Source organism: Xiphias gladius, chromosome 14, assembly GCF_016859285.1.
Source record: "Xiphias gladius isolate SHS-SW01 ecotype Sanya breed wild chromosome 14, ASM1685928v1, whole genome shotgun sequence".
Taxonomy (NCBI): domain Eukaryota; kingdom Metazoa; phylum Chordata; class Actinopteri; order Istiophoriformes; family Xiphiidae; genus Xiphias; species Xiphias gladius.
Window position 1 is genome coordinate 24,163,889 of NC_053413.1, and position 144,179 is coordinate 24,308,067.

Sequence of the window (144,179 nt, forward strand, 5' to 3'; positions counted from 1 at the left end):
TCACGGACGCGGCAACAAGTTCACACAGCTCATTCGAAAGTCGTATTCGTCGCACCAATCCCTGTCTCACAGCGGCCTGCAAACCGTTCTTCTTTTGTGGAGCATTTATACTCAGACGGAAGTTTAGACAAAAAAAAAAACAGAGCTGAAATAGCTTTCTCGATTTTTTTTTTTTTTTTTTTTCTCCTGGCACAAATTACTGGGTCGAAGTTCACCGAGGCTGAACTCGGTGCAAAGCGCGAGTGACTCTATCCATCTTGATCGTGGCAGTTCGCAGAATTCGGGACGAGTTGATTTTTTTTTGCCGTGAGATTTCACTGTTTTAATTGCAACACCTGGCTCTTGCTCCGCCTTCAGTATCGTCTCTGGGAGAATGCGATAAAAGAATAGTTTGCTGTAAAATGTTAGCAGAGTGAAGACGCTGCAAACTTATCTTCAATTTTAGAGACAAACATAACATACGATGCTGAACGGGATCAGACAGGACACTACAGTGAACTGTGAAGGTTATGTTTCTTATCATTATTTGTCTGGAGAATCACACAGAAATACTAACAAGTCCTGAGTCAGTGTTTCCCCAAATATTCACACTCTGTTTGCGAATATTTAGCTCTGCTCCATTATGCATGAAAAAATGTTCCTAAATTCGCTGCTGAAGACGGTATCAAATGTGCGAAAGTTAACAGAGCAAACGGAATCTAACTAGAGATTAAAGATCCAATTAAAAATCATCCACATCACTCTTTCATAATTATTCACACTTTATTCACACTTAAACCAGCCTCCCTCTCCCCCTCTGCTCATTCACATGCTTCTCTCCTCTCTTGCTTTTCAAAAGTCCGTTCAGCGTCTGCTCGGTTGTTTTGGTAGTTGCCATGGCAAAAGGAAAAAACACTCGGTGGACGTCTACGTGATGCAGAGGTGACATGCTGCTTCTTCACAGGGATCGCTGGAATCGCTGGTTCCGAATCTGACAACAGCTTTGACCGGATAACTTGGCAGGTCAGCGACAGACTTTCCTCTGTTTTTGAGAGGGGGGATAGTAGCGAGGCTCCCAATTGGAGTCGGTGGCTGAATGAGTGCGCAATCAAATGAAAGCATGCCTTGAACAGTTTATTCAATCTCTGCACCCTTTTTACGACCTCGGTGTGGCTCATTTGGCTGAGCGAGAGTGAAGCCATGTGGGCCCCATTCGCACTAATTAACTGATGAACCTGAAAATTCAACATCCATTGCTCTTCCAACAGAAACGTGGGGTAATCTGAGCAAACTGTGGGAAATAAAACCCAACTTGCCAGGTGTCATCTTTAACCTTTCAGAAATACACCGAATGGTGATGGAGTCAGGATGTGGTCAGCCTAGCTTAGCATACAGATTGGAAACAGCGAGTCTGGCCCCGTCCAAAATTCAGAAATCGGCCTACCGGCACCGAAGCTCACTAACACATTGTATCCCATTTGTTTGATCCGTACAAAAAAGAAGGAAACATCAGTATGTGACTTTTAGGGGGAATCACGTGTCATGGCGAACAACTTGTGGCGCATCTACGAGTGGTGCGCCGGCTGCCAGATACTCAGTGAGCACGGGTTTAGGTTTTGGTTTTCTATACAGGCGCAGTGGTGCCACACCTGGCGACCTGCGTCACCGTGACGACAAGACTTCGGGCACCTGCGTACCATCGCTGCACTGAAATAGTTCCAGCAGTTAACCCATTCTAAAAACCACAAATTGTTATTTTTTCCCTTCCTCTTTGTTTAAGGATTAAACAAATGAGACGTGTATTAGTGAGCTTTAGAGATTTCTTTGGTTTTTGAACAGCCTCCAGTTTTTATTCTAAGCCAGGCTAAACCCATCCCGACTCCGTACTAGACGCATCTGTCTCACGCGTTTCCCATTTATTTCAAACGAAGCCTGTACAACTGACATATCTAAGCATTTGCTTCCTGTTTCAGTTTGATTTCTTGTCCAACTGGACATCCGGCCGAGTTGCAGATCGGAGTTCAACTTTGTTCAACATTTTATGGTCCCCCAAAATTCAAAATGGAGAAGTTATTATTCTGGTGCTGTGCCATTAACCTGTTTTGTACAGTATTACACTACCAGACTGTTAAAGCTATGCTCTATAACGATGCACTCCAAACCCATGAACTGTTTACAGTTTGATCACTGTTGAGTATTTGTTACCCACGTCTTTCGGTGCAGACTGTGGCAGCCTTGGACATCTCATAACCAGCAGTTCCTCTTTCTTGGAAATGTCTGCATGACAAATCGACAGGAGGCTGAAACACAGTGAGTCCTGTATGGCTATTTCTTCATCTTCTCCTGCGGGTAACTAAGGTAGGTTACGGCACAATTTGGATTTAATTTGCTTTTTACTGCGGCTAAAAATCTCCAAGCTCATAGGATGAGAGGTTACGCTATCTTATAAGTGAGCTCCATGCAGGCCTAACTGGCTAACTTCAGAGAGGAATCCTTCCTCCATCGCGGTCTGCTCCGTGGTTGTGACGGACGGAGGCTGAGTAGCATCTAAGCGTTCATTGACGGCTAACTTCTTGGCCACAATTCACTCGGTTACTCTGCCGTCAGCTGCACAGTATTCACGAATACAGAGGCAAACACTGACAAAGGCGCTTCATTTATTTCCCCCCACTTGTGGAATAAAAATGTACTCACATTTTACACACAAAGCAAAACTCAGTTTGATAAGAAGTAAAGGACTTTTTCTCTTCGAAAAGAAACAAATAGCTTTCCCCTCATTCCCACCGAGGCCCAGTTTCACTCATGGCTGCCAAGTGATTCGTATCAAACCTTTGAGATGTAGCAACAGCTAATCTTCACTTTACAAAACGGGAAAATGGCATCGTTCTGTTCGTGCAGTTCCCCTTTTTGCGGGAACAAACATTTTTTTTATCCATCTGTGAAAAATACAAAACTTAACAACAACTAGTGAAAAATGTCTGGTTGAGAGAGAAGTGTGAGCATCCAAAGACTCCCTATCCCTTGCTCTTTTTCATGCTTCCAAATTTTGAGAACTCGCTTTCCATTAACCCCTAACTGTAACCGTAGCTCTGCCTCTTTTGTGTTCACTCTGCTCGACTCTCAGGTTGTGTTGTTAAGTCTCAAATCTTTCCTGCACGCAGAAGCCTGCTCTTCCCTCTCTGCATAGCTCAGGTTCAGGTACTTCGAAAACATCTCGCCCGTCTGATTTGAAACTTAAACAGGCGGCTGGTTTCTCTGTTCGCGGTGTGTCCGCAGGCCGCCAACGTGTGTGTGTGTTTCTGCGTGTGTGAGAGACGCTGATGTTGATTATGTGTGTTAGTGCAGAGAGATCCCTCGTTTCTCGCAGACTCTGGCTTCAGAATGATCTGATTCCCCTGCTGTGTCTGCTCTCATTTTATCATCAGATTCCCCCGCTGACTCTCTCCGCACGCCTTCCTCTGTTTTCAGGCCTTTTTTTTTGGCCGTACGTAATTGGCTGAAAGAAACCAAAGGCTTCTCTCTCATACGTGTATTGTTAAAATTCATCGCTGGACCTGATCTGTTGAATGAGACACCATAACCTCGTCCCCAGGCGGCTCTGTGTTACACAAATTGGTCTAAAACTCCTGCTGTGTGTTGGATCATGGATCCTCTGACCCACCCGTTGCAGTTATAACAAATGCCACATCCACTCTTGACCACTGTAAAGTTTTCATCCAAATCTAGCGCAAATATTAACAGAATTTCCATAGAATGGTCAAAAGAAAAAACGAATTAGTACGTTTTTCCTGTCCATTAATGTTGTGCGTATAATAGGACTCGGGCGCAGCAAGAAACAGGTGGTGGTCGGGTCCCATTAAACCACTGCGGAAGAAGACGGCGCAACAACATGATGTGATGAAAAGAGCGACAGTCAAACCTGAGACAAACGGACACAATGTGGCTGAACATGACAGAAATATGATACTTGATGTCTGTTTTATGGGATAGTTTGAGGCATGTTACAATCCCCTCATTGCTCTGCACAGATTTGATGTTTTTGTCGACTCAGCTCAAGAAGCTCAAGTGAAGTTTAGGTCACATCCTGTCACAAGTGTTTTGTTTTGATCGATACACCAACTTTTACACCTCAGGCAATATTTGTTTTTGTCTGTTCTACGCAAACTTAAATTGTGAATGTTCATAAAACAGGTGGAAAGAAGCACACTTAGTGTTAATTTTTCTTTTGTAGAAAGCCCTTTGTTTGTTGACGTCTTGGGCTGAAGAATACGGAGCCACTCTGGGATCACATGATAGAACAAATATATATTTCCGTTAAAATATGAACTTCTGAAATGACTCACAGATTAATAATGTGTACTGTCAGTAGAAAGGAAGAGCACTCAGTCAAGGACGCATTCATGGGAACCGTAAGACTTTCAGTTATTTAATCTTTATAACCACCGAATGAAAGCCGAATATTATAACATCCATCCTGTATGCTGCGCATGTGACACTGGCAATCAGCCACTCGCAGCAGTGTATGAATTACACACTATGAAAATCTCATTTGATTGATAATCCGTAATTCATATGCGTGAATAAAGGCCAGGAAGGTGTTGTGAGAAATACAATAAGTTGTGCTTTAGCAATCAAAGAGGAATTGGACAACGGCTAATATCCTGTAATCGCTTATGTCCAGGCAGCAAAAATGATATTGTAGCATTTTCAATATTTTTCTGACACCGTTAACTAGCCAGTGTTAATATTGCATTACATTACTTAGACTTTTTCTTTTCTTTTCTTTTTCTTCCAGAGTTATAATTACCTGCCTTTATTATGAAGTCTTGATTGAGAATTTTCCCCTCAACCATATGCCGTCAGTTTAGAAATCATTGCTGGTTATTAATCAAGAACACGGATTTCCACCCCAATAACTGCTGTTTTGTTTCACTTCATCATTAACTTAACTCATCGCTTTACTCATATTGATTCACTGTTGGTATGGCTGAAAGAAAAAGAAAAAGAGAGAGAGATGTGTGCAGCAATTCAAGATGTCTGAAACCAGGCGACCCAGGGGGGCTCTGGGGAAGAAAAGGTGCCAAAAGCCCTCTTTGAATTACGTCCTAAAGGCACTGCATTAACTTGTACAGTCAGTGAAATAGTTACGAAACTTTCAGACAGTACGTGGGGTTCCAGATATTTGTCAGGCGCCAAAGCAGAGGTTCACAAAAACTCCAAAAAGAAACGTTGTAGTGATGTATTTTCATATTCCCATGCCGAGAGAAAACCCCAGTGAAAAAATAAAACATTTGTGGACGGTCGGATACTCGTTTGGAAGATTGTGATACATAAAATAAACAAGAATTCACTAGGTCTATTAAAGATAATGTGATGCATTTAATTAATTTAACATATTTTTGTCTTTCTGACGGGCTTCCTCATCTCCGCTTTCTCCTCATCTGCTTCACCCTGCAGTACTTGATGTTCCTCAGAAATGTATCTGAAACAGAGCGGGACACCGTCAGACAAATGGCATGAGTACATGACTAAAATCCAAATAAAATATTGTATACAAAGAACGTCACTTAATTTCTCCAATATCTCTTATTTTGTGTGCATTTCATTTTTCCTCAGAAGCTCAATCAGGCGAGCTGAGGAGACTATAAAAGCTCTCTAATTCAAGTTATAGTTATACCGATAATGATCCACATTAAAAATCAGACAACAGTCAACTCCATCGACGTTCCCGGCCCTAAAGTGGGCTATTAAATTGTATAATAGCAGCACAGGTGATTACTGTTGCCTCCTTACTTACATTGCGGGATGCCAGAAGTCTCTCCTATCATGTCGCGTAACTCTATTTCTTTCAGCCTGATCAATAGCTCACAGATCTCATCCGCGTCGCCCCATGAAGCCGAACCAGGATCTTCGGCTGTCGCGCTGAAGGCGTCCAGAGGTCGGTAACCAGGCGCCGTCAAGCAGCCCGATGTTGTCCAGGCCGCTGGAGCTCCAACCTCCTGAGCGGTTGAGCTGTTTTGATGAGCGCCATCCCTGCAGTCCTTGTTACAGGGATCCGCAGCAGGAGTGGTGCCCGGAGAGTTGAGATATTCAGGTTTGGGGTCAAAAGGAGCCCAGATTTCCTTGTTTTCTGTCGTGCTGTCATGGATTGAGGGGAAGTAACTGATGGCAGCCATTTTGCTCAGAGAGTGCATCATTTTTATTTAGATTCAAAGCGGAGGGCTTCCTCAACTATTCTAGAACCAGAAAAGGTTGTCGGTTCAACAGCAGGATGCCACATCAAGAATTAAATGGTAAAGAAGCAGTTTGACACATTCATCAGAGAATGAGCCGGCAACTATTTTGACTATCGGTTCATTTGAATTTTCTTTAAGCAAAAGTTACAACATTCGCCGGTTCCAGCTTCTCGAATGTGAAGGGGTTTGATCCTTTTCTTTGTCGTACATCACAGTAAACTGAATATCTGGTTTTAGGCCTGTCGGTGGGATGAAAGCAAGACCTGTGGAGACCTCAGATGTCTCTGGGAAAATTTTAACAGGCATTCTTCACTATTTTTTGACATTTTTACATTGACAACACGGCTGATCGATTCATCAGGACAATGGAAATAAATAGGCAGATCAATCAACAATGGAAATAACCGTTAGTTGCGGCCCCAATGCGGTGCGTTGCGTCAGCCCTGCGTGGAGCGGTGCGCCAAGCGGAGCGGGGGTGCTCAGAAAGTTCGAACTTGTTGAACTTTGACCCGGGCTGAGCTGACCTTTGCGGGTGCAGCCGATTGCCGGTGACCACAGCTCGAACCGAAAGATGGACATAACACGAATAAGTCCTCTTGTGTTTTTGCAGTGGTAAACACCGCACTGACCAGTGCGGATAGCACAGAGCCGTTATTTTTCAGCTTTCGTTTGAATATGCCCTACAGGTGAAGCTACAGCCAGCATCTTAGCTTAGCTTGTCAGGGAGAGGGGACTTCCTGGAGTCTAGTTGTCACAGTGGGGGGTGCCAAGCAGCCTGCACTACTACTACTTTTTGAGGTTATGTGAGGTATTTCAGAAGCTGCACCCTGTTTTTTTTTTGTTTTTTTTAAGGCTGAGGCTCAGGAGGTAGACCAGGTCATCAACGAATCCTCCCCCAGCTCCTCCTGTCCACATGTTGAAGTGTCCTTGGGCAAGACACTGAGCCCAAGTAGCTCTGATGGTAAGGCCAGCACATCGCATGGTAGCATGCTGCCACTGGTGTGTGTGTGTGTGTGTGTGTGTGTGTGTGTGTGTGTGTGTGAATGGGCTAGAAAGTTAATGGTAAAGGGCTTCGGATCAATCACAGATGTACATAGGCAGCCATCTGCCAAAGTAGGTTCAAACACATTTTCCAGTAGTCCGGCCAGTTGAAGGCCCATAGAGCAAAAAAATGCAACAATTATTAAATGTGTTTTTGTGAACATTTGCATGCGTAACACCGAGAGACTGTAGGGGAGCTCTCAGGAGGGGAGGAGGCACACTGAAGCTGTGACAGAGTACTAAAACCACCACTCTCTCTCTCTCTGCCTCCCTCCCTCCCTCCTCTCTTCCCTCAGTCGGCTTTGAGGAGATCTCTCTCTCGGAGCTGGAGAGGAGAGGTCGTTCCGTCTCTCTCCTCCAGCAGCCACCGGGCTTCTCCGCAGCCTCCCGCCGCCTCATCATGGATCCGGGGACTAAAAGAGTCGCTGGGATTATCGCTCGGGTCGCCCTGCTTCTCTCCAGCTCCTTCGGGACAACCGGAGAAGGTGAGCAGGCTGTGCGCTCTTTCACTTTCCCCCCGGAGGAGACGGAGCGAGTCCGGGCAGCGCAGACCCCGGAGAGGAGGCTTTAAATGGGGGTTCAACCTTCTGTCACCCTGCCTGGATATTGTTATCCGGATGCAGCGATGTCTAGTTGTTTGTCTCATTCACCTGTTATGTTAAATTGTACAAAGTAAGCTTCAGGGAATGTTTTTCTTCTGTAGGCTGTTGGATTTAGTGCGTGTCGGTTGCGCATCAGTGCTGGGTTGTAAATGAGAAATAAAAGGAGAGTTGAAGCGGTTTGATGTGATTTATGATTTAATTTGTCTTATTAATGTGAACTGGATCGATTTGAACGACGAATGTCACGTTATTCTCACTGTATTCACGTTTAAAACAGACCCTGTCTTGTGCGTATTTTTTTGGAGCGAACTTTTACACAACGTCAAGGTCTTTTTCACAATAATTTTACCAATTTTTTTTATAAAATATATGTTGACTCTCAGCCTTACTCTGACAATTCCTCCTGGAAAAAAAAAAGTGCATTTTCAGATGCTGCTGCACAAATGTTTCTAATTCACGGAGTTAAAGGTCTCAGCTGTGTGTCCCTACCCTTCCTGCGAGACGGATCTCATGGCAACTATTTGAAGCCGGTTCATCCACTGCGTGCGCAAGGCAAGGCTTTGTTGTCCGGTTAATTTGGTGCTCAGGGCAGCGCGGGGAGCATCCTGGGACCGAGCCACGTTGGGTCTCCAGAGAGCAGCCACAGTTGTGAAGGTGTGTGTGTGAGAGGAAAAAAGGTTGAACGTAGGCTGGAGAGGCAGGTTTGGGACTGAGAGGTTGCCTGTTTGATTCTGTGACTTCTGTCATGTAGAGATTAAGGAGTTTTTTTTTGTTTTTTTTGCCCCCCCCCCCTCCTCTAAGTGCCAACGAACACTGTGCCATCTGCACTGGGCAGTTTCCACGCCCGAAGCTTTGTGTCAGTGTGCGACTGTGAGGCAGGGCGGTGCTGTCACCCTTCCCCGCCTGGAAGAGAAGGAGGGCAGCAGGAAGGGAGGGAAATCGAAGGAGAGTGATGGAGAGAAACGGGACGAAGTGAGGAGAGAAATGGAGATGACGAATGCTTGTGTCTAATCCACACAGATTGCAGAAAAAGTCCTCCATCCTCTTCCACAGCACAATGGTCCCTTCTCCTCCTTTTTCTTGCCCCCATTTTTTTTTTCTTTTGCCTGTCTCTTCACTCTCCTGCCTTTGCTGTTAAAGATAATGTGACGATGCAATTTCCATCTTCCTCTTCCTGCCCATCCTCACTTGCTCCTCTCAAACTGCCTTCTTATGTGCTTCATTTCATCCATCTAATCCCCTCCTTTCTCCCTCCCGCTCCCGTTTCTTCTTACTTCCACCTGTACTGTCTGTAACCCCCGAAACCCTCACAGTCACCACAGGCTCATGCCGTACAGCCAAATGTGCCTCGAACCCACAGAGCTTCGTTTTAACTTCTAGCGGAGGTCCCAAAGTTAATACAGACACCAGATATGTTCGTCTGAATTTTGCGAGAAACGTATAAGAAATAATATTTCCATTGACAGAACGGGGAAAGCAGGCAGTCTCAGGTATGAATACTTCGCTCAGTGTAAGCATCATATAGCTTCAATGAGGAGCTGGTACAAAACATATATGATGCTTCGTGACGGTGAGTAATAAGATGATTTTCCAACCTTGGAGCCACTTGAGAGGAAACTGTAGGGGAAAACTGCAGGCGAAGATATTTCATTTTAACGTTGATATAGCTGAAGCAGCCTAATTGTAAAAAAAAAAAAAAGTGCATTTTCAGATGCTGCTGCACAAATGTTTCTAATTCACGGAGTTAAAGGTCTCAGCTGTGTGTTCCTACCCTTCCTGCGAGACGGATCTCATGGCAACTATTTGAAGCCGGTTCATCCACTGCGTGCGTAAGGCAAGGCTTTGTTGTCCGGTTAATTTGGTGCTCAGGGCAGCGCGGGGAGCATCCTGGGACCGAGCCACGTTGGGTCTCCAGAGAGCAGCCACAGTTGTGAAGGTGTGTGTGTGAGAGGAAAAAAGGTTGAACGTAGGCTGGAGAGGCAGGTTTGGGACTGAGAGGTTGCCTGTTTGATTCTGTGACTTCTGTCATGTAGAGATTAAGGAGTTTTTTTTTGTTTGCCCCCCCCCCCTCCTCTAAGTGCCAACGAACACTGTGCCATCTGCACTGGGCAGTTTCCACGCCCAGCTTTGTGTCAGTGTGCGACTGTGAGGCAGGGCGGTGCTGTCACCCTTCCCCGCCTGGAAGAGAAGGAGGGCAGCAGGAAGGGAGGGAAATCGAAGGAGAGTGATGGAGAGAAACGGGACGAAGTGAGGAGAGAAATGGAGATGACGAATGCTTGTGTCTAATCCACACAGATTGCAGAAAAAGTCCTCCATCCTCTTCCACAGCACAATGGTCCCTTCTCCTCCTTTTTCTTGCCCCCATTTTTTTTTTCTTTTGCCTGTCTCTTCACTCTCCTGCCTTTGCTGTTAAAGATAATGTGACGATGCAATTTCCATCTTCCTCTTCCTGCCCATCCTCACTTGCTCCTCTCAAACTGCCTTCTTATGTGCTTCATTTCATCCATCTAATCCCCTCCTTTCTCCCTCCTGCTCCCGTTTCTTCTTACTTCCACCTGTACTGTCTGTAACCCCCGAAACCCTCACAGTCATCACAGGCTCATGCCGTACAGCCAAATGTGCCTCGAACCCACAGAGCTTCGTTTTAACTTCTAGCGGAGGTCCCAAAGTTAATACAGACACCAGATATGTTCGTCTGAATTTTGCGAGAAACGTATAAGAAATAATATTTCCATTGACAGAACGGGGAAAGCAGGCAGACTCAGGTATGAATACTTCGCTCAGTGTAAGCATTATATACAAAACATATATGATGCTTCGTAACGGTGAGTAATAAGATGATTTTCCAACCTTGGAGCCACTTGAGAGGAAACTGTAGGGGAAAACTGCATGCGAAGACATTTCATTTTAACGTTGATATAGCTGAAGCAGCCTAATTGTAAAAAAAAAAAAAAAAAGTGCGGTTGCGGTCGTGCGGGATTTTCTGATCTGATGTTTCTGCTGCAGTCTAATGTCACAACAGTTGGCTGTTAAGCCCACGAGAGAGACAGATTGCTCTTTCTACGGTCGGACAGCTTAAGGAAGGAAAGAGGGAGGTACACTATCAAGAAAAGGTATGCAGGAAGATTGCTGCTTTCATCCCTCTCTGCTCCCGTCTTCCTCTGTGAGAGAGCATCTACAGTTTCACCAGAATATCTTAATCTTTTTTTCTTTTCCTCCCGCTGCGTCTCTCCTTCAGTTGCTCTTCTTTCCTGCTGTTTGTGTCTCACATCTGCCGCTAACTCAGTCTTCTCCTCCGCATCTCGTCTTTCTGCTCGTTGCTCTTCTCTCTCCCTGCTGTTTCCTGTCAGCTCCTCCCCTCCTCCTTTGTCCTCCCATCAAATTTGTCTGTTGGTCTTAATTTCTCCTCTTCTCTTTCGGTTTTCTCTCCATGCCTGTTTTCTCATTTCTCTTTCTTCTCTTCTACCCGCACCTCTGCCCACCTGCTGTATCTGAATCAGAGAGCTGCTGCTGTGTTGCTCTCTCTTTCTCCACCAGTCTTCCCGTTTACCGTCCTCCTTCTGCCTTTCTAGTTTCCCCTCTCTACCCGTTTTTTTCTCCCCGTTTTATGTCCACATTTCTCCATCTTTCTCTCTCTCTCTCTCTCTGTATTCTTTCTCCTGCTGCTCATTTCTCTCTTGCACAATAGTTTCATAGTTTCCATCTGAAGGTGGTTGTATTTGGTTTCAGCTGACAGGGTTTGGGAATATTTTGTAAGACAGTTCACTTTATAGTTGCTAGTATTTAACGTCTTCTTTCCTGAAAGAGAATTTGACTGTCGTAGGGTATTTATAGGGCTGGGATTACGTGCATCGTCTCTCCTCCTCCGCTGCGTGTATTCTTTCGCCTTGCAGTTATAAAAACAGGAATATAAACAAACTGTAATTGGTGAATGAGAAATCAGTCCCACCCCCACTCTCAAACCGGCCGGTCATTCGAGAACCTCGAGACACGGGTCAAAGGTCAATCAGACCGATCTCTGCGCAAAACGAAGGAGGCAGGTCAATTCGCGACAGAAGGTCTCACCCCGTTCCACATAGACCCGGACGGGAAATGAATTTTGGTGTGACAGTTTGTGAACAGGATGATGAATCTGACCAGTTGATGTCAGCTTTCAGTACGTGACAGTTTTTGATGCTCACAGCTAAAGACAAGTTCTGGTCAAAACATTTATTGAAGTGTGGCACCTAACCTCAAGGCTTAAACATGCTTCTTAGGGCTGCACGTCGGAGAATCTGCAGAGGGGTCGTTTTGAGACTTTCACGTGGTTGTTTCTTCTAAACTTGTATAACTTTTTTTTTTCCCCCCCTGTATTTCGTACCCACCTCCGGACAGGAACTGAATCAACCAGTCAGCTTGCTTGATGCACTGGTCCTCATGTTGCGTCGCTGGGCAACGAAGTCCTCCAAATTACACAGCAAGATACGAAATATGTCGATTCCTTCCAGAACAACACAAAGAAGCGTTTTCTGATCTGATGCCACTGTCAGCAGGACAACATGAAATGGAAAACAAACAGCCGTGTCCCATGTTCAAGTCCGATGTTTTGTCGAGCCATCCACCCACTCATCCGATCCTCTCCCTTTGTTGGCTTTGTCGCTCTACAACAACGTCACCCGACTTCCTCCTTGGCTCCCGTTACATTACAACGGCCACTAGAGGGCTTCGGCACTTTGTCATTTTGGGGCACAAGCTGAAACTACTACTGCTGTCGTTCTTCTTGGGAGGACAGTCTCGGTTTGGGCGCTGTGCACTTGAGACACACTCTTACCCATGACACCATAACATCAGTCTTTGCGTAGCTTTACAGAGACATTTATTTGTATCTTTGCGTAAGTATAATTCAATCTCTTTAAAAGGCGTTGACCCATCACACATACACTGAAAAAGTCATTAATCTACAAACACGTGTTTAATGTTTTCAAATAAATTGTCCCACCCATGGGACCCTTTGGCCTTGTTCGCACTACTTTAGTTGTGTTTTGGTCTGGGCACAAAAATTAGAGTGTCTAGTAACAGGTTAATAATTGAGGAAATATGTAAAATGAGCAATTCAAATAGTTATTCTTTGCAGGTATCTTCAGTCTGTTCCCATGTAGATTGTGCTCAGAGAGAAACCTCCATGATATTATTTGAATTTACTAAATAGTTTCTTTACTTGTCAGCTCTCTTTTTCTCTCTCTGTATTTGCTGTCTCTCTGTTTATCTCGCCCAGCCTGACCCAGCGGCACACTCATCATACACGGACCATAAACCACAGCAGTGTAATATGTTAAGTCTGCAGAGGTGGAGGGATCCCAGCTGCAGGTTTCTGACTGAGCTTTCACATCTCCACCCCCCCCCCTCCCCATGGAGACAGTTCATTGTTCATTATGGAGGTTGGCACGAAATGACAACAAAGTAGAAATGCATATTTTAACAGCCACAGATGGCGCTCCGATGACTTGTTAACCGGAGCAGCGAGCGAGTGAGTCACTGGAGTCGACTTGATGAGATTCAAGGAAGTCAGTGTGTGAAACGGCTGCCCGCTGGGCCGTAAAGCCACTGTGCATTTAATCGCCTTCCAATATTACGACATGAAAGCGTCACTGTGTGTTTAGCGGCTCAGAGACTGGCAGACAAATGACTGAAATGTAAGTGAAGATTTGCCTTTAGGCTGCCAGAAACAGTGATTTGCTGTTTACTCATTTGTGCTGCAGGTTAGGTTACGTGTCAGTGTTGAAGGAAAAAAGATGAGATGCTCTTTACACTTCTTTTCTCAGAGGAAGAAAACTGATTCCTTAAAGGTTTGAAAAAGCCATTAGCAATTTGTGTTCTTGTTACAGTGGTTCAGTTTCCTTTTTGTTTATTTTCCTATTTCTGTAGATTGAATACAGTAAGTGACTTAAGATAAACGCTGTAAGATTGTATTAAAATAGGGTGGCTGCAGCGCAGGTGAAGCAGAAGGTTGGCCATTAATCATAGTGTTGGTGGTTCGATCCCCAGCCATTCCTGTCCACATGTTGAAGCGTCCTTGACCAAGATTCCTAACCTTAAACTGCTCCTAAAAAACAAGCGTCTGCTGAACACAATGCAATATAATGTTAAAACAAGACTAAGAGTCTACAGCAATGCTGGCAGCTCTGTATTTAGGGAGAGTGATGCTTTGATTCAAAGGCTAACACATCTTAGATTAGTGTGTAAGCATGCTGACATTTTCTATTGGGCACAAATTAGGAACCACGGCAGAGGATGATAGGGATATCATGAGTTTTGCAGATAATTGCTCTTGAAATAAAGTCTTAGACAAATTACAATTCTGACCCAATGCCTGCACTGGATGGATCACCAAAGTTAGGCTATTAAAATTCATCCTGTTGGGTCACGGATATCTGCACCAAACTTTATGCAAATCCATTCAGTAGTTTTAGTTTAGTATTTCAGTAAAAGCCAACAGTGTATGTAGGACACTTCCAGAATTGAGAATGTGGTAAAACACTAATGAAAGTAGTGATGTCTCTAGCTGTGCCCGGTTGGAAGTCGATCCGAGGAAAAAGTAAACTTGTTACAGAAGAATACCTGGTATATGGTGAACATCACAGACTCTTACGTGCTTACAGAGTCAGAGTGCCTCATGGTGGATTGTTCCTTTCAGTTTTGCCCCTGTAAACTGATGCTTTGGCATCTGTCTGGGATGAAAAATGTATGTTCTAACCCCTCCGTCTTCTCTCATCTACTGTCAATGTGCCCTTATGAAAGACCTTGACTGTGGAAGACTTTGTATTGTAAAGATCGCGGTGGTGAGTGCGTGGAGATGGGGCAAATGAAAAGAGCAGAAGTTTTTTAGCAGACCTTTCCTTAATAACAGTAACAACATTTTTTTTCATTATTTCTCACACAGAGACACTGTCAGAGACTGTTAGGTTTCTCCTTTACTGTTTATTGTTAGTCTGCGCTTTTCTAATTGTGCCCTCAGAAAGTTTTAGTGTCTTGTGATTTGTTTTGTTCCGATTTACTTCACTGTTCTTCCGAGCACTGAACTACTTTGAGTTTATTTCTGTATAAATTACTGGATTTAATTGGCTTTGCTGCATTGTTGGTTGGTTGTTTTCTTCAGATGCCTTCAGAAATCCTCCTGATTCTTTGATGAGTTTGCTTTTACCCTTTGGATAATTCAGCTGCTTCTGAAGATATAAATTTGGTATGTTCCAAATATGTCAGGTTTGAGAATTTTTGTTGTTTAGTTGCGTTAGACGAGTTTGCGTTAAGTGTTTCCTTTATACTCTCCAACAGATTTTATATTTCTACACAGTAAAATTTGGACTTAGAACGGAGGAGTGTCTTTGGTTGTAAACCTTGTCAAGCTGCAGGAGGTTTTCATTTTTGTCGAAATTGACTTTGGATTGATCAGAATATAAACCGAAACAGAACAAAAATATTACATGACACATATTTGTGCTTCTGCACTTATGAGGACCCCAACCGACATAATTCAACCCTGTCTCCTAGAAATTATGTTTAAATACAACAGATTTGCAACAGCACATACAGTATGTTCACAGGGAAACACAATGCCGACCGGATTACCTTCTCAATTAACATAATGATAAAATCCATAAAACCAGTACCAGTACCATGTTGATCACTAGTATTTAATGTGCTTTCTAATAAAAGATCTGATCTTGCAGTACAATATCCTTTTAGAGTGAGTACAGATTTATTTGACTTTTTTTTAATAAAATAATGTTTAGGCACTTAAAGCAGATAACAAAGGTTATGGAACAATTGTGGTCTGGTTTAATACAGGACAATTTCAGTGACTTCAGTCATGTGCTTATTAACATTTAACCTAAACCACCATTTATTTTACTGATTTATTTTACGATCTTTCCCCGACCTTAACTAAAGCGTTTCTGTTGCTTAAACCTAAGCACAGAAGGATGTGAATCTCGGTCTCTCGTGTCAAAGTTTGGGGTACGCCCACATCCCCCTGACCGCCTCCCTGTGACTCCGCCTGTGTTTGTAAATGTAGTGCTTCATCCAATCAAAAAGACGTTCCCTCTGAACATAATCATAGCATCAATTATGTTTGTCACAACAACATAATTGGGAAAACTAGTTAGTACTCTGGAGTGTAAATGTAATTTCTAGGAGACATGGCTGCATATTTTATTCTCTAGTACCAAACCCCACATGCCTGAAACCAATTCTAACTCTAAAATCAAGCCTTAACCCTCAACCGGTCCCTTTTTAAGATGTAAAAACAGGCCCCAGTTTTCAAAAATCCTAATGGTAAAGTCAATACCTATCTTTAAGCTTGAAAAAACAGAACCCAGACTGTCACTATTTATTGCTTTAACACATTACACAAAATTCTCCAACTGCAAGATGTCCTGTCTGTGTATGTTGTACGGGTTTAAATGTACGGGTTTAAATTAATTAGATTTGCCCTGGGTGTGTTAGGCAGACGGGGAACCATGAGGTTAAAGTTTATGTAAGCACATTAAGGGAAAGACGAATCAGCCTGGAGAGAAGAGAGACACATCTGACCAGCTGCGAAACACAGTAAAGTCTCTCAGTTACTGCTTCATTGGGTTCAGGTTATTAATGACCAAAGAGCAAATTCCCAGTCTGAATTGCCGTTTTGAAGATAGAACAAAAATCAGAACTTATTCTTGCTGTTACATTTAATCCATCATTGAAATTCATGTAGAACGTGTCTGAAGTGTTGTGATGTGTAAAAATCATACATTTCAGTTCCCCGAATGCCTCTTAAAGATCTTTCTCGGGAGCTTGTTCTCTGTGGTGTACAATATAGGTGTAGGTAGATGGAGCGATTGTGATGGAGTAATGAGCCTCCAGTAGAGAAACATTAAGAGTGTAGAGAGAGGGAGAGAGAACAGTGTCATAGCGTGCTGCTCCCAGTTGTTTGAATTATAATGAGGCTTTTGAAGAGGATAGGTGTACAATTTAGGTGTAAAATTAGTCTTCTGCCTCCTCTATGATAATTCCTCTCTGTGTGCTTGTTGAACATTGGTGCAAAATGGTGACTCTTGAAAGAAGCTCTGTTTAAGTGTGAGACACTACAGCAAAACCTCTCCATGATTGTTAATGTTTGCGACTGCTGAATCATTTTCTCTGTATCCCCTCAGAATAATGCACCATCAAACAACGTAAGTACTGCAATGGCTGTTGTTAATACAATCCTGAATAATGTGGTTATCTTGAGTATGTGACATACTTTAGCTGCAAACTTGTTGCCTATTGGCGAAATTCGTCATTTTGAATACAAAATGTCGCACCCGCGATTCCAGTCGATCCGAAGACCTTTCAGTTTGCGTGTCTGCTCTCCTCGTGTGCAAATCGAAAGACACACTTTGTGTACTCCTCAGCATCTCGACGCACATCAACTCTTCAGAGAAGCATCAGTTTGATCACATTCACTCCCAGGATTGAGATGCACGGGCTGCTCTGTTTCGACTGCCGCTTCTGTCTTTGTGGTCTCTGTGTCAGATGCGATACTACAGACGTCATCAAGCGACAAGACTACATGATGCAGTCGGTGGAGCCTCACAGAAGCCAGCCATCGTCAAGTGCAGCAGAGGGGCGGTTTCATAACCTCTCCTCTCATTTGACTTTACAGGCCTGAATTCAGGATTCGGGTGAATTCAACTACAGCAACAAATGGCACTGTGCATCTAGGCGGGCACTATCAGTCTACACAGCATCTTTGCATATGGCATAGTTATTTTTTTTAAATTAACATTTATTTAACTAGAGTGTGTCCTGGCCAGGATGGTTGGCAATATCAGTGAGTTACAAACAACGTCACACAGATAACAGAAAAAAAATCACACACCACAAATCACAATTAAACAAAAATAAAATCACAAAATCATGAGTAACATTTATTTCAGTTCATTGATCTCCATTAGTGATGCCACATTTTTCTAGAGCCATTATATCCTGATGCCAAATTTTGTTTGTGAATTAAATAATGAGGTCGATATTACAAATGCAAGCAATTTAGCTATACTAGTGGAAGTACAGAGAAACTTAAGATTGTATTGACAAAGGAGGATTCAGGATGGATCGATAAGGAGAGGAACAAGCGTGCCCCCTGTGAGGCAAGAAAGATGAGAAGAAATGAAACTTTAATGTCTTTGGGGGGGAAATGGGTCACTGCAGTTGGAAAAAGAAGAAAACAAACAACAAAAGATGGAAAAAGTTGAATCAAATATGAAAAATACTCAACAATGATGGCACAAGGGTGTCTAAATAAACTCTTCAGATGAGAGAGAGATATTTTACAACATTTAAGAGAGTAAATTACAGCTGAGGGCTTGGATTAAAAAGGACAGGTGATTGAGAAGCATTGTCACCAGAAGCTGCAGGGAGCCAAATTAAAACCGAACAACTTATCGCCTTAATGTAAAAGCTTTTGGAGCCAGAGGATTTTCTACCATTTAAAAGCCATAACCAAAAACAAAGAAATAAACCACAGCTCCCTGAAACCAATAAGCTGCCCTTTAGCTATTTACTCTCCAGGGAGCCCACCTATAGTACATCATTCACTTAATCGTGCACACCAACTTTTCTCTACACATTTCATTTGTTAAAGTGCTCTGCCAGTGCCTGGGGCAAGGTCGGGTCAAAGCAGTTTATCAGAGTGAAGTGAAAGAACTAAAATACGCCCTCAGAGGCTTGATATTTGTGTTTCTTCGCTAACAGTAATTCAGCCTCTGGCCAGCAGACCTAAATCAAGTGGAACTGCTTTTCATCGCTATTTAATAGAGATACTGGACTATATTCATCTGCTGAAAAGTCTCATATCAGGTGTGGTGACTGTAAGGCATGACAAATCAAAACTAAACAGTGAAATATGAACCATTTCCTCAACAGCAGCAAATAAGCACCACCCCATTCATAAGGGTCAATCAATAAGCGTAGGCCAAATAACACTTCTCTTTATTATGCAGTACAGTTCAACAGCACCACAAGATACACCCTCCAAAATGATCATAACGTTGAATCAACACCTCTCTAACACAGTTTCGACAAAAAACTGAACATTATAACCTTCATGAAGGTTGCACAGGACTATTGTAGTAGACTGCATTAGTTTAAGCTAGGCGTAAACTGCCAACTGAATGTATGTGGTCAGCCATTTGAAACAGTGATTATTATTAGTTGCTCTGGTCTTTAGCTATCATTAGGCTACAGAAACACTGATTTTTCATCAATCTTTGATCGATCTATTTTTTGGATAATAATTTAAATGGCTCTCCTTGGCGTTTTTCTGTTTACTAAGCTCAGCTCTCAGCAGCTAATTCTTTATCGTCTCTATAATACTTTATCCTTGAGAACTACTCTAATCTTGGTAAAAGAATACAGTAGCTCTATACATACCTCCAAACTGTCCTCTCGTCCTAGCACAGCTCTTGGACAACGAGACAGTACGCTGATCAGGTGTTGTTTTGCAGCCCAAACAAGTTGTCTTTCTGTAATCAGTTTGCCTAGCAGCGTAGCTAGTAACTAGCGAGCCAGCTGGTGGTAAATGCTTAAAGAAAAACTAAAGTAAAATACTATCAACAACAATAAGCCAGCACTTTACTGATTTAGTCGTTATTTAACCTATTTATAGTTTATGGCCAACACATTCCTTCCTCGGATGCTAAAACATTGTCAGTGTGATGTCAGTGTGTGAGCTAGCTAGCAGCTTGCTAAAATATTGGCTTAATTGTAGGGTTACTGTCTTAAGGACAAGACCTCGGCTGCACCTAGGGTGGCCAGCCGTCCCGTAAGATACGGAGTCATCCCGTAATTGGAAACTAAAAGAATCAATTCAGAGCAAATCTGCGGGAGAGAATATTACAGGTTAGACGACTAGTGCGAGATAGCACGAAAGCCTCCCGCTCTCGTCCAGCCTGTCGCCGCATGTTCCACTACCCAAACAGAGAATGCGCTTCTCATTGGTCGTGAGAAGCGACCAATGAGAAGCGCTGTCAGCGTTGCTACGAGACGCCCGACGGCGGCGCAAGATTTCAAAAATGGCAGCCTATGAGCTCAGTCCCCGGCAAAAGAAGAGGAGAGATTAGAGGAATACAGATGGGCAAAGTGATTACCAGTGAGCCAGGATGTGTACAAGGCCAACTGCACCGTCTGCAACCGGGTTTCCGCCATTGGTCACGGAGGGATTCGTGACATCAAACAACAAGCATAAACTGGTCAAGTTCAGGCTTGTCTTAATACATATCTCTATCCTTTGCGCGTAGACAAGGTAGCTTGAGCTCGGTGTCGCAGATGTTAACGATGAACCTTGATGCAGAGGAAATTTCAATGAATCAACAGCGGAGACTCTCCTTTGATTTGCATTCTGGACTGAAAGGGGGATCAAACAAGCCAACACACGGCAGATCGTGTTTAAACCAGAACTACAGCCAGAAGGGCTGAGATTAGAGGTGAGCTGCTGACAGTCCTCATCGCACCCATACCTGAGGACCTGCTCACTCTCTGTATGTGTGTTGTTGTGCACAGCCTCAGCACATTCAGTTCAGAGTAAAATAGTGGACACTACGTAAAGTGTATAGTCTCAGCTTTAATTTGAGCAGGTTTATGTCGTCATAGAAAGACCTGCCCAAACTGAAAAACTTCCCTTGCGAAATGTTTTTTTGGGGGGAGTTGTGTGTTGTTTCAATGTTAGTTCACGGACAGAAGAGCTCACATGAAACTCAGAGCATCAGCAGGGAAGATACGACGTGTCTGCTGATGTCTGTGGGTCCAAGGCTTCACGCAGTCATTGACTGCAAAGGATTCTCCACAAAATATTAAATGTGATGATTTTGTTTGACTTCATGTGTAATTACTTTTGAACCCCTAAACTTTGGGCACTATGTGTTAACAGTCCTCCTATATGCCCGACACAGTTCTTTCTATACTGATGTAAACCCACTCAAATTAAAGCTGAGACTTGGCACTTTAATGTAGTACCAATTGTTTTATTTCAAATTGAATGTGCTGAAATTCAGAGCCTGAAGAACAAAAAATGTGTAACTTTCCAGGTACTTATGGTCTGGACTGTATGTTGAGGCAAAATATGACCTAAATACTGATGATTGTGCACCTCAGCTGCTAGCATCCTGTCATCAGCATGAATTACAGTCTACTGCAGACTTCATAACATAATAGTCTAATAATTAGACTGAATTGGCATTGTTTTTCACGATCTGAATTGTGGAAAAAATTGCAGTTTTGGACACAAAAATAGAAGTCTGAAACCGGGCTAATGATGCGCTGCATGTCAGTATTCATTTCTTTTTCTTTTCCTCCTGTCTGAATAACTAACACTGACTGAAATGACTCCCCTCCTCAGTGCTCTGTCAGTTTAAACTAGACTTCTAGACTTTAATTTCTAGTTTCTAGTTGTTCTGGTTTTTGTCTGATACCTCTGTCTTGACTAAAACGGCTCCAGTGGCTATACCTTTGACCCCCGATTTCACCAGCTGAAAACTGAAAATGGAGTCAACTGTAAAGCAGCGGATTAAAGTTAATTTTTTTTTTTTGAGTTTGCAAAAACAAAACAGAAAATCTTGGCTTTTGCCTGCTTAGTATGCCAGTGTCAGTACTACGCCTGTTTACGCTTAACCAAAGATGGTTTTATTCAAGAAGAAATATTATAACACATATGAAATGTTATATACAGTATGTGATTCTGCTTGGATCAATAACAAATGCAGGCTTGTAGTTCAATATTTAGAAAGTAATCATTTAAATATAAATTGCAATTCTGGCCGGAAATTTTCCTCACATCATTCATCACTATTAGCAGTTTAGTTTCATTTTCAAGTATACTTCCTCTTTCTACCAGTCTCAACAGTCTTCCTTGAGGGTTTTATCTCCCCTCTGAGCTGATTTAAATCCACTGGAGTGTGTGCTATAATCATAGCCTAATGACAGATAATCTCAAGAACACTAAATGACTTTAATTCTAGCCCATGACAGATAATACCACTACACTCCTACTGTGTGTGTGTGTGTGTGTGTGTGTGTGTGTGTGTGTGTCTGTGTGTGTGTGTGTGGGTGTGTGTGTGTCTATGTTGATGTGCATTTTTGCCCTCATCCCCGGGTGTTAAAATGATAGTGACTCACTGAGTTCATCTGAGTCACCGCATTCCCAGCCATTAAAATTAAAACTTTTTTGTCAGTTTACATTCTGGCCTGTGGTGAGAAATACAGTCCTGCCTGAAAGCCAAATTTAAAAAGCTGTATCTGAGTCGGAGTCAGGTGCCAGAGATTGTTGAATAAGAGGAGGTGAATATCATTCATATTCAGACAGGTTCTGCCCAGTTCTGTGATTACTCTTTACAAGGGCGGACATGATGGCCAGGTAATCATATTTTCTTTGCCTTGAACTTGGTGACCAGTGTCTTAGCTAATTAGGTGAGATCTGCATGGTTTGGTTATTCACATGCTCTGCGTTGAAGGAACGGTTTGATTATTCAGCTGCCGCAGGCTCTGGAGGGATTTCAATATGAGTTACAGTAAATTATTGAGATGCTGGAGGCTGAATGGCAAATTCAGGGGTGTTATTACTCACCCAATGAAGGCTAGTGTGTGCCTTTTAGAAAAAGCTGGTTATTTAAACAGTGGGAGCTGCGGGTGAATATTATGGGGTGTTTGATTAAATATCAGAGCTCATGAAGAATGCCTCATCTCTTCCAGAATTAATCTGGTAAAGAAAATGCTGAGGATGGTGGAAATTCAGCAGCCTATTTTAAGTTGTAGCAAAACCCTGTCTCATGGGAATTTATTGCTTTTTAGTGAGCTGGTTGTTTGCACGTGGGAGAACAAAGCCATTGCCATTTGGTGTGAATATGTGGTGAAACTCCCTGCAAACCTCCTGGTCCTCTATGATTCATGAGAGGGCAGCATCAGTGTGAGCCAGGACGAGGAAAAGGTAAAGTATCTGAGGATAAATCCCCTTCATAATTCTTCTTAAGTGTCATTAATGGAAATGTGTGCAGGCAAAGTGGAGCCATGACTGAGATCTGATGAAGTCAAGGTTACAGAACCATCGTTGAGCCACCAGTCATGAATCTGGATTTATTAACCCAGAAACAGGTAGTGAGGTGAGGAGCTGACGTGACTACAGTCCATCCATTTGATATTAGGATCAGCTAGACCGCTGTGTTTGTTCAAGGCCATCCCCAGAAGAAGCCTGGCTTCCAAAAAATGAAGCCATTCATCATGTGGAGCTGTCGTCATTAAAGATGTCTTGTTGTCACTTCAAATATCAGCTCTCATCTGCAGAGGTCATGACACTCCATCACTTTGAGACAGTAGACTGAGACAATAAATGGATTTTACACTTACAACTCTATTTGCAGCAGCTAATACAGTAGTTATGACTGCCATAATTTCATATTATACTGGGGACATCAAACTTACCAACTGTAACTGCATTAGTTACCAAGGTCACCATGCTCTTTCATTCTCTATTACAGTAGAGATTAGATTTGTACTAGACAGATTTTCTTTGCTTTCCTTTGGAGAAAACACAAAAATGATTCCAAAGAATGAAACACAGTGACAATAATGAAAAACAACACAAACCATACATTAACATAAATCATCAAAAAGTAAACATCGGTAATATATATAGGGAACATGAATGTGTTCAGCAAAACTCTCGTCAGACAGTCAGTCGCATAGCTAGTGTCAAAACTTGCCACTCTGGCCTGATGGTGGCGCTGGAGAAAAGCATTGCTGGGTCATCAATAGCATTAGGATTTATCCTCTGGGGACAATTAACATTCCCAGCAGATTTCATGAGTTCCTATATTTTGTGTGTAAAACGTTGAAAATCAGATCTCAGGGAAACGTGGAATGTCAAAAGTAAAAGGGAATGAATCTGTATGAAAGTGATTAGTAAATTTATAGTAATATAATAATAATCTTTGTCAATAGAGCACTTTTCAAAACCCAAGTAACAAAGTTCTTCACACAAGACAACAAAGTCAACAAATTATAAAATCATTAGATTTTGAGACGAGATGAGACCATTTACATTAATGTAACATGAAAAATAAAAATCAAAAAGAAATAAAAAACAGAAATAGAAAGACAATTGAAGTAAGATTTAAAAAAAAAAAAAACTGGCGAAGTCAGGATGTGGGATATAAAAGATGTTTCTGATGTCGTTAAATCATGGCGAGTTTCCACTTAGTGGGCTGCATCTGCATCCGTATATGTAATAGTATTTCCCTTGTGAAAATAGAAATTTTGGCCTAATGGTGGCACAAGAAGGAGCACCAGGGGGTCATCAAAATCATCACAGTTCATCATTGTCTGGTGACCTGGAATATTCTCAGCAGATTTAATAGAAATCTAGTGGTAAGATTTTGAGAAAACTGTCTCGGGCCATTATTCTAGTGGTGATGGACTTTGTACCTACCCTCCCTGTCTGTTACAAGCTGATGTCCCCTGGTTGGGATCATTAGGCAAAAATGGCTTTTCTCGTCATCATTCGACCCCTTCTGTTCACTTATGGGGAGGGTCAACATCATGCTGCCCTCATAGTGCGAGTTGGATGCCTCCACTGCCACCGTAGGCCACAGAACTGGCAGATTTCCAGCCTCTCATTTTCGCAACATAAAGGAAGTCCATTCCATGGTCCTGCAGGACTGCTCTGTATTTCCCTCTTCCTCCCCTTTCTGTATTCAGTCCACAGTCCTATAGGTTTATATAATGATAACTAGTTTTAATTATTTCCACTTTGTTTCCTGTATGTCAGGGGCATGAAATCAGAGCTGTAGTGAATTCAAAACATTTTCTTGTCAAATTTGTGAACAAAACATGGCGTCATAGTCACTGAATTAGTCTTAAAACTGTACCAAAAATCAAGCTGCTTATCCACTTTCTTAACACGGTTATCTTTAGCTTTCACCTGCCATTAGCGGCACACGTAACAGAATTTCAAGCTCTGTGATTGGTTCTTTCCTGCAACAGTGCACCTTGTAATTGTAGTTAACTTCTCCCTCAAAGTATTTATGTCCACAGGCCTGTACCTTTGACTTTTGCAGATGCTTTCTAACACGCTTGTCAATCTTTTGTACTGATGATTCAACTTGGAGAATTTCATACCAGTCCAGGCCATAGAAGCGCTCCAACTGAGAGTCCTGCAACAGTGTCCGTAGGGAAAAATGAACGGGATTTTTCCTCCTGGGAACAGGGGTGTCTGAAACAGCCCCTTCCACTTTTGCAAATCTATGTCATAGATTTTGAATTAATGGCTTATTAGGAATTACCTTTCCCGTTCTGTGTGCAATCAGTAATATCCTCATCAGTGAAAAAATTCTTTCAAAAAGTTTATCCTGTCAGAGCAGAGCCTAATATTCCATACTACACCTCACTATCTGCTTTCCACTGTTCTCCCTGCTCTCCATGTTAATAATGCCAGTCTTTAGTGAAGAAACCAGTGCATCTGCATCACTTCATATGCCACAGTCAGGTTCCAATGTGTCCTCTTTACACACTGAGCTAGATGCTGATCACAGTCTAATTTTCTCTCTGTTGTATATTTTTTATGAACCCGGTGACCACAGCTCTGCTGCTCGGATATTGCGCAGCCACGGCTGATGAAAAGAAGCAGGGCCCAGTCAGTTTGTATTAGAAAGGAGGACAGAGCTGAGTCAGTGCCCATTAAAGACGGAGGGGTAAAACAACAAGACAGAACTAAATCACAGCCAAGCACTTTGAGGTGAAACAGAGGAGGAAGAGGAGGGGGAGAATGAGGGTGGACAGTGGGGGGGAGAAGGAAAGAAAAGTAGGAAGAGCAATGTAAAGTATGAGAGGATAAACTTTAGGGATCAGGAGACCGCTGGCTGTCTGGTAGTAGTATTCCCTCTGTTTCTCACAACTGCAGTGACATTTTCAACTTCCTCTCCCATTTTATCCCTCACTGACTTTGCTGTATGTTTGCATGGGACACCATCTGCTTTTCTGCAGGAGGCAGAGAAGGAGGAGGTGGAGAAGGATGACAGGGAGGACAGCAAGTTTGAAGGAAAGGGAGGTACGTAGACAGAAATGAGAGAGAGAGAGGAAGGAAACAATGTGAGGGAAAAAGAAAACAAAGACAGACGGGAGGAAGATGAGGATTGGGGCGAGAGGAGGAATGAGGAAGCGGAGAAAACAAGGATGATAAGGAAGTGTGTCTAGCTAATAGTTTCCTTGCTGTGACATTCTCAACTGCCTCTACAATTTCACCCCTGCTGGCTTTTAAGGAAGTGTGAGTGTGTTTGTGTTCAGCCCTCCGTTTCACAGAGCCCCAAGAGTACTGGGTTTCTGCAAGACTGCACTGGTATAAATATTAATGTCTGCCCGAAAAAAGTAAAAGTCTAAGGAACAGCTTTTCACCATTGGTTGGATCCATCTTCTTTTGTGTCAGTGTCAATGCCACCTCAAACAATTCCAATGCACAGAGCTCCGGTTTAAAGAAACCTAGAGCTCGTTTCCTAGTTCTCATCATGCCCAAAGGCATTTGGTAACATTTTACTGGCATGATTGGTTGCTGAGGACTTGAACAAAAGGACTGCATCATACTGTGCAGTACAATGTCATCTACCAAAGCCCTGCATTTCTGGCCTTCTTTTACGATCTCGACAATGTTTGTTATTGTCTGTTAGTTATTTACCCTAACTAAATAACAAACTACCAAGTCTCACGATAATTTCATATGTTCACCCATTATTAGGTCTGTGTCTTTGCTCCATTATGCCCTACTTTTACCAAAATATTTTCATTTTTACTAAAATGATAATGCACAATATTGCTCCATTATCACCTTGTTATTTTCAAGCTGTAATGCAAGTGTCACCCAGCTCGTATATGAACTGATGTCACTGCTTTTTCAGAGCAGTCTGTCATTGGTTCTTATTGAGCCACGTGTAGCTGCCGGAGGTTTTCAGGTCTTGACCGGTCATATCACAGCAGTGTGATAAATTGCAAACCCGGCAACCAAACAGCAAAAAATTGAGTTTCTGTGGAGTGCATTATCACTACAGAGATAAAAACACTTCAAGCTCCAGCAAAAGATTAAATTTAAGGCAGGCAGAGAACAAATGGGTGTAATACTGGTCCAGAACTGTGCTGCCTAAAATCCTCTGCTCCCAAACCACTACAATCACCAGAACCACCATCTTTCCGAGGAGGAAGTGGTGTGTCTCTTGGGTGTGAAGATGATGCTTTATCAGTTTTATGTGTTATCTGGTGTAAAGGTTGTGATCTTCTCTCTTTGATTCCAGCTGAAAGTCCTCCTGTGTTGTCTTCAGCCTTGTTGATTCAAAATTTTCAAATTGCGAAGGTTATTTGACTAAAGCTACCAGATGTGTTAGATTAGACACACTGGTAAGAGGAAGATGTGACCAAACAAGCTAAGACAGGTGATATTCACATCATATCCTTTGTTTCTGAGCAGTGCACTAATTGGGGTTTTTACCCCTTCTACCTCCTATTACACTGCCCTATGAAGGTTCAGTGGTTCAGGCCAAAAGTTCTGTCAGTGCTTGTCTCGACAACTTTTGGAAAGAACAGAAATTCTCTTGGTTAAAGAAATGTAAGGGCCCTTTGTGTTTCCAGCCGCAGGAAAGCTGAGCTGTGAGTGTGTGAGAGGCAGGGGAAGATGGAGGACATCAAATTCACTGCAGAGAGATTTTTTAAAGAGAACTTATCTTCTAATGTCTCCTGAGGGAGGGTGGCTGTAAAGCAAAACTAAGTAGAGGCTGTGACTGCACCTCCTGTTGTGGTCTAGCTGAAGGTGTGAAGAGGCTGGACACACACACAGAAAGAGTGAGAGCCTTTGGTCACGACTTCCAATTTCTCTCCGTTGAAGCTGATCCAAAATGTGTGTGTGTGTGTGTGTGTGTGTGTTATTGCAGTGCCAGTGCAGAGAGATTTCCTGGTCTCCGTAGACCAGCTGCTACAGTGATGGTGTGAAGGAGTTGTCTGGCCGTCTTTGGTTGGGGTGTGATCTTCTTAGCTCGGCTGTTCCAGAGGCTGCAGCTGTCTTCCGGTAACAGGACACGTTACGTCAATATTCACAATATTTCCCAGATAGAGCTCTACTTCTTGCCCAGCCACCTCTCTAGTGGACCATCAAGTCGACAGCTTTTGGTTTATAGATTAGTGAGGCATCTGAAAAGCCTTTAAATAGTTGATGTAAAGTATATTCACAATGGAGCATTCCCTTGTGAAGATGTGAGTTGCCGTTAAATCTGGTACGAACTCAACCGAAGAAGAAAGCCAAACTAAATATTTTTCCTTCTCTGTCACTTTCAGATGCCCTGCTCACGTATTACGTATTATGTTTTTGAGTCTGTACCTTGGAGAGTGACGTTTTTTCCGTCTTTGAATGAGTGTTGTCTAGAATACGAGTCCTCCTATTGCTTATATTGCTGTGCTCCATTATGCTACACTGGTCACCTGTGCGTAGGTGTAACACTTTTGCCAGCATGCACACTGAGGGAGGGCGTCTGCGCAAAACACTGGTGCAATGCATGAATAAACGATTTAAGTAGAGGGCTCTCCTCTTGATTTTTACCCATAACCACATCGCGTTTCCCGTCTATCACAGTTTACTTTTTCATACTACAACTGTGAGGCACCGGACTTGCATAATTTCCCGTTCCACTCATAATCACTGTAATCTAAAGTAAGGGTGAGTGATAAGGTGATAGGAAAAATAATATATGGACAGTGGTGTTTTAGGTGGCAAAAGATGGTGAACAGATACAAGACCAGAAAATTATACTATTTTACATAATGTACTATTTCACACTTTCCACACAGTTTAATACAGTTGGTAATCCAATTGAGCACATACCTGTCCCCCTCAGATTGCTGGTCTTGCTGGTCGGTTCTGTCAGGTTTGGTAGCCATGTTTGCCCCGCTGAGCCCAGTTTTTCTGTGTTATCTAGATGACTCCTGTTGCTTTGTTGTGTCGTAACCCTCTGGGAAAGATTCTTGAGATCCTGAAAAGGTTGTTCTTGAACAGGTACTATCACCTCAAAATAACTCATTGGTGAACCACTGCAGAACCACCAACCAAATGACGACAACAGTACTTAGGACTTATATACATATATATATATATATATATATATATATATATGTATATGTGTATATGTGTGTGTGTGTGTGTGTGTGTGTGTGTGTGTGTGTGTGTGTGTGTGTGTGTGTGTGTGTATATACACACACAGCAGACACATACATGTGAATGCACCTTAAGATCAAGAAGATCACACTGATACTGTATGGTGATGTGATAACCCAAATCCCAGACATGATCTAGTCTTAACACTACCAATATAGGTATTGTTTTGATAAATTACTCAACTCTCATTGCACTTAAATGTATCTGAGCAATGGATGGTCCACAGTCCCTATATAAAGACAGGGGTGTTCTGTTTCTGGGTGTTCTCATTTGCATAAAAACAGTTCGTTGTATAAACTATGTTACTGGTGCAATGCAGAGTTTGTAGTTTCATGAATCCCCAGTGTCCAATTCAGTTTTTCATTTTTGAAATAAATTTAATTTGCCAGGCTGCTTTGATGACGTACATATCCTTGTTCCTTGTATTTTATTTGAATGACTGAAAAAAATTATAATTTGTGCCAAACAGCTTTTTCCATGGAGACTTGTTGTTCCGCTGCTCACTATTAAGAGACATTTAAAGGCAAATATATTCAAATTATTTACTTAGTGCAGCTGGTGAATTAGTAGATATTTTATAATACATATCTCCCCCTGGAGCCATTAGTACGAGTGATGTAGCCAGCAGCGTTCCATCTAAATCTGCATAATTATCGCATTGAAATTCACAGTGTATGTTTTGGGCTTAAGCAGTGTTTGAACTGAGTCCTGGTGAAAGTCTTGCTTCTCAGCGGCTTGTTTCAACTCTCTGTCTGTGTTTATGTGAGTTAAACCTGACAGTACGAAGATGAAGAGATTTTAAACGCTGCTGTGATGTGGCTCGTCGCTGTCTTGATCGCTTCATTTGGTTGATGTCTGTCTCCCACTCAGCCACCCACATCGCTGCTCAGTGTGATGAGCCTCAGTGAGGAGGATGATTGTTCTCTCCTTTCAAAGGCGGCGGTACATTGGTGTTATACAGAGTACTGCAAGCATTAGGATGCTGTTTGTATGGATATGTGTATGGGCTGTATTCTTGCATGTACGGGTTGTACTGTACATAATGAGCTTCTGATTGTGTTTTCTAGCTGGATAATGCTTGAAGGTCAGAAGGAAACAAAACTATATAGGGGTGTTTTTGACAGTCGGCTGAAGATGGAGATGAGGATTCTGTAAGTGCTATGCGAAGGCAACTGGACTTGCTTGAACTTCTTGCTTGAACTTCATCCTCTGGTGAGGTTATCCTCACCAGAGGATGAATCACCTGGAACTTCCCACTAGTCAGGTAGAGGTGAAGAAGCCTTTCAGATGAGAGGCTAAAGGTTTTCAAAAACCTCGAGGAAGTCCAGTTGCCTTCGCATAGCACTTACAGAATACTATGACCCGGATGATTGAGAATCTTCACAGACATGGAGATAAGGAAAAAATATTCTTATTAGCAGCTGAAGTGTAAGGTGCTGAGCTTTTCAGTTTGGTAGCTGTCAGTCAGACAGACAGTTTTGTGTCTGGAGAGTGGAGGACTGTCAGAGAAGAGGAGGAGGTCGGGCTTGAAGTACTGAAGTTCTGCGGCTGATGTAGCTCTTCAAAGCATTGATAAAACACAGAATAATAGCCGCTTATCTTAAATTACCGGGGTTTCAATAATATTTCTTATCTCCTGATGCTTTTTGTGATTTTGGCAGTTTTCATGTAAGATGAGTAATGATGTGGTTTATCCATCTGGATTTGATGTAAGGGTGCAGAAATATCTGAAACAGTGTTTAGACCAGCATGTTCTCCAACATGGTTTCGTGTGTAAGTGACTTATGGGTTGTAAAATTACTAATATGAGCATTTTCTCATCTGCTGCATCTGTGGTTAAGGTCTGGTTGAGTCTAGGAAATTAAAACTACTTGGTTAACCTTGTTGTTTAATGGGAAATATTGCCATTGTGATTGGCAGGAGAAGGCACATGAACTGTGGTCTCCACTGTGGAAGTTATCCACGTTGTAAAACCAACCGTCCACTCCAACTCAACCTCCTACCTTAAACTTGTTGTGGCTTACAACAGTGTTTTGACTTTGCTACTGAGTCACGTTTTACACACGCACGAGAGGTTGCTTCTCAGGAAAGAGCACAAAAAAGTCAGACTTATTTACTTGCCAACTGTAATCTTCCTCATCCACCGTGGGACTTAAAGCTAGGACAGCACTCTCCTTCCAGTCTGCCTCCATTCATAACACATGAACCAGCCATTACAGCCACCTCTGCCTTGCTGCTAACCAATGCTGTCCATCCTCTAGTGAAGACAGTCTCAATTGTTAAGGATTCCATGTACCTAAGTTGCCTATTCAGATAGGACACCATTTGAAATTGCTTCCTGTATGTACATCCAAAAATAATTTGCAGAAAACACGTATAGACAATTAAACAACTTAAGCACAACAAGAAAATATCAATATAGGCTACCTATCAAACCCTATATTTCTATATATTATCCCTATTGTCAACATTGTCCATGTTGCATGTTTATACAAGCCTCTTTAAAACGATCATAGAGGAGCAACCAGCAAAATTTTCTGAGCGTCTTTCTTTGGCTATTATTTCATCGGTTATGGCTGTAGACTGCGCTTCGTCTCAATGAATCAACTAAACAGAACCATTAGACTGCAAGAAGTAACACTACAGTAGGTTTTCTCAAAGAATATTGAGTTAACGGTTTTTATGATTGATTAGGATTAGGCAATATGATTATCAATACCTCAAAAAACTCTAGATATCTGCATGTGCAACTGTAGCAATAAATTGACACTGAATTTAAAAACTTTACAAAAATAAGAATTTTTCTCTACCATGATTGTACCCTGACAACTGAAAGTTAAATGTTAAATTAGTCCCATCTCAAACTTTCTAATACACTGGAAAAACGACAGAAAAGGGGAAATTTATGCTTTTATCTGAAATGTCTTCATACAATTATATTCTGTTTTTATAGGGACGAAAAGGACGTGGACTAACTGGCTGGTTTGTCAAATTTATTGTCTGGTTAACTTTCCCACCTCTGAGAAAGAGAAGCACACGGCCTGCACCAAAGGGGCTGGTATTAAATGCTAAACTTTGAAAACATTTACAAAATTTGGTGGAAGCATGGGACTTAATGATGAATGACTTTTTTTTTTTTTTTTTTTAGTTTAGTTTTTTAGTTTTTAGTTTAGTTTAGAACAGTTCCTGAAGAATTTGTACCAAACATGAGTTGGTGACTCAGAATGCAACTTTGCAGTTTATTGTCTCTTCTCTATGACTGTGAGAGAACCAAATGTGGTATTGAGTTAAAGAAAAACTAAACTCAAACTATTTATTCTATTTTTAATGCTTTCTTTGTTTGTGTATAACCAGGAAGGATAAGGCTTGAACCCCTTTGGGTCAAACTGGAGGTAGATGTTTGGCAGATTAGTAAAATGAACATTGACATTTTTTTCTTGAGGACGATTGTTAGTGCTCTGGAGCAAAAACAACAATTGCTGGACCCTCATTATCCTGCTTTCTGCTACGGGCTCTGAATGGATAAATAAGTCGGCTGAGCTCATTCTGAGAAGCGCTGAACTCTGGGTTTTTATGGGTCTTATAGAGCTCTGAAGTGCAGGACCTCCCGTTTACTGCTCTTTGTTGGGGTGATGGATGGAGCTCATCAGTATTCAGGGTCTCCAGTGTGGGCACTTTGTTATTCAGCCAAACAGCAAGAAATGGATAATGCAGGTGAATGAGCTGTGGCCACCCTCCCTGCCTCTGGTATTAGCCTGCCATGTCACAGATGATTAAATATGTTTGACCGTGTGTGTGTGTGTGTGTGTGTGTGTGTGTGTGTGTGTGCGTGCGTGCGTGCGTGCGTGCGTGCGTGCGTGCGTGCGTGTGTGTGTGTGTGTGTGTGTGTTTTAATGCTGTCAAACTCACCATTTGACACTTTGGCCAAATGATAAACTTGACACTGTATGGATGGATGGGTTGGCAGAGGGTGAGTGATGGGTGTCCAGGAGGATGTTTCATTGAAATGAAAAGATTTTAATTATCACTCAAATATCAGAATAATGGTTTCCTGTCCTTGCTGGTTGAGGATTGTGTGACTCCCCCTCTTTTATTGTTTCACCAGACGCAGAAACTTAGTGTAGTAGTCTGATATTCAGGAAAGCTCTCTGTCCAACACAGCCAGGGTCAGTGTTGAGGTTTAGTAGCTGCAGAGTCCAGCAGGAATTCAACATTTAGCTCCATTTTCCTCTGAGCTGTCTGTGTTTGTGCTCCACTGCTCGCACTTTCAGGGACGTCCGCTCTTAAATGACAAACCTTCGCTGAGAAAAACCGGCCTGGCGTTTCTAAACTCCGCCACGCTCTCTCTCTCTCTTTCGGTGTCAAGTGTTACTTCGGTGAGGTTGTGCTCTCACCACACATTATCTCCTCAGGGATTACAGCGGTCACCATTAGAGAGCTGTGCCTCTCGTTTTACCTCCTCTGACTACTGTAATTCAGCTGCCTTTCAGACTGAGGGTTCCCCCACCACCCACAGTAACCAGTGTCTGTCAGGCCAAGGCCTGCAGGAATAAAGATTAACAGGAGGAGTTTCAGAGGACCAAAAAACTGGAGCCCTTCTGACGATTTTCAAGTAGGTAGACCGCATTTAAAACAGTGTAATTAAATATGTATGCAGCTCAAAACCACTCTACTAATAATATAATTGTTAAAGTTTAACTATAAAGTGTAATAAGCTGCTAACAAGCAGCTGTAGTAAATATTCCCAGACGTAAAACTCTTCATATCTGAAACCTTTAAAGTTATAATCCTTCATCAGCCATAATAGAGAAAAGAAAATTTCAGCACTTTGCAAGACGGCTATGAGCTGTTACTAACAGTTTTCAGGTGACTTGCCAAACTCATTGTGGATGATTTGTGATATGCCAGTTTCCTTTGCCGTATCGGGCACTCGACTTTTTGGGGGTCATCTCCGAGAGTTTGGAAGCTATTCCAGACGCTTGACTTTTTCGACATCTTGCTGGTGTTGTTGTAACTTGTAAGTCCTCCACGTGGTCATGAGCTCACGTGTCACTGTCCCGTTGTCAGTGCTGATAACCTTAGATGAGAGCTGTGACTGACGCACAAAACTATCCATAAGATGAAATGTCTAAAATAATTAACGTTGATGCAAAATGATAATGCTGGATTACTATTTCTTATTTTATGGGCTATGCGGGAAATTTGTGGTAATGCATATATAATGATAGTAAAAAAATAAAAAAATAAAAAAACAACATTTGAATACTGGAATGCTATTTGGACATACAGTTGCCATAGATTTCCATGGCAATGGTAGAAGCTTCGAAGCTTCCAGGCTTTCAGGTCAGCCCTATTATTTACTGGTTTATTTAACAGCGATGATGCACATCCATAAATATAGGTATAAATGCCCCAGAGTTAGCCAAGAGGCTATTTTCATCTGTAGTCCCTGTACAGATGTTACAAAGTAACACTAAAAACAGAATATAAGAATATAATTCTCTTTGACGTCATCGCTATGCGTGACCTCTCACATTACATATAAATCCATTGTTATAAAAAAATACTGATTATAGCAGCTTTAATGTTTTCATTATATCAAACCCCATTTTTGACGCTATTTGTGGCCAGAACTTTGTAGCAATAGCTTCACTACCACATCAATAGTGAGAGGTAAAAATAACATACACAAATAAGACCATTATTTTGAGGGCAGGCAGCCACATCTGGCCTCTACAATGTATTTAATTGCCTCCATATTTGGCAGGAAACCAGCTGCTTTGTCCCTGAATAGCCAAAGACTTTTACAGTTCTTTGAACACAATAATTATACCAAGATATCACAGTTCAGCTAGTGAAGCCATATTAATGACTAAACTGGAAAATCCTGTACTTTTAATTTCATGCCAGTTACTTTAACTAAGGACAAATAACAATGTTTTTGTTGAATCTGTCTAATCAGCTAATCACCCATGTTAAAATGCGCTAATATGCTATTCCCCTTTAGAAAGTGAAATCATCAGGCCTTGGTGGAGTTCGAGAGGCAGATGAAGTACACCAGTTTTGACAGACTAATCGAAGCTAAAGCCTTGTTGTCAGAATTGTGGGCCGGGATCAGAATGCAGCGTGAATCATAGTAATCGGCTCTTGCCTCAGTGGTGGAGAACAACATCCATTAACAAAGAGGCTTTAGACGGAGGCAGTGTTACAGTTTGGAGCTCGAGAGGAAAACTATGAATATTTATTGAGCGGATTTTCATGATTCTGTGTGTGTACTTCTGATTGATATATAATTACGCTGTGCAGACATTCATTTCTACTGTGTGACTTTTTACTTTTTATTGTATGTTTTCAGAGTAATGCAATTTTAACAAACAAATGAAATAGCTGCAGCAAGAGTAAAGTGAAATTCTTTCAATAATTTTAGCCATATTTGCATGTTTATGATTTCCTGGGAGTGTGTGGTGGAGAAGCCAATTAAAACAAGCTGAATTACTGTTAATTATTGTGGGATGATATGTATGTATAACATATGATGGTTTTATTGAAGTCGATCATCCATAAACAAATAAAGTGTGTGAAACGTGAAGATTTCTTCTGACAACACTGATCCGTCTCCATCAGTATCCAGCCTATAATGAACCATTCAGGACGCCATTTATCTCCACAGCAGGACATGATTATAACATTCATTTATCCATTTTGGCAGAATTACACCATTCATCCATCCAAATGGACATTATTACACTGTTCATTCATTTAATATAGTGCCATTACAGATAAAAGACCTGCTTCCACCTGGGGAACAGTAAGCCGCCTCCTCAATGAGTAGACTCTGCTCTGCCACTCATGTTATAATAGTGCAAGACTGAAAAACAGTTTTTTGTCATTAATATCTCTCAAAAGGTCTAGAAAACGGCAGCTTTTGCTCTAATGAAACTGTAAAAACCTGACGGAAGAAACTCTGAAACTTTAGACCTGAAAATCTTGGATAATTAGGAGATACAAGCATTTCATCTCACAGCATCAGTGAGCTCCCGTCCTGCTGCTTTTAACAATTCAACAGTTTTTCACTCAGGGTAAGAGATGGAGAATAATCCATCTCCTGCTGCGTCTGATATTGTGATATTTTCAGTGTGGTTTTTTACTATTGATCTCTGCTCTCTGAACCACTCAACTCTGGAGAAGAGCTCGGATGCTTCTATCCAACTGCTTTTATGATTTATGATTTTCTCTCATACTAAGAGAGGTTCAGCCTGCTGTTGTTAACTTCTTACTGCTCACTGGGTAACTGGAAAGTAAAGTCAAAGGCCTGTTTTCACTTAGCTGACGTTAAAGGTGCTATATAGTTAGCTATAAAGTTTTTGCTATCGCTACATAGCCAACATTAACATTAACAGCTCTTTACTTGTGAGTTCAGCGTTAAAACTTTGTTCTTTCACTCGCCGAGAGCTGTCTCCAGCAGTGGAAAGCAACAACAACGTTAGCTCTTGTTTTGCTTCTATTCATATCACTCCTTTTTCTTCTACCGAAGTTAGCATGCTAACCAGCTACACCCCAGCCTGTCCCATCTAGTAATACCACTTTGCGATAGTGAGTCACTGTGGCGTCCAGTCTGCCCTCAGTTCAGTGTGAGAGGATGAAAATTAGCGCTGCCCCGAGGGCCTATTCTAACCTCGTCTTGTAAACGCAACAGTGGCTGAACCACTTGGCAAAGCGACTTTTCTCACCACCACCACCAACCGCTCCCAGCAAGCCACATCCAGCGGCGGAGAACACTTACATATAGCACCTTTTAAACCTGCAGCTCAGTGATGAAAATGCACTACTCCTCTCTCAGTTACTCAAAGGTGTTTACTGCGGTTAAAAGAATCTGGTATTCTGTTTTTCTGAACCTCTAAGTGCTGTATCACTCAGAGTAAGTGCTGAGGTACTTCTAGCCAACTATTTACACTTCTATGAGTCTATCAATTTCTTTCACTTTGAATGGATGTTGCTGTGAGGTTATCTCTGGCTGCAAAAGTGTGTGTGTCCTCAAATGTGGAAATATCTGCAAACCAAGTAAATTCTTATTTTACTGCTTAAAAGTCTGCGACTGCAGAAATGGCCGAAATATTGGTGCTTGGGGGCTTATTTAATGATAAATTCCTGTTTTAAGCCGACAACAAAGCTAAATTGTGTGATCGAGATTTTACTAATAATTAATGCTTTTGTTTAGAGCTGAAACGATTAGTCGATTAATCCATTACCTGATCAAGAGAGAAATAATCAGAAACTATTTTGATAATCAATTATTTGTTTTGGTATTTTTTCCAAGCAAAAACGGTAGAAAAAAAATTACACATTCTCAGGTTGCAGCTTCTCAAATTGCAGGATTTGAACACCTCTGGGTTTTGGCCTTTTCATCAGACAAAACAAGACATTTGAAGATGTCATCTTGGATCCTATAAAGTTGTGATTAATCAATAACGAAATTTTTTAAAAAAAGTTACTCTAATACTGATGATACAAAACTGTTTAAAGAGTGGTAAAGAAACGGTCAGAGCCACAAAGCCTTGACAACAGATGTGACAAATTGTCCCGACTCTCAATTGAGCATATGTGACAGAGAAAATACTTGATTTTCAGATGACAATTTTAGAAAAAGTACATAGTTATTTTAAAGGCCTACTGTAACTAAGTGTGATTTTTTTTTTTTTTTCTGCTTTGTTGTGGTTGACAGAGGTGTGTGACAGCGCACTGGTGTCCAATCTGCCACCATCATCCTTCAGGAGTTCCTCCCAGCTGTCCAGCAGCCACGCACCAGGCTTCGCCAAACTCAACAGGAGAGAGGGTGAGGAAGAATTTCTGTTGTCAAATTTGACTCGGTAAGACTAGATAATGTTGCGTTTGATCAGGGTAATGTAATTCAACTCACCAGACTGTATATACCATACTTTTACTAATAATGTTGTCAGTGTATTAGGGCCTGGAATAATGTTTATAAGGCTTATGTTTTTTTTTCTAAGAGGAGATGTGAGCTGTTTATTTAGTCCAGTGAAATGTAAGGTTTAACTGCATCTAAAAGAGACCATAGAGAGGAAGCAGATCCAAATCTGTCGTCTGTTACCAAAGAGCTGCTTTGCAACAGAGGATCTCAGGGGAGAAGAGACTTTGTTAAAGCTAAGAACACAAAACATAACAAACAGGAAAGTTTTCACTGGATTCACAAAGACTTACAGGCAACTCACTTGTGACTAGTTTAGAGGGAGACAGAGGATCAGAATCATTTCTGAGAGACAAGAGAATCTAAAAGAGAGAACAAGCAAGAGTTGCTTTGTTCTGTCTTTATTCTCTACTTGTGCTGTTTGTATTGTGGGTTTACACCAGAAGGATAAATGTGAATGGTGTTTGCTTGTCCTGCATGAAAACCCAACAGGGAGTCCTGTCCTGGATCCTGATGTGAGGGTTTGACAAAATGAAGATCAGGATTTGTTGTGGAGCTTTTTGCAGGGAATGGGCTTCGCTGCTTTATCCCAACATCAAAGCCCAGAATCAGCTGGGAGGGTGAGACGGGTTTAATCTGGATCTGGATGATTTTCACCACCTGGGAAACTAAAGGAAGCCGAGGCTGCAGAACATTGCAGTCCTCAGTTTGATGGCTGAGATTTTGGGGATAGTCTGTTTGCTGCTAAATGCTGCCAGTCCTCTCTCTCTGTTTGCTGATCTGACTTTTTGCAACAGAGGATCTCAGGGGAGAAGAGACTTTGTTAAAGCTAAGAACACAAAACATAACAAACAGGAAAGTTTTCACTGGATTCACAAAGACTTACAGGCAACTCACTTGTGACTAGTTTAGAGGGAGACAGAGGATCAGAATCATTTCTGAGAGACAAGAGAATCTAAAAGAGAGAACAAGCAAGAGTTGCTTTGTTCTGTCTTTATTCTCTACTTGTGCTGTTTGTATTGTGGGTTTACACCAGAAGGATAAATGTGAATGGTGTTTGCTTGTCCTGCATGAAAACCCAACAGGGAGTCCTGTCCTGGATCCTGATGTGAGGGTTTGACAAAATGAAGATCAGGATTTGTTGTGGAGCTTTTTGCAGGGAACGGGCTTCGCTGCTTTATCCCAACATCAAAGCCCAGAATCAGCTGGGAGGGTGAGACGGGTTTAATCTGGATCTGAGTGATTTTCACCACCTGGGAAACTAAAGGAAGCCGAGGCTGCAGAACATTGCAGTCCTCAGTTTGATGGCTGAGATTTTGGGGATAGTCTGTTTGCTGCTAAATGCTGCCAGTCCTCTCTCTCTGTTTGCTGATCTGACTTTTTGGTAACAGAGGACTGATAAGACTCTTAACTTTGGCAATAGTACACATCTGTACAATGACAGAACGTAGAACGTTCACAGATTGCTAGTACAAAGAAAAATTACATGAATATGAACATGTAATATATGTAGTAATTAAAAAAAAGACTCTGGTGTTAAAGGATTAATAGTGGATAAAAACATATGTAATACTCAACAAATTGTCAATATAGAACTGCATTATATTTTGGCTTGATTCTTGCCTCATCAGCACATAAAGTGCCTTAAAACACTCACCGCATAACTGCTTCAATATTCATATATTCTCCAATATCTAGCTCTATTATGTAGTCTGAAGATGAGGAAAGCTGTGTGTGTCACATTTCCTCCTTAGCAACATTCATGGTGCAGGATCCCAGGGAGCGATCACAGCTTTTTGCTGAGGAAATCGATGAATAAATGAAAGTCTCCATCTCATTTCCATCTCCTGCTGCTGCTGCTAACACTCCGCCTCCCCCGGTTGTTCTCTGAGGAGCAGCTTCTCTCTCTCAATTCATTTACCCGCTAAGTGAACAGAGATTATCAGAGTCTTGGAATACCACCTACACAGCACCTTTACAAGTGATTTAATCAGACCGTCTTGCAGCTAGAATCTTTAACTTTACACACGTTGAAACCTTGTTGTTATTGATATCTAGTGAGAATCATCCAGATACTGTGTAAATAAACATATTTTTTACTTTATATGGGTGTACCAATATATGGTGGTACCATAATTCATGATATAAAACATATCGATATGCATCTTGAGTTGAATGTTGTGCACATGAGTTAGCTTCCAAACAAGGTATTAATATTTTATATGATGGTGGTAGATGTAAACCTAAGGGATCCCAAAGTTATTATAGTTCATCCTGAGGGGGGCATGAATGCCAGAGACAAGTTTTAGTGCAATCCATCCAAAGTTGTTGACACATTTCACTAAAACTACAACTCCCCTGACTTCTCTTCTTGTCCACCTCATGGTGGCACAAGAAGAGAAGTCGGGGGATCATTAAAGTCATAAGGATTTATCCGCTGGAATCCATGCATGTCTGTGCAAAATCAGGGTGCCAATACCGCCAGTAAATGTTGGGATACTTCACTGGATAAGTAAGAACTTTGACCTGTTCGGTAGGAGGATGAATCCCAAGTCACTCGGGACCACAAATGTGCGCACAAAATTTCATAGAAAACCATCAAATAGTTGTTGAGAAATTATAGTCTGGACCGAAGTGGTGGACGGACATACTGACATTGCCATCCATAAACACAGTGTCGCTAAAAGGACCATGGACACTACGAGAGTGGCAGTTTTTTGACTCGTCTGAAGACACATGCTGACAAAAAATAAGGTTGTAAAAAAAATTGAAGCCATACTTGACGGAAAGAACAACCTCTTATAACCTATATTCTCCATAGACAGTAGACACTTTACAAAACCCAACAGTTGTCCCGTTGCTGTTTGCAGTCAGACCAGAGGACGTGACATTGTACTTCAGACGTTAACCTGACAAAGCTGATCACAGTGGAGGTCTGTTAGCATTGAGTCTGACACAAGAAGTGGATAAAAAGCTGTGATAGTCTATTGATCGGAGATGGATGGCCTTTTACCAGGAACCTGGTGGATGAATGACTCAACTATTTCAGTCTCCCCGATGGCCTCTCTTATTCTTCATTCCGATTTCCCCCTGTGACTTTTTATCTTCCATTCTCTATTGAATTCCATCTCTCTTTCCCTGAACTTCTTTTCTCAACTTCCTCTCTTCCTTTATCCAAACTTTTCATTGGTAAGAACTAATTTAGTCAGTTCTGTCTTCTTGCCAAATGTTAATAGCAGTCTCCACGTTTTCTTTCTTCGGCAGGCGACGCTGACAGTTATCAGTGACGCCACTCCAATTATGCTGGAATGGACTTGAAAATGATTATTGTGCCACAGTAATCATTTTCCCAAAGAGTGATATTTGAAGGTGGGATTAAACTTCAGAGCCTGTAACTGGAGTCTGTAGGTTTGGACTGAGCGTGAAAGAGCAGCGAGCTAATCAGGAATTGTTCTTCATATCCAGTCATTCTCTGCAGATCACCGTGGACTATCTTTCTGCATGCCATTTAGTTGTTTTGCCCTGGTCACATAATTCCAGTCAAAGTAATATGCAATAAATTACCTAAATTTGCACTTTTGAACCCTAATCTCTTGATATCAAAACAGCCTTGGTTCCCACAGATTGTTAAAAGGTAATTGGTAAGACAATGTCAGCTCCAAACAAAACATATATTATTGGTATTGTTTTCTTGTTTACTTTTAAGATTGGTTTTATTCTTGAACTGAGTAAAAACATATAGTTTTTCTCCAAATATATGTTTGGAATATCAGTGGTACAACCATAGACTTCCTTTTTCAGTCTTATCAACTACCCTTTCTAAGACATATCAAGAACAGTCACAGTGAAAAAATGTTTATGATTTGAAATGCAAACTGTTCCTGACAAGATGATTTATCTTGGATATGAAAATAATACGATTTAAGCATCCTAAAATAAGATGTTTTGATTTTCCTCAAAGTGCCTGCTTTGCAGTGTGACATTTAGAAAAATGGAAATCTTTCCTGCTCCTTCTGCAGAGAACCTGCAGTGTTCTCCAGCCTGCTGTCAGAGCTGCCCATTAGCTTCCTGTCGGATTCTCTGTGCGACTGACATGTTATCAGGATGCTGAAATTACCCTCCAGACTTTGTATTCTCATGCAAATGACCAGTGCTCATTCTGGGCCAGGCACTTATCAAAGTCTGTCTTTTACATGTCTTTCCAGCTGCCTTTTATATCCTTTAAGCTGCCTGTCTCTCTGTCCTACTTCCTGTCTGCCTCTCAGTTTCATTTCTGCCTCCTTTGTCTTTTCCTTTCTGCCCATTTGTCCCTCTACCTTACTGTCTCTAGCTGTCTGATGGAATATCAGTGCATTATTGATGATGAAACGGTCATTTATTTAGTTTTCCATCCATCTGCTCCTCGTAGTGAAGTAGTCAGAAGCAGCCAGGCTTGGCCAGACTGTCCGAGCTTGCTGCACCTCATATTATTTCACAGTTAACCTCAGACAAAGACAACATTCACACTCAGCCAGCCTTTCCAGAAAACACATCTTTTTCTTTCTGTTTTGTTTTTCTGTCCATTATCCATTCTGGCGTCCAGAATGGATAATCCAAAAATGCGTTTTTGTATGCATGGGGAAAACCGAAAAAAGGTCAGGTGTTGTGCTTTATGTCATTTTAATGAGCAAAGACTCAGCGAAGTAACCAGGCTGCGTATGTCAAACTTCTCACTAGATGTTGACTGTGATGCTTAGTTTTATGGTTTTCCGACCGAAAAATTGTTTAGGCATTTCAGAGTGGACAGAGATTATTAGGACCACAACCTGAAAATGCTGGTGTGAAAACACATCGTTTTTAACTTTTAAAGACCCTGCGCAGCCATAGTCCACCCACACAGGTGTTTTCACTTAGACCTTCTCTTAGGATAGTAGCCAGGACAGTGACTTCTCAGGACGGTAGCAAAATTTACCCGATTTTCCAGATAAATCGACAAAAGAAAAGGAAAATGATGCGCGTTTACTTCCGTTACTGTTATGCGAATATAGGTGATACCAACTCAATAGTGGAAGTAACTGCAAGAAAGTGTTAGCAGATCTATTAATGACACAGTGTAAATCATAATGACTGACTCAGTGTAGCAAACTGATGGCCTAAAGTTTAGTGAAGTGGGCTTGTGACGGGAAGGTTGCTGGTTCAGTCCCCAGATCAGCAGGATAAATCTGGATGTGAAAAGTGAAAAAGTAGCAGATGCCTCTCCTTCATTACCCCCACTGAGGTGCCCTTGAGCAAGGCCCCTACACCCAGGGGAGCTGGGCAGCTTGGACAACTGTCAGTGTAGTCAGTGCATTGGCTCTCAGTAATATTTCCCTAAGGAAAATAAAGGTTGGGAAAAAAAGGTAGCAGCTTTAATCGCTGTGTGAACAAATGAAACAAAACAGAACAAAATACTCGATACAGATACTGTATATAAGGAGTTGATTTGGTTTTAGATTCCCAAATTTCCATTGGGACTGTCTCACTGTCCCTGATTCGTTGGGATGACCCAATTTCATCCTCTGTTTCGGCCCTCAAAGCAGTGATGTCACACACTTGACCTCCATTAACCCGTACTTTTCTCAGCGGGTGGTAAGATCTGGTAGCGTGACAGACACTGAGGGGAAACACAGGGAGATCTCTTTGATTTAAAATGACAGCCGTGACAAAAAGTATCGAGACCGTCGGCCATCAGTTCACCTCAATTATATTAGTTTCAGTTATACTAACAGAGTGGACACAGTAAATCTCTGCAACGTGTCTCAGTCTTTGAGTCGTTTCCCTCTGATCTCTTTCTCTTTTCCTCTACAGGCTAATCTTCATGAGTAAATGTCAGAGGCTGCTTTTTTCTGTTCTGCTGTCAATGGACACGTCTGTTAGTCCAGTGCTTATTAGCTTTGGCCTTTAGATCTTTAAAGATCAGGCTCCACCAGCCACCAGACCGACACTGATTCCATTTTTCACTGCTGAGCTTCGGAAACATTTTTGAGAGGTAAAAGTACTGTAACTGTTCCAGCTGTTGCCCTTTTGAACACACATGACACTCAGGGTGAGAACATATCCTCTAGTATAGCCATGTAAAACTAGCCTAAGTTCAACACATCAATAAGGGTTTTTGTCTCATTTTCATTCTGTTTCCGACTTTTTCCTTCGTAGACAACGTTAGGACGGAGCACATATAAATGCTCCAACAATGTTATTAATCAAAAATATTTCAGGTCACATAAAAAAAATGAAGGTAGTACCATACAGGCTCATAAAAAGTAATTCAGTGGTTCATCAAAAAGGGTTCAATTTCAGGTGCATAAAGTTGCTTAATGGTAATCTGCACATTTAGGTTTATGAGATAAATCTTTCAGTATCTTCTGCCTAAAGTTAATATTTTGGCCTAAGTGTATTAGCATGTGAGAAGAGTTCATTGTCTGGGGAGCATGAAAGTGCTCAGTAAATTCTGTATCAAATTGCTTTTTACATATAAACATTTCATGTTTAAAATATGGAATTTTGGAATAATCGTGACAATAGACACAACAAAAAGAAACTAGGTTTCATCCTCCAGGGAACATGAATATTCACAGCATATGCCATGGAAATCTGGCAATTAACATTTCAAATACCTTGTTATCAACCCAAGTGTTGGTCATGGCAGAATTTTGAGCTGATATTGATACTAGACCAAGGATCAGTGGACATATCTTGCTCTTAACCAAAGTGTTAGACAGACAGAAAGACATGAGCTTAGTTGGCTTTTGTTGAGTGATTCGGTATTCTGTAGTTTTTATGCATTATTTCAGAACTGCAATGCTTTTAAAAAAAAGTAGCACAGACTCTTCAGCACTTCTACTGGGTAATAAATTAAAAAAATATAACATCATACCTTATGCAGGCCACATCATATCAACATGGAAATGGCACAGTTGGCCCCATCGGGCACAGTAAGTTGTTGTTTCATCCGCTGTATGGATACTGATTATGTGACTGGGATGCTTCGTGAGGCCTCGACAGACGGGGTCTGTGGTGATACGGTCGTTGGCATTCCTGATATGGAGAGTCTGTCACTGGCCCCTCCTGCCTGAATACCTTTGTACGTGGTGCAGGTTACGAAAGACCGCAAGCCATGATTGGTCGGAGTTCAGTGTGTTGTCTGACATGTCTTTCAGCCAGATCACAGCAGGTGTGTAACTGTTGTATAGTCTGATCCTGGCGTGCGACACATACTCTGTTCTATTTTTTGTCATATCGCTGAAAAATAGGCTTCTTGTCTTTGAGGATAGGACTACATATACAGGCAGAAGAAAGAGTTTCCCTCCAACATTTCTTTTGTTTCTTATTAAAAACATGTTCACACGTAACAAGCCATGCTTGTAACTTTGAGCTTGTATGTAGAGCAGCGGGTGGCCAAGAAATTGGCTCGCTGCTGTTCGAAGAAGGAGAAATGCATTGTCTTTCTAAAAAGTCACGTGGCGTTTAAGCTACTTTCAATGTGTTTGTTCTTGGTAGGGCTTTCTGACACTCTCTCTGCCTGTGGGCTTGTGTTCTCCTGTTTGTGTGTGTGCTCAGTGGGACACTGGTCAGCAGCCTCCTCCCTCAGAATCCGTCCATCTGGTGCTTGAGCTCTGTGTCGTCATTTTGGCCCGACAAATCATTTTCCTACAGGCACACACACTCATACTGCCTGCTTTTTCGGTGTTTGAAGTGTCTTTATTGTTTAGCAGTCCATTCAATCAACCCCAGTTTATCTGTCCAGACAGACTTCTCACCCCCCCCCCCACCCTTCAGTGTGCAAGGTCACAAACATTGTCTTTATGTCTCGTACTGCAAAGAAAATTTGCAATACAGCTTTTGAAGATTGGAGCATTTTGAGAACAAGACATGGTCCTATCACAATGCAATACTGGTTAATGTCCTGCATAATAATGAGCTGTATAACACTGTATGTATCAATCAGTGACCTTGACGCAGTGTTATGTATTTTGCATCAAAGCCCCTTGTTGATGCTATTTTGCATTAGAAAGATTGCCACTGAAATAGTGCACCTGTCTTTAATTATTCAACTCACTTTAATCGATCGCCTTCTTATTTGCTGAAGCAAAAGATCTCAAACAATCAATGAATTATAACACAGCCCTTTTATTTGTGATATTTAATATGGGGAAGGATACAAATGTGAAGGAGTAGGGCTAATTGGTGATATTTTGCATAGCCAATCAATGCTAGCGTGTAGGTGGAAGTTTCTACAGTACTTCCACATCTATTCTGCTTGATGTTGACTAGTTGATGCCAATTTCAGACCAATACCTGTGATGAACCTGTGTTAGCCACTGGTCAGAATAACAGCTCAACGATACAGTTGAGTAACAACTTTAAGGAAAAACCAACATGACGACTAACACAAGCGTTTTAGGGCACAAGTGAGTAACTTCCCATGTGGCTCTGGCTCTAGGTACAGATCTGGGAATTTCTTTAATAGATTTCTTAACATTGCATGACTGTATTGTCTTGATTTATAAACTATTTTACAGATTTTCAGACACAGATAATTCACCCTTTTTGGATCTCTCTTAGTTACGTTGCTTTGAGAAGTGAAATATCAAATGTTGATTGTGTTGCTGTCAACACTGTCGCAGCGATTCACAGGACAAATGTGAAGGATTTAAATTTTGCAGGAAAGTTCCTAAAGTATGATTTATATCCCATTATAGTCTCAAAATGGATTTAAAGATGTTTCCCTCATTCACTCGCTTTTCTTCATTCCAGTTTCATAACAGTTTTAGTCCAGAGTTAAAGGTCAAGCAATGCAATTCATTTTTGGCATCTGCCAAAGCTTTCATCCCAAATAGATGAAAATGTAATAAGTCACTTACTGTATTCTGATTTTTTTTTTTCTTCTCCTTTCTCTTTGCAGGAGCTGGAGGTTGGTCCCCTCTCACATCAGACAAGTATCAATGGTTGGAGGTCGACCTGGGTGAGCGCACCAAGATCACCGCGCTCGCTACTCAGGGCCGCTACGGCAGCTCTGATTGGCTGACCTCGTACCTGCTGATGTTCAGTGACACGGGACACAACTGGAAGCAGTACAGACAGGAGGACAGTATAGGGGTGCGCCACACTGCACATGCATCTATCACATGAAAGTCCTACATCAAAAGTCATTTCCATCCCATCACACAAGTGACACAAGCTACACGTTTGGTCTTTGCCCTCGTATTGACTTTATTTCCGCCTCAGGGATAAATAAACATCATCGTATCTTGTTCTGTGTAACTCATATGAAGTGATGTAGTGGCGAGCAGTGCCCAAGTATGTGGCCCTGTGAATACCGTGCAGATAAATCCAGCCATCATGAGCTTGCCTCTTCATTTCTAATGGATGAAACCTTGCAGGAGAGCTGCTGAATGCACAAACTTGTTGCCAAGCATTTAAGCTGCTGTTGTGATGACAGAAAGGCATCGGTTTTCTGTAACCCTAAGTTGTGCTTTTTGACCGTCTCTACTTTTTGACTTTTAAAAGAGGGTAAACACTGTGTTTACTGTCACTGCTAAATACCTTTTTTTGAAAGGTGTTAAAAAGCAGGAAGGAATACAAAACAGACAGTTTGTACTGCAGTTAGTCACCCACCTCTACTGGAGGGATGGTAATAACTTCTTAACTATGGACAATACCTATTATAGTCACTAAAATATTATACTAGGGTATCATTATAATGCTGCTTATTTGTAAGTTTTAATATTCAACAATATTCTGTAATTGCAAATTACATTTATTATAAACATGTTTTAAAAAATGAAAATTAGTAGATTTTATTAAAATGGCTGGGATGTAAAACTATAGGCACAAAAGTTCATTCTTGACCTTTGGGAAATCAGAATTATCTGAACTCAGTCCTCCACTTACTATTTTTTCAGAGCTTTCAGCTGTATCTCAGAGTCTTCTTCAGCTAAGGCATATATTCCCTATGCTAGGCTTTGAATACATCACTTCTTTTTTTCACAAGTTTTACAAGATTCCTTGGATATAAACGCAGAATACTTGCTGTGCACATTTGAGCTTTCTATGAAGAGGTGCTTGAGTTTGTTCACCTCTTAAACTGACAGTTTTAATAAATAGTCAAATAGTCAAAGACTGTGAAAGTTATGGCTACCTAGGGAAATCGTCAAACGTGCCAGAACCCTTGCTTCCATTTTCTCAATGAAAACAATGTAATGTGAACTCTGTCCTCTTGAATGATCAGTTTGCCATCTTACTCTCCAACTGAATCTCAAACTCTATCTAATACTCGCTGTAGAGTAAGCGACTGAGTGAATGAGTCACGAGTCTGATTTCTGACACTTCCCAGGGTGACCTATCTTTTTCAGTTGCACTGGAATGATGACATCAGCTAGGTAATCTTGCCTCTACTTTACTGGGCATTTAAGCACTCCTTCTGGCACTGATCGTGCGTGAAGTCATGGCAAAAACATGGCACACCAGAGCCAGAATGCGAAAAGGCGCAGCTGGCCTCCGTAGAACTGAATAACGAAGAAATCCGTCAGATGGACAGCCGAGGCAGTGAGGCATCACCTCCCACCTCCTAGTAGACACAGCCCTTCACTTGAGGGTTTTCTCAATGCCCGAGTGTCGTGTTGGACTTGTGTTTGTCCCATTGTGGTACATTGTTCAGTTTACAGAGACACTGGAATAGTTTTGATCTTGTTTTTGTAGAGAGAGAAAACATTGGTGAATCGTGTCAGCACAGTTAGCCACTTAAAAACTTCAAACTTTAGACCCCTACTGAGTCTAAGACCGAATCAAAAAGTGCTAGAAACATAGAAAAGGTGCATTTTTCTCCCTTCTATAAGAGTGGACATTTATTCATGTTGAAGCCTAATTCGTTACAGTGCTGGAAAGAGGAGCTTTTGATTAGAAGCCAGGCTGAGGCAGTTTCCTCATATGGAGAGAATCCAGCTAATCTCAGCACTGAGGATCTTCCCTGAGAGAGCAAAGAGCAGCTTCTCAAAGCTTAAAAACATGTTGATCTGACACTTTACATAAACTGCACAATCCCAGTCACATTTCAAAGTGTTTCTGAACTTCTGTGTGTTAGTCAGCCAGGCTTAGAGAGGCTGTCAGAGGAGAAGGTTGACGGCAGAGCTGCTGGATCAACCACAACATATTTCCTGCTGGGCTTCTGCTTAGAGGGCTGGAGACCAGGGATGCAGTATGCTGTTTTCTCTTTTCTACTTTCTCTCTCATTCCATCCTCGTTTTCTCTTTTTTTCAGAAGCCTGTGGGTTCATGGAAATATACTGGATCTCTCCCTTACTTTTCTTTTCTCAATTTCTGACAATGCTGGTCATCTCCTTCTTTCTTCTCACCATATGATTTTTTTCTCCTCCATTTTGTTCCTCTATCGTTTCCCTTTGATACTCTTTACTAAATCTCCTCCCTTTTCTTCTTCTTGCTTTTTATTCCTCTCTACTTTTCTTTATTTCCCATTCACAGTTAATCTTTCTTTCTCCACGTCTTGTTCAGTCTCCCTCTCTGTGACTGTCAAATGCTGCTGTTGGATAATTTACATAATCTCTCTAAAGGTAAATGAGATTCTGTCCTGTCTTCAGTGGCATTTGTTGGGTTAAAGGCATTTCTGTTTTACTCAGAGCTTTGCAGAGACGATGCGCTTAACATCTTTGTCACACAACCGCATAAACACAGAAACACTACTCTTGTACACCACCATATGGAATTATCTTCAACAGAAAAACAACAGCAGTGGTCTTTAATTCAGGCACTTAAAATGACATGTTTACATCTTCTTTACAAGGACCTCTTGTGGCCATGTGAATTACAACTGTTGTCCATGACGACGAAAGGGGGAAGTAGTCTGACATTATCATCATCTTAGAGAGGAGGTCAGGGATGCTGGTTAGGCATACAAATGGCGCAACCTTGACCCCCGGGAGATGAGTATTCTGCGTGCTGAATTTTGCAAGCTTCCAAAATTATATTGAACATCTATGTGAACAAACAGCAGGATATATATGCAGAAAAAAACACATAAGATTAAATCACATAATACAAAATAACACCATTATCCCCAAATATTTTACTATGCAGATACTCTGCCATTGGTATTGAGAGGTTAAGATGTCTCCCATAAGTGGTGATTTTGGGGGGGGGGGTTCTCCGATGTAAAACATTTTAGGTATATACACTAAGTAATGTACTGATTGTTTAAATGAGGAATTAGATATAAAACACTTCTTACTAAAACGAAAAATACAATATCTTTAACCCTCGTCTTTGATAGTACAGTATGTCACCCCCTGGTGCCAGGCGTACAGTAATATCTGTTTCTACCCCTTTATATTTAGAGCATTTATGCATTTTTTGCAAAATTAAGTGTGGTTACTTGGTTACTGCCTCTTTTTTTTTTTTTTTTTGAATGCTGCCTTTGTTCTGCACCTGACTTTGGATGACCACGCTATCCGCCGCCCTTAACCTTAACCTTAACCAAGCAGTTTCACTTGCCTACATCTACCGTAAGCAAACTGTAACCAAGAGCTGGCAGATCAGAAGTCGGTCATATTAATCATTGTTGGAATGGTCTTTCTGAAGGGTTTCGAAGGCACTAAACATTGTCATCCTGCCCGTAGGGTGAACCAAATCATAGAACCCTGTTATCATTTTTCTGCTTAAGGTTACGCTCCATTGGATTTTATTTAACACTAGAGATTTCAGCTTCACACATACAGTACACAAGACAGCTGAAAACATTGATTAGTGAATAAAACACGCCGTGCTGGAGAGGAGTTGTGTTATATGTCTTTATTTGTGATATAGATTTGTCAGTTTAACTTCCAGTAAGATTTTGAAAATGTTCCTAAAGTCCAAGAGATAAAAGTCCTCAGCAAACAGACAATATAAACCCTCTACCCAATTTAAGCAGAAAAAATTACCAAAAGTGACATTGCAAGGTTGTCTTTTGACATTTCCTTTTATTACAATCAAACTCAAGGTCTCTTTTCATCAAATGAGGAGATCCAGCTCCACTATCTTATAATTACAAAGGACTTAATAAGTTAATTATGTGTCTAAGCTTTTATTCGGCAGTGGGAGAGCCAGTTAACCTGCATGTCAACTTCAAGGGAGGGATGTAATTACGATAGATAGCCAGATGGAAGAGATGGAAAGAGATGAAGAGAACGATCCATCGGGCATTCAGCCCAGAGTCAGAAAGAAACAGATGATCAATTCGCTGCTCATACTTTTCATGCTCTCTGCAGACAGATTTTTGTATGAAGCAGGTTAATGAACATAATCTCCACAAAGTGGAAGTTTCCAAAGCAGAAAAGGTGTTAAACTGTTGCAAGAGTTCCATCTCTTTTACTCTCTATCTCCTCATCAGAAACAAATTTTTATACCAAGCAAGCTCTGCTTCCACTAACTGTTGGCCTCTGGGAATGTGGTGTATTTTCGATATGATAATAAAACAGGTTGGCACAGTGGTCAGCTTCATTATACACATCAAGAAACAACATAGAGGCCATATTCATATCTTCTGTTGGCTATATATGCAAGTTTCTTGGGAGATGAATCCTCCAATATGAACAACCATACAGGTTATTTGGCCTTACTTTCAGATATGACCCATAGGAGAGTCTCCTGAAATAGCGTCCCTATGGCTACAGATGTAACGGACCTCTGTTGTTATGGTTATAATAATAAACAAGCTGTTAAGTTCACGATACGGTCTCGGTTTAGTTAGGTTAAGGCACAAAAACTACTTGGTTAGGTTTAGGAAAAGATCATGGTTTGGGTTAAGACAAGTACTTCGTCAAGGTTAGGGGACGTCTGTCGTTATGCTTACAATTATACACAGGCGGTTAAGGTTGTGGAATGGTCATGGACAAAAGAAACAACGTTGACCATCAGTTTCAAACAGGAAATGAACAGTGGCTTCTTGTGTGAAAGTCCGATGTTTTGTGGACCTATCCATCCAACCCGACCTCCTCTCAACGTGGGCTTTGTCGCCTGACTTCCTCCTTTGCACCCCGTCATAATTACTCGACGGCTAGAGCTCGCGTAACAATAAAGTGTAACTATGGGTTGTAATAAGTTGCTTGCACAGACGACCTATAGGTGGACGACAGCAAAAGTGTTGGAGATGGAATAATTGACCATATAGGGCTCGGCATTAATGTTCATTTAACATAAAAACCCTGCACTTTCCCAATGAAGTTGGGGTATTTTTATTGCCAGAGTGTTGTAAAAGTTGATGATGATGTAATAGTTGATATGTTTGTCGAAATAATTGTGCAGCATATCAATGTAAATTACTTCATTGACTTCAGGAATCATTGATCCTGTGTTGCTGAACGCTCCATGTTGAAATCTTCCCCAGACTCAATATTTCCTTTTCTATGCTGATAATTAAACTCAACTAATCCAAAACCATATTTTAGCACTGAATGGATGTCACTTTGCTAATTATAAAGTATCTTCTAGTTAATGTATTTCTTTTTCGTCATGAATGGCAGGATTTTTTGAAATGACAGCTCCCTGAAGAAAGATGAGACAGACTGAAATCAAAGAAATAGTGATGATGCCACTGATAGCTTATTTTTCTAGAGTTTGAGTTTAGATCAAACAATTGTTCTTAACATTACAAGCAGACTAGTAGGGTATATTATTATTTTTGTCTTGTATTTTATTGTGTCACAAACAAAGCTCGTGATTAAATGTTGGTTTAAATGATTAATCTCAGTTTTAGTAAACTCAACTTTCATCTAAATTGTGCAACACAGCTCTGGTTCTATATACTGTACTTTTTAGCTATGCCAGTGTGGCTCGGTAAAATTTCGTGCAGACGTTCACGTCCCTCTCAGGTTAAATTTTGATCACTTTGATGATCCCTTAACATTTCATCTCTCTCCATTATCAAGTCAAATTTTTTTTTTTTTTGTCCAAATGTTAGCAGGCTAACACACTAAACTATGATGGTAAAAATTATACTTGCTACAACTGTGAGCATGTTAGCATACTGATGTTAGCATCTAGCTCACTGTCTCACAAAGCTGGTGATGTGACTTGTAGACTCTTAGTCCTCTTATTTCAAAAGCAGTTCTGTTTAACTCTTTCTTTGCATTTATATGTGTTTGTGAGATTTTAGAAGTACCATTAATGCATATATGCAGTTGAGATATTTCCATAGTGTTTGTGTGTTTTCAGTCTTTTCCAGGGAACAGTAATGCAGACAGCGTGGTTCAGTACAAACTGCAGCAGCCGGCGATCGCTCGCTTCCTCCGCCTCATTCCTCTGGACTGGAACCCCAGCGGGCGGATCGGACTCCGGCTGGAGACTTACGGATGTCCTTACAGTAAGTCTCATCTTCCTTACCAATTTGAATGCTCCTCAGGGTTTTCGTCCAGCTGGAAAAATGTCTGGACACTGGTGTCAATGGTTTCATCCAAACAACCTGCTGGACCTGTTCACTGGCATCTAGGGAAATTTAGTTTGCACTGAGGATTTACAGTAACCCGAAAAATGATAAATCCCTGTGACTGACCGAACATCATCGAGGGAATCACTATCTCAAAATTCAATATATAATAGATTTAATTTTGGTTCAATGAAAGTGAAACACCACGTACATTTTTGTGATTTCCCATGAATACAAAAACCACAAATGCTTTCTGGCAGCCTTTTGTTGGAAATATTTTCGTGTTTCATAATTATTTTACATTGTCACGTCTGTTATTAACAGTGAAAAACAACATGTATTTAAGTGTTTACTTTTCACACAAAGCATATTGTGTTAACGGTTTCCTTTTCTTCCTTTTCAGTATCTCAGATTACACAACAGACTATCTTGGCAGTTTCAGTCTTCACATCATCACAAGGAAACTAAACAAACATCTGATTGATCAAAGACTGATTTATTCAAACTGCGTGTTTTTCAAATTTACACAGCAGTTTTTCATATCAGTACTGACGCCATACAAACCCAAATATTACAGGTTTCCTGTTTGAGCCAGGAATTGATTCTGATTTTGAATAAAAAACAGATAGGAAATCTGTCACTGCTCCTCTTATTTAAGCCATAAAAACACGTTGTAGCTTCATTTTCTCATTTTCCTGTAAGCGGCTAGGATCAGCACGACTTTACGCACATTACTTCCTCTTGGATATGACTGCTCTTCCTCTTATTCTTCATCCTCTTCATAACTCTCTTGGATTCCCAGTAAAAGGTGGAATTACCTGGTTGGCCTGTTTTACTGATAAAGCAGGTGTTTGTAATGTTTCGTCCTCTCAGCTTTAGTTTCCCGCTGTGTCTTTGCTCTGACTTTTGTCCTCTCGGCTGTTTGTTTACTATATTTCCTCCCTCATAAAAACACAACATACTCATGAATATCAAAAACAGCCCCACACACTCACATATAAGCTTGAATATATTGATCAAACAATAAATATGAATGTGAAAATGTGATTTCCATATGGACTGTCTGGGTTTCTGTCCACAGCTGTTAGTTTCAGTGTTGTTTTTGATACTTAGTTGCTTGCTTCCTCTGAAAGGTTTGTTTAAATAACCTGGAAAAAAAAATTCATTGGTTTTGAACACGTAGCTGGTATGCTGGAAAAATATTTGCTGATACTAATATGCCTAATATTCCAAAGGGCTTTGATACAATAATTTAATTAGTCACTACTACAAATAAACTGGTTTTTTAAACAGTGTGCTCTGTCAGGTACCATAATTGATACGGAGCGATCCGATCTTTTTCAGTTGGTCTCCTAGTACAAATTAATCTGTATTGGAAACGTGAAAATCTCTCACATTACTTACTTTCTTTCCTTAAGAAAACTGTTTCAAAGGCTGAGCATAAAATTTAAAGTTTCCCTGTGGATTTTACTTCAAGCCAAAGTTATGTTTACTGGTGTATCCTTGAGGCCTAACAAACATGATGAATACCTTTTCTTTCTATAGAACATCTGTAGAGCTGATTTTGGCAACATTTTACAGGTCCTGTATTTTCCAGCTAATTTCCTCAAGATTTCCATATAATTTCCCCACAAATTATCTTATATTTAGCTGTTAATTGCAAGGATATTTCCAAGAGAAGTCTACGCAATTTGGTATTAATTATTGGGGAAATGGAGATGGTGTTGGTTGTTACAGTTATCAAGCACCCGCTGTTTATGTTCAGTTTTCAAGAAAAAAATAGGAAATGATGTGGTAGGTAAGTGAAAAATATTTCATAAACAGATGCCAGTATTCAACAGAGTTTCCTAGGCAGACAGACAAAAATTCTGTAGAACCAAACTGTGTAGGCCTTTCCCAGTAGTTTACAGCTAAACACCAGCTAATTTTTACTAAATTATGAGGAAAGCTTCCAGGAGATTAGCTGTAAAATACAGGGCCTGTAAAATAACGTGTGCTTGCTAGCAATCTCCGTATGTCCCTGCATTTTCCTGGTGCGCTGCTGCTTTTCTTGGCCTTTTACCGCCACATGTTGATCATGGACTAGTGTGACGTCGCTGGTAAGAATGTGTCACGTCGCCCGCGACCCCATGGCATAATAACGTGTGAGATGCTGGACTGAACACAAATGTGGTGAACAGTGTAGGGCATATTATTGCACTTGCTGTAAACAGAAAAGCTCGGTTTTTGTGCCCACGTCATGTGCCATAAACAAGCTCCAGTAATCTAGGACTTAAGCAGAATGGAGTGAAAGTGTATAGATTAGTAGAGCAGTCTAATGTTTTTCAGCTTTACACAAAGAGGATGACTCAGCGCTCGGGGGCTTCAGCCTGCTGCTCTGTAGGAAATACACTGTACAACGCAATAAGAGCATTAGTGCAAACGAAGTGGTTGTGTGATGGTGTGCGAGTCTTGATGTAAGGGAGTCAAAGAATTGCCAAGTTCATTAAAGAAAAAAACATTCAGTGAGAAATTACTTGTACGGCTGAAAAGGAAATTGCTGCTGAACTCAGCTGCTACTTGTTTTAAACAAGTCCATTTGCAGTCAGTTCTTTACAGTCTACACACCCCACACTCCCAACACACACACACACACACACACACACACACACACACACACACACACACACTGTTTACCTCTGCTCACCTCAGCCTTATCCTCAGCCCAAACCCCCACCAAGCGGCAGACACTGAAATCTAATGATGAAAAGTGATACAGAGAATACAGATTCAGTCTTCGCTGTCTGTCGTTCCCTCTGCTGCAACCACAATATCACAGTAACTGTCCAGATGTAGGTGAGTGTGTATGTGTGTGTGTGTGTGTGTGTGTGTGTGTGTTTTTTGGGGGGGTCTTTTTGGTAGTGTAGTGTCGACATTGTTTGCGAACCCTGAATGTTTAAACCTCAGTCACATTCGAGAGACATACTCTCACAGTAATGCATGAAATTAACAGCAACTCTGACACACGATTATCCACAATGAAGGAATAAATTAAAGCACACAGAGATTTACCCAGACACGGAGAATATGATCACTGCTCAGCTGCTGATTTTGGTTAAGGCTCTGGTTTGGATGTTTTACTATTATTTGAACATAAAGTCCTGACTCGTCCTCCTCTGTTTTGTTTTGTTCCTCAGCCTCCGATGTGGTGAGCTTTGACGGCAGGGGCAGCAGTCTGGTGTACAGGTTTAGTCCCAGGCTGAGGCGGACATCTAGAGAGGTCGTCTCCCTGAAGTTTAAAACCCTGAGGAATTCTGGGACATTGGCGCACGCGGAGGGAGAGGGAGGACTCAGCCTCACCCTGGACTTAGAGAGAGGAAAGCTACTGTTGCTGCTCAGACAAGGTAGAATACATCACATACGTACTCGTATCCGCTGAAAAACTGATACTGTAGGACATCTTCTCATACATAGTGAGTACAGTGGAGAAAACCCTCTCTGGTAAAGGGACTGTACTTACCTAGCGCTTTTCTAGTCTTATCGACCACCCAAAGCGCTTTACACACACTCACACATACTGATGGGCACAGCCATCAGGAAGAATTTGAGGGTTCAATATCTTGCCAAAGGATACTTGAACATAAAGCCTGCAGGAGCCGGGGATTGAACCACTGATCTTCAGGTTTAATGGACAACCCGCTCTACCACCTGAGCCGTAGCCGCCCCCGCTTTAGTTTTACTTTAAAAAGTAAATTAAGGAGACAAAAAAAACAGGCGCCCCAAATATACTGTACCAAAATTTCATGAAAACGAATGAGGAAGAAGAACATTTGTAATTCAGAGATAAGACAATTTAACAGCGTGCTTATCAAATGTTGTCAAAAAAGGCATTAAACAAGATCCCAACATGATCTTTCTCACAAACCTACTTATTTGAAGACTGTAAAGATTCTGTATCAGTTTCTTTATCAAGAGAAGATAATGAAGAGGTACATGTGCCAGATTTTTTTCATTCAGTAGGTCATACGAAAATAGCCAAAATGATCAGAAAGGCCCATCTGACAATGTCAAGGAACAGACCAAAAACATTAGAGTCAAAGTTTTTTGACACATGATCAGTCTTCAGTATGTTGACATCTATAAAAATAAAAGTTCGGCTGGTAAACACATTTCCTCTGATAAGCAACATTACATTTTCATCCCTTTCACCAAGCAGGTATTTACTACCTACTGTTTGTTTCGGACTTCCAGTATAAAGAAAACCTTAGGCTGAAACAATTTTAGATTAGGAGTCACTTTGTTGTCATATTGTTACCGAGGATCTGCACCAGGTCAGGGACAATAGAAAACCACTTGAAATAACTTTAGATTGGTTTTGGTTGGATGAGATGGCCGACACGCACGCTCCCACGTGATTGGTTCAAATCTTGGCTCACACTCGGCTGCTGCATCTCTGTCTAGTTACAGCTGTGATGGATGGTTCCTGTTTACTGTAGCATGTGTTAGTGGTGGTGTGTAGTGGTGTGTGGGAGTGTGTGTGTTTGTGTGTGTTTGCGTGTGTGTGTGTGTGTGTGTGTGTGTGTGTGTGTGTGTCAACGGGGTTAAACTAGCGGTTGTAAAGCTGGCATGCTGAATCATCACCATACGGTTCTCCTCTCATTAGAAATCCCATCTGGCTGCTGAAATACTTTCTCCATCGATCCATCGATCCATCCATTAATCCATCCATCTATATTCTTTCTATCTGTTTGCCCCCTTTCCATTTCACATCTCCCCAAAACTTTCCCACCACACCGTCCTCTCTCTTCTTTCCTTTCATCTTCCTTTCTGTCCAATTCTCTGCCACAAATACAAAATATTCTCCATCTCAGTGTCGTATTCTTCCATCACCTCTTCCTCTTGCATACATCTATTCTACCTTTTATCCGTCTGCCACCCACTTTCCTCTGTCCCTTCTCTTTCTCCATCTCCTCTCACGAGAGGTAAACTTGTGAAACTGCCTCACTTCGAGAATAGATGATAGCACAACCTTAAAGAAATGAACATTTTAAAGAAAATGTATGACATTTTAACACAACTACTGTATATTCCCTTGTAAATCGTAAAAAAGTGCATCACCTTTAAAAAGGACCCAGACATCTTAGGAACATCTGTGTCACCTTGAGTAGACAGACTGTGTCACCTTCAAGACAAACTGTTTTACTAAAACACGATTACCACCTGGGCTTCAGGTGAAACTGCTCCTCCTTAAACAGAGCCTGTGCCATCATAGAGACATTGAGACACTTCCACCTTAAAGACTGTATCAGCTTAAAGAAAAACTGTGTCAGTCACCATGAAGAGAGACTGCAGCTCAGGGAGAGGAAATTAAAGCCATCCATTGAAATGACAGAAGAGAAACTGAGCGCTTCTGCTGCGACCGATCCATACTGAAAACAACAAGCACTATTTCCTCTTCTTCTCTTTCATCTTCATCTGTTTCTTTTCCCCTTTTTGTTTCCTTGCATGACTCTCTGCTCTATCTGTTTCTCAGACTTTCTGCTCTAGTTACTGTTGTTTGTCTTGGTTTGTCTCAACAGATCTTCCATTCTTTTATTTTTTAAAAATCAGACCAGACCATTTTCCTTTTTAAAGCTGTCCTCTCTTCATTTTTCTGTCTCCTCTCTTTAATATCTCTCTGTCCCTGACACGCACACACACACACACACACACACGCACACACACACACACACACATACACACACACACGCTCTTTTGATATTCCCCCCAAACATCTTTTCTGTTTTCCTCTACATTCATTGTTATGTATTTCTGTCTTTTGGATACACCAACGCAGTTCTGTGCCTCTTATGTTTTATAAAGGCGGCCATAAGCCTTTTTTCAGTTCAGTGTCCTTCAGCAGTTTTTCTCACATTTTTTTTACTTTATTTCCTCTTTTTCTTTCTGCGTGAGCTTTTTTCAGTTACAGATGGGTTATTTAAGGTCATCTGCTCTGTGCATTGACCCTGAGCTCATGCATGATCAACTCTGCTGCTGTCCTAACACTAACACACCCAGACCTGACCCTTCTGTACAGTAGGAGACCCTGAAGTAATTACTGACTACTATTTCTATTCAATAAGACAAAGTTCAAGGAGATCTGGTAAAGAAGCGCAACGAAAGTGCACAGTGAGTGTGCGTCAGGCATGCTGGGGTGTTGGAGGTGTTAGGAGAGGAGATAGTCTCAGTACAGGTGAGTCTTTAAGAGATTCTTGAAAATAGAAGGACACCCCTGCTTTGATAATATTTGGTAGCTCGTTCCACCGTCGGGGGAACCACAAACAGTCTAGACTGTTATTGCCACGTGCGCAGGGATGGCAATGCCAGACGTCGTTTCTTGGAGGAACGCAGTGGCTGAAAAGGAGCATAAGCTTAAGATTGAGTTCAAGTAGATGGGCGCAGACCCAGAAGTCAGTCTGGAGGCAAGCTTTAGTGACTTGAATTTGAGCCGTGCAGCCATGGATAGCCAGGGGAGGTCAGTGAGCAGCGGAGTGACAGGCTGATCGAAAACCAGACACGTAACATACTGAAATGATGCACCCTGTTGCTGTGCGTGGACACATATTCATCTTACTTTGTGTCTACTCACTTAATTACTTGGAAACCCATACACCTCAGATCCTGAGCTTGATGGATCAAACACTAACCCTGTAAAGGTAAACCCAATACCAGGACTGGCGGTTGAACCCACATGGGTAATTGCCCATTGGATCTTAAGTCCAATGCCTTAACCTCTTCGCCATCCTGGTACTAAAAGTCCCGACTCTGGTGGCATTTGAACCCACAACCTTTGAACTGCATCTCAGATGTTCGAAATAGAAGTCCGATGTGCCATCCATTGCACCACAGAGCCTGTTTTTGCTGATTGTCTTACTCTTGTACAGTTCCTTTTTTGTCTTTAATGTAAAGTTGAAATAGGTCAAATTTCTCACACTTTCCCCACCATGCTCACCCACCTTGTGAATTATTGGTACTGTCGAGCTTTGAGGCACACATTGAGAACAGCTTTTAATGGAAGGTTTGTGTCTGAATCAATTTTATCAAAGATTATCAACTCCTCAGTGACATTTGAAGACTTCATTTCAAGCCAGGTGGTCAGTATGGGAAAAGTTGTGATTCTGACAGGTAGATTTGATGAGGATGTTAAGAAGCAGTGTCATTAAAATAAAGAATGTTCCTACATTGCGGAAATTGGATTCATTTTCAATACAAATGGCTGCACGGAATGTCTCACTGGCTCGAGAAAGATGTTTGTCCTTCACTGAACATCTAAACTCACATGAAGAAACAGTGGTTACTTCATAGCCTTGTAATGTAATACACAGGTCAGTGAATCACCTACCTTGCTATGCTGTAGGGTTATTATCAGCCGATATCCCCTGTTGGATACAATTAGCGGACGATCATATTGTGACTACGTGTTTCAAAATCTGCACCGGTAGCTAAGCCCGTCAGGAAATCTCGCAACACTTATCAAATCACCCCACATAAAATGCCAGTTTTAGTGATTCGAAATACTGAATAAAAGCCCAAAAGTTGATTAAAAATAAATATCAGGTCAAGAAACCAGATTCTTGGCAGCTTTTTCCAGTGTTTGATGCAGGTTACAACTGGGCCTTTTTGGCTGTAGAGTGGCAGCAATAAGCAGGTAGTCAGTGTCTCCCTATTCCCCCCTCATACTTTCAGTGACTTTTATGAGTTACATTATGATTCTGCATGTCTTTGTTTTAGTTTGATCATTCCATATATGTTTGACACAGAAGAAGATATTGTAACTGCTGTGGATAGGACTGTCATCATTCTTTCATCTTGTGTCTACAGTTTGGCTTATGATACAGAATTGACTCTCTATATTGAATCAGTAGGGGGAAAAAAACGGAAAAAAACACAAAAGGAAACTTGTGAGGCAGACGAACTTCAAACAAACCTCTCACTCTGTGTCCCAAGTTGTGAATAATTGCAGAGCTTCTGCTTCATGCTGATTATGTGACAGACACAGTGCTTTATGAGAACGACTTGCTGAAATAATTATTCCGGCCCGTTGTCTGATAAGAGCTTTAAGTGTCTTTCTTCATAATCAGATTTTGAGCAGCCATAATAGAATGGCAGACAAGATACAATGGGGCGATACTGTCTTGAGGACAGGAGTGGAATGACAAAGGAACTGTGCACTTCAGCACAGAGTACGGTAGGGCACATCCAGTCTGATCCCACTTCACATGAGGCAAAATGCTGAAATTTAAGCTTGTTTTAGACTTAATCCAAGGCTTTTTCTGAACACGTTTATTTGTTCAGCACCTGCATGCCTGTACAACCAAACCAGTACAACCATAGTGTGCTTCCGTTTGCCACTATACAGCTTTACCAAGAGTTTAGTCTCTTGCTCATGGGGGCATAAGATATAGGTCAAATTAAGCTGAATTTTATCCATGAAAAACAGGTCATAGTCAAAATAAAGAAAGCTCATAATCAGAAATCACAATACTTTCCTACTGTTTAGTCTAGTAGGTAGCAAGTACAGCCTTGTGAAAATAATCTGGTTTTGTTGACTTTATTTGGTCCATTTTGTCACAAAAGAAGGATCAAATGTGTGGCGCAACTTTGACCTGTGTAAAAAGTATCAAAAATAATAAAGTCAAATTTTGATAACAGAGGCACTGATGACAGCTACTTAGAGCAGGAATTCAGCAGAAATGTCTACTGAAATGGTTATATTTTAAGATTTAAAATTATAATAATAACAATGCTGCTTTTTAAGGTCTTGTCACGATGGCTATGTATCAAGCAATGCTGCCAGTTCTCTTGCACCATTAAAAATGAGCTGTTGAAAAGCAAATTAAACAGAACTGATCTAAAGAGTTCAGTGTGAATGTGAAATTATAAAGGTAAGTGCAGAAGCAAGTTTTGAAAGTCAAAAATGTTAGTACCTGGTCAAGTTACTTTTACTTTGAGCTCTGGATCAGAAAAAGCACAAGGTAAATTGACCTTTCACAAATTGCAAAAAGTACACATACTATATGGATAAAGGTCAGTGATGAAAGAAGTAAAGAAATGAAAAACTCACAATCCCAGATTTTTCTGAAATGGTCTGACGATTTCAAAGTCCTTCCACTCTGATGCTGCTAGACTGAAAACTGACTTCACTGCCAAGAAAAGGGGGAACAGAAGACAAAATAGAGAGCGAGGCGGAGAGAAAGATAGTGATGTTTCTGTATGTTAATACCATGAAAGTGATTTTCTATTTGCTTGCCCTCAGACCTCTCTTATTGATTCTTCCTTTCTCATTCCAGTCAAGCAGTAATGAAATCATCCGCACTCAATCATAAAGTCCTCTCCCTGTCTCCTCCACCTGCATCAACATAATAATAGTTCCATTAATCAATGCCAGTAAAGTGATATTATGTGTTATTAATTCTTGCCATCCTTCCTCTCATATTGATTGCACTGTCTCTTTCCGTTTGTCCAGATTGTAATCAAACAATTTGTCACAATGGATGTGTTGACAGGACAGGCTCCCTTTGTATCGTGAGGTCCACATCTTAACTCTCTCTGTCTGGATGAAGCTGTTTTCCTCATCCACGTTGCCATCAAATGTATAACCTCACAAAACGGGCTGTAGTATCAGAATTTACATTTGTCCATCATCTTCCAAACAGTCTCTGTTGTTCTCTCTGAAGTTAGAATTCTCTCTCTCTAAAGAATATCTAATACATTTTTAATGACTGACTGTATTCAGCTCTTTCTGCAATCCCCTCTCTCAGCAGAAACACAAAGTTTCTCTTCCTAGTTCTTCGGGGGGATGGATCCCCACAAAATACTTATTTGGCTTGGCTGGTGCTCATCTATCATTAATGATGTCTCCCTGTGTTTCTTCTGCAGTTTTTCAGATTTGACTTCATCACACATTTGGCTTCAGTTCTGAGTTCAAGCATGCAGATCCCCAGTAACGCCTGACGAAATGAGAGCGGATGGCTTAGCTGTGCTCCTCTCTGTGGGATTCTGAGAAATGTGAAATATTTAGACACAGTATGGAGGCTGGTGTTTTGTTGCTGTCATTGTGCTGCTGTTCCCTTGACACCAGGTCGGATTGTGAGGAAGAAGCAGAGTAGCAGGTCAGACAATGAGGAGACAAGAAACCAAGAGGTCAGGTGACAAACAACGGACTGTCAGGTCAGATAACTAAAGATGGGAAACGGGGAAAAACAAACAAACAAATGACATAACTAAAAACAAAATAGATTACCTGCTGTTCTACCTAATAGAGGTAAAGCTGCATATCAAATGACTAGAATAACAGACTACATTAAAAAATGAAAAAAACACACTCACAAGTCAAATAGCTATTAGAAAAACTTTGTCTATCCAGTTTCCCAGAGAAGTTTAGACTCATTTTATGCATGAGGTTTCTTTTTTCTTCTTTTTTATGTCGAGCTTAGACTTTGCAAATTAAACAGCGGTGATGTGCTGATTAATTGACTCAGTCTGTTTTTGTAATTTCCATTTCTCACTATTTGATTAGTTTTCAATAACAGTCTATTTCTCTGTCTGCTTTATACTCACCCGCCTCCAATTCTTCTTCTGCCATCCATCCATCCTTCATGTTTTTCATCCACTGATGGCTGTACTTTCTCTCCCTGCCTCTGTTCTTCCTCCTCACATTCATCCTTCTGTTTGTCACCTTCCCTCTCTTCCTCCTCTCTGATCCTGCACCAACCTTGTTTTCCTCTTACTCTCTTTCCTTTTATTCTTTGTCACCTGTCTTTCTCCTGTCTGTTGTTTATCTGACCTGTTATCCCCCTCTTCATCCTTTTTCTTACCCTCCTGTATGCCCTCTTTTCAACTATTTTCCCTCCTTTTTTCTTTCCTATGACTCACTCTTTCTCCTCCGCCACCACCTCAACGTATTCATGTCCTTCTTCTGTCCAATTTTCGTCTTCCCTCTCTTCCTTTATCTTCTGGTCTTTGTCACTTGCTTCCTCATGACCTGCTCTTTTTTCCTCCTCTCCCTCCTTCATTCTTCCTCTTTCACCGCCTGTCTACTCCAACCCTCCTCCTTCTCCTCCCATCCAGGTGGGAGTTCATCCTCTGAGCCCCGGCGACTGGCCTCCCTCGGCAGCCTGTTAGACGATAGGCATTGGCATCACGTTGCCTTGGAGCGGGGAAGCGCTCACCTCAACCTCACTGTGGACAAACACACTGAGAGGGTTCAAATTCCTGCGGAGTTCAGCCACTGGGACATCAAACAGGTGGGATGAAACCCACCGCCCTCACACCGACACACACTTACACATACTGTAAATATTAACACATGCATACACATTTGCAATTCAGGCTTGTTTCATTTTTGCCATTCTGTGTATCTTTTCATCCTCATACAGCTAAGTGTAGGGGCAGCCCAGAGCCTCGACGCGCAGAAACCAGTCGTCTCAAAGAGGAACTTCCATGGCTGCCTGGAAAACCTGCTCTACAATGGCCTCAACTTGATAGAACGAGCTAAACACAACGACCACCAAGTTATTCTAATGGTAAGTACCTTAAACCGTGAACACCCAGTTACTGTAATGGCTCTCTCTAGCTAACCATTGTTATCGTCACTCGCCAGTTTTTCCCTTTGTTTCCACTTTGTTTCCATGCTTGTTGGGAGTGAAGAGGTCAGAGCCTAAATGACAAAAATCCACTCTGTACATACTCATCATCTTCAGATACATACCAGTGTTGATCAATTACAAGATAAGCAATAGCTCAAAAGGGTAGATACAAAGAGAAGTGATTGCCTACATAACTTGTGGTGACACATGGACTTGTTTTACCTTCTCCAGCGTGATGATGACAGATGACATGAATCACTTGGGGAAAGCAAAGACCTTTGATGTTCGTCTCCTTAAACTCTTTGGACTGAAGGAAAAGATAAAAGCTGCAGGCTAGATTTGGGCCACCAGAAAAATCTTTTGGGCCTGCCAAAGGCTAATAACACATTCTGCTTGGTGTTTTTTGTGACTTTCTCATTCCAAGACGTCCTACCAGACATCATGACACACATTCACTGAAGCTTCTCCAGTGCTAACCAATCCTTCACATGCATAAATAACCACAGATCACCGTCTAGAGTGTAGGAGATGTGTATGTCTAAAGGCATGTTGACATCCTTAGAGAACCACTGGGAAATCAACTGGATGCTGTCGCTGCTGCTAATGAGCTGTGAGCTGGTTAATGAAGCTAATGAGGTCTTAACGAGGACAGTGACTGATGTGAGGACAGAGGAAAGTAGACGACGGTTAGACAGTCAATAACGCTTCCTTGTCTTTGTCATTAGGACCTTTAGATGTTTCTACAATGACAATAAGTGGAGCGAGCTCAGCGGAGAGCAGCTCGGAACCACTTCTAATAAATGATATCTTGTTACAGTAAAGGAACAGAGAGCAGAGAAGCAAGAAGTCTTGCTAAAAATTATTCAAAGTGTCACATGTATGGCTGAAGATCAAACAGAGGCTGTTTTACAAGAGTGCTGTAGCTCTAGAGGTAGTAGAGAATTACACTTAGTTGTTTTTAATAAAGAGAATACTTTTGGCCATTCTTAAAGGCATTATAAAAAGAATTAGAGCCTTCAATGATGTATGTGTCTGAGGGGGATTTTGGCTATGTGTGCTAGTGAGTGGTTTTTGGGGGATTTTATAGCTCACTTTTTACTTTACATTTTGCAGTGGTGCTGCATGCTCCACCATGTACTTTCATATATCACTTTAACTACTCTACAAAGGGCTTTTAGATGTCATTTGTATTTCCACAGCATTATGAAGATAGCAGGCTGATATACCCAGCAGAGACCCAGAACTGCAATATATTACTGCTGCAGCTTTAGCAATGGACCAGGTGTCATTACCACAAATCCAAAAAAAATGCACTGCATTGTCTATATACTGTTGTACTGTTCACATTCATATACACACCTTCCACACCTCTGAACTGGGTGACATTGGTCCTCTCGGTTTGTATTCATGGTTTTTACTCTCAAGGAGACTTGCTGATGAGATCACTGCGACAAGTCACATCGACACACCCTCTGTATCTGATTAATATTCATGTTTAATGTTGTTTTATCTCTCTGGTAATCTTTTTTCCTGTCCCGCCTCCTCTCTCCCCACTCTGCATCTCTCCATCTCAGGGCAATGTGACCTTTTCTTGTGCTGAGCCAGTTTCCGTCGCCGTGACGTTCCCCGGCCCCCAGAGCTTCCTCCAGTTGCCGGGGGCAGCGACATCCGCTTCAGGGGGCGTGTCCGTGAGGTTTCAGTTCAGGACGTGGAACAAGGCCGGCCTTCTGCTGACCTTTGACCTCCCTCAGCAAGGGGGAGTAGTCTGGCTGTACCTGAGTGAGGCCAGACTCCGGCTACATATCCATAAGGCTGGCAGGGCAATGCTGGAGCTTATTACAGGTCAATCTAACAACCTATAAAACTGATTCTTATGTCAAAAAGGTAGATACTAACCTTTAGAGCCAAAAATCTTAGTTCTAACTGAGAAATACAAAACAAATATGCTTGAATTTGTTTGATTTTACGTGGAACTGTCAAGGATTACCTACTGGGCAAAGGGGGCAACTGCCCAGGGGCCCCAGACCCCCATGTTTACTCCATATTGTTTGGGTCTACATAATTAGATTAATCTCAAATATGTTTGAAATTTATACCACTGGAGCGAAATATCAACTCCAACTGGTCCTCCATCCTCCATCTTGTGGCCGTGGTCTTGTTGAAGGACTCTGCGACAAAATCTAGTTTAAAGACCTTCATTGTTTTAGTTTATATTGAGCTTGTGTGTTGTGTTTTGTCATTTTCGATCAAATTGCCTCTATTTTTTCTATTTGTCAAGTTAACTAACATAGAAAACTTTGTATTATTCGATTATAAGAGAACAGTACGGCTGCATCCAACAGTTATTTTCACTATCAATACATCTGACAATAATTTTTCTTTAATTATCAATTGATTGTTCAGATGTTGAGTTTACTCCTATAGAAAAATGTGAAAACAAATATTTAGATTTTAGAAGCTGGTACCAGTGGATTTCTGGCATTTTTGCTCAAAAAAATTACTTTAGCTAATAATCATTCATCAAGATTGTTGCCAATTGCTTTTCTGTCAGTCAACTGGTTGGTTTTTTCCGAGTGCCTGGAAAAATAATGAAACTGTCATGTACAGTGGGGGTCAACAGGGGCCCAACAATAAATGGATGCCCCAGGGCTCCCTGGGAGGTTAATCCGGCCATGGGGACTGTGAAGCACATTGTAGCATTGTTTTGAAAAATGCTACATCGATAAACATTAGTGATATTTTTGTCATCGAATGGTCTTCAGGTTCGGCTCTAAATGACGGTCAGTGGCATTCAGTGGATTTAACCTCCGGGCGAGGACGTCTGACCATCGCTCTAGATAAAGAGGAAGGAGGTGTCGCCCATGCCAGCCCCTCTTTTCCTGTCACCGTAGGAAATCAACTCTTCTTCGGTGGTAAGAGTGGAAAAAATATCAATATCACTTAAGGCACTGTAGAAGGTGCTGATCGCTAAGCCATTTTAGCACCCCAAACTAAAAATTAAGCAATCTTTCACATCAGTGCGCTGGACATGCCTTGATATTAGTTTAAATGAATTCTCACTGGAATACCAACAGGAGAAACACAGCATAAAATTTACATTAATGACATAAACTAGCTCTCAGAAGTAGCTCTCAGAAGGTTCTAGCTCGTTTTGCAGTAGCTGAATGATAGTTAAGCTATATTCAGACTTTTAATTTCTTCGTTCGCATTTCAGGAATATTTAACTAAAGGATGAATTTTAATGCCCCTCATTAATAAATGAAACCATTTATTCCTGCCTTTCATGTCTGGATTTAACCTCATTTCGTCCGCACTCTCCTTTTCTTCTGATCCCGATGTCTGCCAGGGCCCAGAGTGCCACACTAAATGCAACGGCTGCCTCAATTTTTGTTTTATTTATTTATTTATTAATTTGAGTTTTGGGGAATACTACTATAATAGTATAGTTGTAGTCATGACACCAGTTATCCAAACGTGCTCCAAAATGTATGTTTCAGTGTCAGTGTGGTTCAAATTAACTTATTTCATATTTGCACTTAAAGACATGTATTAATATTTGACAGTTGTTGACATTTTATATATTGTACTGTACAGCTGGTGTCATCAATACTCACCTCTACAACTGTGTGTGCACTGAGCCAAATTAGGTTATGGCTGTTTCATAATGAAAGTTATATGTCTGCGTTATGTTTCTCCTCTCCTTCTTTCATTTCTCTCTCTCCTCTGTCCTCCTCTCATGCTGTTCTCCTCTCTCTTCCTTTCCCTACCTACAGTTTATCCCTCCCTCTCTTTCTTCTCTCCCGTCCCTTTTCCCTGTTTCATTCTCCACTGGCTTCCTCGTTGCCTCTTATTTTTTCTTAACTCTCATCTCTTTTGTCCTATCTCTGCTCAGTAATATTGCAGTCCAGGCATGCTCTATAACTGCTCAAGGCTTTTTATCATCTTGCACATACACACTTACACATGACATAAATGCATGCTCACTATCTCCTCTGTCACATTAAGTTGACTATAAAAAGATATTTGATCAAGGTTTGACCTATAGAGTATTTGCATTATTCCAGACACTTGAAAATACATAAACGACCACAAATCACTGCTCAACTCTCTGTGTGGTAGAACAACTTTACCACAATGTCTCTTTATACTTCTCTTTAGTAAACCACAGTAAGTTTTAGCCCCTACAGAATCGTGTACACTGTCAATGCGCATTAACCCCTACAGCAAATGAGTGTGTTTTCAGCCATTTCCTCAGAGTGAATTTTAATCATCACATTGGGTTATATTCCACTTTAGCCATGATATATCTTTCATTTATGTAAAAAGTATCTGTAATACAGCAGTTGACTGTGTTTAATTGTGTTTAATTTCTCTAGAAATGTCTCGGCCAAATGAGTTGTTGTTTTTACAGCACTGGAAAGCAACTAAAAAGTGAGGTATCAGCTTCTTGTGCCATGAACTGTTTGTGTACTTGACCGTTTGCTTCTCCTCAGGTCCCATTAGTGTTTTTTGATTGGATCACTGCTGTCATGTCACTCCCCTCATTATTGTTCCGTTGTCTACATGCTCCTGTGCCTTTCTTGTCCAGGTTGTCCTGCTGAAGACGACAGTAAGAAATGTAGAAACCCCTTCGACATTTTCCAGGGCTGCGTGCGTCTCATCACTGTGGACGACCAGCCGGTGGACCTGATCCTGGTGCAGCAAAGACTGCTGGGAAACTACAGCCACCTGCAGATCGACATGTGTGGCATTATTGACAGGTCAGAACCACCAAAACCCATCTTACTGGTCTACCATTAAACCAACTTTTTACCCACTCTGCCATTACTGAGACATCCCTGCAGATACACTTACTCCTTAGATAGTTCAGCATAGCACAGCTATCGTTGTACCATCGAGCACATTTTCCTGTCTTTTTTCATTTCACTTTTAATGTTTATTGATCGCTGTAGTAGCTGCTATCATTTCATTTATGATTTGATGTTACAATATGGCCAAATGAGGCCAATTTTCCAACGAAAGCACCCGCGCAGTTGTAGCACATGACCTTTAAAAACATTGGTGTTAGTTTCATTTTTAAGCCCAGTGGCTTCAGCACCTAAGAGCCTGAGCTTTAAATGTCAAAGATTCAGCACCTTAACCAAACAGCCTTGTGGTTACTAGAGTGTTCTCAAATGCACTATACTTGACTAAGCTATGTCTTCAGGACTTTAGGAAAAGTTTATGGCACACGCTGTAAAGTAAATAGCAGGAGTAGGATTTGAACCGATGACGACAGAGAAATCTGCAGTTAAAAGAAGGTTTTTTTTGCCATTGTATTTTTGACATTGGTGGGCTGGATACAGAGACACCTAAAGCTGGAGTCGTGTTCTGTCAGCCAAAAGTTTGTTGCCTTTTTTTATTCTTTTCAGTGCTGCCTTGATTATTTTTTCACTCAATTCTATATTAGACACAATTTTTGTGGAAGCAAAATGTATTTCTTCTTTTTTTTACTTTTATTTATTTATTTTTTTTGTAATTTATTGTGAGGTGAAATGATGCAGGTTTTTGCATCCAGGAAATACACAAACAAAGACACACAAAGAATCAAAAGCATTCACTCACACTCACAGAATTTCTATTAAGGAATGGACAATTGTTGTTCGGTGGAGATGAGGGGTATGAAGTAACCACCGACAGCCCTGTTTGTTTTATGTTTTCCCTCATATCTGACGAGTCAATGATTCTACTCATTTTTTCTCTCATCCCTGTCTAACTAAAATAATATGTGTTATTCTAACTTGTGTGTCTCCCTTTTTGTTATGATTTATCAGCTTCGATCGAGGCTGTTTCAGTTAGCACCATGCTGTTATCAGTAGTGTCACTACTTCATTGTGAATACCACTTTTAAAGCAGAAATTTTTCTAATTTATTACGTTGCACTCTGTTAAGGATGTGAGGGGTTTTTATTCAGGTTATATTCCTGCTGGAGCTTTTTTTTTTAAACCGATGCTATGTAGGTTGCTATGGCGTCTACCAAAGGCCCGAAAAATGTTCTGTTTTAAGTTGCCCCATTGGCCTAGGGTTGAGCCACAATGTACCTGATTGGCATTCTGTGAGGCTGTACTTGCCCACATGCCGATGTTTAACCGGTATTTTGTCACAAAGCACTGGAAAATTTAAAATTTGGGTCTGTGCTGGTGCAAGATGAAAAGACAGAGAATGAGCAAAGTTATTACATTTTATCCTGAGGGGAACATGAATGTCTAAAACAAATGTCATAGAAATCCGTCCAGTAGTTCTTGAGATATTCCATTTAAAACAACAAATGTCAGCCACACTTTGGTGCCAGAGGAGAAACCAAGAATGTCAGTAGGATTCATAGTCCGGGGACCATGAATGTCTGTACAAAATTTCATTGACCAAAGTGATGGTCTGACTGACAGACCATCATTGCCATCCAAAGACCCATGTTAGTACCATGGCTGAAAACAAGGTATTCATCCTCTGGTGAGGTTATCCTCACCTTTTGGTTGAGAGGCGAAACGTCTTCAAGAACTTCAAGCAAGTCCAGGTGCCTTCGCATAGCACTTACAGAATGTCACTCATGTAATTTTCTCAAACTTGACTAAACTCCTTCCAGAGCCTCGGAAGAAATTGTTTAACTGTTTACGCAGGCTGCGTTGTGTTCCTCGTGACATGTGAAAAGATCTTCTGATGAGAGGCGAAACGTCTTCAAGAACTTCAAGCAAGTCCAGTTGCTTTCGCATAGCACTTACAGAACACCATGACCTGGATGACTGAGGATCTTCACAGACAACTCATTTGTAGTAATCTCAGATAGAGAGCGTTAAGTCACGCGGAGCAGAACCAGTCGCCTCCTGGTTCAACGTCACACTTAAAACACAACGCAATTAAAGGAACAATTACAGCTATTATGGGCTCTCCTTTAGGGAACAACCAGTTGACACATATTCATATACAGTACATACATGTATACATATGAACACAGATACACATACCAGCCATACAGCCTCACCAGAGAAGGAGAATATGTTCTAGTGGGTTTAATTAAATATCACCCTGTTTCATTTGCTGTTATTCAACAGAATTCAGCTCCTACACAGATCTGACTACTCACAAGAACAGAACAAGAGAAAAATCAAAGCTTTCCCCTTGCTTTCCCTCATTGTTTCTCTGTTTATTAAATACGGGCTCCGGGGTATATAAAGTTTAAAGAAAGTGGAGTTATAGATTTAGCTTCCTTATGCTTCTCTTTCCTCAGAGCAGGCTGTTACATCTGTGTTTGTGTGGAGGCTTAATAGCAGTGTAACCCCATGCAATGAGTACAATGTAGAAGCAGCCATACATTTAATAGATTTGACCCATGAGTCTTGTAGCAGGACTAGAGCTGAATCTACACTCAGATCTAATTTACTTCAGGTCTAGTCTGCATTCATATTGGTCAGAAAGTCAACATAAGCCATTTCCTGAACAAACTTTTTTTTCCCTCTGCATGGGCAGGCAGAAACATCCGACGTAATACCCTTATCGTTTTTTTTTTGTTTTTTGTTTTTATATAGGCACGCCTGAAGGCTCATCTAATGAAGAAAACCCAGTTTGTTAATCATTGAGTACATTCAAATTGGCCTGTGGAAAACGCACGATTTACCCAATCAATGCTTTCATAGAGACGCTAACATCACCCATGATAGCTTCAGTAGATCAGCCAAGCTGATTCTGTTTAAATGTGGACTCAGAAATACAGGCTGTGTTTCTGATCTAAAGTTGGAACTGTTTCCCCCTCTTACATGGTAAAGAGGTCTTTGTAACCTTCCTCACAGCAAATATATATAAATATGTATATAAATACCGGGAGTGAGATTTGAACCACTGAGGATTTATGTCCATTGCAGCTTGAGTGCAGCGCTTTAACCACTCAGCCATCCTGATTCTGATCACTTATGCTCTGGTGACTGGAGGTTTTGGGGACACATCTGGTGCAGAAAATATTAAATACCATGAGTGGGTTCTTTTTAATTGCAAAAGAACAACAATGTGAAGATTAAAATGCCCTGCTGTTATCCTATCAACAAGCTAGAGAGTCGAAAATAAATAGTTTTAAGAGGTTTGTACACAGCGTGTTGACTGGAATCCAAATAACTCTACTTATTATTTACATAAAAGGCCTGGCAAAAGATTAAAGGTCAGTTAGTAAAGGACTACTGAGACAACACACCCTGATGCTTTGCAAGGATACATTATCATCTTGCCTTGTCTCTTATGACTTAACCAATTGGACACCCATACCCCTCAGAGCCTGATGGGTGAAAGACGAAGCCTGTGAAGGCACACACGATACCAGGAGTGGGGCTCGAACCCACGTGGGCATTTGCCCATTGGATCTTAAGTCCAACGCCTTAACCTCTCGGCCATCCTGGTACTGGTTATTGGTCTGTACAGTACAATTAATGAGTCCATTGTGATCGAAGGGTTTTAGGTGAAAATGTCTGTCGCATGTTAATCCTTTCAAAAAAAGATTAAATACCAGGAGTGGGATTTAAGGACTTGCGTCCGTTGCATTTTGAGTGTGAAAACTTAAACACTCGCTCAGATTGGGATATGACTCAGCAACACTTCATGTGACAATTACAGACCCAGAATGTGACTGTATACCTGGGTCTGCATGTGTAAAGCCTAAAATATCTCCTATATAAGAACTGTTGCCTGTTGTTGCTTGAAAATACATTGAGTTTGTACATCTCCGCGTGTGAGTTGCAGTTTGAATAACAGGACTTGATTGCTGCTACTATTCAGTCTTTTGCTGTCGCCCTTTCAGCGACGCAGGTATTTACTTCTAGAGACAAAAATGCACGAGAGTTTGCAATCAGTACATTGATCCTTGATTGTTTTTATGTACTTATGTAAACTCAGTTTCATGCTTCAGTGTGTTTCATTGCTCTTGCCAGCACTATAGACAACTACACAAAAACTGACTTTGAAGGTCATCAGCAGTCGGACAGACACCACTGAGACCAAGGCCAATACCGTATACTGTAAATAGCACAACTGACACACTGAACTTGATTACATCAACACTTAGGTGCCTGAAATCCTCCCTATAACTGACTCACACATACATAAGCGCTAAATATATAAAATAAAAGAACTAAGTAGGCGAAAGTTAAGTGCTTTATCTGTAAGGCTCCGGCTTATTCTTAGATCAAAACAGTATAGGGAGGAATGGAGGTAAAAATGAGACTGTAACAGGCAAATAGGCTGCCCAGTCAGCACTTTTATCTAAATAAAGGGGAGGCTGCAGATTCTGTAGAGTCATCTGTTCTCTTCAATATTGAGTAAACACACTCACTGAAATATACATTTATGAACATAAAGAGAGAACGAAATACAACATACACATACCGCCCAGCTGTAAACACCAATGATGTAAAATTGAGTGTGTGTTTTCTCAGCAGAATTGAGGTCACATAAAAAAATCTTTGTGTGTCTTACCAGACGCAGTGCAGATCAAAGACTGGGCTGTTTTAAAGTGTCGTTTTAACATGTTTTCTCACTTACCTCGAGTGTTCTGGCCACAGTTTTGGTTTTATGTGCACGAGTTTTGAGGTGCATGTCTGTAAGATCACCACACCCATACAATGGAGCTAAATGGAATTGCAGTTCAAAAATCAACAGCAATATGTCTTCAGTGTTGCTGTCACTCAAGATATGGCACAGACCTCACCTTAAACTATCTACCAAATGAATGGCCCCTGTGATAGCTATTGGACTGTGTTCTCTGGATTATCCAGAGCTAACAGACTAATGAACTGATAGAACATGGAAAAATTGTATCACCATAAATTCTGTTACAGATATGATATACTACAGTGCGTTGTCAGATACACTCAGCTCCCAGTTTGTTATGTACACCTATAGCTAAAAGTAATGCACTGCTGAAACTGTTTTGGAGTGGTAACTGACGTGTAATTTAATATAACCCACCTTTGTAGCAGTGTTAGCAATTTAGTCTTTTTTAATTTAGGTCTTATATGGCCTACTCCCTATAGATGCATTTTTGTGTTTTATTTAGCGAGCTCCACACAGCTCAGTTGGCAGAGAATCAGGACTCACAAGTGGCTGATTTAGTGAACAGAGTGTTGTTGTTCTGTTGCAGGTTAGAGATATTTGTATAACCGCTTCCCGTAAATCTACCATAAACATCGTAAGTTTCTCTGTGCCGCAGTTTTCCTAAACTGCCATTCAACTAAAAGCACATGAAGAAACAGCTGAAGTGAGCATGAGTCCAGATTGCAGTTTCCTCCCTTCCCTTCATTTCGCTTCTGCAAAATCTTTGGTCGTCGTTTTCCAAGCTTCAGGAACTGCTACCTGTGTCAGCATTCGTGTCCTTTCCCTTAGCTTGATGTTTTCAGGTTGTTTCCTGTGGTTACCTCCAGTCTAAAGCTGCACAGTCCCATTTGAGCAGATCTCCGAGCCTAGTATGAATAACACACTGGGAGCTGGATTAATTTTAATTTTAAGAACTTCATTTAAAGAATTTCCGCAAACAGGCAGTTTGGCAGGAGTGACGATCCTCTGCTGAGAAGAGGTCAAAGGATACTCTCTGTTCCGAAGAAAATGTTTCCTTTTATGTAAGATGCAAGATAATATATCTGAAATAATGAAATTACCCTTTTGATCTCTCTAAGGAAGGGTATCTTTCAATTTATCATAAGAAAACAATTTTTTCCAGACCAAAAAAAAAAACGCCCACAACTTTATCTCAATAAAAAAAAAACATTATTCAAAGTGAAAGATGTTCTATTTGAGGTCCTACACTGCAGTTTAGCAGTATATTTAGGCCAATCGATGGCCATCAACTAAATAACCTTGAAGAGCTTTGGCTAAAAGGTTTTCACGTCCTTGAAATGGAAAGTTGCATTTCAAAAGAGGGCTGTTCAGTTGAATTCATTACGATCAAGTAAGGTAGTTGGAGTTTGAAAGCATTTTTCCCCTCAATCATTGGTATTTTTATAAAAATGAAGCAGGATGGGCTGTTGATGGTTAGAAAGAGATCTGTAACCCCAAAGTCAAAGGCCATTCAGTGCTATTGAATGCTCATTAATACTTTCATTATAACCATAGTAAGGCAAAGTTAATGCCACCGACATCTAAATGCTTTAACAGAGTTACTGCCTTAAAAGGGTACTCTACTGATTTAGCAGCAGTCTCCTATCACATTATTAGAATCATGAGGGACACTTTTTTAAATAAAAGACCAAAAATCAATGCAGCAGAAGTGTCAGGTGGCATGTCTTTGAGTCAATCTATCAGATTTCACACAGCTCCCTGGGGACCCACAAAAGCTTATACGCAACTTCTTTTCGCATATGCAGTAGTTCTCCCCCACACCAGTAAACAGACTGGGATGTGTAAAATCAGTGGAGTTCTCCTTTAAGGATGTAATTATATTCAGGATACTGTATATGAGCTGGCCTGGACTGTTCATTAATCTTTTGAATTACTCTGCAGGTGCAGTACGTGGCATATTCTGGTTTCTGTCGGTGTTTTAATCCTGTCGACTCTCATGATGATGACTGAAGCATTTGCTTGGATGCAAGGGTACCCTCCCTGATGTTGATATAATCCCTTCAAATAATGAAAATACAAAAACATTACTCTCAGCTCACTGTCGATGTTTTGTCACTCAACACAGATCATCACTGAAATTTTGGGGTTGGACTCAAGTACCATACGGGTACCATGTTGAGGCGACCTTGAGCAAAACAATGAACCTTCTTACTGACAGTATTGTAAATCAAAAGTAAATCAGCTGAATTATAAACTATGTTTTCATATAAAATGTTTACTCCTCCAGACATTAACGCAAAAATCGGAGTATTTGGTGTGAGCTGCGTCCTTTCTTCTCCTGTGAAAGTTTGTTGGCAGCAGGTCAAGGAGAATTGTTTTTCAAAAATTTCAAACTGCCATGATCAAGCAAACGAATCATCTCTAACCATAGCTCAGCTTAGTCCTAGTCTTTGTTTAAAAAAAAACAAAAAACGATCTATTCATACTCTCTCTCTCTCCCAGGTGTTCTCCCAGTCGTTGTGAACACGGCGGCCGCTGCAGTCAGACCTGGACCGTCTTCCACTGCAACTGCTCTGACAGCGGCTACAGCGGCGCGACCTGCCACAGCTGTAAGTCAGCTATTAGACAAACACTGGCTCATGGCCGCCAAGAAAAAAGTCATAGAAAAATCCTAGAAAAAAGACCCTCCTTATAACTCCACGACTTGCCTGAGAACTGTAAAGTTTTTGAAGTTTTCTTCATTATTACAATAATCCAGAGATAGTTGTCTGTACATCCATGGGTACATTGCAGGAAGAAAAAAAACTGCTAATAACTAATTCATCGTACTTGTAATGGCACTGATTTGCCAGAATGTGAACAAATATAGGCTAAAACCACGGGGCTCAAATCGCAGCCCCCAACTTACTCACAGGCTCCACGGCAACTTTATACTTCCTGTTTACATCCCCAAAAGCCCTTAAATTACAGGATTTGCAGTTTCAAAACATGGAGCATAATTATCCCCCAAATAGAATTAGGATAAAGGATATCCTAACATTTCTGACATTACTAAGGCTCAGAATGTCCCATCAAATTATATTTCTGGAACATATACACTCTCCCCTATTCATTCATACACAGATGGGAGAGGAGGAGGGTCGGAGGGTGCTTATCTTTGTGACTACCATTTTCTTATAAGTGATAGAGATGGTGGCCAAAACTACAGAAAAAAGACCAAGGGCTGTAATAAACCGGAACCACCCTTTAAATAGAGCTGCCCCTGGGAGCTATATTTATTATCTGCACATCCTTTCTCTCTGGTGCAGGAGGTTACAGTATTGTTGAATCTGTTTGTGTGCGAGTGATACGACGGAGGTTAATGAATCTGTCGCTGTGACTAAATTGCCAGATACTGAATGAAGAATTAAAACCACGGAGGTAAGGTGAGCTTATTGGTGGGATTTACTGGTTCTCTGCCAGTTCCCTTCGAGCCAAATCCTCGAGACCAAAAGAGGAGAGTTTCCCACACACTCCACCTCTGGTCTCGTTTTTATTACTGATGTCTCCATGAAAGCCTCTTTCTAGCCACACTTGGGCGACGCTGTGAATAAAAGGCCTTTGGCTGCGGAGAGTGAGAGAGATGAACAGGTGAGCAGAGTGTGGGAACCTTTAGATATGGATCTGACTTGAACGCTCCGATTATTTGACTGCAGAGGAAGGAGAGAGAGGAAGACCTGTAGAGATAGAGAGGAAGAGGCAGGGCTGATAAAGGTCTACGTTTTATTCATTCAGTCTTTGTATTCCCATCAGTCATTACTGTCCTCCCCAGCTGGACTGATCTTGACTTTATGGGACACTGCTATAAAAAATAGAACCTCAGGTGATTCTCTTCACTCTGCTGATGATTCAGCGGTGATACATATGTATGAAGAAGGACCCATAAATCCACAGTCCACAGCGTGTGATCTAAACCCCCCCCCCCGCAGCTCCTGTTCGCCAGCTGATGTGTTGATGTTGATGTCGATCCCATTACTTTCCCCCCAGCTGTGTACGAACAGTCCTGCGAGGCGTACAAACACAACGGCAACGCGTCGGGACATTTCTACATCGACGTGGACGGCAGCGGGCCAGTCAAACCACAACTGGTCTACTGCAACATGACAGGTGACATGCACACCCACACACTTTCACTCCCCTTCATCCGCCCATCATCACTCTGATCCTGATCCTGATTGCTCTAGTCCACTTTATCTTCCATCTGCCTTCTTTCTTTCTTTCCTTCTCTACCTCAATCATTCCTTCATTTCATTTGTACAATCATATAAACGTTAATTATGATGACAAACTTCCTCTTTCTGTCTTACTGCTTCATACGTATAATTCAAATACTTATATCTAAATAGTGCTGATATTATCTTTTTTTCCCGCCGATCTCTATTTTCTTGATTTCCGTTTCTTTCTCTCGTCACTCTCAGTTTTTCTCTTTGTCTGTTTCAAGTTCACGCTCAAGTTCAAGTATGTTTTAATTGTATGAATAGGTAACAGCTCTCATTGCAATAGCCAGTCTTAAAGGTACAGTGCATACTGTATATATAAATAAAGATAACAATGAGAAACGAGAACATACAGTATATAAAACAAATGTTGATCAAAACCTTTTGAAATTTGAAAGGCTGCTTTTGCTCGGTTTTCACTCCCTTTATTAACAGGTTTACGGTCACTTCATGTCTCAGCTAGGCATGCCATATGTTGTTATTTTCACATTTCCTCTACACAGAAATGCCATCTATCATCATGTATGTGGTACACATATTACTTGTATACATATTCCAGGAAAAACGGTTTATGGAAATTTAATGGTAATTCATATCAGCTCTATCTGTGTATTCCCACCAGAGGAGAACACGTGGATGGTGATCCAGCACAACAACACAGAGCTGACCAGAGTCCGACCCTCTCCAGGTGTCAGCCAGCAATTAGTTCACTTTGACTACTCGACTGAGGAGGAACAACTGTTGGCCATTACCAGCCAATCACAGCACTGCGAACAGGAGCTGTCCTACCACTGCAGGAAGTCCCGCCTCCTCAACACGCCAGGTGAGGCCTGTTTGTTTATCCAGGTCAGGTCCTCATATATTTAGGCATAATTGGGGGGATTTCTAGTTTCAACTTGTCTAATGCTGTCAGTCGTGGAACAGCTCGCCTGGAACAGCTAAGATATTTTCCAAGCCAGGGATTCAAACTTGCAACTTTAAGCTCTCTTTTTCTAATCTGAAGTCTGCTGGTCATCGGCTGGCTTCACATCTGAACTTTACTACGCTCTCTGCTCCACTGTCGAGCAGCGGGGCCAAGAGAGATAAACAAAGCCAGTGAACTAGTTTCTCATTTCACACTGCACTGTTTTTATTACATTTTAATTTTTCAGTCACAGAAATCTCAGAAACATGTAGAGAATACGAAGCATTCTGAAGTCAACTTCTTAAAAAATTTATCAGTGAAGAACCTAAATAATCTACATTAATGGAGTCAAAGTTAAATTTTTTTTGTTTTTGATTCTGTGTTTGTGATTATACTTTAATAATTCAAAAGTAGATCTCACTTTTTAAAAATCGTATCTAATCTTAATCCTTTTAATCTATTAATCCTATTTCTTTCCTTTTCCCTCAATACCCCTCAAGTGCCAGTTTAAATCAAATTAAATTAAAGAAAAGACTGTAAACAAGAACTTCTTCTTGACTTGAATTGTTGGGTTAAGTAAAAGTCAATGAACGCTTGGTTAAGCAGGCTCTCTTCAGCTGGCGATCTCCAACTGTTATTCTCACTCTCATCCAGAAAGAACAAAATCATTACGTTCCTTGCTTCAAACTTTCACACATGATTCGGACAAGTTGATCGTTCAGGATTTGTTTATGCTTCCTCCTTTTGGAATGACTGTTGAGTTAGATTAGTGTTTTCTTTGTCTAGTAGTGTTTTCTTGTGCTTGTATCGACTCAGGGTTGGTGAGTGATCGATAAAGAATGAGAATCACTTTAATCACCAGGTTGCATTGAATTTGTCTTGGTAGCAGTGAATCTAGCGAACACTTTCAAAGTCTACACAAGAACAACAACAGCAGAGCATCACATTCAGTGTAGTAAAACCCAGTTTTTAATAGTTATGTGCAGCATACAGTGGTGCTGAAACAACTCATCGGGTAATTGATTAATCGATAGACAGAAACAAGACTAAGGCCACATTCAAACTGACTTTGGCCTGCGTGAAAAAAACTCACCCCTGTAATATGTTTGAATGGAGCCAGTCCGTCGCCGCAGCTTTGGGAGAACAACAGAGTCGTCCGGCAAAAGAGTTGAACTTGGCTCAACTTTTGCTGTGACACAATGCCACGTCATCCAAATGATGAAATAGTTGCTGCTGTGATAACTTTTCAGAGCTGTGAAATCCTTTATGTGGGTATTATAACTGTTAGGCAGTGCTTTCACGTCTTATAGACCTTTAAATGCATAATCTGTTTCTCCTGTTGTACTTTCTGGATTGTATGTCAATGTCTCAACTGTACCTTATACCCCCTGTGCCCCCTAACAGCCCCCCTGTGCTGCTTTAACGCAGGGAAATGTCATCAGTTTTGCAGGTATTTGGTCATGAACCAAAGTACTGGATAAATTAAAATTCTGAACCGATTGTGGCGCTAGAGGAAAAGTGAGAGCATCATCGAATTTATTAAAAGTCACCCTGAAGGGTACATGAATTTGTGTACCAAATGTCATGGCAATCCATCCAATAGTTCCACTGAAACCCACAAATGTCAACCTCATGGTAGTGTTATAGGAAAAGTCAGTCGAATACATCCTCTGGGAACCAACCATGAATGTCTGTCCAGAACTTCGGTGCCAGTCCCTCTGAAGTAGTAGATGATGAAATTTTTCACAGGAAAAGTAAAGACCTGCTGGTGGCGCGAAATAATAAATGGTGAGGCACCACCAAAGTCATTAGCTATCATCTGCTGGGCACCTTGGACATCTGTACCAAATACCATGTCAGTCCATCCAATAGTTGTCAAAATGATTGATTGACAGACTGACATCGCCATCCATGGAGACATAGCACTAGCATGGCTAAAGTTAATCAACCACAACTTAGATAATGATATATGACTTAAACATTTTAAGTCATATATCAAGCATTCTTTTGATTGCCAGTTGCCCAGTGGACGTCAATACAACTATTGATTGCAAGGATACTCCTTCAAACTCCTGTGGTTCGCCAAAGATTATATAAGACAGAAGGGTGAGCGGTGAAGCGACGTTTTTAGGGCTGGGTAATAAAATGATGGATGGAAATAGTGAAAGTGGAAGAAAAGGAAGAATGGGTAGAGAAATAGAAGTTCCATTATAAACTCTCTGCTGCTCTCCGGGAAAATAAAGAAGCGCTGACTCAACAGAGACCTTCCAATCACCTTCTCTCCATCCTCTCCCCCTACACACTCTCAGAATGTGAAATACTTTTTCACGATATACTATCATCACCTTCCATCCAAAATGATATATTCAGTGTCAGGGGCAGGAGCTGGCAAACAACCCTCTACTTCAAACGCTGGATTGATCTTGGGAGGCTGAGAGATGGAGATTCTTTCCATACAGCACTCGGCTATTTTCTTGCAACCCATTTCGTCTTAGGACACATTACGGCACACAGTTTTTCCAACTTTTATTTACTGTGAGCGTCTTTGTTGATTTTCGACGGGTGCGAGAGGCTGCAGTTCTGTGTAGTTTTCTGAGGAGTGGACCATTAAAAAGGATCTGCATCCCTCAGATAACCTTTTGTTGCTTTGGTATAAGTAAAACAATCTATGCAGCCATTACCCCGTCGTCACTTTTGGGGATAAAATCTTTGAGAAAAAAGATGCAGAGAAATTGGGAAATTTTTATGGCTGTAATACCCTCTTCTTCAATTTCGCTTTGAGGAATATGACTTTTGATAACCCAGCAATAGCTGGTGGGGTGGTTAATCTAACTTTAATTCTGATGACTTTTTGACCCACATACGGCTCAGATTTTTTGGCTCAGCTCTAAAGGAAATAATTGGATGTCTCGTGACAGAACATACTGTTTGACAATGATTTGCTTTCTGAGCTCCTTGAAGAAAGAGAAAAAAAGAGTTAGTGTTGTCACAAGCTCAACTAGATGAAACAAGAGGTTTCCACACCTAAAATGGGAATATTGTGAGACACGTTCAGGAAAGTGAAGGGTGTGTGTGTGTGTGTGTGTGTGTGTGTGTGTGTTCCAGAGGGATCTCCGCTCAGCTGGTGGCTCGGCGGTCCCGGCCCCGGTCGTCTCCAGACCTACTGGGGCGGAGCTCAACCGGGCAGCCGGCAGTGTGCCTGCGGCCTGCAGGGCGACTGTGTGGACCCGCAACACTACTGCAACTGTGACGCCGACCGCATGGAGTGGTACTGACCTTTATAAATGACCTAGCTTTGATGCTAGTTTGTTCTTCCTTATATCTTTATTCGGGTTGGTAGGTGGCCATTCAAGTGTGAAGTCTGATGCATGTCTGTTTACTTACACTGAGTGGAAATACCCCCCTTTACCTTACAGTGCAATCCAGGACAACAGTCCTGCAATCATTCCGACGTTTGTGAAACTTAATGTTGACAACTATGTTGCTTCTACTCTACGGTCATTTTCTGGATGTAGGTTTTGCTCTATGCATTATTCATGGCCACCACATGCAGGTTTTTATTTATCACCTCAACAAGTGATTTCACTGATGAGACCCCCCCTCTCTGCAAATCAGTATATCAGCAGATGTATGTCCTCTCTTTTACGCTCTGCTTTCTGTTTTTTTTTTTTTTTTGTTTGTTTTTTTTATTATTTAATTTAGCTGCAGTGCATACAAAGAAAAAAAAAAATCAAACTTAATTGCCTATAACGATACTTTTGGGGCAGCGGGTCTTATCAGAGGGTATTACAGTTAAACTCAGTGTAAAGATGAATACAGTAAATAAAATACAAGAACGTGCAATAGCAACAAAAGAAAAAGAATGAAAAAGTACAATAAAACCAGAGGTAGACAGAGGTACACAGAGGAAAGAGAAGGCAAACAATTACTGCTGAACTGTAAGAACAACAAGTCTTAAAAATGATACAGAAATATGTTAAATGTTGAATCAGACTTACAGTATATTAGAGCTTGTTATGATATAACTGTAATGACACTAACATGGACTAATGTCCTTTACCATCCTCTCAAACCATCTTTTTTTAAATTTTAACATAGTTTAAACTTAAAAAAAGTTTCACATAAAACCGACTCAACTATGGCAAAAAAAATGTACGGGGAAAAAACTTTTAGACCATTTGCCGTGTCCTGACCAATCTTGCTATCTTCACATCACACTTCACATCTCAGTTCCCTCCTCCTCATCATCATCTGTGGGTCCAAACACTGATTTTAAAGACCATCCATCCGATTCTCACGCTGCTGCGAGAATACGCCACTTACCTCCTGTCCTGGAGAAATTCTCAGCGGACAGCGAGACAGATATGAAGATCAGGAGCGCGTAAAGCTGAACATGGGTGTAAATGGACGGAGCTGCTCACTCAGCTGTCTTTCTGGAGGGTACTTTTGGAAATGGCTGCCGCAGACGTTGACTGAGATGATAGTATCGAGTGTCTGGATGGACACTGATGCATTCTTACTCACCTTTAATATGTCCTCTTGATAGATTGTCTGAGAAGATGAACAGGTTGTGTCATCTTGACAGATTGACCTAATTATAAGCATTTATTTCAGAGTTGACAATCCAGTCAAAAGTTCTTTACCTTTTTGTTTATTGTAATATTTTCTCATCTTCTTGTCCTCCAGCTTCTTCTGTTTCCACACCTCCTCCTTCTGTTTCTTCACTCGAATGTTCTCCTCTCCTCTTTCATGTCTTCTTTTGCAATATTTTCCCAACTTTCTTTTCTTTTCCACCTCTTAATTCTTCTCCTTCTCTTCCTTCAAATGTCTTTCCTTTTTGCTTCTTTTCTTACTCCTATCTCCTCCACTCGACTCCTCCATGTCCTTGTATTCCTTCTCCTCCTCCTTCTCACTTTCTGCTTCTTTCTCTCCATCTCCCTCTCCATCTTTGCATCTTCCTTTTTCCGTTTTATTAAACTCTTCCCATTATCCCTCTTCTTCCTCCTACCTCTATTGTTTCCCTTCTTTCTCCCCCTCCTTCTTCTCCATCTTCTTTCTTCATCCCTTTATCTTTTCACCTGTTTTTCATCCTTCCTCTTCCTTTTCTCCCTCCTTCTTCTTTTCCCCTCTTTTTCATCTTTCCCTCCTCTTACTCCTCCTCCCTCGTGATTTCTCCTCCTCCTTCTTCCTCTCTTCCCACTTTCCTCATGATTCTTTGTCTTCATCTTCACCATCTCTTCCCCCTTTGCAACCACCGTTCTTCTTCCCTCTTTCTCATTCTTTTTTATTCTCTACTAACTAATTCTTCTCCTCCTCCCTAATCTCCCCGTTATTTTTTCTCCCTTTACTTCTTCCTCTGTCACACCTTCGTCTTAAACGCCTCCTATTCCTTCTCTTCCTTTTTGCTAATCTTTCTCTTCTCTCTCCTCCCCATCGTCTCCCCTCCCCCACTTTATTCCTTTCCCTCTCTGCCTTCCACTTTCTCCTTTTCCTCCACCTTCGTTACATCTTTCCTTCTTTTACTTCCTTCCTCTTCATCTTCTTTTAAACCTCTTCCCCGCCGCTCCTTGTTCTCCTTCTTCATCTTTATCTCTACCCTCCTCCTCCTCCTGCAGGGCTGAAGACTCAGGCCTGCTCACCCATAAGGAGAGCCTCCCAGTCAGGTCTCTGGTGCTGGGTGACATCCGGAGGCCAGGGTCAGAGGCTGCCTACAGGGTGGGACCACTTCGTTGTCATGGAGACAGTAAGTCCAGCTGCGGTTGCCTGGTTACACTTAATGGAGAGATGACAGAAATCTCACCTGTTTCTTCTTCTTCCGTTTTGTCCAACTGACATAACGACTCAAACTGACATTTTTATTTCAATAGGTAAATCCAAACAAATCAACCAATCAGCTTGCAATTTTTGTCAACCAGCAAATTTGTAATAATAACTCATTATTTCTGAGAGACTAATTGTCTCAGGCCTGTTATTGATATGGAAATGCAGTATCATGCCTTTCATATTTTATTCCACCTGCCAGTTATGTGATAAATGAATCCTTCTGTGTCGTGTACCTCCACATCCAGAAGGTTATATCATATATGTATAATATGTATATTCATGTATATTCCCTTTTAAGTTTTCACACTCTAATACTTGCTTCTCATTCAATGCGTTACAAGGTAAATCAAAGCAGCATGCTGCTATTCCTCCTTTCGATTTATTGTAATTACTGCCAGTTATATCTACCCAAGTAGATAGATAAATAAATGTTTAGTATGATTAATCAAACAAGGCCACGTAACAGAAATCATACCCTTTTGTAAGCTCATTAGCTGAACACAGTTGTTCATTTGTTCCCTACGTGATTCCCATTTAAAGTTCTTGACTGTGAGTTTTCATTGTGTTTTTCAGAGAACTTCTGGAACGCTGCCTTTTTCGACAAGGAGACGTCGTACCTCCACTTCCCCACCTTCCACGGAGAGCTGAGCGCGGACATCTCCTTCCTGTTCAAAACCACGGCCTCCTCGGGTGTGTTCCTGGAGAACCTGGGCATCAAAGACTTCATCCGGATCGAACTCAGCTGTGAGTAGGAGCTCGAGGGTAAAGATGTAATCTGGATTTGTGACGTGTCGGTGAAACCTGGAAGTCAAAGTCTTGATCTGGATCTGTGTAAAACCGTGTGAGGTTTCAGGCTTAATCTGTATCCAACTATCCTGTAGGGAGAGTGCGGTTTATTTTAGTTTGGTTGAACTCAGTTGTCTTGACCTTTCTGTCCCCACTTTAGCTGTCACACAAAGTTTAAATGCACAGTTTCTTAGTGGATCTTAATCACATGACACCTGAACATTACACTCATATGTAATTGTTCAACACCTCAGTCTTAAACCATATGACAACCTTCGCTCCTCTGGCCTTGCCACAAAGTTTTGGAGCTTTGCTCGCAGTCGGCGTTCCACCTCATCCCAAAGGAGCTGGGTGGGGTTGAGGTCGGTGCTCTGTGCAGTACAGTCAGGTTCTTCCACACCAGCATTATTTTATGGACCTGGCTTTGCAAACAGGAGCACTGTGATGTTTAAATAGGAAAAGGAAGAAAAACACAGACTGCTGTGTCTAAAATATCATCGTGTACTGTAGCATCAAAGCCCCGATCATAAATCTTCTGTATTTCTCTTTGACATTGATATTCAGGACTCAATTAAAATAAAAATTAAGTGAAGCATTCAAGAAAGAAACATCCTTAGTTGTTATTATTAAGGGTTTGAGGGTCAAAAACTCAGCTAATCCCCTTCCTCAGAACTGTGTAGGTGCAGTTTGATCAAATTTGTTTGACAGTGCTGGCGACGCAAGCAGACAACTTCACAACACGTTTTGATTCAAAAGCACAGACATAAACGACATCGCTTCATTCCAACTGAGCCACGCCCACTTCAAACCAGTGAGAAAATCACGGAGAAAAAATAAAAAATACACAACTCTTTCATGTGAAATAACCAAAACTGGTCAAGATAGTGGGTGAATGTGGGACCCCATCACTCAGAAGAGGGAGCTGATTGAGAATATTGGATTTCAGGGCCGTTAGGATTTCTCTTCATTGGTACTGGAGCCTAACCTACAGCATAATACATAGCCCCAGAAGTAGAGTAGTTCCCACATATTTTTGGTTATATAGTATATGTAAAGAAAACAGATTGTTAATTTTAGGGTTGCAAGGCAGCCTAAGCTCTAAGGCTACCTTAGTTTGAGGAAGTGGTGCTCTTTCTACACTTCAAATCTATGAAGGAATAATTCATTATTTTGAGAAATACAAGTATTTGCTTTGTTTCCAAGAGTGAGATAAGAAGATTATTGCCAATCTCATGTCTGCCTGTTAAATGCAACCCTGGAGTCAGAGCATTTTAGCATCAAGACTGTATAGACAGACTCTGTCCAAAGTGAGAAAACATGTCGACCAGTGTCTAAGGCAAACCAATTAACATGAGGTTTCTTTTTTTGTTGAACCCAAACAGAAAAAGAAATGTGAAAATTACACTCCGTGGTTTTAGGGGGAGTTACGTGCTGCAAAAGTGAATCGGTAACCTGCACGTACAAGAAGTTTATTTTGCTTTGCTTCAATAATGGTTCAGACTATAAAGATCCACTTTCCTTCACTTCAGCTTTCTGTGGTTTGAACAATATTTTCTGTTTCAGCTCTCCGAATTCTACTTAGCTCTCTAGCTATCGCCCACGTTGTGTGTCATTTAGAATATGAAAGCAATAACCGAGAGGGCATTATTTTACTTTATGGGTACCACAACACTGTGGCTGGGTACGTGGAGTACATTTACAGCCCTCTGTGCTTCGGTGTCATTTGAAATATGGCATACATACATAAAAGAACACCCAGGGGTGTTCTTTACTATGCTTATGGATATGACAATAGTGCAGCAGCGTATGAGATACCCATTTACCAGCAGACACGGTGTTGTGTTTAGGAAGTCTTGTATAGATGCCTTGAATCGGTTATTAGAGTCATTCGCTTTTTGAAGCTCAATGGGCCTGTTTCGCCAGTTTAGCCCCAGCTGCTGTGTTTGTGCTGCGTTTTGCATTTTCGTATAGGTGAGATTCGAAGGGCCACACACAGAATCTAATACAGGGACACTGCTGCAACAGCAGCCTCTCTCCTCCTCTCTTTTCTCGCCTGAGAACAATTGCTAAATGAAGTTACCGTAGGAAGCTGGGCTGTTGTTTCATCTTGATCCGTGCTCCCAGAGTAATACATCTCCTCCATCCAAAACATGAAGGATGAGGGTTTGTTTCGGAAACACAGACACACTCTCCAAGATCCTCTCCGTTTGTTGGAAAGAGCATAAGAGGAATTTTTTTTCTGAGCAGAGCAGACCGCTTGAAATGTGGGTAGGACTGTTCAGCTCCGGCTCAATATTCTCAGTATCAGCATACACAAAACTAGCCACAACTAATGGCAGCTTCACAACCCGCAAGTAACCCCTTACATCACCAAGCTCGTGTGCTAATAAATGAACGCTGTAGGAGGTGTGAAGGCTAGTTATTAAGACCACGATATCTAATATGTTGCCTGTGCATTTCAAGAGAGAAGTTGAGAAGAAGTTTCTTAAGGAAGTATGGGGCATTTTTTAATTGAGGGCTTTTTAGATCGTCTTCTACTAAAAAAGAAAGCACCTCTGTAAAGCTGGAGGTCAGTTGTACAGAATAATTAAATGTTGATATCAGGAAATCATCAGTATAATTCTGCTTATAGCTACGTGTCAATCTGAGTCTCTAGATGACCTCATTGAACCAAACATTTCTTCTTCAAACGTTTTGTTTATTTTGTCAATAACGGTAAAAACAGCATCATTTGGTTCTCACTTCGTGCACGCTTTGTTTCCCCCCCTTTGTCCCCACCGTTCTCAAAAAACACAACCCTCCTCCCAGCCTCCACTCAGGTGCTTTTCTCCTTCGATGTGGGTAACGGCCCGCTGGAGGTGCGCGTGGGGTCGAGCGTCCCGCTGGACGACAACCGGTGGCATCGGGTCCGAGCCGAGCGGAACGTCAAGGAGGCGTCGCTTCGACTGGACGAGCTTCCTGCCGCCACGCAGGAGGCTCCTGCTGAAGGACACGTCCACCTGCAGCTCAACAGCCAGCTGTTCATAGGTGAGGAGGAATTACGTGCGGACAGTGAACATTTCCCTCATTAGTAGAGGTGTTGGTGGCTTGGCCGGCTTCTTGTCTGTAGCACACGTCTGTTCCTCTATATGTCTCCCACACACTCTACTTTGGTCCCTAAACAGTATAAAGTGTATCTTCTCATACAGTGTTTGCTTCAGTCTCCGGTGAATTGGTAGCTCAGGGTTTTTGTCTCTGCAGCTCCTCCTGACGTCGGCAGCTTTTAGTCAGATTTTTTTTTTTTTTTTTTTTTTCCCGGTCCCAGCGGTATAACTCTCCGCCTCCCACTGTAGTTCACATCAGATTCCCAATGTATAAAACATTGTACTGTTCAGAGCTGTTTGTGGTTCCTTTGGTAGAGGTACAGAACAGTTCATCTGCGTAGGAGCTAAATTATCCATCCGTGCCTAGGAGCATATTTCCTGCAATTATTTATAAATCTGTTTGACCTTGCAGAGACAGAAAACCGAACAATACAACATGAAATTCTATGGCTTAAGGTCATAATGTGCCATTTTTGTTGTCAGAAGAGTAGAATTACTTCACTGGTCATTTGTGTGGTTCTGTCCATGTTGGTAAGAGTCCCGTTGTGAGGGATTGTGACAGTTGTTTCCATTATTTAACTACTCCTGTAGTTGTTTTCTTTTATACTTATAAAATCACCTGACTAGGTTTAGATTTAATATCTAATATCTTAAAAAAAAAAAAACAAGCTACCTTTACAGGCTCTACTGGATATACTCCATAGTTACACTCCTGCATGATAATTTCAGGTGAAGATATTAACTGAGACAGGAATAATTTTTAGTGTAGTTTATCACTTGCGCAGGTGCTGCTGTTTGGATTTACAGAGGAGAAAAGATCCAACTCCGGCTGCTGTTTCAAACTTCCCACTGAAAGGTGATAAATGTCTTTCATGTCTATATAGGGAGACTGGCACTGCTCCTCTTCCTTTAGGGCCAAATCTGAGTGAAAAAGTAAAGTTGAGAGATCAGTAGCAGCTAGTCCAGGACGTGATCCTTGATTGTTCTGTGTCTCCCTGTCAGGATGGGATTAAATCCTCAGAAAAGGGCTAAAAATATTCTCTCTTTTTTTCACAACTGCTAATCTCCTTTTGGCTAAATCCTGTTGTCTTCTAAGCAGTATTGGACATGAAAGGCGCTGAGTCTGCACATCTAGCCTTTTAGTATAAACTCCTGATAGACTGAGATCCAAGCCCCGAGACTGTAGCAAGTCTGACGCCCTCTAATCCTACGTGCTGAAGAAGTAATATTCTGTCACAAAGTGCTACACTGCTATTGGCCAAGCGCCACCAGCTGCTCAGCACCACTGGATGTGAACGGGCTGAGTCGATGGTTTCCGACCACTGAGACATAATCACATTCAATAAATAAACATGCAGCAGGGAGCGCTCATTTATAGTGTAGCGTGCGATGTGATTTCTTGCAGCGAGGGTCTTTAAATAATCTGTAAAGGAATCTGAACCTGTAAATTTTTCACTAGCAGCCATGTGATCAACACACTGCACACTGAGAGTACCTAACTACCAGCTTCATCAATACTGCACCTCTGTTCATCTCAGCTTCATCGGTTCAGTTCTACAAGTCTCATTCTCTACTCAACCTCTGAGTCTCTGTGTAGAACTGCGGTGGGGGGGTAATGAAAATCCATCACTTATTATCGGGATTTATCATTCTGTAAATATTATGTATGTCACTTCATATCAGAAAACACACAAACCAAAAAAAAACAAACCAACAAACAGTGATGAGATTGGACAAAGGCGGCGGCGGTGGTGGTGGTGGTGGCGGCGGCGGCAGCGGCGGCAGCAGCAGCAGCAGCAGGGGAATCGAGGTGCATATTGATTGGATGAATAAGTTTATCCGATAATCCGCTTTGAATAGCCAGCAGGTCACCACCATCAGCTTAAACTCGTATACGTTTACCTCTGAATTATCAGCACGGTGTAGTGGAATAAGCCTAATGGGTTTATATATCGGAATGGAAATGTGCTGATATTTACTCCCAGACTGGTTTGGATGTTTGTAGTACAACGCCCTGACTTGATTTGAGAAGAGCGAGTGACTGCAGCAGCACTGCGATCCAGGTTTATGGAGAAGCCAAAAGATAGTCACAGGTTTGATCCCTGTAACAGCTAATGCATCCCTCAGCAGCACTTCTGTTTTGTTATAGTGTCCTTGAGTAAGACACTAAACCCTGAATGTACCTGCTGAGCATCAGCTAAATGTGGAAATAAGGCACTGTGACACTGTGTGAGTAATTAAGAAGCACCAACAACCCTGGTTTTGCTTGAATAGACCAATTTGTAATTTAATTGCAAATAAGGCCTCCCATAAATATTTAAGAAGATTAGTTATCTTTAAACAAACTAATGCTGAAAAAGCTCTGCAGATCTTTTGGTTGCAGTAAGTAATCACTAAAAGTAGAAATCTCACAATTTGATAACACTTCATTGCAAACAAATATCAATAATAAAAGAACTCATTTCATGAAAGGACTCTTTTCAGAATTTTACTGATGTCTGCACTTTGGTTTGTGTTTGTGCTCTTTTCAATATATTATTGGAATCAAAATCTGATGGCAGTTGTGGAGCTGTTTGCGTATGTTGTCCATCAGGTGATCACTTGAGTTTTTGAGTGAAACTTTCTGAAATTGAACTTTGATTGTCGCATATTTAGTCATAAATATTTAAGGTTATAAGAAATACTTACATTTTCAGGGGCTTTAAGTGTAATTACTTAACATACTATCTGGAAAGGTTATATACACATTCCTTAAACCAAACCCCGTAACATCCTTATTTAGTTGGTACCTCATAACTACAACTTTTAGATAAAAACATTGGACTAAAATGTGAACATTTCCCCTGAAATGCAGCTGAATTGAACCTTACACTTCCATTTTTAATAATAATTTCTTTATGGAGTACATCTGTAGATACTGTACTCAAGGAACTTTACATGACAATTTAGGTAAAAAAAAACCAACAAAAAACATGTAAACAAACCCCGAAAACAAGTGCAGAACTGCACTGTGGCATAACACATTAAATGAAATATTAAAGGCAGTTTTAAAGTGTAACTTTTTTTTAGAGACTTTTTGAACATAGCAAGATTTGGAGCAATCACGGTTATTTGGGGGAAGGAGTTCAGGATGGAGGGGACAGCTACAGTGGAGATGAGTTGAGGGATTCATGAGGAATATTAAAAAAGCAGTGGTCAATAGTCCAAATAGGATGCAGCAGAGGAAGGGACGTTTTGGCATCTTGTCCTTAGTTTGGGTCAAGCCCCAAAAACTCTGATGATAACTTTCATAAGGCCCACCCTGACATTCTTGTCTTTCAAACTCCATTCCTCCAGCTTGTAACTCAAGCTTTGTCTTAAAAAATCATAATTTTTTTTAACCCAAGACAAGATGCATGCTTGATGTCACTCACGTCTCTGTGAAGATTCTCAGTCATCCGGGTCATGGTCTTCTGTAAGTGCAATACGAAGGCAACTGGACTTGCTTGAAGGTCTTGAAGACCGTTCGCCTCTCATCCGAAAAGCTTCTTCAGTTCTACCTGACTAGTTGGGAGCTCCAGGTAATTCATCCTCTGGGGAGGTTATCCTCACCTTTCGGATGAGAGGCCAAACGTCTTCAAGAACTTCAAGCAAGTCCAGGTGCCTTCGCATAGCACTTACAGAATTTCACTCATGTAATTTTCTCAAACTTGACTAAACTCCTTCCAGAGCCTCGGAAGAAATGATCTAAGTGTTTACGCAGGCTGCGTTGTGTCCCTCTTGACATGTAAAAAGGTCTTTACGTATAAAATTGGAAGGGTGCTCAGGAAAATGTTTCTTATTTTTGTGTTTGGGGCTTTTTGTGTGACTGTTGCAGGATTACTATGTACAGTTTATTCATGTGCACACAATCCACTCCCTGTAGACTGCATGTAAGACAAAATATTGAGTTATTTGGATTCACAGCTCTCAGCACTGGCTTGGCTTCATAAACAATCTTAAGACATGCACTGTCATAAGTCTTGATTTGTAAGGCAAACTCTTCCTTAGTTTGAATTATAAGCTGTTGTTTTGGTTTGTATAAATTCATAAGCCATATATCAATGTACACTGTATTTATGTGTGATAATCCTGCCCAGCTTTATGAGGCAGTGAATTCCATTGTTTTGATTAATAAACCGTGTTATTGCCTTGTATGGATTTATAATCCACAGCATTGTTCATTTTCCAATTCCTTTCCTGCTGTTTGTATTGTAGGTGCTAAAAAATCCATACACACCAAATTTGGGCGAGCATGCGATGAATGCAGAAATGACTTCTTTTGTGAAGGTATACAATCTATTGTTTTCCCTTGATTGGCTAGTTAAGCCTTCACTTATTTGTGCTGCATCGCTATCTACCGACTGATGTTCCCATACAAACAGTTTACTCGTCTCTGTCTCTGGTGTAGACGAAGTACTTGGACGAGGATTTTCAAGATTCCCTTGAGCCTTGTAAGCAGTATCCTAACAAGTCAAGTATGGCACTGCAGTACAAGTCTGTACTGCAGTGCCGTAAAACACAGTTCAGTTACATAATTTTAAAAAAAAGCATATTTCAAGGTATATTTTGATTTCAGCATCACTAATCCTTCATATTGCAGTGGACTTGACGCTGTGGTATCGCTATGTTATTCATACCAGAGGTTCCCAACCCTATACTGCAGCCCAAACATTTGCTACCATAACGCCAGGGAAAAAAAAATGGTTTGGCAATAAAAGCTGAATATTGATTATTTACAGTAACTTAATAGGCTGTTCTGGATTTTCATTTTTTTCTGTAATTTCATTGAACTTTGTCCAGTAGAAATACAAAAAATCTATGTACAGACACTTCCTGTGGGCTGCTGTGTAAGGTCAATTTGTAATTTTTGAATTTAGTGCAATCAAACAGACCAAATATAGTTCAGTTTTTGTTTCTGTTTGGTTTTTATGATTGCACTCTGTCTCTTACACTTTCTCTCTCCGTCAGTTTCTAACGTGTATCGGGGCTTACTTGTGTGTTGTGAGGATAAATAGGCTGAGATCATGCCTGATGAACCAAAACTAGGTGAACCCACAAAACTGATTAACTCAACCTGTCAATCTTTATTTTCCAGTGGGGCTTTCAGTACCAGGCGAGGACCTTCGTTGCATGTCGCGCTCTTGAGTCTCTGCCCCCGTTTCCTGTCTGCATATCTCCTGTCTTCTATCCAATCAAAATTAAAAAGCCAAAAAAGAAAAACTCTTTATCTACCAGTGTGCGTACCGATAGGGTGAAGACCAGCTGTGCTCAGTAATTATCACTAGTCAACAATAATATTGCTGATACAGAAAAGATCTGTGGTGCAAAAAAGGCTGAGAACTCCCGTTTTAAAACAAACTATGCACGATACACAGGCTGCGTCTGAAATTACTCCCTATTTACTATAAGTATATTGCACTGCTTTTAGTGTCTGAGTTCTGAATATGTAAATGTATCTAATACAGAGTGCCCTGGAAAAAAAAGAACAGGAGTACCGTCCATGGCATGGACACTACTTTCTGCAGCGCAGTGAAACTCATTTTAGAGATGTAAAAACGACCATTTGACGACTCTTCGCCTCGCAGTGATGCCGCAAAATAAAGATGATTAAAATACTGATGATCTATAAGTGTTGGAAATCTCAGTTCACTGCTCACTTTTGAATAAACTATTGAGTGTATATTTAGGAAGTAGTGAGTGAGTGGAGGAGGAAAGGATTTCGGACACAGCTATAATTTATGCATTCTTCCTTCAAGGTATTTTTTCTATTTCAGCATCACGAATGCCTCATATGACGGTGGAATAGACACAGAATCTAAATAGCCCAGGGTTTACTGGAATCGCTATGTTTCCTGCACCGACTGATGCACGGAAATGTTGTTCTTCACTTCTCATGTGTGCAGCATCAGCAAACCACACTGTACGTACTCGCAGTGTACATGCATAAGCCTCAAAACTCAGACCGTCCTATACGGTTCTATCTGCGTTGTCAGACAATACCTTCTCAGAGCCGAGGGCGGACCGTCAGTTATGTGACTGAATCTCAAGCAGCTGCTGAGTTTTGAAGTCATTCTGTCTACGTTCGCGTTCCGAGCTTGATGTCGAGACGTGCACATGCATCACCTTGATGATCACTTTGATCTCCATTTTACTAATTGTTTTCGATTCACTCCCAAGTGGTCCCATATGCGCATTACTACACATTATGCAGGTCTCCCGTGGAGAGACTGGAATAGTCTTGTCAGAGCTGACGACGTACTGCTTGACGTGGAGCTGAAATTCTCTTGAAGGTCCCACTGATAGTTCTGCTCAGTTGGTCAGAGGTGGAGTTTATTTGCATTGGACTCTTTGATGTTTTCTTTGATCTCCATGTCCTAAATCTCTCCTTATGCTCTTCTAAGTGTTTCCTGTAAGCTGCGTCTCCATTTGATGTGGAGAAACTGTAATCCTGGTTGGAGCTGAACTTTTACAGCAGGATGTGTGGTTAAACTCTCACTGCTCTGATAGCCTCCCTGTTTGAAGGGCTTGTTCTCTGACAACCTTTTCCCGCTTCTGTTTTGTTGCTTTGATCAGAGGGATGTTTCTCTGGTACCTGCTAGAATCGCTCCTTTCACATACTGTATACCGCCGCCACGTTGAAGAACAGTTTCTAATAGAGCTAAAGGTTTCCTGTTTCGTGCTACTCCCATAGAGTTTTGAATTGGGAGGACTTAATTTGGACATCAAGGGTTGCAGTAGGAAGTCCGATTCATTTTCTACATTGACAAGGTTACTTGCCTAGTAGTTGGAGTGCTTCCATATATTCAATGGGCATGAAACTCTCCTGGTTGAATTTGTTGTATGCGCTGCTAATCGTGAGGGCCTGCTAAAGATTACAATTTGTAGATACCTGATGAAACATTTATCTGTTTGAGTCAGTTCACGTTCAGACTCTGGGTCAGTTTTGGATGAATTTTGCAACTGTTGCATGCTGTTTTGTTACCAAACGCAATAGCAAAGAGTTTGAATTACCAACAGCTCTGATTTACATCTCTGACTGGCTTTGTCTACATAGCAATGCCAGCTGAGACTCATGGGTATCATAGTATTGAGAAAACACACCAAACTGATGATTTAAAATAATTAAAACATGTGCCCATACCATACACTTTACTAAACGTAAAAACTTTTAATATTTTTTACCATTTCCAGTTTACAATTTTTCAGTGTGCGACTCTGTTTAATAGTGTCTTTAGTCTCTAAAACGAAAGTGTTCACATAGCAATCCCAAAATAGTAGAGGCTAGATCTTGTCTTTAAGCAAACCTGTCTCTTAGAAAATTACATTCATACTAAATACTTCTGAACTTTCGTTATCGTAATCACTGGTTGGATTATGTTCAGTCACCGTGTAATTTTTCTTTATTAAAGCAGACCAGGATCTTTCCCCTAAACTTAACCAAGTGCTGTGAGTGCCTGAACATAACCATAGAACTGTTTGATAATGCTGCAGTCAATACAAGTGGATATTGTGCTGCAAGATCGTATACTTTCCCAGAAAACAAATACATTGTCTGTGAACATTTTACTGATGCATTCAGTATCAACATATTTGCGACTTGCCAAATAGGATTACGTTAATAGAAAACGTAATCTGTTTGCAATTACGTTTTCAATCGCTTCAAATCGTATATAAACGTAATTTGTAGGAGACACGGCTGCTTTACCTTAAAAATCATTTATGCTTAAATATCCAGATGCTATGAGACGACACTTATTTGACCTAGTTGCACATTGAAATACACGATCTCAGAGTTAGGGCTAGACGTGCGACCTGGATATCTTAAGCCCACAAAGCAGAATCTTCAGGGATTGTACAAAAGCTTGAGAGGAGGTCAACTTCAGTCGCACACGATTTCTGTATGAAGCTGCACATGTGCAGGGTGCAGTGAATGTGTTTACATGCTTATCAATGCCCTTAGGTGTCAATTATTGAAGGTGTCCGTTTGGAGACAATTATGATTAAAGAATTTCATAATATAATAAACTAAATCATTGTGCAGAGAAAAAAGGGTAATAATTGCAAGGAGGACAGTTTGTCATTTCTAGTCATTCATAGTTCCGTCAGTCTTAACACCTAAATGTTGAAAAATTATTTTCAGTTGACTTAATAAGGATTACAATTACTCTTCATTGTGTTGAAATATTGAGGTAAGTTTCATATCCTGTGTTGCTTATCTGGTTCAATAACTCATGAGTCAAATCGGAGCAGAGAGAAGAGGCCTAGAGGAGAATCTAACTGAGCTCAGTGATTTATTGGTGTGAAAAGCTGCTGCTGCTGCTGCTGCTGCTGCTGCTGCTGTACAAGAGGAAGTTTCAGCTTCAAACTCTGAGAGCAAAAAGCTGCTGAACATGCGCTCTGAGCGCAATGACTTTCAGTCTGTGGTCTTCGCAGAACCAGGAGGTTGTCATGTTTGAACAAAGCAAACAATAGGGGACCATGTTACATCTCAGAGAGAATGTATGATGTTGACCACATCGCGTATTAACTGAAGTATTGAAGATTTACCGGAGTGAGCGTATGCAGTGTGTCCTGTTAGACAGGCTGACAGACAGTTGTTGTAAGTTATGTCCCCAAAGTCATTTTTTCACATACAGCTTGTTGCCTCATTGCTGTTTCATCATTTCATTTCATAAGAAAAGTGCTGTCAGTTTGGAGCTTCTTGAGGAGCAGAGGCGACGTGTGGATCTGCTGTAGATGACAGGAGGAGAAGAAATTAAAACACAGAGGGAAAGAAAACATACAGACTTATCAAGACACAAAAAACGAGAGAAGGCCTGTAAACAAGGAGGACAGAGTGCGTGCCATGGTTCCCAGACGATGTCTCAGAATGACTTTTGTGATCCCCTGGCTTTTTCCTCTAGCGCCACCATGAGGTTGACCTTTTTAGTTTTGAGTGAGATGCTTCGCCAGCTGTAGGATGGATAGTCTCCAGAGGATGAATCTCAGTGACTTCATTGATTCCTTCACTCTCCCTGTAGCGCCAGCAGCTGGCCAAAGGGAGAGATATTTCACTCATCTAGTGAAATATCTCAACATCTGTTCAATTGGACTGGGGCAAAATTTGGTTCAGATATTCATGATCCCTAGAGGATACATCTTAATAACTTTGATAACTTTGTACCGTCATCAGGTCAAAACCAGGTCAAATACCTGCAAACCTAATGACCATCAGTGTTCCTTGCACTTTGTCTTTAGTATTAATTAACAAATGTTAAGCATGCTAACATCAGCATTTAGCTGAAAGCACTGCTGTACCTACAGCCCCACAGGTCCACTAGCAAGGCTATACACTCTTAGTCTTGTTTATTAAGAATGGACATTGTGAAAATACAACCAATGATGACACTTTGACCTATACTGATGGAGTTACTTCAAAGTTAGTCCATTATCATGAAGTGTTTGCATCATTATGTCTTTGCCCGGCAAATGTTTAATCATTCCCGTAAACGTACAATATGTGTTAGGTCTCTTGATTATTCTGAGACTGTAGGTTTATATTGTATTGAATGGGACATAAACCATCTGAAGCACTGTTGTTACCAATGGAAAGTGATAGGTTGAAAAAAATTCACTAATGCAAACAAAAGACTGAAGCCAAAAGACTAAAACTTGATAAGATGTTTTTGTTTTGAAACTTAAGAGTTTAAAATAATTGTCAAACCATACTGGAGGTCCTGTGAGGGATATGTCCCTTGTATGTAGCTAAACAAAACCCCAAATAAGATAAAAATGCTAATTAAGACATGGCAAGTGACATTTACTTGAATTAAGTCAAACAGCCTTTTATAGCCTCAGATAATACAATTCAAATTCAAAATAAATCAGAGTAGATTTTAAATCAAAATATAAGATTATTTCACCTACTTACAAATACAGTTTATGCAGTGTTCATTAGTTCAATGTCTAAAATTAAACGTAATCCTAATGCTATGCAATGTTTTTTATGTTGCCAGGGGGCACAGCGTCCAGGCAGAAGGGCTTTCGGGGCTGTATTCGCTCTCTGCAGCTGAACGGCGTCACCCTGGACCTGGAGGAGAGGGCGAAGATCACGCCCGGGGTTCGACCCGGCTGCCCGGGTCACTGTAGCAGCTACGGCTCGCTCTGCCAGAACCAGGGTCGCTGTGTGGAGAGAGTCAACGGCTTCCACTGTGACTGTGGCCTGTCAGCCTACACCGGAGTCTTCTGCCATACAGGTACACGCATACAGAGACACACATAAGTCGAATTTTCTTGAGGCAGGTAAAGTTACTGACTCTACTGGCTATTTTGGTAGAAAAGCTTGTTATAATTTTTTAAATAATTAAAGCTGCATTAATTATTTTTAATATGTTTTGGCACTTCTGGGCAGAAAAACTCCGAAACAAACACAGGCACATACTGTAGCCCTGACATATTATCAACTTATAAAGTTTTCATGACTAATGTATCAGCAAACAGTTCCGTAGACCATACCATCCAAAGACAAAGAAAGATTACCATTCACTAGGATTTGTTTTTGTCCAACTGATGACTGTAGGTTCAATATTCACTCTGGTTTTAGCTCTGGTTTGGACTCCACCAACCCCTAAGAAAAATATCTGGCTCTTCCAGATCCACTTGCTCTCTGTTTGGTGATGAGTAGGTAGTGTACAGTGGGTTTATCAGAAAACCGGTGCCTGCTCAACATGGGTTGATTAATACGGCGCGACTGAACCAGAACTCTGTATGTATCCGTGAACCAAAACAATAAGCTAAAACAGGCTAAAAAGCTCGATGAACCTCCAGTTCATGATAATTCCCTGAGGATTTTTCACTACTGTCATTTAATTCATCGTTAAAATAAAAATATTGATTAGTGGAACTTTCATGTCATCTTATTCAACGTAAGGTTACTTCTCACGAATGTTACTTCACTTTGATGTGAAAGTGGATTCTGGTGGTAAGTTTTCACGGTGGGAAAAGCATTTCAGAAAACCTAAAGACAATTCTTTGACCACCATTGCAGCATTACCTAATTCTCCACTGTTAATGCCATATGCTGAAAATGCTTGAAACTGTCATATTGTTGTCAAAATATTGACTAAATACTCAACTTCTATCTTGATCTTCATCATGCGTAACCATTTTGAGGCACATGTTAATCTTTGTGCATCTTAGAGTGCCCGTTTCTTACATTCCCATTGGTTAGAGCCTGATCTCTATTGAAATCTAATTCAGCAGCTGTGAAAGGCAAAAGAAGAAAAACTTTGTAGGGCCAAAGGGACTTTTTAAAGCCTGAAGATGGTAAAGTATTTGATATTCAAAAGATGGATTTTGGGGTTCAGTACCCTTCAGTGGTGCCACCTGCCTTGACCTCTCTCTAGGAGACCTGTCTAACCACTTCACAACATGCTCCACGGTGTCATTTCCTCCCTCCATCCCCTCGCCTCTGCTTTACGTTTACTTTAGCTAGTTCAAATATCTCACCTGCCAAGGTTACAGCTGATTTAATTTTCTGTCTCAGCTTGTCGTTCCTTTTAAAAGGAGGACAAAAAAGTCGACCCAGGATCATTTCTGACTTAAAATAAGAAGATATAGGCAGTTATAATTGGATGATGTTTTGAAGCTCATATGGAAATAAAAATAAAAATGTGAGTAAAGGCAACCTCTAATTGCGCATGTTTATCTGCTGTTGTCTAAAGTTTAAGGATTTATATTATTTCAGAGAACTTTTTACTGCTTTTACTGCCCTCAACACTCATCAAGTACTTAGCTACTATGTGACAAGGTTTGATGCGAAGAGTGTCTGTTTAATGTGTTGGTGTCTATTTTAGTATTATTTGTTTGATGTTAACTCCGTAACAAAGCGTCATCACATTGACCTTTATTTCCTTCCGTGAGTTCAATAACTTAATTGAGTTCAGCCATCTTTACTTTTTTAAAAGGACTCTCTTAATCCTCCTCCCACCAAATACTGAAATCTACTTTACCTTACATGTCAAGTTGATACACTTTTTACTTTGTTTTTGATTTCATTATGAATCTAGATGACTCCCTCTAACCTTGTTTAATGGTTTTGAAAAGTCATCTCTGTTTCCTGTTGGAAAATTAAAGAACTCAGCAGTCCTTGTAGGATAAAAACTCAGAATGCCAAATTCTCTAATCCAGGTAAATGCTTTAGCAGTTAGTCAAATAACAGAAGATTAATCAATGACAATTTTGATCATCAAAGAATTGGTGAAGCCATTAAAATGTGCTTCTCAAATATGAGAAATTTCCATCCTTCCTCTGTTTCTGGAACTGTTTCTTGGACAAAACCCATTATGATTTGAACTATAATTTCAGCCTGACCATGCACAGGATAAGTGGGTATAGATGACAAATGTATGAATGGAAGAATGGAATAATGAAGAAAATCCTTATTTGCAGTCATTTGGACAGGGGTTGATTCTTTAAGACCAATTTTAAACTACTGCAAAACTACCAATTGTGAACATAAATTATTATAAATATGTATTAATGAGTATAAAACTATACTTCAAGTTGTTTGTGATGTTTGGAAAATGTTTAAATGCCATTTAAAGCTTCAGTATATTTTCAAAATCTGTATTAGCATTTGGAGATTATGTCATTTTATTGAGGCCATCATGTAATCCTGTAATTCAACCGTTAACGACACACTTAAAACTCTGTTACTCAGAAAAAATTAAACATATTTGTAAAAAAAAAAGTGCTTTCTTTTTCACCAGAGGTGTCGGCTATTTTTAAGTCAGGGATGTCCGTCAGCTACACCTTCAAAGAGCCATACGAGTTAATCAGGAACAGCAGCGCCCTGCCGTCCTCCATCTATTCTGACATGACGCTAAGAGGAGAGAACGTCTCCCTGAGCTTCAGGACGAACCAGAGTCCGGCTCTGCTGCTCTACGTCAGCTCCTACTACAGAGAGTACCTGGCCCTGCTCATCAACAAGCACGGTGAGGAGGACACTAGGCTTTTATTTTGAAGGAGTTTGTTTCTTTGGTTGGTTTCAAACCTAAGGTGAAGTGGCTCATTTTGATTTAATTCTTCTTCCCTTTTTTTGGCCTCCTCCCCTCTCTTTTTTGTTTTCCTGATAGCTTTTATTTACTTTAATACTTTTTAACCAACTTTTGTTCTAAAAGTTTCTCCTTTCCTCTTTATCTACAAGTTTTGTGCTCATCCCTCCTCCTCCTTTCTTCACCTTATTTACAATTTTCTCACATCCTTTTTTTTCTCATTCTTACCTTTAATTACTCCCTTTTGCCTTGCTTCATTCTCTCTGTTCTGCTTTCATGGTCGCTGCCCTCCTTTTTATCTACAGTTTTCAAACCTCAGATTATGAATTTCCTTCCTTGCCTTCCTCCCTCAACTTCTCGCAATTGCTTTCCTCTCCCCACGTCTCCTCCCAGCCTCTCATCCTACCTCTCCTCCCCTCTTCATCTCATCCTCTCTCCCGTCCCTGTCATCTTCTCGTGTTATCGACCTCTCCTTTGCCCTCCCGCTCTCCTTCGCCCTCCCGCTCTCCTTCCTGCTCGTCCTTTGCTCTGCAGCTTTAGCAGATCTATCAGGATCTGTCAGATCCTTCCTCTCTCTGGCTTCACCCCGTCAGCCTCGGCTGCCTTTTAATCTGTCCAGCTGGGCCAACTATTATGTTTTGTTTCTGGCTGAAAAAAAAAAAGTGTTCACTGGTTTTACCAGCGCGCCCTGATGAGTGATGCTGCGGGAATAAAAGTGTCTGGTGGGCTGTTAGTGGGTGGCAGGTCAGCGTGCTGCTGAAAAAGCAGCAGAAAACACACTGTAATATATATATATATATATATATATATATATATATATATATATATATATGTTGTGGGTTTGGATTTTAAGAGTAGTAGGAGGCACTTTAAATCAAAATGAAATTTTCAGCATTCAGGAGTCTAATAAAACTGGCACTTTGATGCTAGATTAGCTGTGAATGGATTTTTTCTGGTGTTAATGACTCAAAACTGATGGACAGCAGAGTATTAAGGTTTCGTGCTGACTGTGGAGTTGTCAGTTAAAAGTTCTTAAACTGAAGTGTCCAATTAAATCCCTGAGAGCTTCCACTTGTTCCCCCTGAGATGGCTAATTTCTTTTTCCCCTTGACTGCAGTTACACCTCCTCAGCCCAAACAAAACCTTTTCACTTAACGCCTCTTCCCAAGAATAAATTTGTTATCAGCGCGGCAGCAGGTATCTGGAGGTCCTTCCACAGTAATTCCCCCACATATTTTGTAACTCTGTAGAAAAACAGTTAATGAGTTGTAATCGGGAACTGTTGATACATGATTTATTATTTTTTATTTACAGTAATAGAGCGCATGCTGTGAAAAAACTACTTTTAGCTGAACACTCTGAATACATCACAGAGCTTTTGTTACGTCTGCACTTAATGGTCTTGAATATTTGGAGAATTTATTATATTTAATTAGATTAGTTCTGTTATTGATAGGGAATTAGCTCTTATCCTCTTCATATAAAAATCTCAATTAATAGAGCAACCGCTTATTTAAAATATTCAGATTTATCTTTGAAGGATTAAAAATGGGTTTATCCTTTTGGCCATGATTATTATGCCTGGCAAGGCCATTTACAGGGGAGGAAAACTTTACCTAGAAAGTTGCATGTCTGAAATGATGGTGATGTTTTAAGATGAAATCTTTCCTTTTGAGAGTGTAGCTCTGAATGTAATGTTTTCATTTCTGTGACACCTGAAATGCGACCCTATGGTTTTATATCTGTTGTGCGTGTCGGTGTCTGTGCGTGTTGTCTGTGTGAAGACGAGCTGGAGGTGCGGTACAAGCTGGACAGCAGCAGGGAAGCAGAAGTGTTGAGGAGCAGAATTAGGAGCCTGGCCAACGGACAACTACACACTGTTACCGTCAGGAGACTGACGGACTCTGTGTCTGTGCAGGTAAAAAAACACAGTACAGCAATTATTTATACACTGTTAATACATTTATAATTTATATACCTCATTCAGTTAAAGGCATTAAGCCTTTTTGACCACTACATGGGGAATAAACACTCAGAAAAATGCGTCAGTTCACCGAACTGTTGTGGCTAATGTGTTAGCAAACAATTATGTAGACTAAAGTAACACGAGAATCACGTTGGAGTCTATACTCTCCTTTCGGCGTTGGTTTGGTCTCCATCAACTCAACAAAGTATCTGGCTTTTTAGCTGCGGTTCACCATGTTCCACTTACTTCACCAGCTACCCGCTAACTTTGTCTGTCCGCTGTTTGGTGCCGGGCAGGAACCTTAAGCTGGGCTTGTCTAAGCCGATTTGCCAGAAGCACCCACCCACAGTGCTTGTGGGTGAATTTACGAGAGCCAGGGGAGTCAACCATACATTACAGGTGCTGCAAAGCCAAAACAACAACAAGTTAAAAGAAACGAGAGCTCTGGATTCAGGGGATTCAGCACTACAGGCATCTGTTTCACATTACATGAAGCCGGTTCCTTCAAGTATGACACCAAACGTATAACTCAATGCAGATTTAAAGACAAGAAATGCGGAATCTTCATTACATAACCTCTCCTGGATGGACTACAGAGACGGTTCTGCTTGATGATTTTTTTTTTTTTTTGGATAAGAGATGTATTCTGTTAGCATGAGAATGTGTCTGACCCCTTGTCAACACAGGAACAGTTTTGGCCATGTGTAGCTTGCGTCTGTCTGACTGAATCAATACGCTTCGATTTTACTCAGTACATCAGCCGACACCAGGCACGTAAAGGCCTGAAACCTCTTTGGTAACACTTTAATATAACGTTCCCTATTTGGCATCTCTGAGCAGTATGCTAACGTTTGATAGACGGTTTACAACACACCATCATGTACCTGTTAGCAGACATTTTTAAATGTTAATTAATCCACACTATTTGAGATGATAACTTCTCCTATGAAAAAATACTTTGTATCACAACTGTGTTTTCCTAAATTGTCATTAATTATCTGTTTATACAGCGGCCTCCACTTTGTGGGTGTCCACAGGAGGAACTATAGTTGTTCACAAATATATTAATAAAAGTTTACAACTACATTATAGTGTGTTGTAAACCCTGTATTGAATGTTTATATACCTGGTATAAATGCTAAATCTTTTTGGGCTTCACGTCTGTTTTATTCCAACTTTCAGGCGAAGGTCTGTGCATTGCACTGTATGCTGGCCTGCCTGACAGCTGCTGCTTTTGTGTTTTGCTCTCTACTTTCACCACGCAGCCAGTGTAGACGAGGTGTAAAGCTGTCCTAACATGAACATTTTTTTTTTTTCCACGTATTGCGATATTCCCCTATATGGTGCAGCCTTAGTCAGCACTTCGCTCTCAGTTCAGCCACCGGCAGCTGCTGTCCTAGATGCAGCCACAGCAGGGCACCAGGGACAAACTACACACTAAAACAGCTCCGGATGAAATATGAAGCCTCTTAATCGTATCTGAATCTCTTATCATCTTGTTAACAACAGCCTCCGATGATATATGAGGTTAACTTCATCTAACCAGGAGCCAGTCACCTGAATGTCTGTTTAATTATCAACACAGGGAGATGAATAACAAGGTGACCTCATCCTGCATGGGTGCAACCTCCTGATTCACTGTGTTGTGAGGCTCCGTTGAAATATGAGGTGCATCTTATCGTTTTCCATTATACCAAACCATTTTATCTGTAGCGGCGTGCTGTGATGGCATAAGATGACAGTTTGCTCTGGAGAAAGATGTCTCAACAAATATTTCCGATAGATTTACATAAAACTGGATGTGTCCCCATAATAATAATTATAATAATAATAATAATAATAATAATTCCTAATGTTTCTGGAGCACATTTATACCCCCATAGGTTGAACCCACAGGTTGAACTCTTCCCATCTTGGACTCCTTCATGAGCTCTTCTGTTTTTTTGTTTTGGGGGATATTAACTTAGGAAATCATTCACTTCTTTCAGGTTAATCAGAATGCCAGAGAGGACTTCAACCTGACATCGGATGGAGAATTTAACGCCATCAAGTCTCTGGTGTTGGGCAGCGTGCACGGTAAGTGAGGAGGCAGTACAGTAAACGCAGAGACAAGGCTTTTTTAGTTAGAGAGCGATGAGACTTAAACTCATTTGAATAATAGCCCTGAGATGTTTGACCTCATTTGACACTCATCTTAGGAAAGGTTAAAGAAATAAATGTAGCTTCAGCTGTTTGCGCCAAGACTGAGATATTATGCAAATTATCTGAAGAAGAAGTGTGAGGTGAAATATAAGAACTACTTTAACATGAAGATGCATCCACCCACATAAATTAGCATTCGCTCATATTTGTATTTCAGTTACTAAGAGTTCAGGGCTCAGGGATTAGGAGTCCAAACAGGACAGTCCAGGATGACAACCACACTCGTGTGTGTGAATTTTCTGGGTCTGTGCATATTTGAACTGTAAATGTCTCCTCTGAGATCTCAATAAGACAACCTAAACTTAGCAAATGTTATTGTAGCTGGCATTTCGTAGGTACCACATTCTCCAGTGAGGATTTATTAAACCCTATAATAACATTATAGTCATATTTTTTTATTGAAAAAAAAATCCAGCAATTCTTCATGAGTGAAAATCTGATAAACCAGTAACACAAAATACTAATTTGAATCCTGGATGCAAATCTGATAGAAAAAATACTCATTTTCTCCCCCAACTTTGTGCATATTTTACTTCAACTATGCAGGACCAGTGGCTGTTTCAAGTTAGCTGTCAGAACAAATCTAGAAGGACTTGAGGCATAATTGATGAGTTGTCGTGATATCATATGTATCATACATCATATATCATATATAAGTCCTGGACAGGGACTTGTAACAGTCGGGGTGAGACGGTAATTTGCTCTGTCATGACTTATACCTGTTCGCTCTCTGAGCGGCCCCATCAGACACGGACTGGGATATAAGCTGTTAATAACATGAGGGGCTGAGAGGCCGCAGGCTGTACTCACGGCTCTCTGAAAAGACAGAGTCACAGTAACACGCTGTCCATTTAGAAGGAAACACACTGGCTTTCAACAGTAAAACTCGAGTCAGGTATATATACAAAATATATCTGTTAGTGGGGATTTCTTTTTTTCAAGTGGCCCTTTACGATAATATTTTAACACATGTTCAGTGTAAGAAGACGTGCACAAGTGTATGTTGGTCATGTGGTATACTACATTAAGATTTATTCATTCATTTATTTATTTTTTCAAAAGATTTCAGGAGATTTTGACTCAGTTCCACACCTGCATGCATTTTCATTTATACATTTCCTGGGATTTCTACTCTGCTAAGGCTGGAAAAATGTAATTACTTGCATTTTTGTCTGTAGAAATTGTCCAAATCTTCTTTTTTTTGAGTACAAAATTGTCATTGGCAGTTTAATTTCCAAATTTTGGCCTTTGGTTTGGGCCTTTAAACACCCATATATGTGAAAATCTAATTTTAGAAGTTCAAAACAGCACTTTTATATACAAATTTTATGTTAATACAATATCTATGGGTCAGGCAGGAACACCACACATTTTTTGGTGTAACTAATACAAATTCTCTCAATATCTTTTGTCTTTTTGGATGTAAATCCTCAGTGAGTAACTCAGTTTAGTGTAGCACAGTGTGTTTTAACCCCGTCACGTCAGCATGCGACCGGTCCTCCCTTCTGTCAAACCAGAAGGGGCAGAGAGTCGGATCAGGATCCGAAAAGCAGCAGGAAAGTGGATTTTCTGTCGTTCCCTGCCAACCCTATCATCCATCAGCCTAACTAATGAACCAGGAAGGAATACAGAGAGACAGGGAGGGGGAGAGAGGTGATGGAGTGGGGAGCGTATCAGCTGAGAGGAGCCTACAGGCTGCAGTAATGTTTCCCGCTGCTCTCCTCAACGTGCAGATGTGTCCCGGTAAAGCCACAGTCGTCTGAACAGACACCGATGCAGCTGGTTACAGCGGTAATGTTGGCTTTCACAGCTGCTGTTTACACTGCTGTGAAGGAGTGGAGGTGAATGATGAAGGGATTTAAGTCAATCAAATGAACAGATTGAGGGCGAGAGAACGCATCGGTCTTGTGCAGTCATAGATGGGGACTGGAGGCTGAATCACTGCCAGTCTTTCTACTGGAACGAGGGAGGGTGAGGTTATGTGTGTGTACCAATCATTAGAATCAATGCACTGCCACTACTGTCCTAGTCTGATAACAGGATAATGTGCAGCAGAATCAATGAACCTGTCAGTGTATGACATGATTTGTTTGGCCAAATCATCCTACTGGTTGAGTGCAGCTTCTAAATGAAAGGTTAAAGGGTAAGTTGCTCAGAAAATTCAGTTCAGCTCAGAAAATGATGCAGGTCACTGCACTTGTGCATTTTGAAAAGTTATTCGCCATCTTGCCAAGACAAAGATGAGAAGATCAATACCACTCTCGTGTCTGTCAAGTAAATATGACGCAAGTGCCAGCAGCCAGTTAGCGTAGCTTAGCATAAAGACTGGAAACAAGGGGAAACAGCTAGCCCGGCCAAGAAATAGTCCAACAAATAACCCCCATAAAACCATGATGTGTCATTTTTACACTTTGCTTTTTGTACAGATTCAACAAACAAGATATGACATGAGCGTTAGAGGCGCTAGTAGGAAGATTTGTTACTTTGGACATAGCCAGGCTAGTTTTTATGCTAAGCTAAGATAACCAGCTGTTGGCTGTAGCTTCATATTTAGTGTACACATACCAAAGTGGTATCAATCTTCTCATCTAACTCTTGGCAAGAGGGTAAATAAGCAAATTTCCCGAAACGTCCAATTGTTCCTCTCAGAAACTGTAACTTCATTCTATGATTATTGACAACTGAAAATAGCGTCCTTTTCAAGTATATTATTCCCTCTTCTAACGCAGTTTTGTTTTGCTTTTGAGAACCCACAGCAAAAAAAGTGTTTCAAAAAAGTCAGAATATCTTATTTTAGGGTGATAAAACCATATGTTGTCTTCCTGTCTCCTCTTGTTTGCACTAGACCATTTTACTTGTTTAAAGGTAAGACATTCAATATGTTTTACAGCGATAGAGGTGACAAGAGAGAAGTCTGAAAAGTGTATGACATGGTTGTCACAAGAGAAAAATATCTGGCTTTGCTTATTTTAAGAATCAGACCAATTTTTAAACTATACAGGACAAAAAAACAAAAAACAAAACACACTACGAAGTTCTTTTTTATACTGTTGATTTGGTCAAAACCTCCCTCTCATTTTTCTCACTTCAGATTCTGATGAGTTGGATCCAGACCTGGCCAGGTTGGCATCTCTGGGTTTTACCGGCTGTCTGTCGGTGGTCCACTTCAACTCCATCAGGCCTCTGAAAGCTGCTCTGCTCCACCCGGACACCAGCCCCGTCGTCGTCACCGGACCTTTAGTCCAGTCCAACTGTGGCTCCTCGGCTTCAGCCAATCCCCACGCAGCGGAGAACACACACCACCTGTCAGGTAAGAAGGTGGGGGGCGTGGGGGGAGTTGAGCTTTGTCAGTTAAGACCCCTTAAGCTTAATTTGGCCATGGCTGTAAAGTTGTTTGATTAAAAAAAAAAAGGCACCTTTTTGCACGCCCAAAATGCACTGGAAAGAATTGCAACACAGCCAGCATAAGAAAAGCAAAAGGATACTCAAAAGATGTTTTTGTCCTCTCATTTTAAATGTCACTGCTCTTCTCTTTGCTTCTCTTTGTTTCTGACACTTTTTAAATTATGTTTAAGTAATTGTTTAATAGCAGGTCGGCTAAAAGGCTAAGAAAAAAAAAAAAACTGAAATTAAATGTTGAACTGTCACCCTTAAAATAATGTGCATAGACATCAGTGAGCGTATGCCATATCCTCTTTTCCCCTTCTGTTTCTGTGTGTATCAGTTCTTAGTGGGAGCTGCTTTTTCAGACTGTATAATGGGCTCATTAAGTATGTACACCTTGTTGAGGACACTCCTGACAATGTGCTTGATGAGATAATTAATTTGGACCACGGAGGGGAGTTTCCAGTGGCATTTCTTTCCTCTAGTGCTGTTCTCATCCGTCTTCATGTTACTGTAATAGAGTTCTTGTGGGGAGCTGCTGCTATATTCCCTGTCTGCTCTGAATGAAGATACTGTAATCGTGTCTCTAAATTTCTCCTCTTGTCTCTGACCTGTTTATTTTTTATTTATTCTCTCTCGTTTTCTTCTCCTTTTTCCTGTATCATGTAATAATTCCTATTTTTCTGTCTTTCTCCACAACATCTCTTCTAATTCTTTGAGCCCTTTGGTTTTTCGTTCATGCCTCTGTCTATTCCCCCATTTTCCTCTTCTGTCTTCCTTTTTTCTTTTCTCCTACCTTTCTCTGTCTCTGCTGTAGACCAGTCTGGTTCTGTGGGCTCAGGTCAACCTTTAGTCAATGCCATCCGGACTGACTCGGCTCTGATTGGAGGTACTGAACTGTTTCAGCATCTTTCACCATACTGGATCCTGTGTCATCTTGTTTCAAAAGCACATTAAATTTTTTGCTCTTCTGCCCGGTCAGATTGATTCAGAGAGTGGATTGAATGGTTCCTACAGTTTAAGTGCGTAGATAGAAAAAAAAAGTGAGAGTAAAAAGGCATTTAAAACTGTCCATTAAATCTCTGTGACTTTGTGTCTCAGTGCAAAAAAGCGCAGCTGAACTAATTAAACCGCTGCTGAAATTACTTGCTGATGGAGAAACTTTCACACTGTTATCTTCAAATGCGTGGCAATTTGAAAAACCAAAGTAATATAGTGCGAAATTAATTTCGGCTATATTCTGGAATTCCAATTAGACGAAACTTTCTCTGGATAATGAAATGTGCAGAACAGAGGCAAAGAGCCCCAAATGTGTGAAACTCTGCTCACTGTGCGTTAAAGTTAGATTACTAGAACAACCAGACTGCAGGATGGAAGAATTGCCGTACCCCGGAGGAGGAAGAGAGGTGCAGAAATCGTGTAGTTTCAGAAAAACTCACACATCAAAACACAAACACACATCAAATTGAGCTACAGCGTGAGCTACAATATGGACTCACGCTCTCAGTCTGTTTGTAGAACCACATTGGTATTTTTCCAGTTTTCAATACTTCAATACTTAACATTAATGACATTTTTCCAAAAAGGCTGTGTTGTTTTGGTATTTTTGTGGATTTCTTTCCTCAACTACTGCGATGCATTTGGTCTGCATTCCTTTCACTTAAATATGAAAACCAACTTACTTATTTTTAAATTGCTTAAGTTAGGCAAACAACCGCAAAAAACAACATGTTTGACTGTCTTATTGACGAAGGTAAATAACTGTTGCGTATGAATGTTCAGAAGGATTTGAAAAGCTGGCAATGCATTACCACAAAACCATCATGTAATCTGACAAAAAAAGCAAAAGCAGAAAAGCAGGCAACGAGATCGATTTTAAGTCCCAGCAAACTGATCGTTATACGGTACTGAAATTTCAACAAAATATGTGATTTCTCCAGAAGATAGTGGAATTAAAACGTGTAAACGAAAAGTTCTAAAATAATAAGCTAAACACTGGAACGTGGTTCTCCATGAACGCTATGTGATCTAAAAAGCATAAATTAGCATGTTTCATTGATTGTATGTGCAACAGTTCTTTTAACTGATGTTTTTAGATATTTATCTAAAATTTAGTGATAACCTAAATGCACTTTACTGTGGGTGAAAACATAATTAGCCTAGGCCAATGCTAGCGCAAAAACTTCAAGCAGGAGAAAATAGTTAGCTTAGCCAAAGGAGTAAAAAATAAGTCTTCCCACATCTCCAACATGATCTTCTGTACATGTGGTGTCTTGTTAGCTAGCAAGTGACCCACAGTACATCCAAGAGTCAAGCTGGGTTTGGGCTAAGACTTAGCAGCAGCTAAGCAGCTTTTCCAGCTGCTTCCGGTCAAGACGTAGCTTTACAGCCTAAGTTAACTGCTTGTTAAATCATTGTTAAATGTCTTGTTCTGTGTCTCCGCATGTTCAGTGCACATGACACAGTACTTTGTGAAAATATGACAACTTTTTAGTTTTTGGGAAGCACTTTATATGGACCTGGTCTACCCTCTGGACGAGAACAGATCACAGATACGCAGTCAGTTGCCAGTTGATTATTTACACCTAGCTAAAACTGATGCAGGCGAAATACAACAGTCCTGCAATAAATCCAGCCTTCATGAAGGTTATAGTTTTCACTTTGTGTTGAAACCGTTCTAGAGTGTTGATATAACTGTATGATCATTTTGGAGGAGGTAGTTTGTGATGCTGTTGAAGTGTATTGCATTAGGTGTGTCTATTATTATTGCCCAACCCATTTCTATCAATAAATGTAGGCTAGAAAACAGAAACACCTCTCTGAACAAAAAATGTCTGAATATGCCAGAGTAAATGTCCTCTACCTTTGCAGGTGTGATAGCGGTGGTGATCTTTGTGATTGTGGCTGGCCTGGCGATAACGGCCAGATTCCTCTACCGGAGAAAGGAGACGTATCGGAATCAGGATGTGAAGGGAGTCAAGCGGGAGGAGAGCCCAGATTTTCCTTTCAGCAACCAGACTGACTCCCAGAACGTCTCCTGTGAAAACCGAAAGGAGTACTTCATTTAACTGGAGGCCCTGATGACCTGATGAACTAGTGACTCCAGAAGAGCTGAATTGAGGGCAAGCGGACTTGATTGTAGATACTTGAGGACGTTTCACCTCTTATCCAAGAGGCTTTTACAGTTCTGTGAGAACTCAGAACTGAAGCCTTTTGGATGAGAGATGAAATATCTTCGAGTATCTACAATCAAGTCCGCTTGCCCTCCATTCAGCTCTTCTCGGGAAAACCACGACCTGGATGACTGAGAAAATTCACAGACACCCGATGAACTGGTGGGTTTTGTTTTTTTTTGGGGGGGGGGGCACTGAGAGTGCACACGTGGGTGAGTCCTGCCACGCCTCAGGACTTTTCACTGCACTCAGAGCCACTTGAGACTTCACTGGCAGAAATGGCTGTACAAAACCTTGCAAGCAAAAAAAAAAAAAAAAAAAAAAAAGGAGAGAACAATGCTTATAGTTTTGTGTTTTACTGTATAGTGTGTATATACTGATACAAACAGGCAACAGACTTTGGACTAATGAAGTGTTGAAATTTCAGAAACTGTAAATATCAAAAAGCGTAAATGTTGGAGTAATGTCTACAACAATCTCAAGATAATGTCACTCTGTCATATTGAAAAGTTAGAAACACACCGAAGGGGAACTTATTTTGTTTCATGGTTTGATTTTGAGCATACAAACCATTTTATTTCTTCATTCCAGCGAATCGGGGAGCTTGGAATCACGACTGGAGCCATTTGGCTGATACAGCTTTCTGTGAGGATGATGAATGGACGTTTACTTAATTGGAAGTGGAAATGTGCGACCCTTAATTAGGCCCCCAGGAAGAGTACTTCAGTAAGAGCTGGCGTTTGGTGGTTTGCTTGTGTGTGACGCCTTTTAGTCATGGGCAGTGCTTTGGAGGAATAACAGTGTGCCCCCCTTGGAGGCTGTAGAGCCTTTAGAAACCTACTTAAGGGAGACCTGCGTGCGCGTGTTCACTTGGAAAATTTGCAAGCATTGTCGGAGTCCCTGCAGCCGGGACACGTCCACCCAAACAGCAGGATGTTTTTTGTGGATGACTGTCTCCATTCAGCACATGAATTTCACATTTTCATGAGTGATTTTCTTCCAGCTACATTGTACCACAGGATTTTGGTGTTAACAAGTGGCATCTTCAAAAGTCAATACAGCCTTTCTCACTGCAGTCATGCACATCGCCATGAGCACGTTGTACATTTCTACTGTACTAGCAGCTACTGGTTGAGAGACTTTACGCAGTAGGGATTGATTTTCCACTTCATTTCCATTTTTATCCTTTTTTTTTTCTTTCCCTTTTCTGCAGTTCAGTCTTTTCTCTCGTCACTTCTTTTCAATCGTGACACGATAGCACACCAGAAGCAGGGAGCAAAAATACATCCGTGAACTTTTTGAGTTGCCTATAGTTTGCAAGCTTTTCAGAAACAGGTCTTTCACTCTAGTATAAAACTTTTCTCCTCCCTGCTGCGTGCCGCCTGCTAGGAGCCTCCCAGCTCTCTAAATTTCTCTGAGCAGTAGAGCTTTTACCACTGACAGCAGCACGGGCTCTGTGACGCTGTGGCTGTCTGTCACCCTGTTCACTGGGTGCAGAGACAGTTAATGTGTTTTTTGAAATGCTAATCTGCTGCGGTCCGACAGGTCGATTGTGACTCGATAGAAAGCGGCGAGATGATCAGAATGAGACAGGGAGACAATCCGGGGACAGGGTGTCAAGCAGACACTGGATGTAATGACAACGCATTCTGACACTAATGCTGAAAATGAAGCAAATCCGTCCATGTGTTGAATCAGATCATGTGTAAAGAGGGCTGCTGATAGAGGGAAGCCGAGAAGCAGAAAGAGGACCGACAGCAGCTGTTTACCAAACACACATCACCATCTCTCTGCGAGACCCCAAAGCACAGATGGGATTTTAATGACAGTAGTTGCTAAAGCTGAATTATTCAGCACTCACGTTTGTGTTTTCTTTTTTTCCCACCTCACAACAGCTGAGGCCACACATTGTTGTGTTTCCCACGTCCTTGATCCCAGAGACTTCATTCTTTGAAGAAGCATCAGGGACTGTCCTCCATCCTGCAGAAGAACTGACTCCAGTGCAGCACGTGATCGCTGAGAGGAACTGAACTGGTAACCTTGACGTTCACCTAGTCTTGCACGCTGAGCACATCTGGAGGACACTGCATATAAATACAGCGCCAAAAAAAAAAAAAAAAAAAAAAACTTATAAAGATCCAGACAGAATTTTTCAGACATCGTCCACCGAGAATGCATTATAACGTTAGCAGCAAGTCACTGATGTACACAGTGATGTCTGCAAGCCAGCAAGGAAACAGATGTTTTGACCTTAAATCTGAACAACTTTTTTTTTTTTTTTTTTGTCAAACCACTTTCAGTCAAAAGAACATGAATATTACAACAGTTTACAACAGAACCTGCTTTGTTCGCCCCTGTAGTCTGGACATTTTGGTGAATTTTGCATTTAAAGGATAATGGCCAAGTCACACCACAAAACCAAAATTGATTTACAAATCTTTTTGAAATGTTTGGGTCTAGAGGCTCAGTGAGGTAGGGACTACTCACAGGGCTTGTTGGTAAACTACTGTCGTTCATGAGCTAAATGCCAGCATGCTAGCCAACCGGGTCATGCTAGCACTAGTCAGTCACAAGAAGTTTCACAGCTTCTTGCTATTTTTTTTTTTGTGTTCTGTACTGCTTCCTCCCCCTGGCATTTTGTTCTCAGGACTGTATATCATGTAATTCAGTAAAGAGTCATTGAAAGGAGGGGAAAAAAAGCTAATAAACTTTCTAATTACTTGCTAACTGTCAGCTAGCAAACTCATTAGCTTGCTTGCTAATGGGACAGTAAGTTCGAGCAGTTTATTCAAAAGATGTATTTGTAATATCCTGTCTCGCAACTGTCTGCAAACTGTTCCTCTTTTTTGGAGCGGCGTCCAATCTGACAGAGGAGTTTAAATCAATCTCAAGGGTGCTAATAAGGTACGACAGCTTCCCCCATTTTTTTCAGAACAGTCAAGGCGGCACATTTACTGGTTCACGACTCAAATTTGTGAGTACGAGTTCATCAGTGTGAAAAATTTGCACTATCAGCACTCCTGTGACCGAAATCAACTAGCCCTGGCAGTTTTTATTGGTATTAATTGACACAAACTTTGGCCGTTTTAAAAGCTGGTGTGACCACTAGGCCTTAAAGCTGATGATATTCTGCAATCTGCTTTTTGTCATCAAATGCCATAAAAAAGACTAAAAACAAACAATAAATTGCTCCCACTAACAGTATTGTCTGTGTGGCCAAAGCCTGATAGAGCTCATTCCTCTGTGCCGTTGAGCTCCATCGTTGTCCAAAAACACGTCAGTCAGCCACACTGTTGCACTGGGTGACACACAAACACACACTGTAGTTTATTTTGAGTCAATCGCACATACACCGCCCGGCTGCCTGAAATATTCACTAGAGCGCCAACCCAACTGTGTAATAGTCCCTAACGAATGCATTATTTCTTCCTGTTGAAGTAGCTTTGGCTAAAAACTACAGTGCACTGCCAGAAATTATTAAGCTTTTTTTTTTTTATTATGAAATGAAACTATATATTTGTGACATGCTTTTAAATATTTTTTTTATTTAAATGTAGCTTCAGTAGGAAGCAATGGGCGAAGGACTGAGGCTACAGACAGGTTAGGGAAGTCAGATGCTATGGAGATAACTGATTAACCCATTGATTACTTTGGTCTTTTCATGGGATTTGTCGACAGTAAGAAAAATGTAGAACAACATCAGCCCTATCCTTTTAGGAGTGGATAATTTTGACTGACAGTGGTGTAGTTTCTCTCTGACAATACACTGGTTTAAAGTTGAAGTGTTATCGGTGTAACTGTAGTGTTGGTGAATAACAGTGATGTCGTGAGTACAGATTCTACTCATATTCTGCTTGTTTGATTATCAACAAAATCCTGTTTGATTAAAATAAAAAATGATCTTTTTTTTTTTTTAAAAGATCCCCTTTTTCATTTTAGGGTTTTTTTTCTGCTTTAAAGATGACTCACTAACTGAGTAAATATTAAGAGGAGACGCTTTAATTTTTTCCTACATTTACATGTCTGAAGGACTGAGAAAGCTGAGACATCACCACAACAAAATGAAAGAGAATTAACATCTGTGGAAGTAAGATTATGTCTATTTGGTTGTTTTTTTTTTCTTTTTAAATTAAACCACTGAGCTATTTTGTTCCTCTGTTTACAATAAATGAAGCTCACACATATCAAAGGCTCTCCACTCAACCACCAGAACAATTTACATACATTTACGTATTTTACATTTGCTCCTTCAAACCATAGTGTGGGAGGATACGCATCCTTCACTACTAACACTTCTGGTTGCTATTAACATTCTGCAGATCAGACATGAGGAAAATGTGTAGAGCCGTGAAGCATCCAGGGGCAGAGGATGTCGAAGTGATTCTCTGCGAAGCGCCACTTAGCCCCCTCTGCCTGTTTGCAACACTCAGACCCCCGAGGATACAGGATGGTTCAGCTGCCTCAGATCAGGAATCCCTGTTTGATTCATGTAAATCTCCGCTCACTGGTTGTGATCGGGGACGAGATGTGGAGCTGATAACTGAAATCTTTAGCATCATCAAGGATATCAAAGCCTCGGTGAAGAGGAAACACCAACGTTATGAAGATCAACTGATCTTTGCGGCCAACTAGATTTGAAATGTAATAAAAGATTCAGCCTCATCTGTAGACGGTGCAGCGTGCAGTACAACATTTCTCCCGCTCTGCTGTCAGCCAATCAGCTAAGAGACTTGTAAGTTGTAAAGCTTGAATGTATCACTCTAATTTAATAACTGACAAATCTTTGATGCACTGAATCACCACATTTCATCACCCATGCGGCACATGGGATTATACTGTACCCAGCTCAGCTTTGTAACTCCTTCGGTTTTTGTTTTTTTTTTCATTTTGGTTTTTTCTATTCACGATGAGGTGGAAGCTAAAGAGCTGCCTCTGTGGAAGTGGCACTGTACTAACAGTCCACTGTGGAGGTCAGCGCTGTTTCCCTCTTTTTTCCATAGAGGGCTATGACTTACTGTACATTACGTGCACCTCCTTAAACTACATTTAAATGTTAAAATGGTTAGCGTGGGCCCCTTTGGTTTTCCTCCTACATGTTTTCTGTGCCAGTTTTATTCGTTGATAGTAAAAATTTACTGCCACATCTGTCCAGCCCCAGCACATCTAGACTAAGTGAACTCAAGCCTATTTAACATACATTTTCTTTTTTTCTTTTTTCTTTTTTTGCAAACATCTCATGCAAATATACAAATACAAATATTATACTGAATTAATTAGTGATATGTATAAAGATATGGAACCCCAAAGTGTTCAATATTAAATAAATAAAGACAATATGAAATAAACAAACATAAGGACAAATTGTGGAAAATATACAAATGAACCAGCAATTTGTGAGATAACTGAAGACATCATCATCATTAATTCATCATTGAGTTTTATTGTTTTATTGGATATGTTTTAGTTCAGTATAGAAATACTGTTATTCAAAAGTTTTTATTTCATTATGGCATTTTTCCCAACAAGACTTTTATTTTATGTCAAGGTTTATTTCATGCTGTCACCTTATATGACAGCGGTGCTGTCACCGCCTGTACATTAGAGTTTTAATAACTCCAAAAATCGTGTATAGTTTATATTTATATATTTATTCATGTGACTCTTTTAGTTTATAATTATCTGTTTAATATTGAACACTTACTGTATCCTCCATGAGCTAAATGCTAATGCTAGCCTGCAGTGGCAATGCGAACGTGTTGATGTTAAGCACGTGTAATGTTTACCATGGTCACCTTCTTAGTTTAACCTGTTAGCATGCTAACATTCGCTAAGTGGCACTGAACACAAAGTACAACTGAGCCTGACGGGAGCGGGGATTAGTTTTGAAGGGTTTTTAGTTAGAAACCAAAGTGTTGGACAAATAATCATTTTGACCTGAGGACGGCGCTAAATGAAAAGTCAGAGGATGGCCAAAGTTACTACAATTCATCCTGAGGCATACATGAATGTCCGTGCGCAATTTAATGGCGGTCCATCTAGTAGTTTTCGAGAAATTTCCCTCAAAAACCCCAAATGTCAACCTCATGGTGGCCCTAGAGCAAAACTAAGATTTTGATAGATGTTGAGATATTTCACAGGATAAGTGAAAGTCAGGGGATCGCCAAAGTCATCTATGGGATTCATCCCCCGGGGGGGCTTTATTGTCTGTACAAACCTTCACGGCAATGCACCTAATAGTTGTTGAGATATTTCAGTCTTGATCAAAGTGGTGGACTGAGCGGCACAGTAAGATCCCCAGAGCCATGCCACTGGAAGGGCTAAAAAAATAAAACACAAAATAAAACATGCTCGTACTTAGTACTTAGTTGATAAATCATACTTTCAAACATCGTGCATCAACCAAAGCTGAATGTGCCCCAGTTGAAACAAAGGACTGCAGGACTGAATCGGTCTGCCGCAAGGCTGAGATGGAGCAGGTTCATGGAGAGTTAGTAACGGTTTTTCCCTCTCAGTGAGGCTGGACATGGCTTTTCAACACTTCCTCTCACTGTATCACAAGCTTAATGCAAAGGGAAATTATGCAGTGTAAAATTAATGCAAAGAAATGCCATCTTGTGTTACTGCCGTGCTACGAAAGTCGACGGATCGAGCAGATGCAGGACAATGAATCAGCCATGTAAACAGCAGCTTTAAAAGCTGTATTTACAGCTATATCCAGGCGGTGTGGTTTTGAAGGGTTTTGTTTTCTTGTGATGGCTCATTGTGTATGTGCTGAGTAACCATGTTGTGATCTTGACCCTAAACAGTATCCTTATGATCCTCAGATTAAAAAAAAAAAAAAGAAAAGAAAAACTCGGTTGCGACAATATAATATTGTATAAACAGTTATGTTGTTGCTCACGAGTGGCATCAGCAGAAAACACAAATGAAGTCGACACATAATAAACGTATGAGGGCTGATGATGGTAGGAGAAAGAAAAAAGGAGGAAATAACGAGAAAAACAAAGTTGGCAGCTCACACACCTGACGACTGGCAACCCCAGTCTGCTGGTGAAGCTCACGTGATACGATCGAAAGCACCAGAGCAGCCGCTAAACGGACCTTGAGGTGAGAAATCTTTCTGTTAACTGCTGTTTGCAAGGAAGAGAATGAATTTTCAGCCTCAATGCCTGATAGACGGTACATGAAAAAACAGTCTCGGTGCTACTGAAAAAATGCACGTTTCATGATTTACAAATGTAAATAACAGTGGTGTAAAGTAACTAACTAACTATGTTTTATTCAAATACTGTGTTCAAGTATAGTTTTGATGTACCTGTACTTCATATAATTCCATTTTAAGCTACTTCAACTACAACTATTTCACTACATTTCGGAGGAAAACGTTGTAGTTTTTTCTCTCTGCAAGAGATAAATTACATTTATCAGACAGATTTAGTTACTTGTGACTTTACGGATTCAGACTAATACAAAATGTAATCAACAGATAAATGATGATGTATTATTTATCTGTAATGCTACCTTGAAGTTCACAAAGTAGTTGAAATTAGCCCCAACTCTACCAGCCGCAAAATTAAAGTGATGGACACACCAATATATCAATAATTATACTAGATTAGTAGAACATATATTTCTAAAATAGGCCATTCTGCATAATGAGTCCCTTCAATTTGTGGGCTTTAAGTATATTTTGATGCTAGTACTTATGTACTTTTACTTTAAGTGAAGTTTGGAATACATGGCTTTTACTTGCAACAGAGTATTTCTACACAGCGGTATTACTGCTTTTCCTCAAGTAAAAAGATCTTATTACTTCTTCCACCACTGTAAACGATGGTGATCACGAACGCATGGAATAAAACAAATTTGGCGCATAAATAAAACCCAGCTTATGTAAACGTTAGGTGTCACACGCATGGACTTCCAACCTGAACCCAAATGGAAGGAAATCGATCACTGAGTTGTATTTGGAGCCGGGAGGGATTCGACAGCGGTAGATATGAGACGTAAAGACGTGTGACATTCATTCATGCGCATTCACAGGTTTCGTTCACGAGATTTCGAATTCACAGAAAATCGGTGGGATCCAACGACCTTCCGCTACTTTCTTCACCGTGTTGAGGGAAGTGAACTCAGTGAGTTCTTTGAGTTAACAGAGAATTAATCGGCAGCGACCACTGGCTCCGTGTTCGCGTCAACTCTAATGCGCTGAATCACATTTCCCGGGGAGATTAGGATTAAGATCTGCTTTTACATGACTGTGCTAGAGGAAGTAATGAGATTAGCAGGACAAATAAAACCACTGAGCGCGTCGAGAGTATTAAACCTCGCCATACAGGCTGGTGCTGTAATTCTGGGTCAATTTTTGAATTAGTTCAGCAACTACGGTGCCACATTCTGCTCGCAAATCCAACAATGAAGAGTTTTAAATTCGCTACAGATCTTGATTTGGCCCTCCAGCTGCCTCCTTCTCCATGGCGACGGCAGCGGAGGGTCACGGGTATTGTAGTGTTTCGAGCCATCCGCTATGCCAAGAATGACCGACAAGAAACAAAGTTAATATCAATAAACTAAATAAAATTAAATTTTTTCGGTAATTGTTGAATTGGTCCTTCACTTCAGACGCAACTGGATTCTAGCCAGCGACCATCACCTTTTGCCGGCGGAGATGATGACTGTCACTGTCGCAGGTTTTATTACCTGTACCGGCTGCCTGTCTAACTGACATTAACTTTGTGAGGTGGTTGAAAACTCTTGTCTCGTGCTGACATTTTTTAACGTTTCCACTCAGCACTTCTGTGCTGTCATGTTGAGCATTAGACTCATATTTCGTCTCTCTGTCATGAGTCGCGGGTGTAGGCTCCCTCTCATGGGGGCCTCTCATGGGGGCCTACACCAGTTTCGCTACTTGAGCTGTTGTCTGACTACCTTCAGATCTGTTTCCCCCTTTGGACCGACCACAAACGACAGCACTTGAATGAGAATGTCTTAAGCGGACATTGTTTGGGCTGGCCACTCCTGGGGTCTCGGGTTGACCGAGGCCCCGGACAACCCCCCGCCAGCCAGCAGTGGGCTGAAAGTTTCTTTCCCTCAGTTGTTACTCTCTGTCTTTCACCCAGGCTTTATGTTAGAGGGTGATCGTGGCCTCGACACTGCGAGGCTTTGGTCTCTGCGCAGGCAGGATCGTGTCAAACGAGGTAAAGCCCATCTGCTGCGTTGCAAGAAATGCTGTAGTTCCAGCATGCAACCCTACCCGAGGACATAAATTGTCATTTTTACATTTCTGTTTTGTACCAACGTAAGCAACAAGGTACCACATGTTAAGATATTTTGCAGTTTTTCAGGAGACTTCTGCAAATTCGGGGCAAATGATTTGGAGTTCTGTTACATCGGAGTTGGCTGTTTTTCTTGATGTTGATCCATTTTCTCATACTTTTATCTCCTGAAAAACCTCCTGTTGGCTGTTGTCCATGGAGATATAGAGATGGTCTCGTTAAACAGCAGTCAGAGAAACAGTCGAGCTTCTCTCTGCTTCAGCTTTATGTTTTGTCACGAAGCTCCGCCGGAGGGGGAAAAGCTCTCCTCTCTCAAAGTGGGCTGCCGGTAATTATCCAGCCCACCCACGGTTTATAATCCGAGCGGCCGTGGAGATGTTTTCTCATTGTGGAGCGGCGAATTCATTCAGATGAGTGATTAGACGGCAGAGCTCGTCCCGCTCATCACTAACCCACCTGCAGCGGTGGTGGACGGGCAGAGCCAGTCCACCACCGCTGATCTAATGAACGCACTTCCTTTCAGTCAAGCGTGAGCTTTTTAGGTTACGAGTTCAGACATTTGACACAGGGCCTTTGACTGAACAGCTCAATGCGATCGGTGACAATCAAGAAGATGTTCCCTGTATCCCTGACAATATTAAAGGAGAGAGCTAATCTTAAATCACTCTTTTATTAACCATAACTATTATTTTGTTTATAAATAACTCATATCTACAAATACAGCAGAGTTTCGACTGCATCTCTGCAAAAGGCTAGTAAATTGACCTTTGAGCTTAAATTATATTGATCCCAAAGGTCAAGCGTGAATCAACGTGATCATAATTTATACATCGGATGTAGTTTGGGTGCGGTGCCCAGCCAGCATGTAGCTTTTTACAAGTGGAAAGGTCGGGGGAAACCCACTTAAATGGAGCGCAGAAAGGTCACGAGGCGGCGGGTTATGTTAAATCTCGATCAGCTGATAATGAAACGGCAGCAGGAGAGGAGGTGCCGTGGTAGAATTGAACCTAATCTCCTCACGGGTTGCTGTGAAAAACAACCACTTCGCTCACCGATTAGCGCTCGTTGCGGGCAAAGATTTCTTCAGGCGGGCCGGTCGATCTTCAGATCCTCCGCAACACGTACTTTCAATGACTAAAAGGCATTTAGCGTTCACTCAACTGATTAGACAAAATAAAGCACAAAGGCAGGCAGAGTTTGGTGTGACCCTACAGATTTACTGTAAAATTCAGCATAACACAGTAAATCTGGGCTGGTTCATGAACACAGACACTGAATCTGAGTTAAACCCTTCTCACCTTATGTACCTTACAGCTTCTTTGGGGGCTCATTTTACCTTTTTGTCATACTAGAGGATTCCCCACTATTAGGTTGCGAACTTCTATCGTCCTTGGCCCCCCGCCTCATTTCATCCTGTCATCCTCCTGAGATATTCGAACCCAACGGTGTCTCCATGTGGACTGAATCCCAAAAATAAAACATAAGCTGGTCTTGTTCAGTCATCCCAGCTGTTCCACGACTGTTTGAACGCGACAGGGTCATGAGGGTACTTTAAAGACACGGAATTTTAAAAAAAAATAAAATGTACCACACGCTCCTTCACGCAGAGAGGAAGAAGTCATCAGGGAAGTCACCTGCTGAGGTGTTTAGTTGGAAATAAAACCTGGACCAGCCCTGCCACAGTTTAAGCTGTGGGGTTTAGATGAATGACCTGAATGAGAGAGGGAATACACATGAATTTCCCGTGTGCTTCCTCAGCTGCTGGCTCTCCTGGCCCTGCCATTTTACAGGAAGTCGGCAATATGCTTCCTGAAAAGTTGAACTACGGCACACTTTCACGTACAGGTGCTGCTCAGGAAAAGCTCTCCGAGTGTTTCAGCATAGGAATGTGTCCCGAGGCTCTCCAGCAGGGCAGAAAAGTGCCGTGACATGGCTGCGTTTTATTCTGGCGTACAGGTTGAAGTTTGAAATGGTTCATCAGTTTTAGGAATTTGTTTGCCTTTTATTTTTGTTAGTGTGGTAGGAGGACAGGGAAAGAGAGGAGGAGGTGAGGATGCGCGACAAAGATTCCCGGCCGAAACGAAACTGGGAACATCGCGGTGACGTCGCAGATTCTTGTCTCCTTCCCCTTCCCCCTCCTGGTTTCCCTACTGTGCAGCTTACATTTCTCTGTCTGAATGGGACCTAATTTCAACTTTTTCACCTCACGCTCCGTAACTAAAACACCTTCATGGCACATCGGAGTCATCAGTTTTATTTTATGCTGAGTGATGCATTTCTGTGTGAATGGGCCACAATACCTTTTTTTTTTTTTTTTTTGCAACGGTATAGCGACATCATGCATCCCGCTTTGTTAAATCTGCTGTTTATGCTGGTTAGGGAAATGTCATTTATGCGACAACAATACTGCACAGCTGCACTACAATAGTGGCTTGTAGCAGTTTGTTAGGGGGCAGATACAGGTCCAGGAGAAATGCAGATATACAAAAGAAAAATCATGTAAATCTTTGTATTTTAAACATTGGGGTGTTCAGAATTTACTTATTGAGCCTTCCCCGGATACAACCGAAGACTGAATCAACAGGGCATCGAGTCCAATTGATCTATGTCTACCGTCTGTCCGACTTAAGTCTTTACCTTCTTATCAGACAGATTTAAAGCTGGCAGGGTTTTCAGGAGACAAAGGATCTTAATTAATAGTTGAGGTCGTCTGAGTTCTGCCGTGTTGAAGGGCCTGCATCCTCTTCCTCTTCCTCACAGCTCTCCACCTGCCCGATAAGAGCGTGCAAGGGGTGACAACGAAAAAATGTTTTTGGAAAATCAATTTTATAATTGGATAGTGAGGCTGTAAGGTGGCTCGGCCCTGATAACTGATATGTATCAGGTTGAACACTGAGGCAGACAGAGAGGAGACGCTGGAAATGTTCTGGAGAGAGAAGGTGATGAGTGTGAGGATAATCCTTTTTTTAAAAAGTGGATGTCGTCTGCAGACAGCCATGTTTAAAAAGTTGTCCTCCAGTGCTGTTACTTCTGTTCTCCAGGGACTGTTATTTTTTCCATCAGAGATTAGAGCAGTGTTGTCTCTTATTAAGAAGGAAAGGTGGGAAGAGTCGGCTTGCTCTTAAACCAGAACGTGGTAGACCAATCTGATAAATATTCTCTGCAGAACCAGAGAACCTCCGCTCAATTTAAGCTGTCTCTTTGCCCTTCATCGCCCTCCACCTTCCTCTGTCTGTCCTCCGCCCCTTCATCGTCCATCCTCCCTCCGTCCTGATCTATTGTCCCGTTACAAGTTTCAGTCAGTCGGAGACAGGTGACAGCCGTCGAGCGCAGAAATGCACCTAGAATAGCGTGTAGGAACATTCTGTTAAACAACCGATCTTCAGCACATTTCATTAAGAGGCTTCTGACAGAGTCTGACGAACATTTCCTCGACAGCTGCCAGAACTCACACTTCGTTTAACTGCATGATAATCTAAAAAAAAAAACAACTCTCAATATCCACATCTGGTGCTATCAGATTTTGGATATGTCTAAGTAATGGTTGATCAGCCAGAAAAATAACAAGCAAGCGGTAAACAGAAAACTGTCCTGTCTAGCAGCTGTAGTCTGGGAAGAGTCGGTTAGTCTGAACAGTGTTGAGAGATGTGGGGGCCGACCAGCCTTAATCTGGCAACACGATCATATTGGATGTTCAAGGATAAGACTGCCACGATTTTATCTTTTTAGTTTTATCAGGAAATACCTTGACAAACACCCTGAGCAAGGATGAATTCACCCGACTGGCCTGTGTGACTGCCTGGCAGGGCTCAAAGGGTTCAGTGTGCTTGAGACAAACCATTTCCAAGCACACACAAGCCTTAAACATTCGTTTTTGGACTTCATTGTTGATTATCAGTTATGGCAACAGTAGAAATGGACAACTAAGCCCAACATACAGTAAATGAGCCATATTGTTGCATTGGGTGTTATTGGGAATTGGGTGCTGTTACGTCAGAACGTGTACAAATCTTTGCCTGTAGCCACAGATCGAGGGAAAACCTTCAAACCAAACTTTTACTGAGGTTCTATGCCATTTCAGGATTGGCTACATAAAAAATATGTTTTGGATGGTTTCGTTCTTTGTTTTTTGTTTTGTTTTTTAAGGAGTTCCAAAAATGAAATGAGGGCAGCCATATCCTTTTATGAAAGAGAAATTGTTGAGTTCTATATAGAACATGAAGCAAACCTTTCAGCTTAAAGAAGACACCGCTCTCTACTGCAAGAAGCACAGATTTGTTGTCTGCAGCCTCCGTTTATTTAAAGCACCGGCTCCCTCAGCTCCGTTATGGTGCAATGTAATTCAGAAAACATTCTGCCCAAATGCCAATTTTCTCGCGTTCACCCTAAATGACTCGGACTCCGCTGAGGTGATACGCCGCATGCCCGACTCGGCTTCAAGTTTTCAAGATGGTCGTGAAATTGCACGTTTTCAATTATATATAATTATCGCAGTGAGAAGCTTCCATTTTCTTCCAGGTATCACCTAAACTGTCCCATTATAGTCCATGTCATGAGGCTTTCTCCTGCTAAAGTCTCTCATTTACCCTGTAGCATACCTCCCATTACACTCGCCCACAGGTTGACATTTACAGCAGCCTCCTATTTGTTGTTATCTCACAGAGATGGTAAGCTATTTTCTGCTCAGCGGGGGCCTCCATATCATTCTCTCTCAAATTACTGCCTCTCTTTTGATTTCTTGCTCTTATTTTTCCATTTTCGGTTTGCTGCTCTGTCTTCCCAGTCGCCGTTGTCGTCTGTCTCTCCTCAGCTCGGTCGACTTGTCCTCTCCTTTTATGTTTGACACCAGTTTCATGAGGGTTTCACCAAGTCATTGTGAAATGACGCTCGTCGCACCAGCAGCAGCTTACGATATGTTGTTCAACTGAGCTTCGGTCTACTGTTAATCCAGGTAACTGGCAGAGGGGCAAGGAGGCTTTGACAGTAGGCCGGCAGGGTGAGGATAGACGGCATTGCCGCGACATCCGTTGGGCGTTTTGGTGCCTCATAAGATGCTCGGAAAACAGTTTTCCTAGGCCGAGCTACACAGGACGTACACTCTGTAGAGAACGCGGTTTCTTCTGTCGTGACAGTGCCATTCATACGTCACATCTAAAGCGGAGCAAAGTAGGTTGTGTTCAATTGTTGCGGGAATCATTAGCGTCGGCCCAGCCCTGCTTCAAAAGGGCAATGAATTCACCCAGTGAGGCAAGAGAAATTTTTCTAGCCATGACTCAAAGCCAGTTTAGTGTCTAGTAAAGGGAACATGAATAATGTATTTTAAAATCAGATCTATTTAACCTGAGACAGGTTTTTCTGTATTCATTTGTTTTGCTCACAGGGAGCAGCATAGCTGACAGCCGCAGTTTGATTTCCCCACTGGGGACTTCCCAGACTTCGGTTGATAGAAAGCAACGCCATCCTTGTTTTCATTTCTTGATTCATTATGTAGGCGATGTGAAGCCCTGTGAGACTGCAACCTTAATTAAAGGCAGTACAAATTAAAATGACTCGACTTGTAGGAATATATAGAGCACGTTTAAAGCTCCGCCAGTCAATTGTTGAATCGATAAACAGAGAATGGCACCGGAAAAACAGCCCGTACCACAGTTCTTCTGCAGCAACAGGTTGTAGCCCATCCCCATGAACTGAGACCTATACCTTAAGCCGGACTTCCTAATTGATATTCAGGAGTCATGTGGACGTTGGTGAGAAACCCACCCCACTTACCAAGAGACAGACTGAAACTTGAGATAGAAAAAGAAAACATCTGTGATTGAGTTCTCCGTCTAGAGAAAGCTAAACTCACCCGTGTTAATCTTTTTCCTCTCTCGTCTCTTCGGTGTAATTTGGTCTAAAGCGCCACATGCTGAGTTGGAAAACGCGAATGCGCTGTGTGTGATAACGGATTTTTTTTTTTTTTTTCATTAAAGTGGTTAAATAGAAATGTTTGCCTCACTGCTATTATCTGAAACAGACGTTCCCATGAAGTCAGACTTTGATAGACGGATAAGATTTCACTTTATCGTCAAATTTTCTCAATTTCAGATTCAATTTGAAAAGAAGGCTTCCTCTGCACCGAGGGGAACAATACGTCACAAGTATAACAAAGACGTTCAGCCAGACAACAAAACAATATTAGAAACTAAAGTTTACCATAAACACAAACAAGCAACATTTTTGAATGTGTCATACTTTACAAATGGTTTATATATCGTAAGAAATGATTTTGTTAATGGATAATGAATAACTTGTTAATGCTTTATAGATAAGTAATTACTCATTCGTGAGCACAACTGTGGTGTTACCAGATTGTAATTCCTTCAGATGACGTACAGCATATCCCACTCTAGAAGAATGAGTGCTTATAGCCTGGCAATCCATATAAAAAATTTATTAAAAAAAAAAATATATATATATATATAAAGTGTACTTACATAAAACCTTTCCAAACAAGTTCTACAGATTAAACGACAAAATACATAATTGGTCCATGCCCTCTAGGCTTTAACATAAATGCCCCATCAGCCGAGCAAGTGCTTAGTTAACGTTGGGGAAACTTTGTGGTTTGGGTTAAAGTTTCCACGTTGTTGACCTGTTGCCATACACCCCCATTTACGCGCGCAAGCCCCGAAAGTAACGTACCCGAAATAAAAAACGTTACTGTTCTTCCACCCCTTTGATTCCAGTCATCACCCTGACCGATGACTCTTTAAATGCTGCAACCGAAAAGTCAAAATGAGTAAAGGAGATACTGAACCGAAGTTACCCAAACAATGGTGGATTTAGGAGGATCCTGAAAATGCTTTGCACGGAGAATCAGGAGACTCGGAGCTTTCAAACAATGTCGGCCAGCGTAGACAATACCGATCAAAACACACCCAAAGTAGCACTGCCAAGGCCGAAGCGTCCCTCGGGCGGCACGGCGTATCTTATGTGCATGAGGGCAGGGGACCTTCGTTGTCACGGTTGCAACAATAACCACGTGATAAAGATTAGGGAACGATCCTGATCGTGGCTTTAAAGAAAAACCAGTGTTGACACAAACAGTGGTCTCCCGTGTTAAGCCCCAGTGTTTGGCGGCGCCGGCCGTCCACCCAGACTCCCCCCACCCCGCAGGCTTCGCGGCACAACACACTGGTTCACAACCTCTTCGGCCTCCGCCCCAAACCACCTACTTGTGATCCTTCGTTAAAGGTTACGCATAGATGTTTATGAGCTGATGTTCCCCTACTCAGATTGATTTATTTAGATACTTTTTAGAGGCATGGAGGCATTTTTCACAGGAAAACTGATTGGTGATGAATCAGAAAACATTCACACAACATTTGTGAAGTATAATTACATTTTTCTCTCCTTTCCTAACGTATTAATCATCCTGCGGCCCCTCGGATTTATCTTGCAATCTCTTTGGTTGTCTGGATCCTCGGTTCGGGAGCCACCGGTTTATTGATATCACTGTCTTCAAATAAACGAATTACAGTAGGATCACCGCACACTGATGTTGCAAGTGGTAATCAGTAATCACGTCCATATTTATCATGCGCTGCGCAGTGCACTGCTAGAGATTTAGAGTCAGAATCATTTATCCACCACGCACAGCAGATATGAAGGAATCTGTCTTGATGGCAACAGAGCAACGTAAGACGCCTCATATCAGTCATATCTGTGCATCACAGATGAAAACCGCCTGTACCACCACCCACGCTGTTTTTACATATAACGTAATCAGATTTGAAGTCACAGTTATCTTCACCACACGCAGCACGTTCCACCATATTAAACTCCCTCCCTCTCTCTCCCTGTGTATCCATTCCGGTCTAGTTCAGAGTCCGCGCTCCACCTCGCTGCGTTTCCCGCGTAATCACATCGCATCCACATTCAGATCCCACCTGGATCCACATCTCTTCTCCGGTATACCGACGGGCAGCGAGCCGGTCGGGCCGGGCGTTAAAGGTCGTCCGCTGCTCTGTGTCATCACTCACTCTGTAACACACCGGCGGTTGCGTTTCATTACGCTTCAAGGTCAGAGCACGGCGATGGATCATTAGTTTACAAAGCTTCCAACCGCATGAGGCAGAGACGGGTTCCAGCGAACCGGGGGATGGCTCTTTTTTTCCTCTGGGATCTTTCTCACGGAAACGGCAGAGACCTCCAGGCTCCCCCGAGTGGGACGATCATCACGTACGACGAATGTGCAGGAATTTGTCTTCTGGTTGACACTGCCGAGACATAGTAAAGAACATACCGTACGTCCTCAGAATCGCACAACATGCAATGACAGATGTGGAATAGCAAAAATACTGCGTAGCCAGTAGGTCAATATAGCTAAATTAACCACATATTTTCTATATTGACCTAAAATTGAAAATGATTGGTGAGATGTGATGTTGTCAGCTAAATGTACTGTTGTCCATTGCGTTTATTTAATTACTTTCGGTAACGCTTTTCATGATGAGCGAGCACTGACATGTTGTTTTGAACCAAAAATAAATAAATAAATAAAACTGAATAAAGAAAAACTCCATTCACCGTTACTTTTTGAGGCCTGTTCCATGAAGCCCCCAAATACTTTAGTTTTTCCTAAAAACATTCAATATTCGTGCTAAATCAGCAGCAGTCGAAGTTAAACTTTTGAGAAAAAAAGATTCTTTGATATGTTTTACACTCAATTTGACGATGGCCTGGCGACAGAAGCAAACAACCCCACAACTATCATCAGATTTTGATTCAAGCTTTATTGATCGTGCTAAATTCTGATCACATCTCAGTGACAAGCACCACAAGCACAGTGAGAAAATACTTTTTTCGGGGCCTTAAAAAAGGTGTTTGAACCATAGAATAAATTCCCAAAAAAAGAATCACGCTTAAAATCCTATAAAGCAGTCGAATGGCCAATGAGTCCAGGAGTGTCAAGCAGCGGTACCAGACTCCAGACCTTTTTGGGCTTGTGACGTCTTAAATCAAAGCTAGGTAGCATATGGATGTGGGGTGCTGACCAGTTGAACCACAGATTTATTTATTGTTTTATTTTGGTTAATTTTTAGAGGATGGAAGAGATAAAATTGTCCACCAATTCACAAGAAAAAAGGAAAGATCAGAAAAATTTTTTTAAAAAAACATAATTTTGTGCAACATAAATACGTTTTTTCTTTCTCTTTCTCCCTTCTCTGCACACAGGCATCATGAGTTTGCCCAGCAGAGATGTCAGAGCTAGGGACGTACCCTCACCGAAGATCTGTGCATGTGAGCTCCTATGGTTTGGCGCTGGAACGACAGGTGTTTTCTTTCTTCCTCTGCCTGAAGGATGAGGTTAGTGTCAAGCAACAGTTGAAACAGCTGCGACAGCTTGCGCATCAGCTAAGAAGAGGAGTCCCTCGGTGGCCCTCTGCTTTTGTGAGACGGGATGGAGACCGTCTCTCTCCTGGGATTTTCTGGATGAGAAAGCCGAGGGCCAGGTGGGAAACCAGCGCACGTATCAGTCTGTCAGATTCGGATGTAGCTGTTGTCAGACCCGTCAAACATTGCCTAGAGGGTATTGTGCTGGTTTCCAAGGGAGACTAGATTAGCGGAGTGAATCGGACCGGGTGTCTGAACTTTTCTGTTTAGGATTTTTCAACCTTTCGGTTACATTAATAGAAAAACTTCACTCCCATTTGGTTTTCATAGAAGAACTTAGCCACCATAAACTCTGGCTTGGTCTCCTTCTCAACCTGTGGGAATGCTGTTTTGCAGTTTCGGGTCCTTGGTCATCCATGGTTGGCTTTTTGGGAGTATTCTGACCTTCGTCGATGGAATAACAAAACCTATGTCCCTGTTGCATCCTTTGTGGGAATTCTAACAGTCTTTTGAGTATATAGAGTGTTCACTGTGATTCGGTAGTGCACTTCCATAAAGTTCGGTACTTCACAAGAGATGGAATAGAAAAAAACAAAATGGTCAAAATCAAAACAACAGATTTTGAGATATCCTGACTTTTGGTCCTTAGTATGACTCAAGCTACAGAAAAAACTTGATCCTACATTTACCGGGTTGCAACTGGACAGAATCTTTCATTAGACCCCTCTTTCTGCCTCAGTACACTCTTGTGTCAAACCCCACACCTCCAGTTCGTTCCTCCGCTTTTTTGTTGAGACATTAACGTATCCATGGATGCAGAGGACCTTATGCAGCTGTTGTGGCAGGTGCAATGAACTCTAAATGTAAAGTCTGCCCCTTTTAAAGAATGGGTTAGAGACGTGTCAGATGTTTTCAAGAGCACAGGAAGCACATTGACCTACGGGTAAGATTGTTTTTACTCTCCTTGGCTGCGGCTTTCAGTCAGTAACAATAGTAAATCCCATTTCATTCACATTTAATGGTTCTGCCAGGAGCCTTGTTACAACTCATTCTGAGCGAGTCTACTCAATGCCGCCCCATTTCCATTACTACATACATAATAATTCAGCCTTCATTTGCCTCAAAATGAATTTGATTCTTGAGTACACCACTCTTTGCTCTTTGCTACACGGTCATTTGTTTGGGATTGTTTTGTTTGAAAGGTGCAGGAGATCTCCGGGGATTCACCTGGGAAGGAAAACAACAACCACGTTTTGCTGTGGGCTTCTCATGTTCAGTCACGGTTCGATTAAATACAGACCTGCACAATAAAGCAGCTTGTTATATCAACCTCCACCACTGCGTCTCCTCGTTAAACGGGCCTGTTGTGGTTTGACTGTTGTTTTCAGCTCCATTCTCGGGGGTTTTGAGTTGGCACGGCTCAACGCACCTCAGCACCAAAAACCGTTTGGCATGAAGAGAAGAATGGCTCCAAGATCAAAAATTGAGGTTTATTTGGTTTCTAGAAAGTATGGAAGAATTGGGAACATCTGCAGTTGCAACAAAACCTACAGCATCCCCTCAGGTTTGAAAGAACAAAACAAGACAGAGCAGAACATCTTCATCAGAAACTGATACCCGTCGGGTTTCTGAAGCCTGTCTCAGGGAGATGATGCAGCATGGTGACTTTCATAGAGCAGTCGGCTGTTTCTTTTCTTCTTAATTCACTGAGGGAGATTTGCAGGGGCACCAAAGCCGGCCCGGTCCATTGGGCAGCATAAGCAACTGATTAGGGCCACACCTGCTGCTGAAGGGGCCTCTTGAAAGGCAGCGTCGTGGTGCAGATGGTGAGCACATCTGGCCACACGCTGTGCACATCTGAGATACACAGAGCGAGCTCTGTTAGCGTCACCTATCTTGCTGTTGCTTCATGATATTGACTAGCGCTTATTCCAGCTGCCATGTTTTCCTTTCCTCCTGTCATTACCGATCCTCTCATTCCTCACCTGCCCAACTGTCCTCACTGTGTTCCTCACTCTAACACATCACCCGACCAGTCGCCCGACCAGTTTGCACACCAGCCCCCCACTAGTCATCAGCCTCCTCTCAGCTTTTCACCCCTGTTTTTGTCTTGCCTTGTTTTGTTTTTTTTGTTTTTTTTTTAACCAGTCTTTCCTTGGTTACACCAGCATTGTAACAATGAAAAACATTTCATTTCAATGGCATTGCCCCTGTTCAATTGATTTTCTTGCACAGGTGGAGTCAGTTTGCGCTGTCCTTTCACACACACACATTCAACTGCTGATTTTAAACCAGAGTGTGCAAAAAAAAAAAAAAAAAATTTCACTTTGCTTCTTTTTTTTTTTTTTTTTTCACCTGATCTGCCGAATGAAAAGCAACAACAGTAGTGCTTTTCTCTCTTTTGTGTCATAGCTATATAGAGTGTAGGAATTAATTTCACTGTTCCACTTTCTGATGTGCCCGATAACTTAGTCCCTTTGGTTTTGTCTGCCTGTCTGACTGCCTTCCTGGTCATTACTTATTTTTAACCTCTGACTCTGCAATTTGAATCCTCACTCTGGACCCAGTTTCCTGCATTTTCACAGCTGGGGGGGGTGAGTTGGCCGGTTAAATTTGTAAATTTTGTATTCATTTAAAGAAAAAATAAATAAATAAATAAAAATAACTTAAAAAATAACTTCAAGCTCCAAAAGAACGTAATGATAAATTAAAATACGAAGCACTAAAAGGAGAAGAGAAAATCAAAGCAAAATCTGTTGGCTGTCATATCCCACGTCAGTCATGTTGCTAGTTAAAATACATGTTTGCTGTGATGTTGTCAAAGTCAGGATCAAACATTACTGCCTAACTAGGCAGTGCAAGAAGTATAGTATACTGTAATCACTGCCATCAAGTTTAAAATGCTTTCAAATTAGGCAGTCGTAAATAGAGAGCCTCTTTTAAACTCAGTTAAAGCAGTTTCAGTGGAAGGGGACCTGTACCCAATGTAGTCAAGGCCCCCTCTTTTCAACTAATATAGAGGAAAAATGGTACCTCGCAAACGTTTCACTGGGTAAATGAATCCTGCTGATTGCAGGACGTGGCATTGGGAAGGAGGTTAAGTGGCTGTAAAACTTGATGTAACTGAGCTCAGTCAAACTCCACTGAAACTGGTTCGTTAAGTAACCCATTGACTGTGTTGGGTTGGGTTGGGTGGACGAATGATCCACGGGAGGTCTGCGTCCATGTCTGTACTGCTGTTTGAAAAATAAGATCAACAGTTTATTTTAGCGCAGTGGTCTTGCTACACTAGCACGTTCACACAGGGGATGCTATTATTTATTCAGGACGTTTCTGCGGAGCTCCGGGCTGCACGACCTACCTTGGGCATATCTCCTACGAACTGGGAAAGTTAAGCAGCTGTCACTGGCTTTTACCAGTGAGCCAATAAACCGGCACTGCTGGATTTATGAAAAGCGGAATCACAGACTAGACAGACTCTGTAACACCCATAGAACATATTTGATCCAGGACCGGGGCCCCCATTAATTTGACACTGTGCAAACTAAAGGCATACCTACTCCAAAAGTGGAGGGTTGATTGTAAATTCATCACCAAAGGGCCCTTAAAAAACTTTTTTTTTTTCCAGTCATGTCCACATCCACACCCTTCTGAGCACATCTGTTACCAACACTCACATAGTTATCACACACAAATACTAGAAAGCTGCCCAATAGCAGCTTGCTCAAAGCCTCTGTTTTTCTGTCATCTTACAATTTGTATTTACAATACACTTAATGTTGTTCATCTTCACATTCAGAAAAAAAAAAAAAAAAAATCTTGACCACTTGAAATCAATTTTGTTTCCGAAACAAAAAGATAAACTATGGGTGTTCACAGACCGGCTGTGGTCATATCATCCTGGCTACGGCGCGATTTTTCATCCATGGGTTCATTTCTGCCTCTTCTGATCCATAAAAACCAGTGAAACCACCGGAGCAGATGGCACCGATCTGGACCTACATTATTCCATAATCACATTCAGCAGGAACACCAGCCGTCTGACACCAAACCACGTTCTCTGCCCAGATGAAAAGTGGCACGTCTTTAACATAATGTTGAAATCCCCTATCATCACACACACACACACACACACACACACACACACACACACACACACACACACAGACACACATACGGCAAGTGTGTGTGTGTGTGTGTGTGTGTGTGTGTGTGTGTGAGTGTGATTAGAGCAAATAGACTCACAAGTGACTGAAAGAAAAACACCAGCAACATCTTGTTGTTGTTTAAGCCCATTTTCGGAGTCGGAGATGGTGGCTCTTCACACCTTGTGTGAAGAGTCCTTCCATTACCTGTATATTAGATCCGGGCCGGCCCGCCTTCTATAGAAGACACCTTAATCTAACACAGACTCAGGGACAAGCGTTTTCTGTTCTGATACTTGATTTGCTCTTTTTTTCAATGTCCAACAGGCTGCGCCGCGGTCATCAGTATGAGCTGCTGGCCGTCCCCGTCCCCTCAGGACGATTGTGTCACTATATTTATTGTGTCACATTGCTCCAGTAGGACCTCTGCCGGGACATGTTTATTCCGTTTTACGTCTCCTCCCATCAGCTGGCTCCGTTATATCTAGCCTATGCCTGAGCAAATGTTTCTGTGGCTCCCTTTTGGCATGCCACTGCTGTTTTAGTGTCACGTGCCGATTCCTAGGGGTGTGCCGCTCGAACAGCAGCCAACGTAAGTCACAGAAAAACAGTATGGCCCTCCCTGTTCCACTGTCACCGGCTTTTGTCAGTTCTCTTCTGGCATATGCCGCCGCTGACTGACTGACTGACTGACTGACTGACTGACTGACTGACTGACTGACTGCTGCGTGCCACATGAAAAAGGCGTGTTCCACTGACATGTGCCACTTTTTACCTGCAAATTACATTTATTTTTGACATATGCCACTGCTGTGATAATGGTATGATTAATACACCTACATCACTGCTGTTTCACTGACATATACCAGTTTTTCTTTTCTTTTTTTTTTTTTAAATACCAATTTATCAATACATACCAGTTCTGAGATTAAATAAATAATTAAAAATGATATTTTGTAATATTGCCCGTTGGGACATAGGTAGCGTTAGTGATCTTGAACTTTTTCCAAGACATTACCATCGCTGTACCGGTTAATATTTACATCATGTGTATTGTAAGTATAGCTTAGATACCATTGTTTCCATGTGCTATACGGAGACTGGCCTCCCAAGAGGAACAACAGCATCAGTCATTCCGGCGAGTTCCTCCAAATGACGAATGTTTACGTTCAAGTGACGCTGACAGTCTAGTGGCCGTAATCATTTCAAGGGGAGCAGAGGAGAAAGTTGGGAGACGTTGTATTAGAATGGAAAAGTCACCGGACAAAACATCAGGCATTTTATTTTTAATCCAAACCATGTTCCCTCCCTAACACTAAGCGAGTTGTTTTTCTTGCCGTCACATGCCGGTTGAACAGCAGCAACATAAAAACATCCAAATCGGTAGACCAATAGAGTCAGGGTGTAACCCTAAAACAAGACAAGAGCGTCCTCATCCTGAAAGCCTTCTCTCTTGTAAAACCGACACAATCTCCCAGTAACACAAATCTCATCTGTGTCACAGGTTTGTTTTTTTTAGTGTGGTTTCGTCTTCCCCTCATTGTTGGTCGTCAAGCCGTAATGGGCTCATTGCTGTCCTCCGTGGCTGGAGAGCAGAAAACAACCAATACAACTTCAGTTGGTGAGAACCACAGGTGTAGTAGGAGATTTATGCTTTATCAAAAGTCGGGATTAATTTTCCACCTCCACTGAGTTAAAGAGGTGTTTCCCTTTGCTTTTCAATGGGAATCATCCAGGATTGATTCCCACACAGTAGATTAGACAGTCTCAAACAGGACCAAAGCAACAGAGCAGTCATGGTCTAACACACACCCTACAACTCCACTGGTAGATCTTTACAGGCCACTTAAATCCTCCCCTCTCAGAGGCCTCTGTGTCTGTCCACACCGTCGTCGGCTCATTTTTCCATCTGATCGAGACGGCCAGATGAAAGTCGATCACTCTGCGGTCCGTGTTTCCAGGTGACAAGGTTTCATTATGTTGATTTCCCAGGAGCCCCACATCTCCTCAGTACGGCCCTTTTGTTGGGCCATTTCTGTTCAGTCTTTCAGACCCTCTCATTACTCTGCGGCCCAACACCAAAACACATGGATCAACAAATGATTCTGCAGCTCAATTTATTTTTCTCCAACGATGCTGCTGTAATACCTGTTATTTATCTGTTCTACCAGCTTCTTGCTTCTCCTACAGTACAGCATCGTTTAGTTCATATATTCTTCTCTGCTGTAAAACCACCAGCGGCCGTTAATCGCGAGTGTTTGTTTGTTTCTCATCCAGCCTGCAGTCTGTCATGGCCGCCTCTTCCTAGAAGGCCGCCGGCTCGCAGCTTGTCGCTGTGTCAACTCGCAGGACCACCCACGACTCCGTCTGCATGCCTTGGCCTGGCCCCAGAGGCTCATGGGTAATCTGTCATCCACCATCTTTGTCAGCATTATCTTAATCTATTGTTGTTTCAGCCTCGCCGGCCAAATCCAGCCCCACTCAGTCCTAATTAACTGTTCACAATCAGAGAAGAAGAATCACTGCTGATATACTTGTTTCTCTATTTGGCCAGAATTATTTGTTAAAACACTCTTTCCAGGCCTGAAGCTTCCAGGATTCAAGAGGGAAAAAATGGTGCTCAAGACCCTTAGCGTAAGTTTAAGTACTCATGTAAAACAACACATATTTATTCAAGTACAAATGAATCTTTTCAAGGTTTTCAGGGATTTCAAAAAACTGCTGTATGAATTTATGTCACTGAAATTCCAAATTATTTTTTAAAAAAAGGTCCAGTCCCGACACCTCTACAGTCTGTGTCTGCTTCATGTCTTGACTCTTGACACCCGCATTAAATTTCAAGAGAGAATCTAATCTTTGCTTTCCAGTCTCTGAGCTTAATGTTTATGCCGGCTGAAGAAAACTGCAAGATTGGCTCTTTGTACGGCTGTGAGTGCAAATGAATCTGAGCAGCTTGAAGTGATCCTAATCAATTCAGGGCAAGTATTTTCTACAAACACTTCGCTATCTGTGCAGAATGTGGTTATTAGGATTGACTAGAACAGATACAAACATGACAGCAACTCTTTTCTTGGGTCAAGGATAAAATCTCTTAAGATCCCTGGAGAAAATGTGACCTGTCAGTGATGATACAGTGCGGAGTCTGTTTGAAAAGCTAATACTCATAACAGGGGAAGTGCGGCAGAGTGACTGACCCAAGACGGCTTAAAGGAATAATTTGACATTTTTGGAAATACTTATTTGCCTTGTTGCTGAGAGTTAGAATAGAAGATTGACTTTATGTATATCTGTATATATATCTATGTATATGTCTATGTGTGTGTATATATATATATATATATGTGTGTGTGTGTGTGTGTGTGTGTGTGTGTGTGTGTGTGTGTGTGTGTGTGTGTGTGTGTGTCTATATTTATGTGTGTGTATATGTATATATGTATATATATGTGTATATGTATATATTTGTATATATATGTGTATATGTATATGTGTATATACATAGATACATACATACATGTATATACGTATGTATGTGTGTATGTACGCATGTATATGTATGTATGTATAGTGAATATGTACATGTGTGTATTTTCTAGAAAGTCTAACTATTCCCTCAAAAAAAAACATTCTGAATGTTGCAAATTTTGAGTATAAACTTGATCAATACTTGATCCTGGATGCATGAAACACACAAGCAGGAAATCTACAGTTTGGTAACAAATACATACTGTAGATAATTACTTTGATTGTAATTCACATGCCTGAAGATGAAATGAAAAAGTCACTACACTTGACGTGATCCATTTGATTCTATTGCGAGACAGATGCCACAAAAATCCAACTGTTTGTAAGAATTATCTCCTTGAAAGCAAAAAATCTGTAAAAGATGAAGTTGGATGCCAAATGCCACGTGTCTCTGCAACCTTTGTTTTTGCTTATTTTCTATTTTAAAGGCGGTGTCTATTGGGGCTCTTTGGATTTGTTCCAAAGATGGATGTTCTTTTTTTTATTTTTGGTCTTAGATATCGTTTTCATCACATTTTTAAGTATTATTCTGATATTTACTTCCTTTTATTTTTTGTTTAAGCTGTGAAATCTGATAGTTTTACTTATACTCTGTTAATAATATATATGTGTAGATGTTAAAAACCCCAGTGGCATAGTGGTACGAATCTTTACTTTTTTGTTTTAAACCTAGATTCACCACTGACTGGTAAAGTACTAGAAGAGATAACTGAAAGTAATCGAATATAAAGCAAAATGTCAGCTCTCGGGTGTTCTGTGTGATCTCAGGCAGCTGGTTTTAGATATCAATCACGACTGCGTTCGCATATTTCATCAGCGGATTTCGCCACACAAGCTATAAAATATTTTTTTTTTTTTAAAAGAAAGAAAAAGCTGCTTGCGGCTTTTTCCGAGGGGAAAGTCGAGAGAAGCATGCGATCGGTTCAGTCAGGCCCGTCAGTCAATACCATCCCAGGGGCTTCAAGCAATGTCTCTGTTGTTCCGTCCAAATCTCTCAGCTCCTCCTGAGAGAGAAAACACAGCAAACACGTTCGGAGGCTGAGGAATCTACAGCTGTGTGTAGGAACATCATGGAGACAGTTACTCTGTTTCTCATTAATGGCTGTTAGTTCTTCAGCTCTTCTTCCTTTTTTTTATTTTTGAGGGTTGTTTTCTCGTGTGTGTTGACTTAAAGTGGCTACAACTGATGTGTGTATAATAACAGGGCATCAAATGACAATCTGACAACACTGTGGCAAGGTGAAAGTGGTGGCTCCTTGCTGATGAACCCACAGAGAATTTTTTTTTTTTTTTTTTTTTACGGAGCTCTGTAGCGAGGTTTTTTTCCCGCTCGTTGTTTACCCGCCCGGCCCACACCACGTCAGTGTTTTTGGCTCGCTCTCGCCGCTCTCATAGGGTTGTTTTTTTCTGAAAAAGCTTTAAAAGCTCACTGCGCACTAGCAGCCCGGCAGCAAACAGCAGAGGGGCGAAGAAGGTGGCACGTTTAGCGGCCAAAGGGCCAGATTTCCTCAGGAGTGAGTAGAGACCAGAGCAGACCTAAAAGAGAGTGAATGTTGTTCACTCATCAGATGGACAGAAATATCAGTTACTGCAGGTTTAATGTCACGAATCAGTATTAGTGTCTTATTGAATATTGGATATGATCAGTGACAGTCTCCTGATATGATGGATGTTCTTTCCGGACAAAGATAGAATTGGAAAAAAAAAAAAAAACCCTACGGTTACATTTAATTTCATTCACATTGTAATCATATTTCTTTTAACATAGTTTCTTAAAGTGGTCCAGCTTTGTAGAGCTGGCAAGAGTTGAGTTTTAGGACAAAGCCCATGGAGGATTTTGTAGATTATAAAGGCTAAAATGACCCTTTTTTTTTACCTGTGATTATCGGTGTGAGTTGGCAGGTTTTGTTACCTATGTACACAGCCAGGGTGGCAGTTTCCTGTTTCCAGTCTTTATGCTTTGCTAAGCTAAGCGGCTGCTGGCCGTGGCTTCATATTTAGTCGTTCAGACATGAGCGTGATTATCAATCCTCTCGTCTAACTCTTGGCAAGAAAATCACTAAACAGCTTCTTCAGAAATCCCACAGTAAGCCGCCGGCAGCGTCTCCCGAGGTTTAAAAATCTCTCCCACTGCAGCCCAACCGCTACACTGTAATTAACTCATTAGTATACAAGCATTAATGTAAAGAACCTGGTTTTTCATTTACATCTTTTATTCTAATTATTAAACCGTACGTAGTATGAAAATCATCCATAGATGCAAATCATCCATAGACGGACAGTGTTAAAGAATTCCAATTAGAATTGTAAATCATCCTTAATGGTCGAAATACTTTGAATATTCATCACTATAATTTAACTATATTCCTCCTTTAATTTGAGTAATATGATAAAGAACGTTTCTTTCTATCTCCTTCTGACCTTTTTCACAGTTCACGTTTTTTCTTCCCAAGCAGCACATCCACATTGTCTTTTTAATAAGCTTTTTAATATATATATATATACATTTACAGTACAGCGCTGCTTTGGTCCCCTCAAACTAATGCTGATCATACAGTAATCATTGATTTAATTACAGTTTCTGCTGCAGAAAAAAACTGAGGAAAGAAGATAAAGGGATTGTTATTTGTTCACGTGTCGGAGTGTGTGTGTGTGTGTGTGTGTGTGTGTGTGTGTGTGTGTGTGTGTGTGTGTGTGTGTCTGACCTTGAGCTTTTGCGCATGTTTATTTTCATCACAATACATTCAGGTTTTAAAATCAAACAGAAAACTCTATTAGAAACGTACACGCCGCCTCTTGTAACTTTCACCCACTGTATTTCTATTTAAAGGTGCAGATGAGGGAAAAAGAAAAATGGTGGATACGGAGAAGCATTGCTAATCTGATCGTTCTGACCACTTTGCTCTTTGCGAACGTGTAATAGATCATCTCCATGCTCAAAAAGGCCATGAAAGAGAAATTAGACTTGCAGAGTGGAGGCATTTTAACTTTGCGATCTGCATAATGAACTTTAAGCTGCTGAACCTCGACTGTGACTTTGTCTCTGCTTCGCTCTCTTCTTTTTTTCCTTTTCCCTCTCTCTCATAACGGGCTGCAGTCGGCTGATAGCAGGCCTTCAGTCAGAGAGCACGGAGCCGTGATGTTTCTATCAGCAGACAGACGAATTAATGAACTTCCAGCTGTGGGTCTGATTCTCTGAAGCCACATCAGCCCTCCTCCTCTTCCTCCTCACCGCTCTGTCCGCTCACTTCCTCACCCCTTCCCTTTGTCTTCTTCTGCCCTCTCGTCTCACTCTGTGACTCCTCCTTTCACTTATACAAAGTGTTTTTTTTTCTTCCGTTATCCTCTTTGAAATTTCTCGTCAGAGCTGTGAAAAATTCCCAGTTGAAGACAGCAGTCCCTCTAATCTTTTCAGAGTCCGTCCTCCTGTTGAGGTATCGGTGTTCTGTTGTCTGATGAGGTTCGGACTGTCGGTCGGTGTTCGCGTGGAGCAACGGTTTCAACCTGTTTCTCCTCAGTGGGAATCCGTCCAGAAGCTGCTTGAGGCTCAGGGCAGAGCGTCTGCCGTTCAATAGCCCGAAGCTGTTTTGTCTCTTCATTAGCTCGCCTCGCACAAACACCCTGTCAGTCACAACATTTTGACAACCATATTTTTTCATTTTTAGCTTTAAAGAAATAGTTCAGCGTTACGGGGGAAAGGTTTTATTTGCTGTATTTCCAAGATAGAAATGAGAAGATCCAATCATCAGCCCCTAAACCCTGTCTTTGAAAGTTTATTGCTAATAACAGTGCTGGCCAAATATCAACAAACTAACCTTTTCTACTGACCATTACGACCCTAAATAGTGTTACGAACTCACTCATCTAGTGGCCATTTTCCACTGAAACAACTTTTCTGCAGCTGTATTGCTGTGATTACCAACCTGCGGCTTCTGCCTTGCCATTGCTCAAATGCCGTCTTCCTTTTTAATGAATTTCGACCCAGATCCCATATGAAATCACGGTCCCCAAATCGGCCCACCGTGAGTTTAGCCGTTTACCTGGACTTAAAGTCCGATCTCCTGTAGACTTATTAGCCTGTGGATGTAACTCCTGATTCCCGCTGCGTACAGACTTTGGAGAGACGCACTGCTGCAGTTTGGTGAAGTTAAACAACTCTCAGTGCAGGTTAGTGTAATGTTTTGCATTTTGATTTAAATACTTACTATAACAATACACGCGTAGCCTCAAAACAGTTGTCACAGTAAGTTAAGTAAAAACAATTCTTGATTGTGTAACTTATCAGCTGTATGCTACAGTTTCTTATTCCAGGGTGATATGCCTGCTCAAAACCGGCACATCGTGTTAGTATGTCCTCTACTGTGGTGGCCTGAAAGGTAAGCAATACCGAATACTGAAATACTTGATACATGTAGAGGCCCAGACTCTGTATATAGTCAGGTAAAATAACACTCAAACCTCCAGACACTAGCTAATAATGAGTACAGATGCCTTTAACTTAGCACCAGCTATACCCACAAAAAAATAAAAAATAAAAACCTACACACACACAAAAATTGCCATTAGAGCTTTGGGGTTGTCGGTAGGTGTCTTTTCCCCATTTCCAGTC

At 41.2% G+C, this 144,179-nt stretch overlaps 1 protein-coding gene and 1 non-coding gene across 2 annotated transcripts; one reads left to right on the forward strand and one right to left on the reverse strand.

Moving 5' to 3' along the window:
- Positions 1-6,637: 6,637 nt before the first annotated feature.
- On the forward strand, positions 6,638-113,145 carry LOC120798997 (contactin-associated protein-like 4). The gene is made up of 29 exons (XM_040143796.1): positions 6,638-6,701; positions 7,553-7,741; positions 8,694-8,830; positions 10,013-10,105; positions 25,883-25,946; positions 26,183-26,234; positions 37,766-37,917; positions 46,931-47,124; positions 53,232-53,379; positions 56,619-56,825; positions 64,531-64,706; positions 64,839-64,985; positions 66,623-66,890; positions 67,811-67,960; positions 69,637-69,808; positions 77,121-77,227; positions 78,645-78,764; positions 79,497-79,697; positions 82,884-83,046; positions 85,394-85,521; positions 86,175-86,345; positions 89,196-89,414; positions 99,487-99,726; positions 102,241-102,465; positions 104,310-104,443; positions 106,480-106,567; positions 109,785-110,003; positions 110,895-110,966; positions 112,949-113,145. The coding sequence occupies exons 1-29, from the start codon at positions 6,638-6,640 to the stop codon at positions 113,143-113,145; spliced, it is 4,497 nt and encodes a 1,498-aa protein (XP_039999730.1).
- trnal-uaa lies at positions 73,387-73,469 on the reverse strand. The gene has a single exon. It is a non-coding gene; the product is annotated as a tRNA-Leu (tRNA).
- Positions 113,146-144,179: the final 31,034 nt, after the last annotated feature.

Bases quoted from the DNA above. Each gene is read 5' to 3' on its own strand.
- LOC120798997 (XM_040143796.1), top strand. From the start codon at position 6,638: ATGCGGTGCGTTGCGTCAGCCCTGCGTGGAGCGGTGCGCCAAGCGGAG. The intron at 47,125-53,231 runs GTGCGCCACACT...GTGTGTTTTCAG, and splicing joins GACAGGAGGACAGTATAGGG to TCTTTTCCAGGGAACAGTAA. The intron at 79,698-82,883 runs GTGAGGCCTGTT...TGTGTGTTCCAG, and splicing joins CCGCCTCCTCAACACGCCAG to AGGGATCTCCGCTCAGCTGG.